General features: G+C 36.6%; 5 protein-coding genes and 1 long non-coding RNA gene across 7 annotated transcripts; 4 read left to right on the forward strand and 2 right to left on the reverse strand.

Moving 5' to 3' along the window:
• Window positions 1-11,864: 11,864 nt before the first annotated feature.
• On the reverse strand, window positions 11,865-12,739 carry LOC146731639 (uncharacterized). The gene is made up of 2 exons (XR_014927018.1): window positions 12,529-12,739; window positions 11,865-12,038 (listed from the first exon to the last, which is right to left on the reverse strand). It is a non-coding gene; the product is annotated as an uncharacterized LOC146731639 (long non-coding RNA).
• A 7,118-nt stretch (window positions 12,740-19,857) lies between these two features.
• On the forward strand, window positions 19,858-32,386 carry LOC102805746 (15-hydroxyprostaglandin dehydrogenase [NAD(+)]-like). The gene is made up of 4 exons (XM_006823190.2): window positions 19,858-19,999; window positions 20,138-20,214; window positions 20,462-20,614; window positions 32,291-32,386. Exons 1-4 carry the CDS (start codon window positions 19,858-19,860, stop codon window positions 32,384-32,386), a joined length of 468 nt encoding a protein of 155 aa, XP_006823253.2.
• A 3,800-nt stretch (window positions 32,387-36,186) lies between these two features.
• On the forward strand, window positions 36,187-45,504 carry LOC102805138 (waprin-Thr1-like). The gene is made up of 5 exons (XM_078013758.2): window positions 36,187-36,292; window positions 40,006-40,101; window positions 40,358-40,403; window positions 41,116-41,279; window positions 45,259-45,504. The coding sequence occupies exons 2-4, from the start codon at window positions 40,030-40,032 to the stop codon at window positions 41,256-41,258; spliced, it is 261 nt and encodes an 86-aa protein (XP_077869884.1). The 5' UTR covers window positions 36,187-36,292; window positions 40,006-40,029; the 3' UTR covers window positions 41,259-41,279; window positions 45,259-45,504.
• An 880-nt stretch (window positions 45,505-46,384) lies between these two features.
• Window positions 46,385-61,180, reverse strand: LOC100370876 (uncharacterized). Its single transcript, XM_078013761.2, has 13 exons — window positions 61,074-61,180; window positions 53,872-54,864; window positions 53,066-53,248; window positions 51,799-52,752; window positions 51,467-51,661; window positions 50,498-51,361; window positions 50,302-50,345; window positions 49,861-50,148; window positions 49,546-49,734; window positions 48,754-49,031; window positions 47,755-48,271; window positions 47,538-47,574; window positions 46,385-47,380 (listed from the first exon to the last, which is right to left on the reverse strand). The coding sequence occupies exons 2-13, from the start codon at window positions 54,857-54,859 to the stop codon at window positions 47,109-47,111; spliced, it is 4,809 nt and encodes a 1,602-aa protein (XP_077869887.2). The 5' UTR covers window positions 54,860-54,864; window positions 61,074-61,180; the 3' UTR covers window positions 46,385-47,108.
• A 9,896-nt stretch (window positions 61,181-71,076) lies between these two features.
• LOC102805992 (monocarboxylate transporter 13-like) lies at window positions 71,077-102,364 on the forward strand. 2 transcript variants are annotated; one of them, XM_078013763.2, is made up of 4 exons: window positions 71,077-71,451; window positions 100,040-100,183; window positions 100,522-101,346; window positions 101,577-102,364. In XM_078013763.2, exons 1-4 carry the CDS (start codon window positions 71,247-71,249, stop codon window positions 101,702-101,704), a joined length of 1,302 nt encoding a protein of 433 aa, XP_077869889.2. In that variant the 5' UTR covers window positions 71,077-71,246; the 3' UTR covers window positions 101,705-102,364. The 2 variants fall into 2 exon arrangements, with proteins under 2 accessions (XP_077869889.2, XP_085348834.1); XM_085492708.1 differs by having other exon boundaries at window positions 100,756-101,346.
• Window positions 102,365-139,246: 36,882 nt separating this feature from the next.
• LOC146731640 (monocarboxylate transporter 14-like) lies at window positions 139,247-140,133 on the forward strand. Its single transcript, XM_085493216.1, has 2 exons — window positions 139,247-139,638; window positions 139,842-140,133. The coding sequence occupies exons 1-2, from the start codon at window positions 139,461-139,463 to the stop codon at window positions 140,048-140,050; spliced, it is 387 nt and encodes a 128-aa protein (XP_085349342.1). The 5' UTR covers window positions 139,247-139,460; the 3' UTR covers window positions 140,051-140,133.
• Window positions 140,134-144,179: the final 4,046 nt, after the last annotated feature.

A 144,179-nucleotide genomic window follows, 5' to 3' on the forward strand; every position in this document is an offset into this window, starting at 1 on the left:
TCGTGCGTGAATTCTCCTCCAAGTCAGTCTACTTCTTCAGGCAAATAAGGAAAATACAAAGTAACCGAAAAATGCAAGTTTACCATAATAGATGAACGATAATAACTTCCACGCCTTGGTCTTCAGTACACCCTCTACTGGAAGGGACTTAATCCCAAATGCAAAGCTCTTACAATTTTGACATAAACAAATTCAGAAAACGAGTAAGTAATCATAAAAACAACTAAATTTCCCAATGTGATCCCAGTCGTCCAAAAAATTTAAAAGTGCATTCAACTTTGGAAAAGTCCGTGATATACACATCCCTAAGAATTCTTCCATTTCACTATTTTTAACAGAGTACTAAAAGTCATCCCACCCCTTTTCTTATTTCATTTCTAGCCTTCGAGAAACTCAATTCTGCTCACAACTGTATTTCTTCTCATTCGTCACTGAAATCTGTAGCCGAGTCCTTCGCAAAGAGCAATGGTTCAAGAATCAGTTGTCTAAGTCTCCGAGTCTATGGCGGCAAATAACACTACTGTCTTAGAGTCTGACTCTGGTGATTCCTCTTCTATTTTCTCATACTCTGACTGATCCAATGTATCAATATTCCTGATTTTGTACGATGTATTGCCATCAAACTACAATTTCAACTAACTGTTATTTTGTGTTAAAACCCATCACTCAAATAATACTGGGTGTAATCAGTTGTCACTCAGCTGTTATTTTGTGTTAAAACACGTTTCATCCAACTGTTATTTTGTGTTAAAACCCATCATTCAAATGTTACTGGATGTAATTAGTTGTTACTCAACTGTTAATTTAGTGTTAAATCGCGTTACCACCAACTGTTATTTTGTGTGACTACAAGTTGTCCAGCTGTTACTTTGTGTTATTTCCATATATCCAACTTAGTTGGGTCCAACTGAGATTCATAGTACAATGAAGCATGATGTTGGGCGAGACTGAAAATTGTCAAAACACCAATAAATAAAGAAAATAAGTTGAACAGGATTTCTGGGCGTGAAAGAAACATGTTGGAGCTGATGCAAAAAAAAAAAATACCCAGATGCAAACATCGTTACAATCTGTGTACCCCCATAATAAGTGGTTACACCTGTGAAGCTGCGTGGCTGCTAGGATATCTGTTTCTACTGAAGTCGCACCATCTAAGCCACACCTTCTTAGATTGACACCACCGCGCTGTACATAGACGTTGAAGTTATAATGTTGGTGAAAACACAAGCCGTCATGTAGCTGCAGCTAATATTATAATTATATCCGAATATCTCTGTGCTATTTTGTTGTAGTTGTGAAATTATAAATTATTTTGATTGAGAACAATTATATTCCAATTTACTGGCTCAATGGTGCTCATTGGCATTCAACATGTCTCTAAAGTATGTCATGTAAATTACATTCAGCACACTCTTAATAAGACCCCTGTGTTGATTACAATATCCCAATCCAGACCTCGTGTCCATCATTTTGACAAAGAAGAAACCAGATAACACTAATAAGAAGGGTCACATTGACTTCTGTCACAGATCGCATATATCCCAGAATATAGTAACTATATGGGTTCGTATTTATCCATAACTACTATATCTGTATATAATCATCTACTTTTGGTTTGTGCATTAATAACGAGACACTATGGGTTGTTCTATTTAAAATTATCAACACGTTGAATTTTTCTAACTATTATCACGGAAAAAGGTAAATTATCTAGCTAAACGGTTCATATAGCTCTGAAACTCTACTGAAACTCTACTTGAAAGAACATGGAAGAGATTATCCTTCTAGTATTTAGAGCCTGTTACCGGCTAGGTAAAAAAATTACGTTCATGCAGTACAGTTAAAAATATATAGCATGCAGATCTTCAGAAACGTATCTCTACCTGCGTTAAAATGAGGATTGCAACCCCGAGGGCGGTATAATTACAATCACACCAAGATATCGCTCATTATGGAAACCCAATTCTACATGAATGAATCGTAGAAACCATATAGGTTTTTGTATTGCTTCTATGCGATTTAATTAAGTTTTGAAAATGAAATTAGAAATAACGGTGTTGTACTGAGTTGATTGATCGAACAAGTACAGCAACTTTACTGATTCGATGAAAAGTAAGCTTGATAGGAAGAATGAAACGATTGGCCATACTAACATTATGGTAAATATGATTGGAAAAAGACGCCAAGATAATTAAACCTAGATATTTATGATGAGTGTCACGATCCAAAATTGTATCACCAATATTATTATTAATTGGTATATTAATTCAAATGTATGGCAAGTACAACACATTAAAGGTTTACCCGAAATACTATGTAGCATATCGCTATATCAGAAAAAAACATTATATGTGAAATTGTGTTAATAAATGTTGGTTTTTGGACAGAAGCAAATGGCTATTGATAAATTGACAGATGTTGTCGCATACGACTTATTTACCACTTTCGTGTCACTGAGAATGTTCTAGAACCGTACTGTGTCTGGGTGGAATATTATAGATTTTTTTAGAAACTGGTTGAATAGGTAATAGAACACTGTAGGAGGCAACAGAAGGTAATGGAACATTCTAGAAATTTGTAGTAAGTTCCAGACTCATTATGTATGCTGATGTAATGGTCTATTTATAGACAGTGGGGATATATATAGGGGAGTTGTTCAGCACTGAGATCAGATCGGAGATTTTGTTGAATTGTATTGGAGTTTAAGTATCTAGTTATTGGAGTAGTGGAGTTTTACCACGTTATTGTACTTGATGTTTGCAGAGTATAATAATACCAGTACCAGTTGAAACCTCATCTGTTGACTCCGTGTTCGTATTTTATCATCGCCGCCAGGGAAGTCTTTCTGTTACTGTTGCCATTTTGGTATTTGAACCATCACAACTGTACTATACCGGTAATATTACGTTGCGTGTGACAGACATTGTGCTGCTCGATGACCAACACCCTGACATACATAACACCGGATTCTACTACCTTGTCCCACATCAGTATTTCTAATGACAGTCTTATTGTCGTTACACCTCATCTGGAAGTGGTACATAAGTCGTATGCGACATGCCTCCCCTCTCAAGAATATTATAACATATAATATTACATGACTAGCAACGACGTCAATAATACGAATACGATAACAATTTCAAATAAAACATCAATACAACATATCAAATCGAACTGAATAAAGCTCATACAGTAGAATATAATAAAATATGAAATACAGTCATAAACGAATAACATTCTACTATACTGTTCAAAGTTCCTCAGTCCATCAATCTACTCAGGTAGTTCGCTACCACATTGTCCCGTCCAGGAATATCTTCAACACGATAATTATATCCTTGCAGAGTCATCGTCCATCTCATCACTCGGTCATTTGCAAACTTGGCTTTATCCAGGTAAGACAATGGTTTATGATCCGTCTGCAAAATGAACTCCACACCGGCTAAATATAGGCGAAATTTATTCACGCCCCATACAATGGCTAAACATTCCCTTTCTACAGTTGAATATTTCTTTTCTGCATCGGATAACTTCTTACTTGCATACGCACCTAGATGAAGCTTCTCACCATGATTCTGCATAAGTACTGCTCCAATTCCTACCTGAGACGCGTCCGTCCGCAACACAAATGGTTTCTGTGGGTCTGGCAACTTCAAAATTGGTTTGCCCAATAATTATTCCCGCAAAGTGTTATATGCTTTCTCCTGGGCCTCTCCCCATACAACTTTGTTGAAATGTCCTTTCCTTAGTAGATCACTCAGGGGTGCTGCAATAGTTGCGAATAAGGGGATGTGGTCTCTGTAGTAATTGACCAGCCCAAAGAATGATCGGACACCTTTCTTGGTCGCTGTTCTTTGCGCTTCTCGAATTTTTTCCATGTTGTCGTGACTCGGACTCACCCAATTGTGTCCAATTTTATGACCCAGGAATTCTACTGATATTGCACCCAGAACACACTTGGATGGTCTAGCTGTTATGTCCGCTGCCCTTAGTCTTCGTAACAACTCAGATAATACTTGAACATGCTCATCCCAGCAGCTTGAATAAACTATCAGGTCATCTATATAGCTTCCAACCCCCTCCATACCTGACAATAATTTCCTGATTCCCCGCACCAGAGTAGCTCCCGAATTCTTCATTCCAAATGGCATCCTTAAAAATTCATAAGTTCCATCGGGAGTAACAAATGCTGTCTTCGGTATATCTTCTTCAGCTACTGGTATCTGCCAATAACCCTTACTTAAATCAATTTTTGACAGGAACGTACTATTATGTAGCCTCTGAAATATGTCCCCTGTTGTTACCATTGGCTCAGGGTCGGTTACAGTGACCTTATTTAATTTCCTATAGTCTACACATATGCGATTTGATCCATCTTTCTTCTTTACAATCACCACCGGTGACGCATAGGGTGATGTAGACTTCCTGATTACTCCCATTTTTAACATATCTTCAATATCTTGCCTAAGGTTCTCCCTTATTGCATACGGTAGTGAGTATGGCTTAGATCGTATTGGTGTATCATTTGTCAGGTCAATCTTATGACTGATTATCTTGGTCTTTCCTGGCAAGTCAGTAAACACCTTATCATAAGTATTGACTAAACCCACCAGTTCTTTTCTCTGGTGTTCTGTCAGGTCTGTACCAATTTAAACATCTTTACCTGACTCCTTTGGTTTACAAGTTCCTAACTCTAGAAGATCATCTTCGTCTACAGCATTCTCTTCATCTGACTCGTTGCACCCCGCTGTAGCTGTGCGCACAGCATTCATCAAGTCTATGGCCGTATTTGGTGAGTAACTTGTCTCACTTCCATCTGGTTGAGGTGACGTCTCCCGCTCAACATACAACTTTAACATATTTACATGATACGTCTTCACTTTGTCACCTACCCTCACTCGATAATCGTTTTCGCCTATTACCTGCTCCACCACATAAGGACCCTTCCACTGCATCAATAGCTTGTTGTTGTCAGTTGGCAGCAAAATTAACACCTTATCTCCTTCCTTAAGCACTCGTTTCTTCGTTTTACGATCATAGTAACACTTGTATCGGTTCTGTGCCTTCTGTAATTCCTCTCAAGCAATCTCTAAAGTCTGTCCTAGCCGATCTCTCAACTCAAATACATACTGGTAACTATTAACTATCCCAGGAGTGTCGCTTTCTTTGGTCCATAGCTCCTTAAGGATCTTCATTGGGCCTCTAACCGTTCGACCATATAATAGCTCAAATGGGGAAAAACCAGTTGACTCCTGTGGTACCTCTCTATATGCGAAGAGTAAAGCACTAATATACCGATGCCATTGCCTTGGTTATTCATGGCACAACCGCTTTAACATCTTCTTCAAAGTACCATTAAACTATTCCACCAGTCCATTACAAATGGGGTGATAGGGCGTAGGCGTCAGTCTCTTAATGCTGAGCAATCCTGATACTTCTTGCATACATTCTGACACAAACTGAGTCCCCATGTCACTTAGTACTTCTTCTGGAACCCCCAATCGCCTATAAAAGTCAATCAACGCCTCGGCTACAGTCTCCATATCTATATTTTTAAGTGGAACTGCCTCTGGATACCGTGTAGCATAGTCCACCATAGTAAGGATGTATCGATGACCCCCGTCACTGGATGGCGTAATTAGTCCAACCAAATCTATAGCCACACGCTTGAATGGCATATCAATTAAAGGCATCTTACCTAAATGGGCATTCACAACTGATCCCTTTGATACAGTCCTCTGGCATACATCACACGACCTACAAAAACTGGTAACATCTTGATGTAGCCCAGGCCAAGAAAAGCTAGTCACAATCCAGTCTTCTGTCTTCTTTATCCCCATGTGTCCACCAAATATTGAATCATGAGCAATCTCCATAACATGAGTCCTCAACAGTTTCGGCACAACCACTTGACGTACCGTCTTGCCTCCTGGAACTGAACGATCCCGAAACACATGATATAGCAAGCCTCCATATACCTGGAACTCGGTTGTATGGTGCCCTCTCACTTCTGGTTCTCTCTTATTATAATATTTCTTCAACGATGTGTCTGCTTGCTGCATCTCGATTAATTTGTCTTTTGTTACATGTGCTCCAGTCTTTACATTACACAGTTTGAGTGGCTTCACCTTACCAGATTTCTTCACTTGCACTCTGGTTGTTGCTGCTCCACTCACATTCCACACTGGATCCGGGTCATCTGGTGGTCTTGCTCCGGGCACATTCCCAACAATTAACTCATAGATTGGGTCCTGCACACATAATGCTTCAACCATGCCTCTCAAATATGGTGTATCAATTTCCACCATGGCGACTGGAACCCTTCTTACAGTACGATCAACCAATAATATATGTCCCATCTTTTTTGTATACTGGTCATCTGGTACCAAGCTCTTCTTGACTATAATGCCATTACATCCAGTATCTCTCAATATGGTCACAACTGTGTCACCTTCCTTCCCTTGACCCACAGGCAAAGTCCTGTCCTCCACAACGCCACTCCGTTCCATACACCATTCACAACCTTTAACTGCTCCCCCGATGCTAACAACAAATGGTCCTTCTCAATCGTTTTAGGCACAACACAGCTAGATGATGTTGCACTCAGAACACACTTGGATGGTCTAGCTGTTATGTCCGCTGCTCAGATAATACTTGAACATGCTCATCCCAGCAGCTTGAATAAACTATCAGGTCATCTATATAGCTTCCAACCCCCTCCATACCTGACAATAATTTCCTGATTCCCCGCACCAGAGTAGCTCCCGAATTTTTCATTCCAAATGGCATCTTTAAAAATTCATAAGTTCCATCGGGGGTGACAAATGCTGTCTTTGGTATATCTTCTCTAAGGTTCTCCCTTATCGCATATGGTGGTGAGTATGGCTTAGATCGTATTGGTGTATCAACAGTTTCGGCACAACCACTTGACGTACCGTCTTGCCTCCTGGAACTGAACGATCCCAGTGCACACGATATAGCAAGCCTCCATATACCTCGAACTCGGTTGTATGGTGCCCTCTCACTTCTGGTTCTCTCTTAATATAATACTTCTTCAACGATGTGTCTGCTTGCTGCATCTCGATCAATTTGTCTTTTGTTACATGTGCTCCAGTCTTTACATCACACACTTTGAGCGGCTTCACCTTACCAGATTTCTTCGCTTACGCTCTGGTTGTTACTGCTCCACTCACATTCCACACTGGATCCGGGTCATCTGGTGGTCTTGCTCCGGGCACATTCCCAACAATTAAATCATAGATTGGGTCCTGCACACATAATGCTTCAACCGTGCCTCTTAAATATGGCGTATCAATTTCCACCATGGCGACTGGAACCCTTCTTACAGTACGATCAACCATCAATATATGACCCATCTGTTTTGTATACTAGTCATCTGGTACCAAGCTCTTCTTGACTATAATGCCATTACACCCAGTGTCACAGCTGTGTCACCAACCTTCCCTTGACCCACAGGCAAAGTCCTGTCCTCCACAACACCACTTCGATCCATACATGCACCATTCACAACCTTTAACTGCTCCCCCAATGCCAACAACAAATGATCCTTCTCAGTCATTTTAGGCACACCACTGTCAATTTGAACAGCACAGCTAGCACTGATATTAGACTCCTCTTTAACCACTGCAGCTGCACCAGTAGTAGTGCTGGGTTTGACACTCTTTCTTTCTTGACCCCTGTGTTGTCCACTACGGCAGAACTTAGCCACATGTCCTATGGCACCACACTGAAGGCACTGTTCACCTTTTGTCATGGTTGACATCAGTAACACGGGATGGACATTGTCGCATATGACTTATGTACCACTTCCGTGTCACTGAGAATGTTCTAGAACCGTACTGTGTCTGGGTGGAATATTCTAGATTTTGTTTAGAAACTGGTTGAATAGGTAATAGAACACCGTAGGAGGCAATAGAAGGTAATGGAACATTCTAGAAATTTGTAGTAAGTTCCAGACTCATTATGTATGCTGATGTAATGGTCTATATATATAGGTATATATAGGGGAGTTGTTCAGCACTGAGATCAGATCGGAGATCTCGTTGAATTGTATTGGAGTTTAAGTATCTAGTTATTGGAGTAGTGGAGTTTTACCGCATTATTGTACTTGATGTTTGCAGAGTATAATAATACCAGTACCAGTTGAAACCTCATCTGTTGGCTCCGTGTTCGTATTTTATCATCGCCGCCAGGGAAGTCTTTCTGTTACTGTTGCCATTTTGGTATTTGAACCATCACACCTGTACTATACCAATTACGGTAATATTACGTTGCGTGTGACAGATGTTTAGGGTTGTTGATAAATATTTGTGTTTGACATATATGAAGGATTGTTTGATTGACCAATTAGTTGATTAAATAACCAGAATATTTCAAGTACATTTTCTCCAAAATAAGTTATATGATTTCCAATGGAAACTTTATACATGAAAAAAAATGAAAATTTTAAATAAGACATTCCATAATTATTCTAATTCAAATTAGATTTGAAATCATTGGTTTGAATATTAAAATGTTCATCGTGATTAAGACACTGATATGTACGGAAAATCATTAATTTTGTTTTATCTACAATTAAAATTAATCTATTTATATCCATCCATTCACCTAAGTAAGGTCATTTGAATTTGATAAGCAGTGTCACCAGCGTATAAAACTACTTTATCGAGCTTGGCAACACTAGTAAGCCATTCACAAACATTATTTGGTAATCGAATTTGGACAGGGGCGAGGGTTTGCTGATGATTACTTGTGTTAGAAAAGATGAAGGGTTATTTATAAATATTTGTGTTAGAGATGGACGCTAGTAACACGTATGTGTGTTGTGATCAATAACCAAAACTTCATACATATATTATGAATAATTACCATTTGGTGACATTTCATGCATACCATTAATTCAGGAAATTTAGAAAGTTAAAACTTAACATAAATGCAATCACTTCTCCAGCAAGCGGTGTTTAATATCGCATTCATACGAATTATATACATTGTCGTTCAATTGTATAGGGTTTAATTGTATAGGTCCTGTCCAATTGTATTTTGAGGTGAGTGAATTGTAATGTTTCATTAATTTAAGGCATCACTTAATGTTCAATGCTTGTAATATTAATGAATTAATTTTAATATTTTATTTTAATTTCAACACTAGATATGATTTACTAGCTTGAAAATGGTATATCACAGAAATGAAGCTATGGCTAGACTGGTAAAAGTTATAGGTCCTGTCCCATTGTGTTTTGAGGTGAGTGAATTTTAATGCCACATTCTAAGGTATCACGTGCTGTTCTCGACATGTAATATTAGATCTGTTTAATTATTTTAAAAGATCCTTTTCATTAGTAAATGGCACCCTCATACAACAAAACTTAGTATAAGTGGTTGATCAAAAATGTGATGAGTCTGGTTCATCTATTGGCTAAGCTTGTTGTACATATATGCAAATGAGTATAGGAACCATAAATGCTGCAGGGTGTATTGGGAGGGGTGGAGGATTTCATGTTTGCAATGACTGGTTGTAATGTGCTATCTCGGTGACCATTTTTCAACCAGTAATTCACTGTTTGATACAAACATTTTAGTTACAACTTCATGTTCGTTTCATTAAAACATCTTGTTATTCTATCAAAAAACGCTCTTGTGTGTATTCGTGTATATTTTGATATTATTATCAGATTATATTTAACGAGAGTGAAATTCTCCAGCAGTACTGTTAACAAGTTTTTGAAAACCTTTTTAATTTCAAATAACTATCATATCTAAATATCGTTTATCACCTACATTTATTATGTGTTGTCACCACACTAAATCCCGTCATGCATTGCTGTTGTAGTTATACCATTGGTGCTAATGTTCCATGTCCATCTTAAAAAATCGAAAAAAAAAACATGTTGGTGTTCATCCAAGACTGACAGAAAATCCTTTACAGGATTTTGTAATATAGTTCATCTTCGCCCACCAATCAGAGAATCTTGCATGTGATTCGGTGATAACCTGGTGATGTTAAAGGCTCACACGAAACAAAACCTATTCATGTTATCAAGTTATTCTACACAGATTATCATATTATTATTAGCAAAACCTTATCTTTTTAGGTTAAGTGATGTCACATCGACAGTCGTACGCCTTATTGAAGACGGAAGTGTGAATGGAACAACGAAACTGGTGAAGATCCTGAAGACTTATGCTCTCAAAATATCGATTGAATAATGTTTCAGATCACGACGTGTTTATATTATGTTTTAATTTACAAATAATATATTAACTTCTTGTAGTACTTAGTGACAATAGCAACATATCCATCCGGATAAATGCTCCAAAGTATTTTATATATTATAAATATTTCATTTTGAATGACCATGTGATTATATTCTCCAGCCAAATATACATTCATGTTTTCAAAAACACAGTTTTCATCAAATGAGAATAACAACATTTCTTGTGAAAAATAAAAATAAAGTTTGATGAAATTACAAAAGGCTGCATTTCTATATATCTTATACTAGTTTGAATGATACATTACACAGGTGGATGTATGAATACAAATTAAAGGCACAAACCTATATACATGCAACATAGGGTTTAAACTCCTGACCAAAATAAATATATGTTTGTCAGTATGTTACGTAGCTACGTATGAAGTACTAACCGAGACTTGATAATCTTCTGAACAAAGTTTTGTTTTTCTTGACATACAACACTATAGATTATTACCCTTTAAAAGTCATCAAAAAAGCTTAAATCTTGTTGTGAACTTAGACAAAACTGCAATTATGTTGTGACTCTTCGAATAAATAACGAGTTAAATATTTTTATATTATTCTTTTGAAATAAAGCTTATCAATGAAATGCACAATGCTACAAAATATGTTCGTGTCAAGGTTCATGGAGTTATTGTAAAATATAATAAATTTCATGTTTGCTGAAGTTTCATAAACGTACTAATGTGTGTTCTGCTTGAAAATTCCATTTTGTGGAAATCGACGTTTCAAATGTTCACAAAACATTTCCGCTCACACTGTTTTCTGTCTTTGAAAATTTTTAAATAAACACTGGCAATAATTTTTCCGACATTTAACTATGCTTGACATGGAAATCTGTGCTAAGAACCATCCCTTTTAGTTATTAATTTACAGCTAGTCATGGCAATTAAAATTTATTCAGCTTGAAGTGTGTGGGTTGCAAACATTGAAGTGGGTGGCATCAGGTGATGTGGTAGCCATTGTCCGATTAAGTTAAGGTAGAGATGCAGGTTCGTGGGCTTTTTTAGCTTTTTCTTACCCAGACAGTCTTGGCTAGATAGAGTTTAAATTTCGGAGCATTGTCATTGTGGGAACATACTCAAAAATCAGTTTTAAAATATAGGGAACCGAGGCACTCGTATGTGATTAAAAGTCCCGAAAGTTTGTTTGCGTTGCTCTTTGATTGACAAGTCACTTTTGATGTTATATGCAAATGATTGCTGGCCTCAGTTACGGAGCAGCCGGTGTGCGACTTCCTGTACTGGCTCTCTGTTTACTTACCTCCAATCTGACTAAAATCTGATGTAGTGTAGGGGCTTTAATTATTTTGACTATAAACTTATTTTAATTTTATTTTTTATTATATTTGTTATTAATGCCCTTTTATTTTATTATTTTACTTTGATTTTGAGATTTTTTTTTAATTCCGCCCTACCTACATCTGATCCGACGCCTATGTAAGTCCCGTTCAAGTCTCGCGTAAGTAACAGCCAATCACAGCCCCCCTTTTATACAGGCTGTCGGTTGCTTACTTTTCAGTGTATACGGGCTTTCTTTCTGTACATTATATTTTGCCCACTTGAATAAACCATTAATAGAAAATTGCTAGTATATTTTTATTTGCAAAAGAAATTCCACAGCATTTTACAATTTTTCTCATTACATTGAATATTTTTTTCACTTCCAACAAATGTGTACACTTCCAGATACATCTTCGCCAGCCAAGGTTCGTTCATTCAGTCATCGCTTCAATTTTACATCACTGAGCATAAGTATCTAGAATGGAAGCAACAAAAATAAGTAAATCGTAATGATTAGAACACTGTAAACAGCTAAAGTAAACAATGCAAACTGATTTTAAATTGTATAACGGTCACCGGCCCACGGCATCGACGCAGAAAATTGGAGCAAACAAATATTTCCTGATCAATTGCGATGTGTTCCAAATAAAAAATATTTTATTCCAGTCCAAATCAGCTCAATTACTTTAATAAAGAGTTATTGTATAATGTACAAAATGTTGATACAATTTGATGAATATTTACAGCTTCAATACCGTAGACGATTTTGGCCCGATCGTCAACAAAACATCACCCGTCTCCAGGGCAGGCGACTGGAAAAAGACACTGGTGTTCTGTCGAACCGGTGTAAACAAAATCAACACTCCCAGAATAACTATGCGGAATAACGATCTAAAGTCGAACCATTCGAGCCACAATATTAACATAAAAATGACTTTCGTTGCATTTGACAATGATAAACTTACCGAAAAGTCGTGTTATTCACGGTCGCTAACGTCGGTATAATTCGCTATTTTATTTGAGTGTGTTTGCCACCCGGTGACGTCATCATGTGCGCTATAAAAGGAGGTATGTGATTCGTTGACTAAAATCGTCGATAGTGGGTCTCGTTGAAATCTCGTTACATAGGCGTCGGATCAGATGTAGGTAGGGCGGAATTAAAAAAAAATCACAAAATCAAAATCAAAGTAAAATAATGAGATAAAAGGGCATTAATAACATAAGTAATAAAAAATAAAATTAAAATAAGTTTATAGCCAAAATAATTAAAGCCCGTACACTACATCAGATTTTAATCAGATTGACTTACCTCAAGCGCGATCAACTAGCAAACTACAAAAACAGACAAGACGTAGATGCTTCCAGCATACAAGCGGAATATACATACATAAACATACACTTGTAACTGATAAGTAAACTTTTTCACCCTTAAATAAATTGATTTTTCATTTATTTTTAGGTAGAAGGTAGCGTCGATAGGGCGATTTAATTTTCGCGCAAAACAAGGCCACAATTTCTTTTGTTTTCTTGGTGCATGTATTTCAAGCTTTTTTGCATTGTGGGCGAAACTAAAAAATGTTTCCACAAATTTTTACTCCAACGGCATTTTAACACTGAAGTAAACATTTTCATTTCGCTGTAATGATTATCGTGCTGATAGAATTGTGATGCAATTGACAAACAGCACAGTTGTTGCTGTCATCGCTAACTAACTTTTCAGTGTTAAAATATACAAACATAAAAGGCTTGGTTAATTAAAAATAAAAAAAAAACACCCTGGAAATTACCGAAAAATCGGTAATGAGATGCTGTTTTTAAACACCGCGGAAAATCATGCACTGTGCGATGCCATCTTGGTTACCTTAATCGGGAACCCCCTTGTCAGCTAGCATGCACCGGTAGCGATGTCGCAAACTACGTTGTATAGTCGTGATCGGCGACCTCTGGTACTAAGGAACTTTATGAATTAGGTATTTCCCGGTCACGGTTCGTTTAATTTGCATCGACCTGTCTCGTCTGTAGTTGAATGAAACCTGCATCGATTTACAATAGTTCTCTTTCTAATGTGACTTTATTTCGAATTTGTTTCACCGGCGTTTGGGTGATTGAGTAGTAAAAACTGCGAATAGCCGTTGTGTAGTAAAATATTAGGGCCCATTTCAACCTGGTCATCTAACTTCGCACGGTCCACGAAAACTGCGTCTTTTTAAAGATTTGAGAAAAGGTAAATTTAGACTCAACCCACCCAATGGCAATCGCTATGTTTATATAACTGTATGAATATGTCATCGGCTTTACGTAATCTATTGTGTCCCTCCCTCAGTGGAATTGATAACACAACGCCATGACAGTTTTCACGCAAGGTTGAGACTTCACGGACGATTTTTCGTCCGTTTCCCTCGAATTGTAAATATTTTTATTTAATTTTTTTTACCTGACGATTTGACATCAGCAAATTTCGGTGTATGGTGTATTTCTATGAGTTTCTGTTACACATATGAAGCGAATGATTCGTTTTAAAACTTTTTTTTACAAAATGGCAATTATCTCAGTTTCATTTTTTACTCAAAATTTCAACTTTAAAACTATTTAACTTCTAGACGGTTCATTTGTTTTCAATGTAATTTTCAGGGGTCATTATTCAGGTCTATCCTAAGTAAATGGCTTTGTATGGTTTCACTGTCTTCACTGGAACAGAAACAATAGAGCTGCCAATTAGCGGCTCTGTTAACTGTGAACGATTTATAAAATGTGAATGTTTCAAAGAGCACTGTGTAAAAACTTTCCAATGGAAACACTAATAAATAAGCCATTATGTTCCTAGTAAACAGGAGTTTTAAATAAGTGTTCTTAAATTAAAATCAGGGTATGCATTCAAATGTTAAATAGTTTTAAGTGCACTTTCACCTAAAATGCATGATTATAACCCAAAATCAACACCATTTAATATGGTATCATAGTACATTATTGTAAACCATAAAACTCAAAAGTTTAAATAAAACTCTGTCAAATGATATATAACTTGATTGGTAAAAAGTATATTTTACTCATGTAATTACAGTAATTAGAGGCAATTAGAAATATAGTCTCCCAACCTGCATCTCTACCTTAATGGGCTGACAGGATAAATTTTAAAGTAGAAAAACTTGTTGGTTGCATAGTGGTTCTAGCCATAGAAAAAAAATTAAGTCAAATACAGTGAATAAAATAAGGATATGTGTTACAAGCAATTGTCAAGTTAAAATGTCAATTGTTGTTAATTAAAAGAAGATTGAAGATCTTGTAGTGTGACTATTCTTTAACCAATATAAAGAACGTGTTAAATTATTAGACGCAAGAACAAAATGCAGATGAAAGGTGACATTTTATAACACCATTTTTAAAAATCATTTACATTTTGAAAATGCATTTTTGTTTTTATTTTTTTAATCTATTCAGTTCCTGTAACTAGTTTCGTCTCTAGAATACATGTCTCCTTTTCAAATTCAAGTTTTAAAGTTAATTTTTGTTTTAAACACCCATTTTCATTTTATTTTTAAGTAAGTAAATCCTTGCGATTTAAGTTCTTCATAACTGGATTAATAATGGTCAACTAACTTGCTTTACCTTAGGTCGTGCTGGGTCATATTGTGTTTTATTTCTAATGTTGGTATATACTGATCGGTTGTGTACTGAACAATTCAGATGATTTTTGTATATAACATTATAATATCGATAACTTTTTTTGTACATGAGGTTTTACGTATTAAACGCGTCAGTTGTTAATATAATAATTGTTTGGGGCATAATTTTGATCGTTTCGTAGAAATTTCAGATGCATTAGCACAGCAAGTGTACACAAATATATGTAATTTACAGGTTGGGTTTCTATTGTTTTTATCGAAACCTGTCCGTATTTGACAATTTTTTTCGTTTCACACTAACCTTTCTTTATTTTCTCATTTAATACAATTATTGAGGTATGTAAATGTGTCGAAATGGACATAGTGCGAGTGGTTAGTGCTAGTAGCACTAATCCGAAAAAGTACTAGATCTAGTGCTAAAATGGCACTAGATCTAGTACTAAAATGGCACTAGATCTAGTGCTAAAATGGCACTAGATCTAGTACTAAAATGTACATAGTGCGAGTGGCATTGATATCGCGTTGTCAACGACGTCGAGACATCCCGTAATTGTCTGAAAATAAATTAATATTTACGTAAAGTTGTTGTATCTTTCATTTATTGGAAATGTGCTACAGTGGGAAAACTGAGTATGTACATGAATGTCATTGTCCACGTGTATCGTAACTAATAGACCTTTGAAACAACGCGATCGGCCGGGAAACTAGCTCCATGGTCAGTGAAACTGCAGGTCGAACTTCGCAATTTTTACAAATTGTGAATAGATACACTGTATGAAATGGTATTGTGTGGAAGTTTGTGTTTTCAACTTCGGCGTATGTAAACTTGTAACTTGTATGTAAATGGTGGAATTCAGCGTTGATTTTTTTTTAAATCGCTGACGTGCCGTTTTATTTCTGGTCGGCGCCACACTCAATGAAAATAGATCTTCGTAAATGAAATTATGATGGCATATATGAACTAAATAAAAAATGTGTATACTGGTAGTCTAAGTCCCGGGTCCCTGTAAAGCTTGGCGGGTTTTGTGTGTACGGCGACCTGTGAATGGACATGTGTTGCTCAGTACCGCTAGGAACTAGACAGAAAATGAACCGTTGTCTGGTTGTCATGACATTGACCTTTGCGGACATAATCAACCAATGGTAAAAGTGGATTCACGCAATTCTGTTGTTACATTGTAACCATTGCGGTACTAACTGGAAAAAGCCACGACGCTATTGTTTTAGCTTTACCCTGTGATCGTTTGTCAATATTCGTTCACAAACATTGGTCTCGTTAGCTCTTAGCCCCTTTTTACAATGGATTACGCTAATCTCAAGCATTCGGAGCATGGAGGTACTAACGGAAGGGTCCACAACGCATCTCAAGTGACCATTTAAGCCTGGCTTATTTCTTTTTGTTTCAACCCAAGTTAATCCTGATATGGACATTGTCTAGCTCATCTTTGATGTCGATGATAGTTTGCGATTGCTTACACAAGTAACCAGTTAGCGGAATATGATATAACCTCGCCGATTTTTTAACGTGACCATATAATATATGTCTAGACACTTTCTCTGCAATGATATTTGTTAGGAGTCCTTAGGATTTTTTGCTGTAGACTCTCGAAATCTTGTTCTTGTTACAGTTGCTAATAATTAAAACATGTAAAATCTGTGAAGTAACAAGTTCGTCTGTTGAATTTCCGGTTGTGAAATGCGTAACCTTCACAGCTTTATTCAAGAGCGTGTTTATTGTGACTAGTGTGAATGGGTAAGCTTCGTTTGGACAAAGAGCTGTTATCACTGTAAACAATGTTAAATTATTCTTCTAATGCTCAGTTCATCTTTTGAAAACAACTATTTTTAGATTTGAAAAAAAAAAAATCATGCCATTTCCCTATCAAAATCCAAGCCAAAAAGATCGCACTACAACATCGGTAAATCTCTTCCGCGTTGCGTTCAATAACATTAACATATTTAAATGAGCTATGGTGATTTGAACACGTTGGCATCATTCAGCATTTTGATTGGTTAATTAGCGATTTGACCTCAACTCATGCAAGAGAAACATGGCGGATACCATACAGCATCGAGCGTTTATATGCGATCGGAATCATTTGCTTACGATGAAACTAAGTTGAATTTTATTTGAATTTCATAACAATTCAACGAATTTATTTTTTGTGCGTTATTATAATCACTACTGAGTAATAATCAACAATTGTCAAACGCAGCATGATCGGATTACGCAACTGTGATCGTTTGCTACGCAATGCAGTTGTGTTTGTTTTTATATGAAACTTCGTTTACAATATTCTTTCGTTACCAATAAAATAAAAACAAATGTATTTGAAAAATGACACTGGGCGACACTGTAATGACATTTCAGGCAGTCTACTTTTTAATTCAGCAAGAATTATTAATTATTGTTAATTCTGCAATAGTTTCTTTCGTCTTGGGTGGCCCAACTAACGGCGTTGAAAGTCTGCGTAGTTGGATACTTCAATGAAAATAAGTCCCCCAAAAATATTTGATGATTATTTTTTGAAATTTTGAACCCCAAATAAGCGCCCACCAGCCGTGAAATCCCCAGGACGATTTTTCTGATGAGCGAATTTACAGCAGAATCCGGTATTATATAAAGAAAGTAATATTATGGACATCTCACAGATATTGCCGATGTTTTATACTGTTCGTAGTTTGCATATGAAGTGGTTGTTGATGCCCCTCCTATTATTCGACGTCATTGACAATGCGATAACAATGCCACTCGCACTGTGCACATTTTAGCACTAGATCTAGTGCCATTTTTGCACTAGATCTAGTGCCATTTTTACCACTAGATCTAGTACTTTTTCGGATTAGTGCTACTAGCACTAACCACTCGCACTACGCCCATTTCAACACATTTACATACATGAATTATTGATTTATATGTGAAGATTGTTCTTCATGAATGTTTTTTTTACTATTCGACATACCTAACTTGAAAGGGAATGGGAAGTGGCAATGCACGATATATCAATAACACCTGGTCATATTATATATTATAATATACATTCAATTAAACACAAAATATGTGTTAAATATATTGAGAAATTCAGAAAATACTTACAAATGCCATTTTCGTCTATCAGATGGGAATGAAATGTTCAGGGAAGTTATTTTGGATTAAATCTATGCATAAACGCTGCAGGCATAAGTACCACATATTCGCTACAAGGTAAATTAGTATCAGTATTTTCATATCTAGCATTGTAATCTTTTGCTAAAATAGCAATATAATTGTATTTATTTTTGACAGAGATCAAGTAGTAGGAGTATCCCTTCGCTATTCATGACTGCACTGACAGGTTTTTCATGTAAATTTCTATGGCTCAGGATATACGAAATCAATAATTTATACAAGTATTACGCGATTGGAGAATAAGGGTGAATATAAATAATTGATAACTCATAACAAACTATGTATAGTAAAGTTTAATAAACTGTGTGTACATAAATTGCTTGGAAAGTCGGTGGTCTGATTTGAATACTCCGTATTCGAATATTTGATGGCATAGCGGATTACACAGTTGACAAATTTCTCTGTATTGTCGCGGGCTCGACATTATATAGAAATCCTCATAGCCAGACTATATTATAGAAATGTTCGTAACAAGGCCGTAGTGAGCTATCATCATTACCATACACCATTCTATACTGGAGCTAGTTTTGTGATAAATTAAAGTGACTCTAAGATGAAATGAGATAGCTGTTGAATTTTACCTGCTGATCATGACTACTTAAGGCAATGTAATTTGTGTACATCTCTGGTCTCCATAATATACGACATGATGTGTGTATATTAGGAAAACCTATTTTATTTTAGCGTTAAATCTATTGTATAGCGCATCGGACAGAGGCGCCTCTTAAAAACAAGTCGAGATGCTACTGGTCAACAGTACAATTTGCTTACCTAAATTATAGTAGGTTGGCCATTTAAACAAGATGTGATAAATAACAAACTTTATGATCTAAGACAAAAGCCAATGACCGACAACAGATTGCCCATTGAACAATGGTCTGTCAGATCAGCCAATACAGCCTTTTCTTCTTAACACAGTAAACCAGTCATATTTATGAGAACAAATGCTCTTAGCAAATGCAAATTGATAACATAAAAGTCCTTTTTTAAAAGTCATACTCTAAAAAAGCACATTTAGTGTATATAAATCCAAAAATGAAGTCAAATTTGTTTAAGGCACGTACTAGTACAAAGAAAAACGAGAGGATTATGTGATTTCCATAATCTCTAAGTTCAGATGGATATATATCATTAGAATACAATTTTAGATAATGAGCTATATATGAATATTCACCCATGTAGACATAGTATGTGTAACATGTATACATACCTTCTTCTTATTGATTGAACAATGTACTGTGGTGTACGTGCTTATTTTTTATATTTGCGTGTTCTTGGACTTAGTATAGTTAGTATCGTTTGGCTTTGCTGTTATTTATATGTTGCTGCAAATTCATTACAGATTTCAAAGAGCCGAAGTCGTTGTGCAGTGCTTTTAAATATTATGTCAATAATCTTTTTTTCACACATATTGCGCATGTCACATGGGGCCTATATCAAACATGGCACAGCACATTGTACATGTCACACTGTCAAGTTTTGTGATGAAATATGCTATATAGATGAAGTATAGAACCATTCAGTTAAAAAGCAATGTATTATTTCAGACTGCTATCATAGAAGGTACATACCTTGCCGTGAAATACATGGGAACACAAAATGGCGGAAAAGGAGGCGTTGTAGTCAATGCCGGGTCAATATCTGGTGAGTTGTAACAAAGTGTTTCCAAATCGTACACATGCATAAACAGTAATACAATAATATACATCTTATATTCACTAATTTGAATTAATATACAGTTGAATTACACTAGTGTGTAAATTATATTTTTGTTCTCTTTAGGTTTGCGTCCGCACAATTTAGCCGCTGTATATGTCGCAAGCAAGCATGGAGTTATTGGATTCACACGAAGTGTAGCGGTGAGTTTGACATAATCTATGGAAATTACACACTCGGAAGAATTAGAACAAGGCCACTTTGCCCATTCTTATTATGTATATGTGATCGCATACAAGTGTATGGTTATTGTGGTATGATGTGCATGTTAAATGTAGTCATGTAGTCACATTTCGGTGGAAAAAGAACAAATGTTTACAATATTATCTCTGGAAACTGTCTTCCGCCATTTCCTACATTGACAGAATAGCACATATTTACACTTTGCAGTTAGAGCCAGACATGGTAAGAAATGGAGTTCGTGTTGTTGCTAAATGTCCGAATACTGTGGACACAACACTGATTTCAATTGCCTTGGAGAAAGGGGTGAAATACACAAAAGAATTGAAACAAGATATAGCAGGCAGGGCAGTTAATGCTAAAGTAAGTAATGTACATTGTTTATAATAAAGTGAGCATTCTTTTTAGACACCATGACTGCGGAAAAAAGAAGTAACTACAAAATTCAAAAAGCTTATCCAAGCGTTTAAACCTATTAAAGTTAAATAAAGTAATACTATTCAGTAAGTTAGACAAAATATTAATACATTAAGACGTTATTTGCAGCCGATATTTTTGGATCTGTGATTGTGGTATAGCGAAGTGCGAGTCTTACATTAGGAAGGTGATTTGCTGTGATCGTGAGTTCGAATCTTGTGTTTGTATGTTCGGAGATAGGAAATCAAATTTTTGCAAATTTGTATTCCAACTTGGCGCTATACGACAGGAAAAGGCCAGCCTATATATCAATATTTCGGCAACAACAGATCTTTAGAAAGATTTCGAAATAGCAACTTCACGAATTAATTTCAATCCTATTTGCCTGCCAAGCTAGTTGAACAATCAACATTTTTAATGTTAGCGGCATTAAATCAAATCAGGGTCAATAAGCACAGAAAGTGCAATATTGTGTTCAAAAACAGCTTCAGGAAAAAACGGCAATAAGAAACATGTTCTATACAAAATCTGAGATGACAGCCACACCAGCTGACTGATCAATATTATTTTATTTTTCTTGTGAAAGGCTTTAGTTACCGCATAATTTCAATCCGATTAGTTAAAGCATTGATGAAAAACAAAAATTACAAATGCTTGCCAAAAATCAAATTTACTTTTTAAGGTTTAGCCATGGACACTACATACCCATGGTTAAAGCACCAATGCAAATTTTCTAAGACTGATCAAAATTATTTTATCTGTTTTGACTCTGCATTCACAATTTCAAGTCGATTGGTTAAATCACTTATGGAAAGGACATGCTCATAGTCAATTTTGATGTTAATCAAAGATGGCTGTTCGAAGTAGTCCAGTATAGAGAAACAACATGGTTAATCTCAAATCGATTAGATAACTGTGGCATCGATATGAAATCAGAATGTCTTGACTACAAGCTTTGATAATTATTATCTATCAGACCTATAACTTAGCACACTAACCTGAAACTTTGTTTTCATTATATAGCACAAAACAATTTGCTCTTCAAAAATATTTTTGTCGCTAAAATCTTGTTATATATCGTATATTGTAGATTCATGTTATATCATTCTAAAAAGATTATACAATTAATCACAATTGTACTGTTAAAGGTACAACATATACTTTTTAGTATTACATAACCAATATTTATTTATTTAGATAAACACCGTAATAAACATATAACAAGTTTTATTGGTGATGTACTACCGTCAAATTCTAAGACAAAAAGATAATTTATTCTTGTAAATAAGTACCGACGATCCAACAACGGGGACTTGTAGTTTTTATTACTTGACTAGATAGATCACATATATGTATATATCTTTACCATTTCACGATTCAAATCAAGATGGTGGAATAGCGGCCATTTTAGTGCTAACAATTCAACGAAATGAAGCATTTCTGCCATACCAGAATCTGAATATAACTGGATTTTATTCAAACTTTGAACAAAACAATGTGCTTGTATCAGTGTGCAAATGTGTACCATACACCATAACTGGAGGTGTACACAATCAGTAGAAATCTGTTGCATCTTTATTGGACACATTCTAAAAATTCACAGATAACATTTGTTATCGGTATTGACCAGTTTTTTCAGGGCTTCGGTCATCTTTCCAAAAAAAAGAAAAAAATCGCTGAATATATGTCATTACATATGTTTAATCTTAAACATTCTGAACTTTCTCTACGTGTTGTAAATTTACAACTGTTAAATAATAACGAGTCGGTGATGCCAACATTTCATATGATTTCATTAGACGATAATGATTTATATGTCGCAATGTCGCATATGCGAACAAATAGTGGAACAGAGCTTAATAAGGTGTACGTTGACAAACTTAGAAACTTTTCAACCGAAAATCTTAAAACCGACTTAGAAACATGCGATTCACTTCCCATCGATGTGATATATCATCAGTGTAAATTAAATGTTTAATAATATCTCGTCCTCATTACCATACGAGGGATGGTATAGAACCGTGTCGTCTGCAAATGTTGTATATGAAAAGTTAAATTGCAACGTAACACCGCGTACCGTGGAAGTGGAAAGGGATCAACACATATATTGCTATCAATCAATACACACAATGCCCCCATTTTTTCTGTACTCGAAAAACCGATCGTTTTGAGTCACGAGAACGACACAAAAATACTTTTATCTGAAATGATGATCAACAACCTAACATCGATATAGTAATACTACTTTGTTCAAATTAAACAATGTTAAATGTTCTTAATCTATTTATTCATGCATATATGGAATATAATATATATGTGAGTACCAGTTTTCACGTTTTCGTTATCTAATAAACTTTGTTGGTGATTAGCTATGTATCTGAGTGTTTTGGATAATCAATGACCTTGAACAATAACGATCATATTGACGCATCAAACAACCAATGATGAGCTCAATATGACATAGAGCAGAACCAGAGTTCCTTTTTATTGTGAAAGTTATTGTTTTTATGATGAAAGTGACAGCCATCAGGGAAAAACATGTGCATTTCATGATGACAATAAAAAAGGGAATTTAGGAGAATGTTTTTTTTTAAATGTTGATACAATTAGAAAGCTTTGGATCCTTGTTTCAGGCTAATTTAAATCAGTTCCCGCTTCGCGGCATAAGATGACAAAAGAATCTGATATGTTGGGCCCGCCCGTCTCTAAACAGTAAATTATACTAGATGTGATTTACTAGCTGGAAATGGGATATTGCAGAAATGAAGCTATGGCTAGACTGTAAGCCCCATGGGTTCAAGTTATAGGTCCTGTCACATTGTGTTTTGAGCTTGGTGAATTGTAATGTTTCATTAATCTAAGGCATCACTGGATGTTCACTATTAGATCTGTTTAATTTTTTTAAAAGAGCCTTTTTAGTCGCGCTTGCCGCGCGTTTTGCCAGCGCGCTCAGCTACGCGCTTTGAGTCATTCGATCTGCGATTGCGCAGTTCGTCTACATACAAAAATCTGAGAGTCATGGGCTTTGCCTTGTGACGGCAGTTTGTTTGATTTTGTTACGTATTTTGCGGGTTTTGGCTCTATATTACATATTATGTACAGTGTATTTGTTGAAAGAGAATAGTGTTGACAGAAACCTATACTCAAGCAGTGTACAGCTCAGTGTGCAGCTTGTTTCAGTGTTCTAATGCAAACTGGAACGCAGTGTAGCGTATAGCTGCACACATCAATTCTTCGTCAGGCTGAAGCTGCTGGAATTATGTTTATGAATACAACCGTGAAAGTAAAAAGGCGGTAGAATTCAATCACTGCTCTTGAACTCTTTCAACTTTATTTGTGTTCATACATGCTTTCAGCTGTACAAGCGTGAACTAGAAGTTTGCCATGATTTATGTTTTTAGATTTATTCGGTATAATAATACAAATGTTCAAATTTGTATGTCACCCTCTCTAACAGCAAGAACGACAGCTCCACGCTATAAAATACACCATTGCACACATTTGCCTTAGTTTGTGTTCTGTCTGTATTTAATAGTTCTCCAGTAAGCGTGTTAGTAGTTGATTGGCAAGCCATAAACAGTATTTTTAATAAGTCATATTTCTATCGTTGCCAGTCACAAAGTCGCTGAAGTTCACCTAGATACATCTTCGCAGTCATAGACAACGGTTCACTGTGGTGTCGATGATAATTTAAAGGGTTCAGCAAACATGTTTCTGTTATTCAACATAAAAGCGCGGCAGTATTCATGTAGCGCGTTCAGAGTGCATACAGTGAACGATGCATTTTACGTGCGTTTTATACGCTACATGAGATACGCATGTAAACTGGGATTAAAATGTCTCATATAGACAAAGATGGCAACTTTGACTGTTGCAACGAGTACACACTGAGACATTACCACGCTTTAATGGAGTATTTTTAGGTGATTGAAAGGTATCGAAAGAGACACCGGCGGTAATTAGTTCAAGTCGCGCCCAGGTCAAACCTTTTACTTGTGATTTCATTAGAAGAGCGCATTGGATTGTGGGAAAATCACTGTTTATGAACATAAATGTTGCACACGCGCAGCGCGATGACCGTCGGCCATTAAACTTCGAATGCATGTCTCTTGTTGAAGAGATATGCAGGGTTTTTGATACATATTTTTTTATGTTTAACCATAGCAGTTGTACCGCACTTGAATTACAATTGAACTAATGGAAGAGGTGCGTCATGTGTATGAAATAAAATTGGATATTCCTGTTTTTCTTTACGTTTGTTCAAATTAGGGAAAATAACGACTTCGATTCGAATACTAGTGGAGTAGGTAAAAGGAGTAATTAGAAACATCCCATATTCACTGACACGAAAATTCAAGTAGTGTGAACACATTATTAAGTTTAATATTGCAATGGTTCCTGGCCATTTTTTCTTTAATACTATGATAATGATTTCCCGATTTCGACAATGTAAATGATATTGTTTTTCCGGAAAAAATACCTGAAAACAACAAATTTTCAATTTAGAAATATATTAAGAATATTTCATAACGGAATGTATTTTATAGGCACACCAATAATAATTTTCGTTACTACCGATGACACGCGAATGCCAAAGACAGAACATGATTTGTTATATTATGAATTATAACTGAACACAGCTGAATGAAATATATACATATATCTATAAAGCGTATATATCCACTCATATCTGAGCAATACTTTTACTAAATATGATTTTACTTGGTAAAAATATTGTAATTTCCTCCATAAAAACGAAAGAAACGTCGGAACATGAAAACTCGACACACTTCCCCCAAAGAAAACTGACCGTTTGAAGACCTTGTTTACATAATACACTTGACAACCATTATTCCACAACCTTAAATCTGCAAGGAATAGCTGTCAATCGAGTACGTAAATATTCATAATGACGGACTTCTTGTTAAGCATACATATATTTTAGAGTTGCATTCTGGGAAACGTGAAAATAACACGTGCTAGAAAATATATAATTAAAATTTACGTAACGTACACTGATTGATAGATATAGTATGCTCACGTGCGAACATAATTCGTAATGGAATCGCAAAAACAACATTCACACGTGATGTTAAATCATATTATTTTATGGTTATTTACAAAGTATGAAAAATTACCTTCATTTCCGCGTGCTTAATACTACCACGTATATGTCCCTTTCGTGTTTCATAACGATTACATTAATTGTATTTTCCAGTGACGTCTCAACCATTGTTCAGATGCCTAGAGTTGAATGTTCACAGTGGAATACACATGCATTGTACAGTTGTTGTATATCCGTAGCTGTAGGAAGGGACGTCGTTGTTATTCAAGATATTAACAGAAACGCTAAAACAAGTTATACATTAGTTTTTTTTCACTTTGTGTTTCAGATAACCATTTTGTTTTATATTTGTAAGTGAGAGCTTTGTCCTGAACAATTGAATTGAATTAGAATATTAGATGTTAGTGATATGTTTCTCCCAAATTGTGGAATTTTTGGCAAAGTGCTTTGATGATACATCTACGCTGATTATCTCCAAACTATGACGTATGGGAGAATGTGTAGTCTATTTTTTATTTATATTGCGTAAAACGACGTTATATGATGTCACAATAATGGACATGAAAAGAAAAACACAAAAGAAAATCTATGAAAAAAGCGTTCCATTTTACACCAAAAATATGAGACAAAAAACACAGTAAAGTTTGATAACATTTGTGTTATCCATCACATTGATTAGATTTATGCTCTTCATAATCGTTTTATTCAAAACGTTTCGTAACATTTCCTTTGCTTCAGTCAGCTTGTAATATCCTACCTGTGTTAACTATAACTTATTAATCATTATCGAGATCGCTGCTGTTGCATAGCAACCGTTCAGTGATGCATTTGTTAATTAACGAAGAGAGTAAATCGATATAAAAAATACAACCATTTACTGGTTTTTGTAAAGTGTGTAAATTATATTTTTTTTAAATATACATTTGTATTTATAACTGTATAAATACCATTGGCGAAGTTGACACGCACCTCAAAATGTTGACTTAAAATGTTGACCTCAAAATGTTTCAACCGAGTAATAAATTGTTACAACGTGCTGTAATTTTGCGGTATTGCACAATCTATTTTCATCCTACGCGAATTCCAAATATGGAATATACGCGCGTTATAATAAAAAAACAGACATGGCTGCCCGAGGGTTTGACCGAACTCCAAACAAAGAAGTTCGTTAAATCTGTTCTAAATGTTTTGGATTTCGGCATTCCCATGATGTATCCCTGGGAGGAAAAGATGTATAATAATAAGGTTATTACGAGGATACTGCAAACTATGCATTCAGACTGCGCGTCGGTCGATGCTCCGGCTGTATTCCGTTGTAGTGTCAACTGTTCTTTAGTCATAGTAAAATTAAACAAAGCAACAGAAAACGGGAGTATGTTAAGTGTTACGAAGATGTCTCTCTGAAATGACGTTGATCAGCGAAACAAATCAAATAGATTTCATGTCCAAACTGTGTTGCCATGTAAATGACAGAGCTTACACATCAGTACATATTCACCGTCATATTAGATTTATTAACGACGTGTTGTATACGACGAACACGAATACCGTCGCTTTCTCGCTATGTATCATAGGAACTAATCTGTCTGAGACACGTCGTCGTTTTACATTGGCAGTTAGTACTCTTCGAACGTGATATCAAACATTCTTGTGCAATCTGTGTCACCTCATGATTTTTTGTATCCCCGGAGAATACTGTCGTATCGACAGATATCTATGGTTGTGGCATTCTCATGTACCTTTGAAATTAAATAACCTCATTGTACTTCACCATAAAATGACAACAATTGAACAATTGAGCAACATATAGGTCATTATGTGATAAGTAAGAAATCTCGGTGTCATACATATATTTACAAAGTACGTATTTTAAATGGGCTCTATAATTGTGTCAACCCATTATAAATTTAAAATTTGTAGATATAAGTTTTAATATTTCTTTTAAATGCATTTCGAGTGGAAATGCGTTTCAGCGTTAATGGTAATGTGTTTAATGAAATGGTTCCGTCGTAAATCATACAGATTATTCACCTCTCTTTTGTAGTGGTGTAAACATGTCAATTTATATTTAGTAAGATTCACATGTGCAACAGTGATAAAACAGATTTACAGGTAGTCCCACATCCACGCATGCAATGGGTTTTATTGAAAAAAAAACGATTTAAAAAAAACGACGGTCTTTAGTAGCTGGACTCATATGCTATACACTGCATCAGAGAGTCGACTCAATTGACAACGGGTCAAACTGGTATACAAAGGAAGACGAGCCACATTTTGTATAATTTATTTATTTCGCAAATAACTTCCATGTAAATGCGAAAACAACCTGTTATTTAACATAGAAAGCAAATAACACCGAATAAACGGCAAGGTAAAGACTATGTCTAATTATAGTAAACACGTACTGCGTGCGTGACTCGAACCAGCGCTCGCGTACGGCACCTAATCGCCAAGCTTCACGCCACCACACGTCTTCCCCTCGGCCACCGGGCATCCCCAAAAAAGGATGCTTAATGACCGAGCTTATTACGTGCAGAGAACATGAAACCCGTCCACGCGATCCGCGCCACAACAGCTAGGCGATTAGGTGCCGTACGCGAGCGCTGGTTCGAGTCACGCACGCAGTACGTGTTTACTATAATTAGACATAGTCTTTACCTTGCTGTTTATTCGGTGTTATTTGCTTACTTTACTTCCTATGTCGACAGCAACTATGAGTTTAAAATTATTTCTCAGTACTTATTCACTGTTACAATGCTGTACCATTACTTTCACGATCCTACTACAGCCAGATCTGAAGGCCTTTGCCGCATTCTGGCCACGCTGTGTGGCGCGGATCGCGTGGACGGGTTTCATGTTCTCTGCACGTAATAAGCTCGGTTATTAAGCATCCTTTTTTGGGGATGCCCGGTGGCCGAGGGGAAGACGTGTGGTGGCGTGAAGCTAGGCGATTAGGTGCCGTACGCGAGCGCTGGTTCGAGTCACGCACGCAGTACGTGTTTACTATAATTAGACATAGTCTTTACCTTGCCGTTTATTCGGTGTTATTTTCTGTTATTTAACAAATTATAATATATTTGCATACTGATGCCATACCATTATGACGAATACTCGTATGTGCTATCGATGTGATAAAATGCTCATATAATAGAATGCTATATCAGCACAAAAGATGGGATACAGTACTAGGCCGGATAATTGACTTAACTATAATATAATTTCATCGCGGCGTTCTAGAATTGCATGCGGCCATGGCACTACAGTTTACGTATGATGTTCTAGCTGAATAAATGAATCACTAAAAACAATAAACTCGACAATATATGTACTTGATTTTGTAACCATATAATATGATTTAATAAGTTTACTCTCAAGGGTTCTAAATAACTACTAAATCATTGTTGTATTAAACTGTCGCGAATCATCGTATCCTTTAAACTACAAATGTATGCCACGTACTATTCCATTTCACCCACGTAGTTTGCTTGTACGCACGGGGGACTGTCTGCCATACGGCGGAGTGATTACATATGTAAATTAAACAATGATATATAACATATCTTGTCTCCAGGTAGTTGTCTGACAATTTGTAGAAGACTGAATAAGTAAAACTGTAATGTTACGTTGTGTGACAGTGACCATATTTCGTTGGATTCATTTCAGTTCCGTTGTCATAGTAACCTTTTGATGACAGCAATATATTATTTACATGATACACTATATCGTGTCTGGTCCACAGACAGCCACATGAAAATATATTACACTTCGTCTATTTCCTGTGTATGACTAGCCATTCCCTGATTTCGTTGTATCTATAACGACAAAACCCAAATTCATTCCAAAATGGCGTCACTCACTACTGTGTCTATGAATGCGGTAATCAACTGGTTACCTATATTTCGCCCATTTGACTTTATATAATTATATCATTTCATTGTAAAATTGTGTTAGGAATGGATGACCACATATGTGCACACATTTCGAGGGTGCATCAACATTTGGTGTATTTTAAAAACACCTTTGCCTTTTTTTTACATCACGCCAGGAGCCCCTCCCTTGCAATTTAGGTGACACTTCGTGAAAAGAAATGTGTTTGGTGACTGACAGCTTCTCTTTTGTTCATGCAAATATATATATATATACATACGTGGACAGATAAATTAAGACACGACTACATGAGTAAAGTTCACTCTACAGTACTGTTTCGTAAGGTACATGGAGTACCTCACTCATCAGGAGTTAAGACTTTATTAAAACATAGTTGAACTCTGGTGACCTTGCCCTTTATTATATAATATAATTCCCTTTATCATAGTTTGTTTCAATATAAATATGCATTGTCATAATTAATTTTGAATACAAACAAGTTTTTGGGTTGAACCAACAGTGGGGAATCAGTCTACCGAATGTCCGTAAAAGATGTAAATATCTTACAAAAACATTGGTGCCTTATTTGTTTAATTATTTTAAGGAACATAATTTCCAGCTTTATTGAAAGTAATTGAGTTATTTTAGAATAAAAACAAATGTCTCATCGCATAAAAAAAATGCTGCATTTAGATGTGAATAGATTCATAAAACATGCAAGATAACAGAACAATTTAGCTGGTTTTAGTTCAAGTATTTTGTACAGGTGTCTGTCAAAAATGAATGATTCACTGAGACAAATATGAACTGCCTCATTGTGTGACTACTGTATTATATGAAAAGTAAAAAACACCCTTTATGAATAGCTATCATATTGCAAGCTCTGCTTTGTATGCAAATCAACTTAAATAGTTGGTGTCCAGTGGAGGGAGAAGTCAACAGTACTGTTGCCTCCTGAGAAACGACATCTTCAAATACTGCAATCTCTGAAGTGCGTTTTTAAACCAGTATTATAAAAACTCTAACATTCTGTTCTAATAGCTGAAACATATTCCTGTGAGTTTTCATTTGTCGAATGAACTGTTTGTCAAATACAGAATACATATATTTTAGAATAATTTTCTTTTTAAAATGTGGATGAAATGTTATGCTTTTAATGTATTTTTTATGTATTGTTTTTGATTTGATAACTTTTGACTAAACAGATTTTCTATTAGCTTCAGATCTTGATCAAAGTTTGGCACCCAGTTCATAGGAGTGCTTATATTGATTTTCTGACATCTTGTTTTCTGTAAAGATTTTATTGGTAGGTTTGCAAATGTGTATCAGACTGTGCAATCTCTCCATGAGTTGGGTTTGAAACCCAGTATGGGATTCTGAGATACATTACCAAGGATATTATTACAAGATAAATCATTTGCTTCATTGAACACATACAACAATGCATATTTCCACTGAGATCAGTGACCTTTGATGTGTATTTTATCAGATTTTCTCAATTTTTGCATGATATTTTCATACAGAACATCTGTTGTTCAAACTCAGGGAAGACTTTATACTGATGAATAAGGTGCCCAAGTTTGATAAAGTTTGGAATAGAATTAGTAAAGTTATTATGCACACAATAACAATTATTAACGGCGACGACAACAACGACGACGACGACAACGCCGGACAAAATTTTTCTCTTAATATACCTTTCCCTTCCATCTTTGATGGTACGGGCAAGGTAATAAACCACCGAAACAGACTACGTTATAAGCGCTACAGATTTGCATAACAATGGAGTGTGTTTACGATATTAAAACTATTTGTTACATAGCAACGATTTGGCTCTGTGTCTACAGGAAAAAAAAGCTCATTTCTTTTATTTAAACTACAGTAATGTGGTTGGAAAATTATAATATATTTTTCTCTAATACATAAGTTGCAACGTTTGCTTGAAGTATTGTATGGTGCAGCACGCGATAACACTCTCCATTTGATGTCGTAATCGATGTTTTTGTCTTTTAATGACCAAGCGTATTTACTGAGCTCTGTTGCGTTTCTCAATGATTGGTTGCGTAGCGATACAGTGTGGTTTCTGTACCGGGTTTTAAATTCATTTCCTGTTAGTTCCACATATGTTTCACACTTGTTGTTGTCTTGCCGTCTGATATTAGCTTGGTAAACCATGGCCGATTGTAAACAATTTCCGTCTAAGGGGCATTCAGATTTCTTACGGCAGTTACATAACCTGTTGATCTCGGTACTGGGTGTATTGGTGTTGGCCGCTGTAAGTTGTTGTTTGTTTTGATTGCAGATTATTTGCTTCACGTTATTCGTACAACTGTAGCTCAATTTGATGGTGTTACGGCAGGGCAGAAAATTTTCCTGACTATCTTCCTATATATATATATATATATATATATATATATATATATATATATATATATATATATATATATATATATATATATATATATATATATATATATATATATATATATATATATATATGGGATATAACTAGTTCGTATGTATAAATGAATGATAACAACAACTTACAAAATGGCCACCATTACCGTAACTATAACCAACATGTTTTAAAAAATAGTATAGTCATGACACTATCAATATTATATACTATAAATAAGTATGCCTTTAAAATTAAAACACTCTTGGCCGTTATTGCTGTTTTTTGTCACCAGAGTGTCTTAGATCATGAATGTTGGTCCTCTGAGCGTCTCTACGATACTACCGATAATAACTACGCGAAGAAAAACCACTACGTATACTTGGTGTAGTCATCATTGACAATAAAGTGTAAAACAATAATATTATAATGGTTTTCCGATATGTCTAGTGTTTTCAATAATGCAAAAATGTTTGCATTTTCATTTTTAAAAATGACGCCATACAATAGGCATATTCTAAATTTCTTTCAAATATACTATTACTATACTATATACAGTTAGATTGTGTTTTTGTAAATTTCTTTCAAATATATTGTTACTATACTATGCAATAGATTGTGTTTTTGCGAATTTCATTCAAATTTACTATTACTATACTATGTAATAGGTTCTGTGTTTTGTACATTCATTTCAAGGGATGGGTTAGTTTCAGGGGTAAATTTTGTCTCCGGACTGTGACTTTCACTAGAAGTTGGTGCTTCGCACACACTTATAATTAATAAATAATAATTAATGTTAACCAGGAGGAAATCAGAGTCTGCATTGACAATGTTTGCCAGAACGATTCACAGTAGTCTCCCACTGGCAGGCTGATTCACCTGTATTTCTATGAGTAGGATTTGGTTTGTACTGAAGTTTTGTATGAAATTACTATGTCAGTTGCAGGTAATGTGGGCGCCAATAACAGTTGAGTTCAAACACTAGCTTGTAAAGCAAACAGAAACATTGCTGTACTGTTGTGAACATCGTACAGTGCTTATCATCGACACTTCACAAACTAAACAAAATTGTATTATTTAAGGGAACAGAATAGAAGCCAATACAAACAGTGATTACACTACTCGTGGCGATAGAATAGAAGCCAATACAAACAGTGATTACAGAGTGATTAAACCACTCGTGGCGATCGATGATCCTGTAGCTGTCCAGGATAGCTGGATTCACAATTTATTATGTTCTCAATTTCTGCATGAAAAATCATTTTTTTAAATAAAGTGGTGGGCTAAAAAATATATATTTGAACATTTGCAGTTGACTGAAGAATGAAAAATAAACAACATTAAACATTGCCGTATAGCGAGCGAAGTCAATGTTTTTATTATTATGCTATTATTTTGTAAAAGACTGCGTTGCAAGATCCCTTCCGTCCAAATCCCCAATGACAGCATTCAAAATGTTCTCCATTCACAAGTAGCTGTTTCATCACACCGGCCCACTCAGACATAAACAAAACAATATAACAAGACATTTCCGGTTAAATGAACAATTTAATGAAGCGCACATGTATGTACGATACACAATGAGTATTATCTTGATGAAATAAATAAAAAAAACTAGACTTCGGTTTAGGACGCCAACAAATCCTAGATCGCCGTGCAAAATTCATGTAATCATGGTGTACTCTTATTATTATTATGTATGTTCCCAAAAATGTCCAGACTAGTCTTCACCGCTTTGTCCAAGATGTTGGAATGAATATGACCTATTTTAAATTCTGTACAACCATTGGTAAGTACGGCGTTCCATTCTATTCATATTTACATTTTTCTAGACACGCTCTTGTTGCTGAGTGTGCAGAGTCAATAACAGAAATGCAGCAGAACACTTCGCCATTTCTTGAGACACACGTCGACTTCATATGCATTGTAACATCGATACTCATATCAATGACAGATGAATCATGAATTTTAACGACGCTTACATCTAGACCAAGACTTTCGGAGAGTGCAATGCTATTCAATTTCTATCCTTGTTTTCCTTGCTTAAAAATTTACCCAACTTGTTTGTGATTTGCTAATTTAAAGAATAATACAGTTTGACTTGAAGCGGCTCAGCCTATGTACATAATTTGCCGTGAAATACCAACAGTATCACATGTACACGCAACTGACTGCATAGTTCATTAATGGCTCTTTATATTATTGTTTTTGCATGAAAATAACACCGGAGATTGGCTTGTTCAAAGTAGCAGAATGCACTGTGACTATTAGTCATGCTTCAAATTCTTAGAAATCTCAATTTTGCATATTTCTTTCAGTCAATACCATTATTATTGAGCAAGCTTGTAACTATGAGTAAAGCAGTACATATGTAGTAGTATATAATCATATCGTCGTCATTTAGACGGTATTCACTTCAGTGATCTGAAATGATTCAGGGATTGAGTAGCACCCTAATTCAGTTGGTCTAGAATGTGATTCAAAATGAAGGCATACACATTGTATTACCTTTATTATCATAATGTATTGCTTTCAGGGCCCAGGATCTCACGTGATTGCAGACAACCTTGCATTATTATTGTGTATTTTATGAGATGTTACAATGAAACGAAATAAGCGCTACAATAACGTTTATTAACATTCCGTGCCTAGATGACGTCGGTAGACAGGGAACTGTGACGTAACTAAATAATGTCATGTCACAACAAGTATAAACACAGAGAAAACACTAACACGCGCTAACATTGTCCTAAAAACAGCTCCAAATGGCATGTAACAAGCAGGACCCCCAGTGATGAACAGTAATGAACGAGCCTACTCCCGGAAATATGCAAACACCATATAGCATATAACTAAATAACTAAGAATATGATTAAATAGTACCTACACAGTTACCTACAATGTCGACAAGTCAAGTGTCGCCATGGTAGCAGATAAAGTGACTATTGCCAGATAATCACAATTAAGCATATATAGCAAACTAAAACATACACACTCATACTGATATTAGCTCCTATTCTTGTTCTGCATTGAGAACCCATACGAACCATTGGAAATTATAATTATTTGGTATGCACTTCTGGAGAATAAAATGAGACATGTACGTCGCGACAATAGTTTAATTAACTCCCGCTAAAGTGCTTCCAATCATAAACATTGTGGTTCGAAAAAGACTAATATGTACTTTCACAGATAATTGACATATGGTTAGTACCTGAGCCGAAACGTGTGACCAGTGAAGTAGAAAATTCAATGAGAAATATTCTAATTATTCTCAAAGGCAGTGTTTAATATGCTATAATAACTTTTATGGTAATAAGAGCCTAGTAATTACCGGGAAAAGGAATTGTTGAGGAAATGATACCAGACGAAGTTGAGTGCATTTCAAAGAACGAATGTACACGAGAATTATTTAAGTAGAAATTAATCATATATTTATAAAAGAAACATATTTAAATTAGGAAATATTTGTTAAGCGTAGTTTATTGGATAAGAACTATATTAATCTTTGCAACAGAGCAGGGAATATGATGTCATGATATTTTTATGATTATTATTATTATTATTATTATTATTATTTTTATTGTAAGGACGATTCCGAATGTGGCATACCCAAGCTAGAGGACCTTTACATGTATTATGTGGACGTAATATTTGTTAATAACAAAATAATCACGTTCACCCATTGCGATTTTCTAAACAGTATTCGGCTTTACCGACAGTGTAAAGAATTTTATGAAGCAGAGTTTATTCATCTAAGCGTAGATATATCTTTTACAGATTGTTCACTGAATTGAATATTGTACTTTCTATCGTGTCTGCGTTTAGGCATTCTCCCATATGGCAATATTGACAACATAATTGTTTATCATCGTTACGAAAAAACTCCGATTCCGTCATTTATTTCTGGCACTATTTTCTAATCATTGAATTGTATATGTTAATGTAGTGACTATGTTGCAGGAATAAAAACTGTACTTTTTATACCAAATCAATCCAACTGATTAATATTGTTATTGTTCCGATTGATGACACCTCTATGTATGCGAAATTTGTCATTGTAGCGAAATGATTTGATACCTTGGAAACCAGCTAGCAATATCGTGAGAATCTATTCTCTATTGGCTGAATGATTTAGTAGGTGTAATCGGCTCATAAACATTGGTAGTAACCATAGAGACCGGGTGAATATATTACCTGGTCGGTTTATTAATCGTGGGCGCATTCGGTTATAATCATTCTGTCTTCTTCCACAAAAGTAGAAACACAGAACGGACTAGATTGCCTCAACTCTAAGGTAAGGATGACCCAAATTCAAGCGTTTTTATGTCTCGTTTAATTGTTGTATAGATGCGGCAATGTGTGTTAAAGATTCAAAACGTTTTTCTGGCACACAACGATCGATTTATTGCATAAATGCGAATTAGTAAATAATGCATAATTTCACGCCTCTGTTTGTATAATTTATCCCGTCCAATTTATTTGAATTGTTCTCATTAGTGTTACAAATACACAACATTTGTAATTAATATTGATTCTGTCCATCACACCCAAACCATAGTCACACAATTTAAAAATGGTTTTCCTAGGTATATTATTATTATTATATAATATTGGCCTCCTGAAAATAAGGTAAAGTATTACTTTGTTGATACGTTGATCATCTGTAGCAAACAGCGGCCAATATGTTCACTAGAAGGAATCAATAATGAAGTTTGGAGAAAAGGATATTTGTAAACATTTCATCTTGGTCTGTGACACTTTAAATTATCCACACGCTCATATTTTGTATTTTGTGTACGTTTACTACATTTATAAAAATAGGTTTATGTTGCGACTACCAAAATTCACTTTTATTTCTTCATTGTAATGTTCAAGGCAGCTTTATTTATATATATCACATACAATTATTTCAAATTACCTAATATTGTACATGAAAATAAACAAAACTTTATATTCTGTCTTGTTATGCATATAATATATATTCTGTGGTTTGTCATCAATTTGTGTATTTAAAATAGCTTTCAAAACCTTTAATCTAGAATGCTATATTTTTGATGTGATTGTCCCAACTGAATTCTTTCTGGTAATATGCAAATCGTTATACTATCTCATGACTGGCATGGGAATTTGGCCACAGGATTCACCGCGCCACTAATAAGTTAATAACTGTCAGATCCCATGCATTTCAGTGTCAGGCTGTGCCGCTCTGCCATAGTTTGTGTGATCATCTTCACATTACGCCCATCTGATATCTGATAAACAACAACACAAAACACAAAAAACAACACCTAACATAATTAACACAAACTATCGTCTGTGTAATAGTAACATATATAGATATATCAATGGTTTCCTAATCAATAGGAACATTTTGAGACAAAAAATGCGCGATTAAAAAGATCTTAATGAACTCCTAGTGAACCACAATATCCTAAATCTTAGCATGGACACCGTAAATCGGATTTGTATCACGTTCTACTAGAATGTTACTGGTATGAACAATATGGATTTGGAAATGTGTAGTATTAATAGTACTGTACAATGTACGAGGCGCTGGGTCACAAAGATACGATCCTGTTTTGTATCAGAGTTCTGAAACACGTCTAATCATGATATATATATATATATATATATATATATATATATATATATATATATATATATATATATATATATATATATATATATATATATATATATATATATCAGGTGCGATATCTCATAGGCTGAGTCATCATTCATATCAAGGCGCAGGATTGCATAAACACATTCATGATTTGAGTTAAAGCGCAAGATTATATAGGTACTTCTCCATATTACCAATACTAGTGTAGTTAAATCGGTTTTATTTTTGGAACTTTCGGCATTTGTAAAGATAGTTGAGCTAGCAATAAATAGAGCACTACATAACGCTAGTATAATGGTATGTATACGAAATGAGGGAAAGGTAACTAATCATTTAACAATTAGAGGCATTTTAATCAAGTCGTTTATTCTACTATACATATGTAATTGAATATATGATATCCATACCAATCATATACATTTCCCTCTGTAATTGATGACTTACTATGTGTAAACATGCCACGGGTGAATACTCTCTGCATAACTAAAATGTACGTACATTTCAACATTGAAATACCATTGAAATACCGATTCTTGAATACCATTAATAAGAATAGTCAAACTCAATGAAAAATAGAAAAGATATTTTGAGAGCTTTAGTCTTGAACATAAAATATGTTATATTTAATTTTTTATGACGTTGGATATAACTATCAAGGTTTCTTTTGAAATATCTATATGCGTTTTTTCCATGATGGCAGGCATAAGAGTTTAGTGATTTCGCACACTGACAATTCGATGCAAATCGGGTTGCAATGAAATAAATATACTATTACTACAAATATAGTATGACTATATGAAACAAATATTACGATTAGACTTTGACGCAGTGTGTCCATTCCGCTGTGGTATTAATATTGTAAACGTTACCGTCTACAAAACGTTACCGTCTACAAAACGTTACCGTCTACAAAACTTTACCGTCAACAAAACGTTACCGTCTACAAAACGTGATGTCCCGGCTAAACTAATCGCTGTTTCCTTAAATTCAGTCGGAAGACCTACAGAGCACGAAGGTTAAAACGATTAATTCTATGAACACAAGTATATAGTTTTCAGTATGATTCTTCTAAAATATTGCATTGGTAGTAATGCCACCTTCGGAATCGACGAATCGGCTAACAAGTATCTCATTCCCACAAATTTCTCACGAACATGTCTGTCACAGTGTAAGGCCTGCTTATCGCAATTGAGAGGGCCACCCACAGAACTCACACTGGACAAGAGGCTCTTTCCATGCTAAAATGGGATAGACAAGACAATAGTACTGGAAATGAAATACACATACACCAAACTATCGAGTTAAAGCGTATGACATAAATACCTGAATTGAACAAATGAAGGGAGAAAACCCAGCAAAAACAAGCCGGTTCCATTTCTGGTCAAAATGTTCATTTAACCGGATGTGTTGGCATTCGATCAGTTCAATGTCCCCAAAAAGATAATTGTTACATTGCTCAGCGAATTCATTTCGCGATAAATGTAACATTAGGCAGCATGCGCGCTTTTGTCCCTTGTACTATTCATACTTCATTCTATCGAACAGCTGTATTCTCAGCTTAATTAGTGTTCGCATAACATCCAACGTTCTTACAGTGTAGCAGTATGATTCTAGAACATTTGATGATGACGTGTAAATAATAATTATATTCACAATTTTGTGAATTATCTATGGAAATGAAATTGTTAATAACGGGTTTTCAAATTGTTAACATTTTAAATATATAATAATACTATTCGTTTAATTCAACAATTGCTAAACAAATATTCTTATTAAGTGCTTTCAACCAAAGTTCCCCGAGTCTGCTAACACATTGTGCACACCGTAGCATGGTGATATCCGAGTAAACAGTTTAAATGTATTTGAGGAAATAAAATTGAGGAAAAAAGGGGTAAAAAGATTCAAGATACCTTCGTCAAATGATTAATTATACTCTCCACTGCACCGAGGGTAGCATTGTATGTGTGCAACATACGCCATAATGGATTAATATGAATAGCACGACAGGATTGTCTCGTTTTTACTCACTCCTGTCAGCTTTGGTAATAGAGTTTTTTTTTCTTTTGTGCGTGTTAAATAAGTGTTATGCATGGGGTAGTTTACCAACATTGCACCGAGACACCAGCATAGACATAGTGGTATGTCGCTTAGAATTTGAGCACGCGAAAAGGGAAGCGTGGGTGTAATTGTTATTGTTACTTCTCTGTATTGTTTATTGTTCCCCTTTATTAAGGTTGTTAACGTATGAACTATATTAAATTGCGTGGCACCATATAGTTTGGTTTTTCAATGGACAGAAAACAATTCATTATGAATTCAGTTCATAGCTGCATGGAAAGCGTACAGTAGATGAATTTTAAACGAGTTTTTTTATTTAACAGACACTCTCCAGGAATTGACGAAACATGTCTGGTACGTACAAATGTGTAGTTTTCTTGCTTGTTGCAGCAGTACTGGTAAACGTCGTATACTCCAAGGTACGTTGTACGTAAATACTATTGCCAGCTTATAGAGTACTTGGTGTAAATAGAATGTTTTTCAAACAAAATATCATTTTATTTTTTGTGTGAAAGTGAATTGGAAACTTTTCATATTTGATATTATAAATGTACTATTATAAAAAAAACTTAATATGTCGTTATGGTGTGGGACGTGCTACCTCTTTCATAACCCAATAACAATGGAGCTGTGTATTTGGCTGTTCATTTCATTTCATTTCATTTTCTACTGTAGAATGATGACGATAATAACGACGGATATATGGAAAGACGCGGAAAAGGTTGGTGACGATATTTTCTTCCTTTTTGTTACAAACACCGATTCCCAGAAACAATTAAACATTTCGCTCATGACATATGAATTATACTATTTGTAAACAAAACACAAAGTAATGTTTGCTCCAACGAATGTAATCCTGTTTTATTTTTAAAACACATTTTAGCAAGGGTTGGCGAGCTTTTTATATTAAACTGTTTTACTGGGTATAGTATTGACCATGCCTCTGATTCGTGAATCTTTCTACTATACAATCACCGTGATAGAATCGGCTTCATTTTTGTGACTTTCTTTGTAACTCGAGTAATCGCCTTATTAAAATAACGTTCGTTTAACTGTGCTACAATTTCTGTACATTGCCATGTTTGGGAAATATAACAATATTATGCCACCTATACATTGTCATCAAAAAGGAGTAAACCATATAATAACATTTTCGAAATTTGTATTCACGAGGTAGAACATCTCGCACATGCCTGGTCAAGGTTTACACCGTGTAACAGGTTGAGTACATATGTCCTCAACGTATGTCTGGTATGATTTTAATTTTACTTTGTTTTGTCTACAGGTAAGCCCAAATCAACTCTCAAATTCGTAGACCTACGCCTACCACTGTGATATGCGTGTTGTATAAAGTTTTCAAGAATGCTTTTGACATACACAAGGCCCATTTTTAGTCTGATATACTTTATTGTGTTTCTCATATATATTCACAGTAACAAGTTGTCCCCCTATTGAACCAGATGACGTCGGCACGTGTTCCAACAATTATAGTTGTGACACTGATGATGACTGTAAAAGAAAAGAGAAGTGCTGCATTAACGCGTGCGGCTCTTACACGTGCGTTACGGCTGTTTGAAATAGTAACTGTTTAAACGAGGTATATTGCATTTTAAACTCATATCTTATATCGTGCTTTTAATCAGTCTCAATAAAAACAGAATACAATAAACTCACATGCGTAAATCCAAAGAAATATAGAATGAAACTCGGAGCCAAGTTGACAAGCATTGCTCGCAACATTACTTGATCTATCATCGTACACCAATAAATAAACACACGTAGACTTGCTGCCTGTCAAATGCCGAACACCTATACAACCAGAAAAAGTGGTATATTTGAATAACATAGTTTTACGGTAGTGACCTGGAAAACGGGGTACAATTTAGTGATTCAGATATTCTCTGAACATTATTAAGCATGATACTAAAACAACATATACATCATCTGAAAGCTCAGATATAGAAAAATACCGTAGTGCATATGCGAAACAAATGTTTGTCAAAGGGGTTACCAGACGGCCATTTTCGTTATTTAGATTTCTTGAGTTTTTCCGACCACATCTATTAAAAACAACGGGTTTTTAACACTTTCCATCACGCAAATTTCTCAGAGATTTTGTAACTCTGCAGAATAGACAATCTTGTCCCGGTTTCTCTTTATCTGTTTTTCGTATTCTGTAGCTACGGCAACACTATAGACATACCACCGTTGTCAGTATCTGTCTGTAATTATTTGGTCGTAGCATTTAAAAATAATCATATGCGGAAAACAGAAAAGCCTAGACGCGATCGTCTAACGTACAGCATTACGGACGTTCTGTTCAAATGACACGTAACTACCAGTATTAAAAACGGGTGCCAACAATAGTCGGAATGAAAAAAAGAATCTAATTAAAAATAGATTTTTTAGGCAAATATTGTACGTTTTCGCCTATAGGCTTTCAGTTTGTTGTAGTAACATATTTAGTAAATTTTAAAGAATTTCTGAATTGCTGTTTAAATATTAACTCGTTTTTCCCCTTGTTGCTACTTAATCAGTTATGTCATTTTTTACATTACAGAAGCGTTTCGTCACTAGAGGGCGCGACTTTTCTAAAAAATTGATGTAATAGTGGTAGAGAGGTGCGCCCTCAATTGTCCATAAATGTTTCTCTCTCTTGTGAATAGTGTATTATTGTCGAAGGTTTAACAATACCCGGATTACAAGCGTCGTACACTGATTTAAATATCAATATCAACACATACGCGATTTCGCGAATGTTTTTTCTCGTTGTCTATTTCAATTAGTTTTTGTATTGTCTGGAATTATCCGCAAAGGTGTTCAACCGGGAATGTTTCATTTTATATGTTTTCTACCCGGGCCCAAAACACTATTAAAGACACGTACATAACACGGTCGTTATATGATGCTGATTGTGATGATGGTAATGGTAACTGTGATGATTAGACCATACAGTTATTAAGCAAGCGCCCTCATGTTTGTCCTACTTTTCGCTGGTTCCCGTCGTCCTTTGCGAATCGCAAGTAGGACGCAGGTCATTGACGCTGCAGGTCGGCGTCTTCTACACCGATCTGACGCATATCGCGCAAGGTGTGCCGGGAGTTTGTTCGAAATTTCGAAAGTTTCGAAGTCAATCGTCGATTGCCACATATTTTACGGATATATTAAATCGTTTCAGAGACCTGTTTACTAAATAATGATAAATGAAAGTATTTTTTGAGACACGTTTTCGATCGGACTCCAGCTAAATGTTGAAAGTAAGCCCAGGTTTTCTCTTTACCATGATCATAGCAAGTTGCGATATTCATGGAGAATGCAGAGGCACGTTTAAATTTCACTCTAGTACTATTGCTCAAAATTGCTCAAAATGTTTTCGGTGACTTTTATCAGTGACAAGTTACCTAATTAGTATGCATTTCGAGAAACCACAGTGAATATTAATTTATGCAAATGAGACGAGTATTTCAACCAATTGTGTCATGCAACTCCCCCCTGCACTGCACAAAGCAGCTTTGCATAGAACTCATTTGCATATTCGAATATAACTACAAGACGCTGTTGGTTAATAAAGTTCATGCGTAAGTCAATTGGTTACTTTAATCACTTTAATAAGACGTTTCACGCCCCGACTCCAAATAAAATGTTCAGTTAATTAGATTAAAATATACATGACTTGCGTTAGAAAAGTGCAATCTTTTCATACATGCCAAAGCATTAGTTTCTATTATAAATGACTAACTTTATAAACTTACTAGAGCCTGTGTGTTCTAGGGCTGTTAGACGCGCAAAATCGAACACGTTCAAGCCAGAAATAGTAATGAAATATTCACCAGAATACAAGATGAACGGAAATGCTAGGAAACTCCTTTCAGTGAAATTAGTCTTTAATGTTTCGTTCCCAACTATATACGATAACAGAACATTTTTTCTCCCAAGTTTTAGTGCATCACGTGCGCCATTTCACTACAGTAACATTACCTTGCAAAACATAGTCCGTGATAAAATGGTTCGTATTTACGTTTCTACTGAAGTCTGACATTAATAAATAGTTCGGATGTCACATACGTTTTTTTCCACTTTTTGTAATACGTTTTCAGATGTAACAACTATAGGAAAATGGCCGTGCGTATTGAGGTGATTGACCACAAAATTGAAGGCTGCTTGTGGCAGAGGCACTATTGCGTAAAGCGCAAAGGCCTCTGGGAAGGAGATTGCACAGACGTGTGTCATCATATGTTTGCTGGTTCCCGGCGTCCTTTGCGAATGGCAGGTAGGACGCCAATCTCCTTACCAGAGGATATGGCTATTACTAGTTACCTGCGTCCTACCTACCATTCGCAAAGGACGCCGGGAACCAGCAAATATGCAAAGCTGCTTTGTGCAGTGATGATAAGTAACGCGCATCGAACTGTGCGGAGTTCGGTAGAACGCAGGTAACTAGTAATCGTCATATTGTTCTATTTGGGCCGGTTTTCCGGCCGGAAGGAACGTGACTGAGTGACGTAATTTGAAAACATTCCAAGTTACGTTCTGCGTAAACGTGTCTGTAACACTGCAATAAAGCCATGCTCATACATTCTGCCTGCTTAGACTTACATATTTGAGATGTTTCTGACATTCCTTGCTGTTTCTGTGCAAATTTATAACAAAAGGAACAGTTTTTTATTCGTCCAACTTTCGAAAGTAAAAGGAAACCCCTGAACGGCCACGAGCGTAAGCGCTGATGTCAGATAACCAAGGGAAATAGAACAGGCAATGAGAAAGTGATGGACCAATCAGAACACCGGATTCGTTACTAGTTACCTGCCTCTTGTGGCTTGGTACGCCATGACACTTGAGGCGGGAACCAGCCAATGTTATATGACGCCTTACTAACCGATTTTGGCTAAAATAGCGCCCCGCCGCATCTTTACACTTAGTATTTATACACACAACTTGATATTTTTTTCATTTTGCTTTTTAATCACGTATGTTAGTGAAATATTGTTTAGTATGTGAAATATTGATGTCATAAATAATTCACTCTCGTAAACAACAGAAACTAACACATAATAACGACAATCAAATTTGTGTTTGAAGTTAGAAAGTACTTGAGTAATTTCCGGTTTCAACTAGTTCGAAAATAGAACGTCGTTGAACGCGATAAAATCACGCGTAGAACGCTTTCCGAACCAGAGACTAGCAGCGTAAACTTATTGCAAATTTGCGCAATTCGGGCCAAGTTTGTTCTTACAAGTTTTCTAAGTTTCATTTATCATTATTTAGTAAACAGGTCCCTGAAACGATTTAATATTTCCGTAAAATACGTGGCAATCGACGATTGACTTCGAAACGTTCGAAATTTCGAACAAACTCCCGGCACACCTTGCGCGATATGCGTCAGATCGGTGTAGAAGTCGCCGACCTGCAGCGTCAATGTAGTTACCTGCCTCTTGTGGCTTGGTACGTCATAATTCTTGAGGCGAGAATCAGCCATCTTGTGTTCCTCACGGGATAAAAGCCATGCTGTCGATGAGGGCGTACTCATCACACTCGTACGTTAGTTCATCCATCCTCACTGGTTTTGTTCGTTTCAGATTTGAAAATAGACATTGCTTTGACACCATCTACCAAGTCTACTTCAATTGAAGCTCCGCCAATCACCGATAGTATTTGACTGTTTGAACCCATTTTTAGCTGTGAATCGATGTATGATATATCGTATGGTATCTACTAGAATTATTGACATGGTATTGCTGTATTGTGCTTCACTTTCTTAAATGCTATAGTATGTTCTTTTCAAATTCTCCAATACATAGCATGTAATAAAGAAAATGACTAAACCGATAGTGTTATAGTCTGATCTGTTATAAATAATAATATACACGATTTCCTGTTCGATGTCCGTGTATGTTTATGCATATTTTACCTCTATGGTATAGGCGAGAGAACCACCACGGTTATGAGGCTGTGTAAACATTTTTCTTGAAGGTTTTTCATGGATATGCGAACATACTGTAGTGATTTCCGTGGTATTCATTATGTCACAACCAGCGGCTGTCAATTATCAATTTGTGTGGTGACTTTTCTTATCCATATCGATGTTACAGTTAGCGATGCTGAATAATGTACATAACTCGATGTGGCGTCAATAATGAATAGAAATCTGATCCGAACTCAACCAGTGGTTTTGATCGCCCCGTGTCATAACCGCAACAGTCACAACGTGCACGAATCCACTGGTTACAACAAAGGTTGCATAGAGATTCAATCATAAGTTTAATTCAGGATTTACTGATCATCGGACCGCCACAGACACCATAAGCAACAAGCAAAATGCGATTGCCGAAGCGCTAGTGATCGCGTGACACAGCTAAATGAGAATATTAACTAATTTGCGATGAGTTTGGAGTTTTTCCCGAACACCGACTGGAGGCAATTTAGGTTAGGACACCTTTACTATACTTAGATATTACACTGTAGATAAACGGTGTTTAAGGATGTACAACACGCTGCATGTGGTAATCCAGCCTGAAATACATCTGTTCACTTAGAAAACTTCACACAGTCTAGCGTTTAAAATCTGTCAAACAGTTTGCCTGTTCCATTAACTAACCTGCATCTATTTCCGTGTGTGCAGAGCAGACACGGGATGTCGTACTGATGATGGTTTTCCCATATGTGTGTGTCTGTGCACATTCGCACATAAAAACAAGTTACATATCCTTATCACTATTATAACTTTATTGCTAGCTCAACATGAATCATAGAACAACACTCAAATATACACTTCAAAGTTGTTTTATCTATACAAATTATTGCTATAATTACAAAAAAATAAGCATTTAACACTCACTAAATAATTGTCAGTCTTAAAAATACGTCGAATGAAGCTATACACCATCTCTTGTGAAAAGGAAATATTATAAAATATTTCTATGTAGACGGCTACTACTTGCTCGTTTGTGCTTAAAAGTCAACCTGATAACATTAATATAAGTTCGAATCCGGCATTTGTCTGGTATTGTAATCACAGCACACATGTAATCTATAGCCATTTAAAAAAAATATTTGAAAAAAAAATGTTTACGTTCTCTAATCAATACTAGAAGTTAAATGTTTGTTAAATGTTTACATTATTCACCATTGCATAAATACACCTATCTCTGTATATTAGCACCATTGTTTTATATTGAGGACATAATATAATCTAAATAGGATGTCACATTAAGTACTGACATATAGATAGTCATAGTTTCTGTTTCCAAGTAGTTGAAAATAAACATATATTCTATCTTTTCGGTGTGTATGGGAACTACACTAGATCATTTTCCTATTGGTTTGGGTATGGACACTAAACTAAAGAGTTTTTCTGTCGTTTTTTTTTCTGTTGGTTTGGGTAGTGGCACTACACTGGAGCGTTATTCTGTTGGTTTCGGTAGGAGCTCTATACTTCTATTTTGGAACGTATTTCGTCGGAAATATTTTTTAGTTTTTGCTCCTCAAGTGCAATTATCAAGGCGCCCACAGTTGCACTCGCTCCACTTCTATTTCTCCACATACGAAGCATTTGGTGGATTTGTTCTCTCTTCTGGTTCGGATTCCGATTTTCAATACGTTCAATGTCTGGGTCCGTTATTTGTAGTTCTCGCCGTGCAAGATGTTTCCATTCGTCGCTCATCAGATTGTCAACAGTGATATTAATAGCCCTGTCTAAATCTGTTAAGGCAATTCAGTATTTCATATAGTATTGATTTCATTTTATATTATTTACAATATAGGTGCTCACAAATACATAATTAAAACAGGATAAATAATAATTGAGAACATCGCTATTTATTTATTTAGAAACTCACAAAATGATATAAAAACATACCTGTTGGTTGCACTTCGACTGTTTCATTTTCCGCTTCCTAGATAAATAAAACAGAAAGTACGTATTTTATGTGCATGCCAACTGAAAAAAATTCCTATAAGAGATAATGCTACATATTTTTTATCAATGAATGACATATTCTCAATACTATGTATTTTATTCCGTGTTGTGTTGTGTTGTCTTGTGCCGCTGTTGTTGTTGAAACGGAATCAAATACCTGATCTAATTCGGCGATTCCAAATCGCAGCTCAGTGATAGGTTCTGTGCTTGAACAATACCGCAGATAGAAAAAGAGCTGTTCAAGTTTCTGCTGCTTCCTGATAATTTTGATATGACCAACAGCCTCATTTTTGACACGCTTTTCAGGTTTGACTTTCAGACTAATAAAGTTATCATCATCTAAATGAAACCTTAACGTTCTCTTCTCGTTAGTAAAGGAAAACCCGTCACTAATTTCAACACGAATACTTTCATCAATTGCCATATCCACGTCTTCACTAGACGACACACTGTCAAAATAAGAATAATATCCATTGGCTATCTCGTGATTAATCTTCTCCGTTATTTCCTCTTTCTTTACAACGCTAAGGCGCATGCAATACGGCCTTCCTTTGAGCTGCATCAAGAGGAATTTAACCTTGGTCACTGGATGTATGAATTCTTGGTCCACATGTATCACGTGTTTAGAGATTTCACTACGCGCCAGATGTATTGGAGCTTTAGATATCAAACATCTGTTGAGAATAAAAACGTAATGTTTCTGAAAAACTGCATCCAACTTTTGCCAATGGCTGTAAGTGATATTTTTGGTTGAAGAAGCATTGCATTAAATATTATTCTAAGCTTGTGTAGTGATCTTCGTATTGTAGGGAAAGGAGTATGCGTTCTAGTAAGGACTCGTGTTCAACTGATTATAGGTTGTCTGTGGCGAATTGTGTATTGGTTATACACTTACACAACAAGTATTAGAATAGCATAAGATGAATTTTTGTGACGTTTTTCATAATTATTAGGCCACGAATCAAACCCCTGTATTTGCAAGAAAAACCTCATAATATAATAATAATAATAATTATTAACCAGACATCAGTTATCTATTGTTCAATGACGCAAATTGAAAGACAAATTACCCATAAATAAAATGTCATAGCTCGTATGTTTTATTTATCACAGAACGTATTACGTCAGCCATGTACAATTACATGACTACACTCACCTCTGTGGCATAAAGTCGGAATGAATACTGACATGGCCTTTTGATAATGATACTTTTCTTTCTGTATAATCTTCCCACTTTTGACTGCATCTTTTCACATAAACATGAATTTTGGTTGTAACATTTGATGAACTACTTGGTATCGGTAGGATTGTGGTCAGACTACGAAATCTAGTCTCATCTTCGCCCTCATGATTTAAGTGCAACAGTGGGCTGAACGTGATATTTGATTCAAATGCAATATTTACAGCACGAAGACTTGGATCGGTATTATGTATCTAGGGAGGAATTGTCCGTTTTAGTTCACAAAACGTATTTAATATTAATGGTCATATACATATGCGTTTGTCTCTACTGGTGATATGTTCATAGTCATGTTATGTCATGTTCTGTAATATTATTTAGCAATAGGTAATAAACCTGAAATGAAACAGTTCCTTTGTATCGAACAAACACACACCACAATTTGCTTAATGATACATAATATAGTTTACAAACAAAATATTTGTCAGTCTGTCATTTCGAACAAAATCAAAACGGTCGATATTATTTTCAAGAATAGATGAAAGATTGAAACGTTTTTTATTGTATAAACAATGAAGAGTTGTGGATACATCTGAATAAGGAAATAGTAAAATTCTGTTATATTAATCCAATGGTTGTTACAAAGTGTGATTTTCGGCGATTCGAACTTAACGAAATCTGGCATTATATTGGTTAGCTGTTCAGCAGAGCCTATAGAGTAACGGCAATGGCATATGTTGTAATCAATTACTGGATATGTTTGCTCACCTGCATTGTAATCGATTCATTCCTGTTATCCCTTGTGGAATTTCGTGCGAAGGTAACCGATATATCCTCTGACGCACTTGACACAATTGTTCCACCAGCTGCTGGAACATTGAAATTTTCCCGGCGAGGCGCAGAGATAACAACAAACATACCAAACACGCGTGTATCACTTTTGATGACATTATTATTCTGTCCCCCAAAAAAGAAAAACAGGCAAGGCGAATATAATACATTACAATATTCGATCTGTATCTGAATACGATTTACATACACCAACAGGATATAGTCATGATTCTAACAAGATTATATAATAACCTGATCAGTTGAAAGTTTTTCCCAATGCTGGCCTTTGTCATCACTGTGATATATATATCCTTGTTTTGTATTATCTTTGGGGAAGGTGTGTAATAAAACAACAGGTTTTTTTAGCGGCGGATGTGTAGGCGATATTTCGATAGTGTCCGAAGCAATTTGATGGTACGGCTCAAGTACACTTGGTTTAACGTTAATGCTGGACGTGACTGTAACTCGCGTCTTTTCCACAACCGATTTGTTGAGGACCTTCAACCTGAATCCATCAAGCAAATCAATATATGTATCATCCTTAAAAAAATCAAATATATTAGGAAACTCGTAGTAACTCGTTAATATCATACCATACAATCGAATTATGAACAATGTTCTTCACAATATGCATTGGTATTAGCTGCAAATCTGTATTTATCACATAAGTCTGATCATGAATGTGCGACCTACCTGACAAGGTTGTAAGGTAAATACAAGCTGTTGTTTTTCTTTTTCTACAGAGATGGAAACAAGAAAAAATAGTTATATGCCATAAACCTTCTACTCTCAGCTTACAGTGTATATTCACTGATAAAAAGATATAATGTAATTTAACATTTCGTTATGACATGCTTCTATATACTATGTAAATTTGAACTTCTTATACCTTTGTTGTTCCAGTACTCTATTATTTTATTAATTCCAAGATCACAGACATCTGCTGGTGGTTCTCTCATGCTGCTGTTGCCGCTAGCGTCGATATATTTTAAGTTGTCAATGTGTACAATAGTCCGGGGTAATTCCATCAATCTGTTTCTCTGTATATACAAGCTTTGTAAATTCGTCATGTTATCGATCTCTGGGGGCAAGTGCTCAAGTTCATTATTGGATATGTCCAATTCATGTAGCTCTGTGAGGTGCGTAATTTCACAAGGAACTGTTTTGATCTCATTATTTGATAAATATAGCTCTTTAAGGTTTTTTAGAATTCTTATTTGCTTTGGAATCTTCTGTAATTTATTGTCGCTAATGTCTAGTACAGTTAATTCGAGTAAGCTATCAACAGATGGAATACTAGTTAATTTGTTATGTGTTAAGCGTAGAACTTTCAAAGACTTCAGATCGAGTGTTATGGATGGGTCATCATTTATCTTATTGGTCAATTGGCTAGCCTGAGACACAGTGTTTGGAATGGCCACAAGATTGTTGTGAGACGCATCTAATTCTTTTATATTTACAAGTGAAATATGCATTGCTGTCAACTTATTATGGTTCAGATTTAAAGTGACTAAATTTTCTAGGTGAGACAAAACAGATGGGTAATTCTCAAATGAATTGTCCGCCAAATTTAACGATTCCAAGCTTGTCAAGTTAGACACCTCTTCGGGCAGTGTGTCTAGGTGATTAGATTTCAAATTAAGTTTCTTCAACTCTGCAAATCTACCTATAACACCCGGCAGTTTCTGTAAATCTCTATTTGCAAAGTCAATGTCAGAGGTGTCTTCCTCTAATCTTCTCAATGTTTCTATATCTGCAATAAAACACATTAGTTACCACGCTCGAATCTAAATAAACTAAAACTAAACATAAACTAGGAATGGCCATTATAATGCCAATATTTATGACGCAAACATACCTAGTTCATCCCACATCTTCTTGATAGCATTTTGACCTTTCATACATACATTTTTACATACATCAGTTGAAGAGACGCCAGTTTTGATACCAGTGACACATATAGAGTTCAATTTGGAATTTCTGTTAATTATTCGTGGTGAGATAGCAACTGTTGAACCGTTTTGTTTTAGACGACTCAATTCAGCAACAAAATCTGAAAATTAAACACGTGAGATTTAGTAATAATTTTCACAATCAACTGACCACGAAGTTAATCTGATCATTGTTTAGACTAAAATATATCCTGCATATAACGCAAATTTACTACAACATAAATATAAGTGAACTTACCCTTCAATGGAGTGTCCTGTTGGTTTTCAATCAATTGCAGTTTAATGATCTGCAGTTCCAATAATTCTGCAGGCAGTTCAGTAATTATGTTGCCATCTATGCTCATCTCTTCTAGTGATTTAAGGCGTCCAATGGTGGATGGGATAGACGTCATATTATTTCCAGATAAATAAAGCTTAACCAATTTCGTCAACTTGGAGATGGCAGGAGGGAATTCATTGAACACATTGCCAGATAATTGCAAGATTTGCAGCTCATGAAGTTCTCCAAACTGAGGTGGAAGCTCCTTTAGATTATTGTTTCGAATGTCCAACAATGTAAGCTCTCTTAATTTGCAAAGCGGTTCTGGGATGTTACCGATTTTGTTATTTGAAATATGAAGTTCTTTTAATCTGTTCATGTTTCCTATCTCTTTTGGTATGCTGCGAATTTTATTCTCACATACATCTATTATTGCTAGACGCTGAAGATTACAGATTCCTGGAGGGATTTCTTCAATGTTGTTGCATGATAAATTCAAGTGATAAAGTTCCGAAGCACTGCATAGTTGCAATGGGAAATTCTTCAGTTTTGTATCTCTCATGTTAACATGCGTCAATTTACTAAGATTCATTCCAATATGGATGTTTTGAAGGCAATTCTGAGAAATATCAATTTGTTGAATATTCTCAAGATTATCTGGGAATTCGGTGAGATTATTGCGACTGAGATTGAGTATTTTGAGATCACTGAAAGAGCCAGGAAGGTCAATGAGATTGTTGTTGGATATGTCGAGGTTTTCTAATTGTGTCAATTGACACATTTCCAAAGGCAAATATGACAGATTATTCCTGGAGAGATCCAGTTGTTGTATATGTGTGTATTGACTTATAGATTTTGGTATGTACGTCAAATCGTTTTGCTTGAGAGAAACTTTTTCTGAGTTCGGTTTGACGTTCTTTAATAGTTCTTGATCTGTATATATTGAAAGAAAAAATACAAATTCTTACTTACAGGTGGTCATTGAACACAAATCGAGCTTACTTACAAGTTATAAAATTATTTAGATTTCACAATAAATTATAGTGGTTGTAATGGATTTCATGTATATACAAGCATTTTCTTTAGAACATTTGTCGACATATTTGAAGTGGACTCTTAACAAACTGTCTAAATTGCCTTAATTATAAATGTAATATGACATTTGAGAAGGTTGCATGAAGAATAGTAAGTTGCGGAATCAGTAGTAATATAAAAGCTAATATGATAATACACAAAGTCACCTTACCCTTTTTCTGCCAATATTTTTGAAGGCCTAAAATTCCTTCATTACAGATCACCATAGGCGGTTCTCGTATTGGGTTGTCATCGATGACTAATGTGGATAAACTTGATAAGTATCCTATCTCTCGTGGAAGAACTTTAATTTGATTTCTCATCATCTTCAAACTTGTTAGCTCACGCAACATCTCTGTAAAACACGGCAATTACTTTTACAATACATTAGTGTTAATTAGATATTAACAGGGGCAGCGGAATTACAAACTGATGTGATTTCGACATTCTCTAAAAGTTATTTAGAATGCTTGTGTAACAACCCGATGATGAACATCAGGAAGGTTAGCTTGTGGCGTGACGTAATGAAAAGCACGTGACCATGCCTGCGTTGTTGGCATGTCTGTAAGACACAAGCTTGGCTCCAACCCCAGGATGACTAGATGGTCCTAGTCACAGCGACGAACGAACAAGATACATACAGGTATTCACGTTACTAGGAAACAAACTTTACCGATATTGTGTTGAATTTACAGATCATTTGCATTACTGAAAGTGTTACAAAACAGTGTTTTCAATAAACGGAATAGTCTAAAATACACAATAGCAAAATTGGCCTTCGGGTAATTCCTTGGCTAACATTGGTACAGCATATACACTACCGTATTTGCCTATATATAAACTTTCAGATGATGTGCAGGTTGTTATATCAGTAAGCGGGATCAGTTATTAAGTATTTTATTTAAGTATCCAACGTAAAGCAAGCTAAATATCTACTCCAACATGTGATTACGTGTTTTGAAACTAATATGCACTCACCGATACTTGGAGGAAGAGATTCTAGATGATTATGGCTGATGTCCAGATACTTCAAGTCTTTCAGTTTACCAATAGAACGCGGAAGTGATTCTATGTAATTATTCGACACGTTTACTTCTCGCAACTTACTTAGGTTAACGAATGAAACTGGCAAACATTTCAACTGATTATTTTTAGCATTAAGAAATTGAAGGTTTACCAAACCACCGATAGATTCGGGGAAGTCTAATATTTTGTTCATAGACATATTAATTTCTTGTAAGTTTTTGAGTTTGCCTATGTCGATCGGTAAGTTGGTCAGTTTGTTTCTGTCTATATGCAGCATTTTCAGAGATTTTAATTTACCTATGCTTGAAGGTATTTCCACAATTTCGTTTTTTGATAAATCTAATGTTCGAAGCTCAACTAGCATCCCTATCTCCATTGATACACTGAGTAATTTGTTGTCACTTACACGTAGTGACTGCAAACGCTTCAAGTTTCCTAATGTAATCGGAAGTTCTGTTAATTGGTTCTGTGATAGGTTCAGGTCTGTCAGGTGAACAAGTTGTCCCACCTCACATGGTATGGTGGATAACATGTTATAATGGAGATCAAGTTCTTGTAATGCGCATAAATTTAAAATAGTTCGTGGGATTCCCTCGATGTTGTTTACCGACAAGTCTAATTTCTGCAAATTGACAAGCTTGCTAATATCAGGCTGCAATTTCCCAATAATTTCATTCCCGTTCATGTTGAGAACGGTTAGTGCCGTGAGTTTATAAAGCGACATCGGAATGTTTTCAATGCAGTTCTCAGACAAATTCAATTCATTAAGTTTCTTTAAATGTGATATTTCAGGCGGCAAAGTTGAAAAGCTATTACATCTGAGATTCAAACGTTCGCAATCTTTGTATTCGGCAATGGATGGAGGAAGAGATGCAAGTTTCATAAATTGCAGTGAAATATCTGTAGTCTGCTTGTCGGGGAAGCTTGTTAGCAGGTCCATGGTGACTGTAAATGAAAATTACATAAATTACATAAATTTACATAAATTACATAAATTTAGACCATAACTTTATGCACGTGTATCAATGTATACAAGACATATCAGATGCATACCACATATCCTATCCCATTCTATGGCATATACGTTATTGCATACCCCACTAACGGTAGCACTTGTTCATGGTTGTAGTAATAGTAATCATTCTCTGTTTAGTACCGGGAATGTCGCGTGGGGACGTTTACAAACGTTAACTGCCCTTCGCTGAAATGCCTGATATAGAATACTAACAAATTATGCCTGTGGACTGTCGATAGTCTAGCAGTTAGGTCATAATGCTTATTTGTTTTTTTCAACAAAATAATACTTTCTTGAATTTGCTTATATCATTGTTTATGTTTAGATCGGTTACATTTTCACTCTGAAAACTGGTCACATAGAAAAATGTGAAAGACAAAATCGATCATAAAAATAAGGTGAAAATCGAAACGCGGCTAAAAATGTAACGCTTGGATTATTAAAGATCAATACATATGGGCTTTTATAAATTCCGAATGCTTGGCAACAAAGAAAGCGTTCATACTTAATCCACATAGTAAAATATAACAAAGCGACTGCATACAGTTGTACGGCCAACCAGTAGCTTGGCTGGGAGGAATAAATGCTTGACTGACGTTACACAATGGTTCAGTACTAGAAATGCTTTGATCGGTATTCTTCTGCTCAGACAGTATTTTAAGTATACACTTTTTTGTCCGCGTACTGACGCTTTAAATCATCTACACATGTCGCAGAAATCACGATATTGTCAATTATTCTACCACACATATCTCAATTCGTGTGCGTCAAGCGTGTTTACTTGAATTTGTAAACAGCGTGTGCAAAGTAACGTTGGCAATAATATGACAGACCCCCCCCCCCCCCGTGGCTTTCGTTGCGTATGGAAGTTATTTTCACGAGTGATGCGGTGTATCCTGCGGCCGTACTTTCACGAGCGAAGCGAATACACCGCATCTCGAGTGAAAATAACTTCCATACGCAACGAAAGCCACGGGGAGGGTGTGGGGTTCTATTATTATTACATATGTTCCATACTTGATTATTTCGTATTAAAGAAACAACGTGCAAACCGGGAAGGAATTTAGGTCGGGAAACCCCATTGCCCATTAATATGTTCAAATATAAGTGTTACGCTCTAGCAGCGCGTGTCAGTGTAGAACGCGCCCGGAGAACGCGAGTCACTGCTTGTTTGAAATTAAAATAATCAGACGTCTAAAAAAAATAAAATCTGAGTCACTGTCCGAATAAATAACTCGTTGACGTTTAGTTGGGACCACGGCAGAACCAGAACTTGAACTGGACGACTATGATACACAGTTTATGTTGAAGTTAAAAATTCCGCCACAGAACTGTGCATTGGCAAACATGCCGTGCAACTGCGGTACTCCACAGACGAGACGACTTTCGTCGACAGCGGTTGTCGCTTAGCTGCACGCTACAACTTCGTGTGTGATGTTGCTTGCTGGTCGTGGATTGACTGAGTCTTGATTACCGGTTAAAATGTTGCTCTTTTGGCGTTGGTAATTTTTATTTGGAACTGAGTAACGCCGCAACGTCACCAGCAGAAACCTGGTATCTCGATGCTGATGGTTGCGGCTGCATAGTAATCGCTGATTTTACTGCTGGTGGATCTTCTGAGAGCCCTTCAAGGTTTATAAATTCAGTTTCCAGGTTGTCAACATACATTAAGTTCTCCCAATCGTAGTATTCCATGTGATGTACACCTGACATGCCAAAAATGTTGTTGAACGATTTGAACTGGATAAAAATAGCAAACGAAAATGTGTTTACAAAATAAAAATAGTTCGGTAGCCAATGAAAATACCATGTTCATTTGCATATCGACCGTAAAAATACCGAAAACATTATTGCATGGGTGATATGCAAATTAGTTTGGGCCAAAATAAGTGACTGCCTAAAAGTACCATTACTGTTGTTCAAATTTCATTTCACTCGGCAAGTATATTCACGTACCCTAAGGGGAAAATATCGTACTTCTAAATATTGTTTATTCCGAAAAACTGTACTCCCGAAGGGACTACTTTTTTGGTCTCAGACCTCATATGGGTTATGGAAATATCATTTTTGATTTCAGGGACGAATCAAAATAAACTGCAGTACATATGTAATAATTTGTCTTACACTTGCGCTGAGAGACAATGGTATTTTCATTGACGTAAATGGCCATCGAGATGTTGTTTAATGTGACAGAGCCGTGCGTGCAACTTGTTTTGCCCCAAATAGTTTCCTATCCTCAAATGTCATCGAGTCCATTGCTCCGCTGACCCATGTAAACGTAATATTTTGAATAGATACGAAGTTACAAACGCGATCGTAATTGGTCATATAGCTGCACGCCCATTTCTTTTGTGGTTGTTTCCCAAGCATACAATACCCATAGAACGGTTATTATGGTTTTGTAATTTATTGCATCAGATACGCTCATTGCGTAGATAAGCGCCAGTAAACCTTTTTGAATTTCTGAAATACATAAGAACAATGACAACTTCCATGTCTTTGTGCACGTAGTACATGTATTAACGCTAACATATATGCACCAATCAGTGGCTTGGCTGTGAGCCATACACGTTTTACTAACTTTCCACAATAGTTCAATATTGGAAGAAATTTGAATGGTATCTTTGGGGCAACCACGTATACACGTTCTAATTATGTGTCGATCACCTAAACGATCTGTGCAAGATATTATAACACACGCTTGATACCGTTTCAACAACAAAAAAATCATAACTTGAGTGTACAACGGTAAGACCCGTACGGATATCCGAATTTGAATCAAACGAGTAAGATCACCAATTCATTAATACTGGACACCTAGTGGCTACTATTTTAACATTACTCAAATCAAAAAAATTACCTGGGAGATATATATTTCGTACAGTTGACTTAATGACAAAATCAACGGAAATATCACGTGTAACTGAAACCCACACATACAGCAACCTTCAAAGCTGTTTCCAAAGAGGAGCATGACACGCGAAAACAACAAAATATCCAGTCGATGATAGAAAAAGTATGAATAAGAAGTTACAGAACGGTGGTTGTCATGACGCGTTTTTTCAATATGAGTCCCACGCAACGCAGACAACGTGGGTTAATCACAAAATTAGAATACGCAACTGCACGACGAATACCATTCTTTTAAACCTCGCCTTGGCGGGAGTGATGGTGAGAAAGATATAACTTTCCAAAAAAAAAACGGCAGCAACGTCGACAAACTGTTTTGGACGTGCAAGGTCTTCGGGTTTTAGCAGTCAATAGCAACGTGGTAAACACTGTATCCAACAAGCAGGGAGAACTTAGGGACTGTCCCGATGACCTACTAGCAATTGTACCAACTCAAGTGGAACAGAACCTTGCAGACAATATAAAGAAAGAATACAGTGTTTACAGAATTCAATAAATCGTGGTAGCTAAGCAACGCGTTCTATTTTGGTGACCTCTGTCGTGTATGAAAAGCATTCCTACGGTCAGCATCTACAGAAAACGATCCCGCTGTGCTGTATACGCATGTAGTTGTATATTTGAAAGAGATGGTCTGCAGCAAACAGGACATGAAACAATCAAACCTACATATATTTAGGAAGACCCTGGTTTAACATTTCGAATAAAACTATTTCTTTTAATATTGTGCTTTTTTGTGACGGTGACGTGCATTCATGCAAGTTATTTAATGAACCAATTTCCAACCCTTCTGTGACAAATGAATGTTATATTGCTTCGTCCAAATAAATATAAATCGCAATTTTTGTGACTAATTCAAAATAATGCATGTATAAATCTATTCGGTAAAACAATCTAACAAACTTGTTTGTCATTTTGTGGACGCGATATGCAGCTAAAATCAGCTGATTGTATATGGTGACGTTTACTTAATAATATCACTTCATAGTTCTTCTCTGACTTTTAAAAAATGTGCTGGCTAGACAGCCTCGAATGATGTGTCAGTATTTGTGTGGGTACTATCGTGGATCTTTCTCTTGTCAAGAAAACTTACAGTGTGCATATCTTCATTATCTGTGTTTACAAATGACAAACATTAAAAGTAATTCTATTTGCCATTATCTAGACTTTGTTCAGATACGTTTGTCAGTAATGAATATTTAATGAAGAGGTTATGCTTTTGTTTAAGGAAGAGAAAAACATGCATTTTTGTTACCAGACAAAAACATTCTTTTCAGCAAAAATAAATATGACACGACATAAAGTTAATGCCAAAATGTTCTTTTTTCCCAATTTTGAAAAGAAAATTGAAAAGTCTCCCATCTCGCTACCTTAAGCTGGTTACTATTTCACTTTGAAAACTGGTCACATAGAAAAGTGTGAAAGACAAATTGATCATAAAAATACTGTGAAAATCGAAATGTGGCTACACAATTTAGCGTAAATATTCATTGCCACACGATATTACTTCTACACGTTGTGTCATGTAAGCTCAATGCTTGGATTAACGTCAATATATATGGGATTTTATAAATTCCGAATGCTTGGGAACAAAGCAAGCGTTTATACTTCATGCACATAGTAAAATATAGCAATAGCGACTGCATACATTTGTACGGCCAACCAGTAGCTTGGCTGGGAGGAATAAATGCTTGACTGACGTTACACAATGGTTCAGTACTAGCAGTGCTTTGCAATAAATGCTTGACTGACGTTACACAATGGTTCAGTACTAGCAGTGCTTTACAATAAATGCTTGACTGACGTTACACAATGGCTCAGTACTAGCAGTGCTTTGATCGGTGTTCTTCTAAACAATAGCTCAAACTGTATTTACGTATACTCTTTTTTGTCCGCGTACTGACACTTTAAATCATCACATGTTGCAGAAATCACGATATTGTCAATTATTCTACCACACATATCTCACTTCGTGTGTTTATGCGCCAAGCGTGTTTGCTTGAATTTGTAAACAGCGTGTGCAAAGTAATGTTTGTAATAATTTGGCTTACACCTGCAATAAGAGATGTTGTTGAATGCGAGAGAGCCATGCAACTTGTTTTGCACCAAATAGTCTCCTATATACAAATGCCATTGAGTCCATTGCTCCGATGACCCATGCAAACATAGTATTTCGAAGTTACAGACAATGGTGAGCACGACTCGTGATTGAAATTGGTCCTATGCAAAGTAGAAGACGCGGTTTAAACCTCAAATTCGGGCACGTACTGCGCAACTAACACTGAACTTTTTAATCTCACCTTGGAGGGCATAAGGCTAAAATGCAATGATTAACCTGTATGAGTCGTGTGATAAGTCTACTCAACACAACAAGATAAACAATTGAACCTAGTAGCAGGGGAATCCGAGGGAGCTCTCTCGATGATATGCCAACTTTCGTAATTTATTGCATCAGATACGCTCATTGCTTGGATAAGAGACAGTAAACCTTTTTTATGTTCTGAAATAGATAAGAACAATGACAACTTCCATGTCTTTGTGGACGTAGTACATGCATTAACACTAACATATATGCACTAATCAGTGGCTTGGCTGTGAGCCATACAATTTTTACTAACTTTCCACAATAGTTCAATATTGGAAGAGATTTGAAAGGTATCTTTCGTGCATTTAATAGATCATACTACGTTGACGTTTGCAAGTTCTAATTATGTGTCTATCACCTAAACGACCTGTGCAAGACATTATAACACACGCTTGATACCGCTCCAACAAAAGCAAACATAGCCTGGGTGTACAACGGTTAAACCCGTACGGATATCCGAATTTGAATCAAACGAGTAAGATCACCTATTCATTAATACTGGACTACTAGTGGCTACTATTTTAACATTATTCAAATCAAAAAAATTACCTGGGAGATATATATTTCATACTATTGACTTAATGAAAAAATCAACGGATATATCACGTGTAATTGAAACCCACACACACAACAACCTTCACAGCTGTTTCCATAGACGAGCATAGCACACGGAAACTATAATATCCAGTAGAATGATAGAAAAAGTGAAGATAAAACGCTTTACGTGCCTCTACATATAATTTACAGAACAGTGATCGTCATGACGCGTTGTTTTCGATATGGGTATCACGCAACGCAGACAGCGTGGGTTAATCACAAAATTAGAATACGCAACTGCACGACGATCACTGTTCATTTAAACCTTACCGCGGCGAGAGTGATGGTAAGAAAGATTTAACTTTCCAATAAACAGCAGCAACTTCGACAAAATGCGTGAGGCGTGCAAGATCTCCGGGTTTGGCACCCAACAGCAACATGGTAAACACTGTACCAAAATAGTAGGGAGAACTTAGGGACTGTCCCGATGACATATTAGCAATTGTGCCAACTCAATGCACATGGTAAAATATAACAATAGCGACTGCATACATTTGTACGGCCAACCAGTAGCTTGGCTGAGAGGAATAAATGCTTGTCTGACGTTACACAATGGTTCAGTACTAGCAGTGCTTTGCAATAAATGCTTGACTGACGTTACACAATGGCTCAGTACTAGCAGTGCTTTGATCGGTGTTCTTCTAAACAATAGCTCAAACTGTATTTACGTATACTCTTTTTTGGCCGCGTACTGACACTTTAAATCATCACATGTTGCAGAAATCACGATATTGTCAATTATTCTACCACACATATCTCACTTCGTGTGTTTATGCGCCAATCGTGTTTGCTTGAATTTGTAAACAGCGTGTGCAAAGTAATGTTTGTAATAATTTGGCTTACACCTGCAATAAGAGATGTTGTTGAATGCGAGAGAGCCATGCAACTTGTTTTGCACCAAATAGTCTCCTATATACAAATACCATTGAGTCCATTGCTCCGATGACCCATGCAAACATAGTATTTCGAAGTTACAGACAATGGTGAGCACGACTCGTGATTGAAATTGGTCCTATGCAAAGTAGAAGACGCGGTTTAAACCCCAAATTCGGTCACGTACTGCGCAACTAACACTGAACTTTTTAATCTCACCTTGGAGGGCATAAGGCTAAAATGCAATGAATTAACCTGCGTGAGTCGTGTGATAAGTCTACTCAACACAACAAGATAAACAATTGAACCTAGTAGCAGGAGAATCTGAGGGAGCTCTCCCGATGATATGCCAACTTTCGTAATTTATTGCATCAGATACGCTCATTGCTTGGATAAGAGACAGTAAACCTTTTTTATGTTCTGAAATAGATAAGAACAATGACAACTTCCATGTCTTTGTGGACGTAGTACATGCATTAACACTAACATATATGCACTAATCAGTGGCTTGGCTGTGAGCCATACAATTTTTACTAACTTTCCACAATAGTTCAATATTGGAAGAGATTTGAATGGTATCTTTCGTGCATTTAATAGATCATACTACGTTGACGTTTGCAGGTTCTAATTATGTGTCTATCACCTAAACGACCTGTGCAAGATATTATAACACACGCTTGATACCGTTCCAACAAAAGCAAACATAGCCTGGGTGTACAACGGTTAAACCCGTACGGATATCCGAATTTGAATCAAACGAGTAAGATCACCTATTCATTAATACTGAACTACTAGTGGCTACTATTTTAACATTATTCAAATCAAAAAATTTACCTGGGAGATATATATTTCATACTGTTGACTTAATGAAAAAATCAACGGATATATCACGTGTAATTGAAACCCACACACACAACAACCTTCACAGCTGTTTCCATAGACGAGCATAGCACACGGAAACTATAATATCCAGTAGAATGATAGAAAAAGTGAAGATAAAACGCTTTACGTGCCTCTACATATAATTTACAGAACGGTGATCGTCATGACGCGTTGTTTTCGATATGGGTATCACGCAACGCAGACAACGTGGGTTAAGCACAAAATTAGAATACGCAACTGCATGACGATCACTGTTCATTTAAACCTTACCTCGGCGAGAGTGATGGTAAGAAAGATTTAACTTTCCAATAAACAGCAGCAACTTCGACAAAATGCGTGAGGCGTGCAAGATCTCCGGGTTTGGCACCCAACAGCAACGTGGTAAACACTGTACCAAAATAGCAGGGAGAACTTAGGGACTGTCCCGATGACATATTAGCAATTGTGCCAACTCAATGCACATGGTAAAATATAACAACAGCGACTGCATACATTTGTACGGCCAACCAGTAGCTTGGCTGAGAGGAATAAATGCTTGACTGACGTTACACAATGGTTCAGTACTAGAAATGCTTTGATTGGTATTCTTCTGTCAAATAGATCACAGTATTTTAAGTATACACCTTTTTGTCCGCGTACTGACGCTTCAAATCATCTACACATGTCGCAGAAATCACGATATTGTCAATTATTCTACCACACATATCTCAATTCGTGTGCATCAAGCGTGTTTACTTGAATTTGTAAACAACGTGTGCAAAGTAACGTTGGCAATAATTTGTCTTACACTTGCGCTGAGAGACAATAGACGTATTACTAAATGGCCATCGAGATGTTGTTTAATGTGACAGAGCCGTGAGTGCAACTGGTTTTGCCCCAAATAGTCTCCTATCCGATCCTCAAATGTCATCGAGTCCATTGCTCCGCTGACCCATGTAAACATATAATAGATACGAAGTTACAGACGTAATCGTAATTGGTCATATAGTTGCACGCCCATGTCTTTTTTTCGCAATCATACAATACCCATAGAACGGTTATTATGGTTTTGTAATTTATTGCATCAGATACGCTTATTGCTTAGATAAGCGCCAGTAAACATTTTTACATTTCTGAAATACATAAGAACAATGACAACATTCATGTCTTTGTGCACGTAGTACATGTATTAACGCTAACATATATGCACCAATCAGTGGCTTGGCTGTGAGCCATACACGTTTTACTAACTTTCTACAATATTGGAAGAAATTTGAATGGTATCTATGGGGCAACCAATATATCCTACTGAGTTGACGTTTACACGTATACACGTTCTAATTATGTGTCGATCACCTAAACGACCTGTGCAAGATATTATAACACACGCTTGATACCGTTTCAACAAAAAAGTAAACATAACCTGGGTGTACAACGGTAAGATCCGTACGGATATCCGAATTTGAATCAAACGAGTAAGATCATCAATTCATTAATACTGGACACCTAGTGGCTACTATTTTAACATTATTCAAATCAAAAAAATTACCTGGGAGATATATATTTCGTACAGTTGACTTAATGCCAAAATCAACGGAAATATCACGTGTAACTGAAACCCACGCAAACAACCTTCACAGCTGTTTCCAAAGCGGAGCATAACACGCGAAAACAACAAAATATCCAGTCGATGATAGAAAAAGTTAAGGTATAACGCTTTACGAGCCTCTACATATGAATAAGAAGTTACAGAACGGTGGTTGTCATGACGCGTTTTTTCAATATGGGTCCCACGCGACGCAGACAACGTGGGTTAATCACAAAATTAGAATAGAATACGCAATTGCACAACGAACACCGTTCTTTTAAACCTCACCTTGGCAGGAGTGATGGTGAGAAAGATATAACTTTCCAAAAACAAAAAACGGCAGCAACGTCGACAAACAGCTTGGGACGTGCAAGATCTTCGGGTTTTGGCAGTCAATAACAACGTGGTAAACACTGTATCCAACTCAAGTGGGACAGAACCTTGCTCACAATAGGACACAAAGATACCAATACTGAATGTATTTAGCATAATATGTCGACGTGTTCGAATGCAACATTGTATACACAGCGGGGATTCGAATTTCGTATATCTGTTGTATCCGGGATTTCAGTGAATTATAAGTAACACTCGAAACCTTGCAACTCCCAAGCAACAAATTTTATTCGCATCAAGTATTATAGGGATATCGATAACATTAGAATTTAGAAAATCAAATGAAATTTTAAATAGTTCGAATCAAATTCACTCAAGCCCCCTGCAAAACTGATATAAACTCGCGTTTCTTTTTGGGAACTGTCGCTGGAGAGCGGGGTTGAAGATCACCGAGTAGAAAAGTTTTGCGCATGGTACATACAGGGAGCAGTCACGCGAATGCTGTCCTCGGTCGGTTGTAGTTGTAGTATATTTGACGAAGATGGTTTGCAGCGAACAGGACATAGAGTGCAACATATCTCAGTGAACACTTCCAGGGTAACAATCTCGATTAACTCTTGAGTTCCCTAAGAATATATGTAACAGTTACTGCCCTAGCGTGACTCGCTCAGCGAGCTGCCTATTGTCCTGCAGTATAATAAAACATATCGTTTACACTATCAACAAACATGATCATCAACTACTGTAAACGCGGAGACTGGAAATCGAGTCTCTAAGACACATACACGATGGCATGGCCGCGATCAAAGTACACAATCATTATTGTGACAGTTAAACGGACCTTCTGTTGTCGTCTATGTCACCTGGGATGGGATCGTCCGATTTGTCAATATTGGGAATCTTTCACTCGTTCATTCCAATAACATGATTAATTCGGTTCCATGGTGCCGAAGCTCCCAACACGCTTGTCGCCGACTCCCTCTTAACTTCAACATAATGTTCCACATTCTGCTGCCCTCTAAGTTTGCACTAGCCTATAACACTATAACCTTAAGCCAATCATAAACAATTATGTTAACAATATTAGTAGCACATAACGTCACTTACAGGGTTGGCTTGTATCTATCAACGACGACCTCGGGGGTGACTTTTCTATATGTCAAGATTAAGGCGGATATTAAATTTTCACCAACAGTTACACTTGGTTAGGTTCGCACGGGGTCAATTACCTCACACATAGAGCAACTCTGTATCCAGAGATAGTACATTTCGAATTACGGCCAACAATGTTTTACTTGTTTTCGTCAAAAGAAAAAAAAAACAACGCTAAAAATAAAGTCGACCAAATACCTCTCGTTCACTTTAAATAATTTCGTGGAAATTATGGCAGTTCCATTCACAAATGCGCATATTCTAATCCCTTGCACATTGATATAGCGGCCAAAGCGCAGCGGAGGTCGAAGCGACGGCGTACTGTCTGAGTGCATACTTTGCGGTATCCTCGTAATAACTTATTATTATACATATTTTCCTCCCAAGAATACATCATGGGAATGCCGAAATCCAAAAAGCTTAGGACAGATTTAGCGAACTTCTTTGTGTGGAGTCCGGTCAAACCCTAATGGCAGCCATGTTTGTTTTTAATGTTAGACGACGCCCACTCATGCAATAGCTCCATTTTTGTAATTCGCATTTCCTAATATGGTAGGATGAACACACCCAGTGCAAAATTGCGACACGCGGTAACTTATGGCCTTACGGTGACAGATGTATAATAACAACTATTATAATATAAATTACATATTCAAATTAAAACAGTACATTGCAGCAATACATCAAAATTATTAAATCGTTATAGTTTTACCTATTTTTGTGTCAAGTTTCTTTATATTTGTGCTGATTATCTAAGGTATCGTGTGACACTACTCGAAAAAAACATAAATAATCATCTGCATACAAAACATTTTAATATCCTAAGGTTCCAATGTTTTCTTGTTAAAATATTTAAATTGCTCACCGTGAAATTGTCGATCGCGCGACATTAGTTTTTATATTTTAAATGTGTCGATACGTTCGCTGAAACACTGAAGGGGACTAAAGGCCAAACATTTTGGTAATGTACGCGTTTTATACAAAATATTAGTTCTTGTTCTGTAAAACACTCGGGCCCTGTATGTATTGTCCTAATTCCAGTTATATTGAATCACTACAAATCATTAAAATAACAAATGTCTCGTACATTTAGACTCAAAACAGCAGCTATGGAATTATATTATATACAACCATTCACGTTTTGTGGCATTCATAACACAACACAACACCTCACCATGTTTCGCCATGTTTCAACTTTTAAGTAGTCAGTTAACACGGTATTTCATAGTAGCATTTCTATGGGATTGACGTACTAGCACGAATGGGTTCAATTATCAGTGTTCACTGATGACATCATTTGACTGGCCCTCTAGAGGCGAAATGACGCCAGGAAAAGCAGACGTTTGTCGTCTGCTTCACAGCCCGTTTTATACCCCATATTTAGGACACTTCGTAGCACATACAAGTTGTTTTTATAGACTGAATTCATTCATAGATCTCAAATTTCATGTACAGAGTGTCAAAAGCCACACCTCTGCTCCCCTTTAACAGATGTGTATGAAACATTTACATGTATGGGAAATTTTAATGCGTTATCTCAAAACCTGGTTGATTACAATTGTATTCTGACTGATTTACAATATAATGTTACACATTGTTACGTGCAGGGTAATATCTCGCATCATTTTTTTGGGTCGTTATCTCATTTTTTGCCCTTTTAATAAAACACGGGCGATGAGTGCGATTGCTCAGATGATGATAAAAGCATGAAAATTCGCACACATGTATGTCACATCATTCTAAACATTTTGAAAGGTGGGCCAATGCAAACTGTAAATAACCTAGCAATGGTTGCTAAGCAACAAATTTGTCATAGCAACCAACATAAAAGATACCTGCAGACCATTTTAATGTATTTTTATATCTGCTTTGCTCTTCAAACTAGCACCACCCTGACCACCCTGGAGCAATTGTGTATACACATCATAGAAGCAGTTGCTAGGCAACACATTTTTCTTAGCAACCAAGCATATTTGATGTTTGCAGATCTAAACAATTTCATGTATTTCAATAGATATAGCTTTAGTATTCATTATATCTTCACTCTGTAGCTAAAGTAAACTGCATATGGTTTTATAATGGTTGCCAGGCAACACATTTACCTGATTATATCGCCATGTTGGATTTTCTAACCCATCAATTATTGTTGGTCTATTTCTAACGAATAATAATATAAATAGACAATGCATGCTCCTGGTGGTTTTTATTGAATCATAATCCACTAATTTTAGTGATCTTTTCAGGGCTAGAAGTGTAGCTATACGTATTGGTGGTTGGATATAGATGTCTTCAAATAACCTATGGGTGCATGCTCAGAAATGGCGAGCCCCTCACAAACAAGTGACTGGTCGAAATGCGTTCTTTGTCAACTAGACAGCAAATAATTATTGACATGTCACACTGATGTAGTCTATAAAACAATTGCTCTAAACATCAGTCAATTTAATGAACTCCAGTGCACGCCAGTACAAATAGATGTTACACGTTTGGACAATAGGAATGGTGTGAATCCACATTTAAGGAACATAATGCAAAGTGGCACAAATCCTGTTATTTGAAGTTTGACAAAAGTAAATTGGAACGTGCCAAAGACTGAAAGCGAAAGCCTAATGAAGAACCAACAACCTCGTCAAAACGGATTTTCACACGCACCATTAGTAGAGAATGTCGCCAACATACTAGAAGGCCCTGCAGAAAGTTTCAGCATGTTGTGCACACATCCGAAGACTGACATTCCACGATTCCTATACTTGTACACAAACCTTGAGTTGGAACTGCTTTCCTTGGCATTTGTGTGTTCATTGCATCCTGTTGACTTTGATTTGTACAAAGCTACACTGACTAAATTTACACCTTGGTTCTTCAATCCCAACCACATCCATTACGCCTGCTGGATGTAGTTAACGTGAGAGATATATGTAGCCTGGACGGCACTTATCCTCATGTTGCCCGAGAATTTCGGCATTGCAAGTTCGTCATGGCCAAGTCCTTGAGAAAATTCTCCCTCATCGCCATTGATGACGGCCATGAGCCAAATAATGGTGTGATGAAGGGTGACGGGGAAGTCATTGGACTGACACAGAATGCCGATGCTCTTTTACGATGGGTACTAGCAGGGCCTCAACTTGTCGGTGTCATATCTGAATTGAAATCATCCATTGTGGCGAAATGAGAGGATTCCAGCCAGAGAAACCACCAGGAGCAAACTGATACTACCCGGAAACAATTTGCTACACAGGTCGATACACTGGTCAAGAAAGACAAGGCATTTTTATTGCAAAACGCATCTGCATTAATGCGCGTATTTTAATTTCTTGTGAATAAACAATGTATTTTACAAGCGTTGTATACGTCGCTATGAGTCCCATATCGAACGAAACGCGGCGCACGGCCACCGCCCTTTAATTTATAAGCATGTATGTATTTACACATATGTACCTTTTATTACACAACATAAATTTAGCAGATATTGCAATATCATTGATTTCAAGACCATTGCATGAATTTCATTGTGAAGTATGCCATATCGTTACTCCTGATTAAATAGCTCATTTGGTCTTAATGCGCCGAGGTACAATTACGTCATGTGACAGGTTTTGGGTAGATGCCATTGATTATTTTCCCGTAGATCACTATAAATAATATGGACGACGATTCTCTTCTTCATCTGCTATTGGTCTATAAAAACGCATATTTGCCTTAAGGGCACTTTTCAGTTGCTTGCCGAACCGAGTGTATCACATCTCACTGTTGTTACACATGCTATGATTGGCTGAAGCCCAATCACATGACATTGAATAAAAATGGTTATCACATGGTATATTGCTCGCCAAGTTGATATTAAATTGTATATAACATGGATGACGTCACTGAAACTACTACCTATAACAAATTGTCGTTCGCTAAACTAGTGCTCTACTGGTCGCTTTGGCTTTGAAGGAATTGTAGCCATCCAAAATTAAATAGACAGCGAACGTGCCACGGTGGACAGAAATTAAGGGCTTTCTTTATATGAAGCATATAAGCACGACGAAGCCGCCACTGAATCGTCACATCTGGGTCGCTGTGGCGCATTCTACGCTGTGAGCATTTATACGTGTACCACGCTGATGCTCACGAGAACGTTCTGGTCTGAGTGTCTTGTGATTTCGTAATTCACTTCAACAATTTTATACTCGATAAATCGACACTGCTGAAACATGGTTACTAAAAAAGAATAACCATGCCTGAAAGTGACATTCACTGTATATCTCGTTGTTTTTTTTCTGCAAAAACGTATGTATGTATGCTATAGAGTAATGTGTCACTTGTTATATTACATGAAATAAAATACTGCATAAATACTTCAAACAGAGATGTTATTTTGCAGGAGAGCGGGTGTGAAAGTAGGTGTGAGTTCATAGCCCTTCTTGTGTCGGTCTTTAGTTTTTTTGGTTGTATTTCTGATACGTTTGGTGTCATTAAATTTGCTATTTTCATACATTATGATTTGTATCAACACAGGAAAGCAACACAAACGCGTGACGCCAAATGGCGTCCAAGTAACATTGTAATTTGATGATTAAGATGTCAGTGGAAAAGCCGAAAATCTACATTATGCAAATTAGGTAATTAATATGAACAAATGTTTATCAAAAACTAATCAAGTCTGAGCACCATCCCAGTACATTCATTTACCAAGTTTCATAACAATCCAATGAATGGTTCTTTAGATATCAGTGGAACAGTCATTGAACAGCAAAAAATAGCTAATTATCATGCAAATTATGTACTTAATATGCATGGATTGAAACTAAAACATAACCAACTCTGCGCAGTAGCCCAGAACATCTATGCATCATGTTTTATCAAAAACCAACTTATGGTTCTTGAAATATCAGTCGATCAGACGGATACACAAACATACAGACACAGTAACTGCAACGACTCCCATTGTGTTTACATGTGAGACAGTAAAACTGGGCCAATGAAGCTCATTGAAAATAAACTCGCCCACGACGTTTGAATTGTACGTGTAGTACATGTGAGGCAGTAAAACGAGGCAAATGAAGATCATTGAAAATAAACTCGCCCACGACGTTTGAATCGCGTTCACTATGAAAAAACAAAATATATATGTGACTATGACGGGAGAGTCGGGAGGGGGGAACATCCTGTTTTTTTTTATTTCGAAGCCAAAGCGGTTAGTGTATAGCAAACCTCATGGCGACAGTTTTCAAATGAAAATGCAAACATTTACACTATTTTCACTTTTCTCCAAATCAATTATTACTGTGCATCAGCTTTTCTAATCAAAAACATTGAGGTGATTAGACTTTCATCCTACAACTACTGTGTTGTTTGGTCTAATGTTTACATACGTAATAGCCATGTATTATTAATTGATAACGGGGTTTGTTTCATCGGGGAGCCCTGGTTTCATGCAGTATGAATTTGCAAAACTGTGAGTCAATTTAGAATAAGTTAGGGAGTCAACAAGCCTACATGATGCTGCTGATTCGACCGTAACACGTATTTGTATGGGTGTACAATAACGGACAGATCTTGGGACGGTAATATGTTATCTGGTTATGTGTTGCAATATACTGTGTTATTACAAAGTCTCCTATTGACTTCGATCAAGCGTGTTAGTTCTGATGGCAAGGAATAACACCAAAACACAAGATGGCGGCTGTGCCGGTTGGCTGGTTGTTCTCGGTTCTCATGTTTGTTGCATGTTCATCTTCGGCGTATACCCGTCATTCGGACCACTATTCGTGGCAATACAAGGTTACTTCAATGCAACATCTGCAAGTACATCGTGGATTTTATCTCTATCGCTGTTTTTGGAACTAGGGTTAGGTGAGTATTCATACATGATACACGCAGGCAAGAATGATTGTTTTGTTCGAAACACAATCACAGTGATGAGGGTGTTCTAGTCCTAGGTACAATCTTGTAGATTGGCCTCATTCGGACCCCACAGTCTTGAGAAGTCGTATAGACTGCTGGCGATTCGACACTATGTGAAGGGCTGAATCGGACGATTTAAATGCCCAGGTATTCTCTAAATACCCTTGTATTGTAAACAATATGGTTTATTTTTTGCAAGTCACGCTGTAGTAAACAGCTTCAGCCAAGCTCCGCTAAAGACTCGTTTTTTTTGAACTTTAATTACGTCCTGCCAAAGTGGATGTATAACAATGAATATCACAGTAGTCACTAAATGTAGTATTTCTGACAATAAATATTGAATTGAAATTTTGTCGGATAAACGTCAAAAACTCGAACTGGGAAAAAAGGACGCGCTACTAAGCTTGAATAATTAACTGCTGTCAACCAATGTCATGTGACGGGCCGCTGAAACAGGTTGCGTCATCTAATCTCCAAAAACACAGTTTCTAATGCTTTTTCCCAACAGATTCAACAATGTCAATGAACATCGTGTTCGCAAATTTAAAACTATTTTCGTTTTCTCTAAAATAACATTTTTTAACATGACTACTTTTACAGTGGGTGCACAAATGACTAATAATAATTAGTTTAGATAATACAAGTTCCGACTTTTCTCGTCTAATCGGCCTCGTGCAAATTAGGAAATGTACACTAATCGGCATATAACAGTTTTATTTTTTTTTAGTGGCTGTGGTCCTTCATCAGATTTTCGCATGCAATGATGCATCGTCTCAAATTTAGTATCTTTACTATTGCCACGTATCAGTAGCAGCATTCAGGAGAGTAAAAGCTGTGTAGTGATTTTTTGTTATTGTTAACTGTAGCGAGCTTGACTGTATCCCAAGCATATGTTCATCGTGGTCGTCGCCGTGGCAAGGTAGTTCAACGATACGAGGGTGGCAAATTGATATGATACCTCAATTTTGCATTTCAGACGAACACTATTGTCGAAATAAACTTGTAATTCGAAGAAGTGTTCAATGCTACATCACTTTGTAACACGTTCCATGTTAGCTCCATTATTAATGTTGTCATTGCGGAATGCCCATGCAGCTCTGGTCTGTGCTCTACGGAAGCATGGAGGTAAAAGACAGAGACCTTCTATCTTTTACAATAATAATAAACTTTATTGCCATACTAGGCCACCGGCCCATCACAATCTCAAGTTTACATTTCTTGAAAACAATAATAATACATAAATACATAAATTAACTGTAATATAAAATACTGCCCATCAAGAGGTTAATGTTAGTGCCTCTGACCTTAACTTAAAAGCTTGATACAGGAATTTTGACAAATTACAAAGTGTAATGGGTAACTCACTTGTTATTAATTTTATGAAAGTGTGGTGTCCCTGGTCATTAATGACTAACGTGGTAATAGCTTGTCTCTGTAGGCCTGGTATATGAGACATTCGGTGTAATTCATCTTCAATTATTCCGCTATTGCATAATACACATTTCCTTTCAAAACGAACTATATTATGCATACGGCCAGATTCTATTGCTAATTGGTGACTCGAGCAACGAAGCCTTGATAAAGATTTCCTATGTTTGTTCACACTTACACTGATAATATATTTTTCTACAGTATAGTGTCGTTTTACCTGGCAGAACAAATTTAGGCGGCTCATAGTTGGGCATTCTTCCCACCATTCCTGTTGCCACATGTCGCTAATTCTATGTGCGAAATTTGCGAGGAATGCAATTTCATTTCCCACCCCTTGATTAATCCACACTATATTAAATCCATACCTATTCAAAATATCTCGAATATGCGTTACCCAGTTAAATTTACCACGTTCGTCTTCCCGTACTAAAAGAAGATACGATTGCTTAGCAATCTCACTTTCTTCCATACATAATAATTTTAACCAACGTTTGATACATTTAATATATGTAGTAGTAACAACTGGGTAACGTTCTAGTTCACCTAATACAGCTAAATTTGGGGTACCCCCTTAAACTCCCAGAAATCTTTTACAGTATTTATAATGGCCCCGCTCTATACATTCATACTTTTTAAAACCCCAAACTTCAGACCCATAAGTCAGAATTGGATATATCATGAGATCAACAATTTTAAAATATAAATTATATGGCAATTCCCCAAATGTTTTCATATATCTGTTAACAATATAGAGAGCTTTACTTGCTTGGTCTGATAATGTTTCTGTAGCTTTGTGCCAAACATTCTTACTGGAGAAAACGATAGCTAAATACTTATAATAAGGGACCACTTCTAAGTTTAGGCCATTATATGACCATTTCTCAATTTTCTTAACAATACCCCAATTTCTGAAGACAATGATTTTGGTTTTTGATAGATTAACCTTCATTTCCCATTTTTCATTAAATAGACTGAGGACGTTTAGCAGTCTCTGTAGGCCTATTACAGTATCAGCAAATAAAACAATATCATCTGCATAAAGCAGAATAAACAGGTCTGTCAATTCCTGTGTAATTCAAATACCCATGTGACCAGCGTTTGCAAGCATTACTTGCAATTCATTTATAAATATAGCAAAATAAAAGGGGCTTAATACACAGCCTTGCCTGACCCCTACTGGACACCTGAACTATTCTGTGTCATATATTCCCACTCTAACACATGCTTTAACATCTGCGTATATACTCTTAATTATTGTAAGCATTTTACCTTGTATACCATTTTCTAGCAACGACATAAACAGCAAAGGGCGGTTGACTGTGTCAAACGCTTTTGCGAAGTCCACAAAAACACAATAAAATCTGCCACCTTTTACCCCAAATATTTTTGAATGATCGCGTACAGCGAGAAAACATTATTCATGGTGGAAAATCTATTCCTGAGCCCAGCTTGACATTCCGACAATTTATTATCCACTTCCGCCCAATATACAAGTCGTTCATTCATTACAATAGTGAACACTTTACTAAAGTTATCCAATACTGTGATACCTCGATAATTATTCACATTGCGGATGTCTCCACTTTTGTGTATAGGTACGATAACCCCAATTGACCAACCGGTCGGGAATTTTCCAGAATCAAAAATCAAGTTAAAAAGCTCAACAAGATATGACATCAAAATATTGTCTGTTGTTTTAAAAAATTCACTAGGTATCCCATCCATCCCCGGTGTTTTGGGGTTTTTTAGTTTTTGAATGGCAGCTCGGATTTCCGCTTCAGTATTGGGTATGTTTAGAGAGGAGTCTTTTAAGTCATCATCCAGATTATGCCCTGTGGTCACTGCTCATGGTAGATTAGACTGAAATAAATCACGAAAGTAATTAACCCACTCCTCTGCCGAGATATCATCTTTCCCTTCTTTCCCCCGTAATGATCTGATATTGTCTCGTAGGGTTTTATTGTCTTTCCCGTCCACTAAAAGTTTATTTTTTAAATGATCTTGATAATGATTTTTTTTTAATTTACACTCTGACATAAAATAACGTTTGCATTTTTTTACTCATCAAGATCTAACTGGCTATTGGAATCACGTAATTTACGTAGTTTTTTGTATTTGATCGATTTTAATTCTTTACATTCATCGTCAAACCATGGCGCATCAATATTTTTGACAATACGAGGCTTAAATTGCACTTTCATGTCAGAACCGGCATATTTTAAAATATTGCCAATGCATTCAATAGTATTATCAACATCGCCTCAATCTAGTGCATCCCTCACCGAACGCCATCTATCTGAGTCTGAAACTCTGTCTTTAAATGTAGTCCCAAGTTCCTGTTTCCACTTAAACTTAGTAATTCCATGCAGTTTTACCCCTAAATTTAATGCAATAGGGCAATTCGTGCTTTAGATCCACCCATGCAACAATAGGTAAACGGTCAGAGTGATCACTTAAAAGAACTGAAAAGTGAGAAACCGAACTAAACATAGCCGATGAAAAAATCATATAATCAACAAGGCTGCTGCCATTATTAGCAAAGCAAGTAAATTCCCCGTTGGCGTCTGATTCTTTACGGCCGTTCGCAATGTGTATATCAAAGTTTTTACATAGTGAAATTAGGGATCTCCCGTAATTATTTACTACTGTATCTTTTGACTCGCGTGAAATATAGTATAATTATGTCCTGTAATTCACACTTTAACAGAGTCACACCATTTACTATGGAATTCTTGGCATACACAGTACAGCTACCCCGCCAGAGTTCCTTCCACGTTTATGCAATTTCTTCCTCGGTTTATTAAAACTTACATAACCAGGGATATCAGATGAATGTTCAGTTTCAGCCTAAGTTTCCAGAAGACCAATTATGTCATATTTCGAAATTAGACCTTTAAATTCATTAGATACTAGTTTACTTTTAAGACCCCTCACATTTAAGGAGAACAGTTTTAAAACATTGCTCTTATCGTGGGCTACATTGTTACTTATTTCATGGTTCACAAATCTAGTCTTACCGTGTTTAGGGCCTCGACCAACTTCCTATCTCCGGCCGTCAGCTTGTTTAATATCATCGTTTTCATCGTCATCTATGTATGGCTTGCCTTCAAAAATCAATTTATCATATGACATTGTACATTTTTCCTTCATGATGGAAGCAAGTCTGACTAGCTCGTTATGCACTTTGATCATGCTTTGATGCCTATGGGTATTTATGCTATCGCTTTGAAATAAACTATCGAGTTTCTGTAAATCATGGAGGCGTAGTGGATTTCCCTTTGAGGACCAGTACCTTTCTCGTATCTGCCCTAAATCTGATCTGGGGGTGAAATACAAAGGAAAATGTATATTTAAAAATAAACAAAATATATCATAAAAGATATACATTTTTGTACCTACCCATTCTATACAGTGCACGTGGACTGTTGTCCTTGCCAATTGTTCTCGCCGCTCAACTACAAAATGAAATTTTCCGTTATCAATATTTGATGTTTACATGATAAACGTTGTAAATATACTTTGTCAGTTTATACACAGATATAGAGCCAAGGATGGAATCTCTTGGTCAGCAAATTCATAATTTAAAGTTATCTAAAACTCTCAACTTGTTTTTTCGGCGTTCCCTGTATCCATGACAAAATATATACATGTATATTGTTAACTTTTTTGAGGAATTTTTTAATGAAGCATTAGAATAAAAAATAGCCAAACTCGACCTTGTCACAATGAAGAGAACCGTCGTCAACCCGGTGGTCTTGTGACCTGAAATAAACAATTTCCCCGTGAGTCATTACTGTTCTTGGTGTTAATAAGTTTAATAAAACAAATATAACATTTATCGGTACAGACGTTTGTCGTATAGCTGTTGCTATCCGTGTGTCACACGTAGTATTAGCGTTGACTAGGTAACCAAGTGTACTATTATGCAGTATTTAAGTGATTTACGAAGTGCCGTTTTATTACCGGTTTATTAACCGAGTGTGGATCACTTTTTGGGTTAGTATTTATGTGGAAACTGGTTGCCATGGTGTTTGCCCGATGCCATGGTATGTGGCTTATTTTAGACTGTTAGAATTTACCGTGTACAGGAGCGAGACACGGGTTGGGGATGTCTTTCCTAAATTTGGAGTTTTTTATGCTAATTGAGAGTGACCGACCTTTGACCTAGAGTGGCGAGTTGTCGGATTGGTGGAAGGAACGCGCTAAAAGAAGGAGGATAGAAAAATGGCCGGACGATCTGAACTTGGTTACAGTGAGCGGAGTGAAGATTCAACTAAATCAGGCGAATAACTGTATTGATTCCCGACTGAACACCTGTAGCAGAGGAGGGGAATCATCCTGGTCGTCGCTGGAGTCAACTGTGAGACTGAGGGAGTCTTGGATCCTGTGAAACGAACTTTCCATGAATGAAAGACGTTGCGCTCCCAGAAACCACGAGGCTGACGCTGTAACCCCGATTGCCTGCTGTTGTGTGGTGAACTTGGGACATCGACAAGTGATCAAGACGGCGTGGGATTTGCTGGTAAGCGAGAAAGTCGAGAGAAGACTCTGAGGTAAACCGTCTGGTTCATGTGTGATAGGCCGACTTCGCCATAACCGAGTATTACATTTGTCACGATAATAAACTGTAGTGATACTCAGGTCGACGACGAGTTGGATGTAATGCAGTGACCGTTTATTAGCGAGCTCGAAATCACTCTCTCCCTGGGTTATTTCCCCCACCGCTCCTGTTTCGGTTTCCCTGGGTTATTTATTGTTTCAATGTTGTTGTGCTGAGATATTGTCCGTGTCGGATCTTGAGTGCAAGCATTACATTTTGGATTTGTGGTTTGTTTGCCGCCAAAATTGTGTTCGCCAGCGCGCGAATTTTGGACACTTGCTCAAGTTGAACGGGAAATATGTCAACAACATGGTTGCTGGTTTCCACTGATTTAGTTTGATGTGTATAAGCTTTCACATTTATTGACTTTTTGTTAAACTTGTGACTTCTTATTTTTCTGTGTTTTCTGAGTTTTGTGGCATGCGTTATTACGATTTGTGAATATTGTGACGTCATTAAGACTATTGCCATATAAGGAGTTGCACGCACTTGGTAGCTGATCGAGACTGTACTGGTGCAGAGCGTGGTATAGTGCTGGCTGATAGTTTGTGCAGTGACATTTGTAAAGAGACATTTGATTACTTGTTTTCACTGAACTGTAAGAGATACCTTGTTGTGCATTGAGTGCTGTTTCAGCCACAACTGTGTAGTAGTAGCTGTGATTTATGATTAATGTTGCTGCTGATGTATTGCAGTTTACTGATCTTGTATTGCATGGACTGCCAGTTGTTTGATAATATACCGTTTGTTGTTTGGAACTATTAAGGTCTTATTATTTGTGCTAGCGTGTTTGTGGGTAAAGTTAGAGCTGGTTCGACACAATACTTATCCATTGCCCTTGATTTGGATTGAGAGGACCGTTCTCTGGGGACTGTGTGTGCTGGCCCCTTTTTATACTGTGAGGAAAGATTTATGCTCCCCCGTAGTCCACTTCGGATCAGAAATATTGGTCCGATAGCCTATTTGTGTTTGGTTGCCTGGCGACAAGTGGATGAGGGCGGGACATTGGCGCCCTACAACGTGCGGCTTTTGTGTTTATAGAACACTTTTTGGTGTACCAGCTGTACCCTTTGATGAGACCAGTAGATTGGCCTTGTGACTTTTTTGCCCTTTTTTGGACATTTCAGACGTTTTGGCCTTTTTTTGCCCGCTTAGAGATTCTTTCTCTTGTTGTCTGATGTTGTATTTGTCCAGTGTTGCATGCTTTGCGTGTGAGTTGAATTTTGTATTATTGTTTGGCAATTGTGGTCAGAGTATTGAAGTTTGCCAGCATTTGAGTCATTGTCGAGACGCATCTGTGGTACATGTGCAGGAGTATTAACGTAATTAAGGGTAAGTACATTCTTATACACAGTGAGATATGGAAATGCGTGCAGGGGCTGCTGTTTCCGGTGAGACTGGTGATTCACCCAGTGTGGCAAATACTGGGACACCTACCCATGGTGCCCTGGATCTCAGTCAAGGTAGGGGAGTAGCAGTGAGGGGTCACATTTTTCCTGTGTCAGCGCCAGTAGGGCGACGCCAGATGTTGGGTAGGGGTCGTGGCGTTTTGCCATTGGATTTTGGTCGGGACTCCCTCCCCAGTGGCTGTGGTGAGCACAGACATGCTGGAGGTCCTATGGAGAATCGTACTGTGAGACATAACAATGAAAGCATATACCGACAGCAAGGTGGTGTACCTGTAGGATTAAGTGATCAAGGTGAGTGTGGACAGAACGTTGATTTGGAATTTAGTTCCCCTGAAGGACGTTCCCGCTCAGGTATGTTACACACACTGCGTGTGCCTACATATCTGTCAGCGCGACCGAAACTGTCCACATTTTCGGGAGACAGTTCGTGGGCTAAATCGGATGCCGACTTTGAAACATGGTCGCAGGAAGTGCTTGCATACAGTGATTCTGGAATCGAACCGCCGTCGGTCGTTATCCAGACTGTTAGATCTATGTTGAGGGGCACTGCAAATAAACTCGTGATAAGAATGAGGCCGGACGCTTCAGTTGATGATATATTAGAGATGTTAAGAATCCGCTTCGGAGAAGTGGAATCTGGTCGCGTTTTGCTCAACAGATTTTTCGCTGACAGTGGGCAGCGAGAAAACGAGACTGTTGGCGATTTTGCCACGCGTATTGAGCTAGCGTTAGAAGCTGTAAGACGTCGTGGTGGTATACGCCCAGAGGAGATGGACGAGCTTCTAGCCAATCGTTTCTGGGATGGATTGAACGATGATAGAGTACGTGAAATAGCGCGCCACCAGCGTTGGGATAGCATGCCGTTTGATCAGCAGCTGTCAGTCCTACGCAATGCGGAGCAGGAAGTTCATGATCGGGCTGCCCGCAAAAATAAACTCGGGGTTAACTCAGAGACAAAGAAGACACCAGCTGCACGTGCTCATGTGACTGTAGTGTCTGATCAGGAGAGTAATTGTAATGAAGTGTTGGCTGCACCGGTACATGTGGAGAAGCAGTGGACACCAGAAGATATTTTGCCTACCTTGCAGAAGGCAATAACGCAGACAGTGAAGCTCCAGCTAGATTCTGTTGCTGATCGCATGGACAGACTAGAGTCTAGACTGGACAAGTCTGAGAAGGCTCCCGTGCAGCCGAGTGCAACACCAGCGCCCCCAGCATCCTTGGCTACTGGTAAGCCTCGTGGATGTTTCAATTGTGGTGATGAAGGGCATAGGTTTCGTAGGTGTCCACTGCGTCGTGAACGAGACACTAGTAGAATGATCTGTTATCGGTGTGACAAACCAGGACACCCTGCCAGAGAGTGTCCAGACAGAAAGAAGGTCAGACAAGACACGACTGGAAAGAGTAATCAGGATACACAGTCGCAGCGGCATGTTGGGGACACTCGTAAATCTGGGAGAAAGAAGCAGTCATCTCTGAGAAAAGGTGATGGTAACCATGGTAACCATGTTCTCATGATGCAGTCACCTGTGCTGGACAGAGTGGTAGGATCAGCATGCGAGGCTACTGTGATGGTGAATGGAGTTAAAGCAAGATGTCTATTTGATACAGGATCTCAGATAACTACAGTCAGTGAATGGTACTATAGAGAGCACCTAAGTGAGATTCCTATTGAACCCCTTGAGGAGGACCTCTCAGTTCGTGGAGCAGGTGGCCAAGTTGTTCCGTTTTTGGGGTACATAGTAGTCAGCATCACATTGCCTGCTGATCTATTTGGTGAGAAGGAAGAGTATGATGTGCATGTATAGGTTGTCCCTGATACACGCTATAGTTCTGTGGTGCCAGTCACAATTGGCACAAACCTACTGGACATGTCTGCAAATGTGAAGCAGAGCTCGTTGACCAGAAAATGTGTGCAGAGCAACCGCATGTCTGCAACTGGTAGACGTGTGATTAAGCATTTGAGTGACTGCCATAAGTTTATTGGTAGTACTGGTCACTTGGGCATGGTCAAGGCAGCAATTGACAGACCTCTTGCCATCCGACCAGAGCAGGATGCCATCATTATGGGTGACTTGCCAAAGGGCCCTGATGGTGACAAGTATGTGGTTATGGTGGAGCCGATAATCAATATGAGAATGCAAGTGACTGCTGTGCCATCAGTCACGGTGTTGGAGTGTAATGCGTCTAGTTCAAGACTGCCAGTTCATGTGTTTAACACTACCAACAGGAATGTGTATATCAGACCCGGTAGCGATGTTGGAGAAGTGATGGCTGTGACCCGTGTTCAGAGTGCTTCAATGGCCAGGGAAGAGACTGAGAGAGTTGAGCACAATGACAGAGATCCAAGTGTTGTCATCAAGGGTGTGAAGTTCAATCTTTTGGAATCTCCCATTGGTGGATCACAGATCAAAATGGTGCATAGTTTCTTTCAGCGTAACATTGATGCCTTCTCCTTGCATGATAATGACCTTGGGCGTTGTGACCTTGTGCAGCATCGCATAAGACTTAATGATGAAACACCAAGCCGTGAGCGTCACCGCAGAGTACCTCCTGCCAAATATGCAGAGTTGCGAGAGATCATCAAGGGCATGTTGGATAGTGGTGTGATACGTGAGTGGGGCTGCACCAGTGGTCATGGTCACAAAGCACGATGGAACCACAAGGCTGTGTATTGATTACAGACGACTGAATGCCAAGACCGTCCGTGATGTTTATGCCATTCCTCGCATCGAGGAGAGTCTGGAGGCCTTGAAGGATGCAGAGTGGTTTAGCACAATTGACCTTAAGAGTGGCTATTGGCAAGTGGCCATGAGTGAACAGGATGTTTCGAAGACAGCATTTGTAACGCCTGTCGAACATTTTGAGTGTCTCCGTCTCCCAATGGGGCTTTGCAACAGTGCAAGCTCATTTCAAAGAGCCATGGAGAAGTGCCTGGGTGAATTAGTCAACCAGTCGTGTATTGTTTACCAGGATGATGTGATCGTGTACTCCAAGACATTCAGCGACCATATCAGACACCTGGGTGAGGTGTTGAGGCGACTAAAGAGTGCAGACTTGAAGGTTAAAGCCAAGAAGTGTGAATTTTTCCGCCAGAAAGTTCACTTTTTGGGTCATATCGTGTCAAAGGAAGGAATTCGCACAGACCCAGTGAAGACCGAGGTGCTGCGTAACTGGCCCATACCTCGCAATGGGAGGGAGGTGAAGACATTCCTGTGGATGGCAAGCTATTATCGTCGTTATGTGGAAGGGTTCTCGAAAATTGCGAAGCCGCTGAATGATCTTACCGTGGGATTGTATCAACATGCTCATGGCAAGAAGAGAAAACGACAGAACCCTCCTGAGTTTGCATGGACACAGAAGTGCCAACATGCTTTCGACTTACTGATTGAGAAGCTGACAAACCCACCAGTGTTGGCCTACCCGGATTATGACCTTGAGTTTGAATTGCATACTGATGCAAGCCTTATTGGACTTGGGGCTGCCCTTTATCAAGACCAAGGCAATGGTAACCGAGTGGTGGCATATGCAAGTAGAGGCTTGTCTAAGAGCGAGAGGAATTATCCTGCCTTCAAGCTTGAGTTCCTCGCATTAAAGTGGGCAATTGTTGACAAGTTCGGAGATATGCTACTGGGCAGAAAATTCAAGGTGGTTACTGACTGCAACCCATTACGGTATGTGATCAGCACACCGAAATTGGACGCAATGGGAAATAGATGGCTATCAAAGCTAGCTGACTATGATTTCAGTATAGAGTATAGGCCAGGAAAGCAAAACAGGGATGCAGATGCACTTTCTCGTAAGCCTGTCCAGGGATATAGCACAGATAGTGTTGGTTCGCCTCAATGGTTGAAATGGTTGCCTCCGGAGGAACAGGTGCGAGTCAAGATGGACAAGCCAGTGGTGCAGGCACTGTGCCAGTACCACTTGGCACCTTTGGTTCCTGGACTGGAGATGGTGGGTGCGATGGCGAGCACATCCCTTATTCCTGATGTGCGTTCAGTGGCACCAACGTCATTGACATCTGTATCACGAGAGGATTGGAGGCGCTTGCAACAGGAGGATTCGACTGTTGGGAAAGTGTTGGACTACTTTGAGAGAGGCAGTTTACCTGACAAGGCAGAACGTAAAACACTGCCAGCAGAGGTGAAGGTTGCCTTAAGGGAATGGAAACAGTTTCAGTTATGCTGTGGAGTCCTGTACTGTCAGCGCGTGGATAACAATGGTGAGAGAGTGTTGCAGCTGTTCCTCCCCAAGAAATTCAGATTAACAGCCATGGAGGCCTTGCACGATGATGTCGGCCATCTTGGACAGGATAGAAGCTTGGACTTGATGAGATCACGCTTCTATTGGCCTGGCATGACTGAGATGGTGGTTGAGTGGATTAAATCATGTGAACGCTGTACACGCAGAAAGATGACAGCTGATGGTAGAGCCCCAGTTCCATTGGTGAGTATCAAGACGACAAGGCCTCTGGAATTGGTCTGCATGGACTACTTGTCTATTGAACCATCAAAGGGAGGATGTAGGGATGTACTTGTGATAACAGACCATTTCACAAAGTACGCCATAGCTGTTCCTACTCGTAACCAGACTGCTAAGGTAACTGCGGATGCATTGATGGAGCAGTTTGTGCGGCACATTGGTTTCCCTAAACGCCTACATTCTGATCAGGGCCGAAACTTCGAGAGTGCTGTGATCAGGCACCTGTGTGATGCCATGGGAATTGTGAAATCTCGGAGCACCCCATACCATGCCCATGGCTGTGGGATCACGGAGCGATTTAATCAGACGTTACTTGGTATGTTGGGAACGCTGTCCAACTCTGACAAGCAGAACTGGAAACAGCATGTTAGTGCAGTGACTCATGCGTATAATTGCACGAAGCATGATGTGACTGGTTACACCCCGTATTTCTTCATGCATGGGCACCATCCTCGTTTGCCTGTGGACATATACTTGGGCTTGGTCACTGAGGATGAACAGGCAGAAGACATGGATGAGTATGTGAGAAACTGGCAGCGCAGTCTTGATGAGGCTTACCGAATTGTATCGCTTCGCATGGACAAAAAGAGCCTCATCAGCAAGTCTTACTATGATAGGAAGGCCAGGCAGTCTGAACTCTCGCCTGGAGACCGTGTATTAGTGCGCAATGTCAAGGTGCGTGGCAAGCACAAGCTCGCTGACCAATGGGAGAAGGATCCATATGTCATTGTCAGGCAGGATGATCGTGGTATACCAGTTTATGTAGTTAAGCCTGAGAGGGGTGGTAAGGTACGAAACCTGCATCGTAACTTGTTGTTACCGTTTCATGCGCTGCCAAGGCCCAGAGAAGCACGCCCAATGAGAAGAGAACTGGTCAAACCAGTCAAAAGAGTGAGGAAGCCAAGGACCAGAGCGTTGCAACGAACTACACAGGCATCATCGGAAGCTGACTGTGACACTGAAGGCACAGATACAGACTCTGACCGTGGGTACATTGTTACTTACCCGCATGAGCAATGTGCTGAGAAGCGTCTACCTCGTGATGTTGCTGCTCATGCAACCCCTGAACCAATGTCGGTGGGGAGTGATGGTATTGAGTTAAGAACCAGTGAGGAGGGCCCAGAACTGTTATTGCATATAGACCCTGATGTCACTGTATCCCCAGAGGTGGAAATGGATCACGAGTTGGAGGTGAGTGCAGAAGTGGTGCCAGATGACACAGAAGCTGTCATAGAGACGGCAGCAGAGCCTGGTGAAGGAGCGATTGTCGCGTCTGAGGCTGATTGTGTTGTCAAAACAACCAGGTCAGACTCTGATGGTCGCCGCTACCCTTTGAGAGATAGAAAGCCTTGTTTGCGATATGGATTTGACTGTTCGCACACTCTAGTTAGGTCCAGCATCAATCCTGGTGCACCAGCTTTTGTGCCTGTTAGATGGAACAAGGCGATCATTGGAGCAGGAGGTGATTGTTCACAATCCTGCTATTAGACGTTTGTGTAACCTTTCTTCGTCGGTTGCCTGCACACCCATTGTAGTCTGTGTTGTGGTGTGAGGAATTGTACTCCTCTTCTGAGGGTGGGAGTTGAGCACCTTTGTGAACGTACTGTTTAAAGTGAGCTTCGTCACTGCCCTGGTTGGGTTGCTACCACCCAGGGTCCCTTTTCCTTGTACTCTGTTCTATGTCTGCTGTGCATAGAGGATTGAGCCGTTCCTTCCTGTGGTGTAGCACAGGACACGAGTATTGTAGACTTTTGGGGTGTTGGGGTTGACTGACAGGTAGGTTGTTAGAGTTTAGTGTCATGTGGACAATGAGCATCTGTTGTGCCAGGAGTCGAGATGGTGGACTGTCATTGAGAGGTGAGATATCTGTGGGATGGAGTATTGTTTGCCTGACTTTGTGTGAGTGTGCGTGCTGTATACACTTTTATTTGTGTAGTGTCCTCTTCTTCTGTAGTTCTCTACTACATGATAGGGAGAGGGCGCTTTTTTGTCTATTTACCCTTGTAAATTGTCCTGGGTCCTGCCTCTGTATTGCATGTTTTGTTATCTCTGCTTTAGGAATCTACAACTACAGTCGGGGATGGAAGACTTTGTTTGATCAGCATGTGCCACACTAGCAAGAAGTGTCTGTAGAGGAGCAACTGGAGTTGAGCACAGTCCTTGAATCAGGAGTGCATGAACAATCATATGAGAAGACTTATTGGAAGGTTATTGGCAGATGTGATAGTTGATTGATTACTGGTCACTTGGAAGGCAGGACAGTGGTCTTGGCTGTTGTCTTGCATTCCGGGGACGTGAATGCGTTTGGGGCCGGGGTGTGTCACACGTTGTATTAGCGTTGACTAGGTAACCGAGTGTACTATTATGCAGTATTTAAGTGATTTACGAAGTGCTGTTTTATTACCGGTTTATTAACCGAGTGTGGATCACTTTTTGGGTTAGTATTTATGTGGAAACTGATTGCCATGGCGTTTGCCCGATGCCATGGTATGTGGCTTATTTTAGACTGTTAGAATTTACCGTGTACAGGAGCGAGACACGGGTTGGGGATGTCTTTCCTAAATCAGGCGAATAACTGTATTGATTCCCGACTGAACACCTGTAGCAGAGGAGGGGAATCATCCTGGTTGTCGCTGGAGTCAACTGTGAGACTGAGGGAGTCTTGGATCCTGTGAAACGAACTTTCCATGAATGAAAGACGTTGCGCTCCCAGAAACCACGAGGCTGACGCTGTAACCCCGATTGCCTGCTGTTGTGTGGTGAACTTGGGACATCGACGAGTGATCAAGACGGCGTGGGATTTGCTGGTAAGCGAGCAAGTCGAGAGAAGACTCTGAGGTAAATCGTCTGGTTCATGTGTGATAGGCCGACTTCGCCATAACCGAGTATTACATTTGTCACGATAATAAACTGTAGTGATACTCAGGTCGACGACGAGTTGGATGTAATGTAGTGACCGTTTATTAGCGAGCTCAAAATCACTCTCTCCCTGGGTTATTTCCCCCACCGCTCCTGTTTCGGTTTCCCTGGGTTATTTATTGTTTCAATGTTGTTGTGCTGAGATATTGTCCGTGTCGGATCTTGAGTGCAAGCATTACATTTTCGATTTGTGGTTTGTTTGCCGCCAAAATTGTGTTTGCCAGCGCGCGAATTTTTGACACTTGCTCAAGTTGAACGGGAAATATGTCAACAACATGGTTGCTGGTTTCCACTGATTTAGTTTGATGTGTATAAGCTTTCACATTTATTGACTTTTTGTTAAACTTGTGACTTGTTATTTTTCTGTGTTTTCTGAGTTTTGTGGCATGCGTTATTACGATTTGTGAATATTGTGACGTCATTAAGACTATTGCCATATAAGGAGTTGCACGCACTTGGTAGCTGATCGAGACTGTACTGGTGCAGAGCGTGGTATAGTGCTGGCTGATAGTTTGTGCAGTGACATTTGTAAAGAGACATTTGATTACTTGTTTTCACTGAACTGTAAGAGATACCTTGTTGTGCATTGAGTGCTGTTTCAGCCACAACTGTGTAGTAGTAGCTGTGATTTATGATTAATGTTGCTGCTGATGTATTGCAGTTTACTGATCTTGTATTGCATGGACTGCCAGTTGTTTGATAATATACCGTTTGTTGTTTGGAACTATTAAGGTCTTATTATTTGTGCTAGCGTGTTTGTGGGTAAAGTTAGAGCTGGTTCGACACAATACTTATCCATTGCCCTTGATTTGGATTGAGAGGACCGTTCTCTGGGGACTGTGTGTGCTGGCCCCTTTTTATACTGTGAGGAAAAATTTATGCTCCCCCTTCGTCCACTTCGGATCCGAAATATTGGTCCGATAGCCTGTTTGTGTTTGGTTGCCTGGCGACAAGTGGATGAGGGAGGGACACGTGGGTTCCTTTTCACACAATCAAAACAAAAAATATCAAAGAGGCTCAACTACAAGGATACATTGTCTTTAATGCGTATTCCCAATACGTGGTTATGCATTACGTTCGTACGATAAAATGAATAGGTACATACAGGAAATTACTTATTTTACAGTAATCGAAAATAATCCCAAAAATACATATTCTAATATGGGCATATAAAATTTACAAAAAGGAAGCATAAATTTAGTAGATTACTCAACCTATACACAACAGCTACAGACTGCAGTTGCGTGGTAATGTGCAAGGTCTCACCGAGTCAATTTCCCAACACCTTCAAAAAGAAGACTAACATCTATATATACCACCGACATATATGACCATGATCTTCAGTTGTACTGGGAAAGAAAATAATAAATCGTTTTCTATCATCCTCATTAATTGTCGATGAGATCCGTTGGCTAAGCACATAACATGGCTGTTCATTAATTATACATAAAATTAGTAAATCTACTGCACAAACATGACAACAGTAACATGAAATGCCTTGCCGCATAAACGTGTGAAAATGGGATGGTGTTTTGATTGATATAAACTCCACTATGCATTATGAAGTGTGTGAAAATTTAAGTTCTAATATAGAATCAATTTGGATTAATAATATTTCCTTCCACATCTCCCATTTATGTATGTGGCGTTTACAGGCCATCACATGTGAACCAGATTTTTTGGGACAAATTTGAAGAGCAGGTACAATATATTTCTTCAATGAAGAATGAAATATTTATTCTTGGTATTTTAAATTGCAACTCACTCAAAAACGAGTCGAATGCTAAGTTACTCCGTGATTTCTTGTGTAGTTTTCAATTTGAGCAAATTATCTTTAAACCAACTAGAATTTCTGAAAACAGTGAAACTTTGATAGATATAATTGCATCAAATCGTCCAGAACATATTTACTGTAGTGATGTTATTATTGATGGTACTAGTGACAACATATTGTACAAGAAAATTACGCATACTCCTCGTACATTACACGTACTTGTCCACCAAGTAGGAATGTTAAGTTTAGGTCATTTAAACACTTTCAAGCTTCTAGTTTTAAAAACGACCTACAAAATGTTTCTTGGTCCAGTATGATGATATTGAGGATGCGTGGGCGTATTGGTGTTCCGTATTTTTTGGTGTTTGTGATAAGCATGCACCAATAAAAGAACGTCGTTATAGAGGGGAATCTAATTTGGATTGGTGTCGTAATGATATAATTTTATCTGCATGCCACCAAAGGGATTATTATAAAAAGAAACATGGGCATCCTTTATTAATTGGAAAAATAAGACAAATAATTTGGCGTCGAAAATAAAAAAAAATATCATTATAGAAATAAAATGACCAAAATAGAATTGTTACCCTCAAATGTATCAGCTAGTCTATCAAACATTAAATGTGGTAATGAGGTTATTAGTGAATATGGCTAATTGCTTTAATGATTTCCTTGCCACTATTGGCGTAAAATTAACACAGGTTTTTTGGCCCATTACCAGACTTCAAATTTGTCAATATTCATCCAGAGTTTGTTTTAAAACAACTCATTGACTTGTCTGTTACTAAGGCTACTGGCCTTGACCTTGTTCCAGCAAAATTACTGAAATATGGAGCTCCTGCCATATTTCCGTATTTAACATATTTATTTAACATGTCTCTGTGCACTGGAAAGTGGCTAAGGTAACACCTCTTCATAAAAAGGGGAGTAAGGCTGATATGAATTATTATCGTCCCATATCAGTGTTACCTATTGTTACTAAGAACTTAGAACGTGCTGTTTATACACAGCTGTATAATTTTCTTTAATTAATTAATAGCTGATAATTAGTCTGGGTTAAAGTCATCCCACTCTACCGAAACCACACTCCTCGATGTCTCCCATTATATTCTTTCCAATATGGATAGTGGGAAAATGACAGGTGCAATTTATATTGACCTGTCAAAAGACTTTGATACTGTCAATCATGTTTTATTATTCGGCAAATTGTTGAAGTTTGGTAATAAAGGCCTTGAACATGATTGGATGACAAATTATTTGGCATCATGGGAAAACTTTAAATTTGTCTACCGGAAATCAATGGCCGTTCTGTTGCTGTTGAACCGTCCCGCGAATCTTCCACATAGATTGCTATTTTACATCACTGCGGCTAAAAGGTGGGTAGTTATTGCATTCAATTTGTTAACAAATATGTACAAATACTAAATAATGGGAGGTAGGTGTTTCATGATTGTAATCGCTTCGTGGACAGTTGTCGCTGACGATGGTTCCAGTGCCAAAGACAGAGTGCTCGTTTACTAGTGCAGTGATGTGATGGTGTGAGCTGCAGTCCGGGTGCTATGAATTGGGAGATACAATGTAATCAGCAATCATAGCTAGCATATATATTGTTCATGTTGCTTCTAAAATATGCCCGACAAACAGCTCGTCGCAGTTATTCGGTCGCCACTTATCCTGATCATGGAGGTAAAAAACATCCGTGTCCTGATAGACAATCTGCATGGTGCTGTCTCCAGTGTTTTTGTAATTTTGGTAATGTGTTTTGAGAAATCTGATTTTTTTAAAAATATGCCTGTGCGTCGTACAGCTCTGAACACGAACATTAGAAGCAGACTGGCAACGCAAGCCCCATCAAGTCATTCCATGTGTGCCTCCAATTGATCGAATGTACAATGATACGCATTATTAACTTGTCGAGATAAATTGATACACTGTAATACCTCTACCCAAAGGAGGGCAAGTATGTTTGAGTTACAAATTTTGAGTTACAAACAAGTCTTATCATAATTTAAAGGTCACTGTGACCTTATTCAAAATTATTTAATTTGTACCCCATAAAAGTATATACTGAACATTACCATATGTTTTGTGTTGTTGATGTAACATTTTCTGTCTGCAATTTGGTCAAGATCTAAAGAAAAATATGTTTACTATGAATTTATTATTTTATTCTGTTTTAAAAAGAATGAGAACCTGTTGGTAACATTTTATATAATAAATTTAATTTAAGAAAAAAACACAAACTGTACACACTTTATTCTTTTATCCAAGATTTTGTATGATCATATTTTTATAATTTATACTATTTTGAAGTACTGTTTTTGAGTAAACTTAAAAAACATTTTTTAGAGAAATTTAGAAACAATACAGCAAAGGCAACACAGGCGTACACTACTGTACACTATTATGTAACACATATTTACAACAGCATAGTATACAAAACAGAAAATGTTGTATTTAAGTTAAACAATTCTCACACGTTGCGCATCTCCATGCCTGTCATAAAAGTGGTACCTCCCAACTGCCTGCGAAACATGTATCTAAACTCCAAATGCGCGGCCTTTGATCTGATTGAGTTTTGTCTAAACAATCATGTACATTTCATGATCGACCTGATCGCTTTTATCGAAGGTTCTAACTGGCAAATCTGCACGTCTGTGTTTCCGTTACTGATTTATCTGCATGATAGGTTGGAACTCCATTGACAATCCCTTTTCACAATGTTTGGTCCAGCATATTGGTTACAAGTGTACGAACAGTCATATCTCTGCCATTTCTATGCCAATCTTCTCCAAACTTGGTATGGTTAGTGTACTTATGGTTCTGGTTCTGACAACATATTGTGTGTGTGCTAATTTGCATACGTTTGCATATATTAATGCTTATAGACCAAATTGTGTCTGGCATTTCTATGCTGACTTTTTCCAAACTGTATTGACTGTCATGCTTATTTTTAAAACTGTTGCTCTCAATTTACAAATTCTCTCTATTCACACTAAAGCTTTTCAGTGTTTAACTTAAATTGCAAGAACAAAAATTTTTAGCAACTACATACAGATTTGTTCAGTGTAATCAACCAGATTTAAAAATAGCATACACTGCCTTATAGTCACTGTAATAGCAATGTAAGGTACCCAAAGCTGTAACTGCTTGTGAATGATTCCAATTTTCCATGAACAGCTTGGGAATCAACCATCTCTGATGGTTTTCTTGTTTTATTTACATATTAAGACATTTGAACAAAGTGATTTATTGAACTTAACACACAAAACCACCATTACCTGTAAATAGCATTTTATCTATTTGGAAACTGTACATGTATAACTAACCGGATGCAACACATACATGTGCGGTCAGAAGGGATTTAAATTTTGAGCAGTCTGTATGAAAAGGGGGATGATTTTTAGCAACGCTGTCGACTTTGTCGAGCGGAACTTATTATATGAGTGATTGTCCGTCTTCGTTCGTCCGTCGTCCTTGTCAATGTTTTACTTTTTCGACTTCTTCTTGAAAACTACAAGCCTGAATGCTTTGATACTTGGTGGAAATGTACCTTGGGTAGATCTCTCTCAGATTTGTTCATTTTGTATTGATATCTTCAATTTTCTAATTTTGGTGAATATTTTTGTTATTTTTGGTAAAAAGTGATATTTTCGGCTTCTTGTTAAAAGCCACAAGTCTAATTGCTTTGATATTACATATATAGGTACTACATGTGGACCACTCTCAAATTTGTTCATTTCATGATGACACTTCAATTCTCTAATTTTGATGAATATTTTTATCATTTTTAGTAAAAGTGATATTTTAGACTTAAAAAACCACAATCATATATGGTGAAAATGATATTTTTGAATTCTTGTTGAAAACAAGTCCCATTGCATTGATACTATGCATATTGTTCATTTTCTAATCATATCTTCTGTTCTTTAATTGAAATGTGCATTGCTAACAGCGGAGCTATCTCAACCGAGAGGCTGCTTGTTAAAAACTTCTATCTGAAAAGGGGTTTAGTTTTCTCACTTACATATGTATTACTACACCTGCTAACAATATTGTATAATTTTATCTTACCCCTTTGTTGTAATTATAAATTCATATTTTAACCCATTTATGCATTTTATCATTTTTTCGGACTGATATGTTTTTAGTCCCCGTTCGGACGAAGTCCGAAAACGGGGACTTATTTTTCGGTCTCCGTCCGTGCGTCTGTGCGTCCGTCCAGAGTCATATCTCAGAATCCCATGGACCGATTCCGTTCATTCTTTGTATGTGCCCAGTGGTTTAGCGAATCGATTCAAAATGGCCGACTGGCAGCCATCTTGTTTTTTGAAAATGTTGTATTTTGGACATGCTTTGTCAGTTTTCATTCAAACTTGGTACATAGATTATACATGTTAGGATACATGTCCATGACGATTTGTTTCACAATTGGATCAAAGATGACCGACTGGCAGTCTTCTTGTTTTTTGAAAATGTTGTATTTTAAACATGCTTTGTCAGTTTTCATTCAAATTTAGTACATATATCATACATGTTAGGATACATGTCCCTGGCCGTCCGTGAGTTCCTGAGTCTGTCCGTCCGTGTGTCCGTCCGTGTGTCCGTCCGTGTGTCTCTCTGTCTAGAGTCATATTTCAGAATCCTGTGGACTGATCTCGTTCATTCTTTGCATGTGCCTAGTACCTTATGTGGGGCATATGCACATGCCGTGGTTTCGTGATTCGATTCAAAATGGCCGACTGGCAGCCATCTTGTTTTCTGAAAATGTTGTATTTTGGACATGCTTTGTCAGTTGTCATTCAAACTTGGTACATAGATTATACATATTAGGATACATGTCCATGACGATTTATTTCGCAATTGGATCAAAGATTGTTGACTGGCAGGCATCTTGTTTTTTTTTATGCGGTATCTTGGACGTGCTCTGTCAGTTTTCATTCAAATTTCGCCCATACATGTACTTTATACATGTTAGGATGTATGTCCATGACAATTTGTTTCAAAATCTGGTAAAGGATGGCCGATTGACAGACATCTGACTTTTTGGCCTTACTACTATATTTCCACAATTTATGTACCATTTTCATTTGTATTTGGCATACATCATACATATCAGTGTGTTTCATAATCAGATCATAGATGGCCGAATAACGACAGTTTTTATTTTTGGCCATATTACTACTACACAGAACACGTGTTTTGATGTAAATAAACAATCTGTTGTATACGCCACTTGGAACTCAAGTTTCAAGGACACGCTCGCGACAACTCCTCCGCTTTAATATGACTAGCACAAAGAGAACTTTGAAAAATTTTACGGGGACTGCAATTTTCAATGACTTGTTTTTAATTGTAATTTTATCTTATTATTTCGTAGTCATTTTATTTTATACCCTATTTATGCATTTCTTTATTGTGTTCTCGTCATTTTTGCAGTGGATTGTTCAATTTTATGTAAAATTTTATATCTATATGCTGTGCATGAAAAACCATTTATGGATGTACTGTTTTAAATGAATAAATTACAAATTACAATTACAAATTTTGACCTCAAAACAAATCGATTTGTCCATGGTGTCAGCGATTATTTCCCCCAGCACATTTATCATCCCTATCCAACCACATCTGGTCTACTGGTAACTTCACTGTCCCTTACATGTGTTTAACCATTACACAACATAATTTTCAATACGCCACTATTAAACATCTGAACTCTGCCCCCCCAACCATAAAAAGCATGGGCAGTAGAAGCATTTTCAAACAAGAGCTGAAGAAAATGCTTCTCAGTGAGTGATATTTATCTATGTACATAGAGCATATTCATTTTAAAAGTATGCAAATTTGAATACTCTTATTAAATAATTTTAATATCATTCATTCATTGTGATGATTGATTATACTATTTACTGGTTGATCTCATTTATTTAATTCATTACTTTTGTTTGTTTACTGTGACTTTTATGACGACTTAATTTTTGACTCCCATGTGCGAAGCACAACATGGGATTCTTTGCAGTTAGTGTGTCTGTGTGTGTGTGTGTGTATGTGTGTCCGACTGTTCCACTGCTATCTCAAGAACCATACATCAGTTTTTGATGAAACTTGGTGCATAGATGCTCTGGGCCAATGCGCAGATTTGATTAGGTTTTGGTAAAAATCCATGCTCGTTAATTACCTAATTTGCATGATAATTAGCTAATTTTTAGCTTTCTATGACTGTTCCACTGATATCTAAAGAACCACTCATTGGATTTTGATGAAACTTGGTACATAGATGCTCTGAACTAATGCTAGGTTTTGATTAGGTTTTGGTTAAAATCCATGCCCGTTAATTACCTAATTTGCATGATAATTAGCTATTTTTTAGCTGTTCTATGACTGTTCCACTGATATCTAAAGAACCACTCATTGGATTTTGATGAAACTTGGTACATAGATGCTCTGAACATATGCGCAGATGTGATTAGTTTTTGGTAAAAATCCGTGCATATTAATTACCTAATTTGCATGATAATTAGCTATTTTTTAGTGGTTCCATGACTGTTCCACTGATATCTAAACAACCAGTCATTGGAATTTTGATGAAACTTGGTACATAGATTTTCTGAACTAATGCTAGGTTTTGATTAGTTTTTGGTAATAATCCGTGGATACTAATTACCTAATTTGCATAATGATTAGTCAATTTTCGGTTTTTCCACTGATATCTCAAGTACTAATCATCACATTTCAATGAAACTTGGTACATAGATGTCATATGACACTGCGCAGACCTGATAGTTTTTATGGTAAAATCAGTACATGTAAGTACCTAATTTGCATAATTAATTAATTTTCAGCTTTTGATATAAGTAGTGAGTATTACATTTCAATGAAACTTGGTACTTACATACTCAAGGACTATGCAGAGGTTGATTGTTTCGAATAAATATTTGTGCATATTAATCACCTAATTTGCATAATTAGTTAATTTTCAGCTTTTCCACGGGTATCTCAAGTACTAATCATCGCATTTCAATGAAACTTGGTACATAGATCCTTTAGGACTATGCAGAGACCTGATTAGTTTCAGGGTAAATAATTGTGCATATTAATTACCTAATTTGCATAATTAATTTTCAGCTTTTCTACTGATATCTAAAGTACTAATCATCACATTTCAATGAATCTAAAATTATGCAGAGACCCAATTAGTTTTTGGTAAATATTTGTGCATATTAATCATCTAATTTGCATAATTAACCAATTTCCAACTTTCACACTGATATCTCAGGTACTACCGGTAATCATCACATATCAATGAATGTTTATACACGGATGCTGTAGGACAATAGACAGACCTGGATAATTGTGGGTTAAAATCTGTACATATTAATTACCCAATTTGCATAATTAACCAATTTTAAGCTTTCACACAGATATCTAAAGTACTAATTTCTAGGACAATGTACAAACCTAATTAGTTTGGGGTAAAACTCTGTTCATATTATTTCCCCAATTAGCATAATAATTCATAATTTTTTGGTTCTAATCACATTTCAATTAAACTTGGTACATAGAGTTTTTGTTACATTGCACAGAGCTCATTAGTTTTACAATCAAATCTGTTCATGTTAATTTTCTGATTTGCATAATTAGTTTTCAGCTAAGTAATTTCAAATTATATTTAATGTGTCTCCAATACTCTCAGCACATGGGAGTTCTTTCTAAGCTTTCTTTGATTTTATTTAATATTAAGCGCCATGGACTAGACTAGTCCAAATGGGCTATTTCCTTGGTCCCCACTAGTATTATACAATTTTGTCCCGTACATGAACATGTAAATATTTTGTTTGTATACTGGTGAAATAAATAAATATAAATATAAATCTAGGACCAGTGATCATATTCAGACAAAACTCGGCAATCGGATAGTATGGGACAAACGAAAGGTTTTGTTACAAATCTGTGCATATTTAATCAGGAAAATTTGCATTATAATGAATTCTTCTGGTGCTAATATCTCAAAACAAAATCGCCACATACAACCCAGAACACTGACAATTATATTTCTAATAACAGATAATTTAAGGCACTTATATAAGATCTAACTAGTTGTTGTTGTCAATCTGTGCATCATTAATTCACTTTAACTTATAACTTTTTTGTATGAAGAAATTCTTGTTCCAATTGTACCTTGATAACTAATCTTATCATTTAAGTAGTAGATATGCAGTAACCGTATGTCAACAAGCTATTCTGATATCTGCATTAGGAGCATATATATTGCATGTTTTATATTATATATTTACTTCTCAAGAAAGCTGGCACAAAATAAAATGTTGTAGTATATTTCTGTACGGTTTAAATTAAGGTTCATTATACATTTCTTTTTATTCACAGGATAAATGCAGTACACCAATTAACTAAGGAGTTGTAATGAAGACCGGATTGGTGGAAATTTGTCAGATCCTGACCCTCCTAAACCTTGCATACATGCAACCTGATATTATTGTTTTGTTTTGCAAATGTGTGTTTAATATTAATTTGAATAAATGATTTTCTCAAATGATATATTTTAGGTGTTTTGTTTCCCCGTCTACTTCACGAATAGTTCAATAATTTATAAAACATGATGTTCAAAAGTGCCCTCAATAAATGTCTACTAATATTAATTATAAATAATGGAAGTTCAAAAGTATCCTATTTACATTCAAAAGTATACTGGTAATATCTTACAGTTAGGTAATAGACGATTTCAATAAATGTCTACTAATATTAATTAGAAATGAATGGAAGTTCAAAAGTATCCTATTTTACATTCAAAAGTATACTGGTAATATCTTACAGTTATGTAATAGAAGTGTTCAATGAATGTCTACTAATACTAATTATAAATAAATGGAAGTTCAAAAAAATCCTATTTACATTCAAAAGTATACTCGTAGTATCTTAATGTTATGTAATAGAAGATTTCAATAAATGTCTACTAATATGAATTATAAATAAATGGAAGTTCAAAAGTATCCTATTTACGTTCAAAAGTATACTCGTAATATCGTAATGTTATGTATTAGAAGATTTCAATAAATGTCTACTAATATTAATTATAAATAAATGGAAGTTCAAAAGTATCCTATTTACATTCAAAAGTATACTCGTAATATCTTACAGTTGTGTAATAGAAGATTTCAATAAATGTCTACTAATATTAATTAGAAATAAATGAAAGTTCAAAAGTATCCTATTGACGTTCAAAAGTATACTCGTAATATCGTAATGTTATATATTAGAAGATTTCAATAAATGTCTACTAATATTAATTATAAATAAATGGAAGTTCAAAAGTATCCTATTTACGTTCAAAAGTATACTCGTAATATCGTAATGTTATGTATTAGAAGATTTCAATAAATGTCTACCAATATTAATTATAAATAAATGGAAGTTCAAAAGTATCCTATTTACATTCAAAAGTATACTCGTAATATCTTACAGTTGTTTAATAGAAGATTTCAATAAATGTCTACTAATATTAATTAGAAATAAATGGAAGTTCAAAAGTATCTTATTTACACTCAAAAGTATACTCGTAATATCTTACAGTTGTTTAATAGAAGATTTCAATAAATGTCTACTAATATTAATTAGAAATAAATGGAAGTTCAAAAGTATCTTATTTACGTTCAAAAGTATACTCGTAATATCGTAATGTTATGTATTAAAAGATTTCAATAAATGTCTACCAATATTAATTATAAATAAATGGAAGTTCAAAAGTATCCTATTGACGTTCAAAAGTATACTCGTAATATCGTAATGTTATGTATTAGAAGATTTCAATAAAGGTCTACCAATATTAATTATAAATAAATGGAAGTTCAAAAGTATCCTATTTACATTCAAAAGTATACTCGTAATATCTTACAGTTGTGTAATAGAAGATTTCAATAAATGTCTACTAATAATAATTATAAATAAATAGAAGTTCAAAAGTATCCTATTTACGTTCAAAAGTATACTCGTAATATCGTAATGTTATGTATTAACATGAATTAAATATGCTCTCAGACAGTACCTATGCAGTACCACCTAAGCTTCTGTTCATTGGGACATGGGACCCTTTTGAACGCAAGGACCCTTTGAACTCCTAACACACGTGCCTTTTCTTTTTACACACCATCTGAGGGCGTTCTAGTAACTTTTGCGTTTTGGTAATGTTGCAAAGCGGGATTCGATCTTGCGTTCGAACGTGTGCCGTTTAACGGGGATATAATCCTTAGTATTATACCCTGCTTGCGTTGTAGTAGCCATTGTATCTGTGTTCTGGAAATCGCGTAAACTGTGTTACGTCCTTATATATGTGTGCTTTTTGGGATTGTCTCTTGAAACCAAGACTCGGCATTACCTTTCATTTGAAGTAAACGGCGGCTATTCGTCGTGGACTATTGAGGTCGTTGACTTCCACGTAATTTTTGAAACGACTTAACCATTTTTGTTGTAATATACCTGTAGTGATCACGGTTCTTGTTGTCAGAAAGTACTTTTCTGCGTCTCTCTCGTCTCTCCCGGTGTCTTTATGTTTTTTATTATATCTTGGAATTTACAGAATTCACTCGTGTTTTGCTTTTGTTGTTCGTCGACTTGGTTTGCGTAGGTCTCTAAACGGGTTTATATGTCATGTCGCCAGCCAGACAACTGTTGTAGCTGGTTCTCGTAATGTTGTAGATAATTTTGGAGTTCTGTAACAGACCTTCAATTTGTGGTGTCTCGGCTATTTGTTCGTGCTATTGTATTTGAGCGCGTCTCCCTCCTAAATGACATTGGTATTGACGTAGAAGTAATTTAGTTCTCCACCATGTGTTATGAACATGGACCTTCCTGTTCCTGGATCGGAAACTTCGTCTCGCTTGGCTGATCACTTACACGTAGAGATACCAGATTCGACCAAAATAAATACACCTTAGTTTATTACAGATAGTCCAGCTTTATTCACCCAAACAGTCAGCTGAGGTAACCCCTCGCTGTACAGTTTTCTCCTGCTTCCCCCTCCTACATAGGTTACACACTCTCTCTCATTAAAAGTCAAGTCTCCTAGGCGTGGTAGAATAAACATGCGATCAGCCAATCGCTGCAGTCGTTGGCACGATCACGTGATTACCATGCATGTGTCTCACGGTTAAAGCCTTGCAAAGTTGCCACTACTAAATACCATAAGTAAACAATCTATTTATCAAATTCCTGTAATATATGTCTATAATCTCCATCTTAAACATGCCAAGTGTTCTAAACAATAGTGTAACGGCGTGGAAACGGAATGTCCGTACGTGAAGTCTCTGTCATTACACATGAACACAGTTTTGGTGACTTCCGGTTGAACGGTGGCCGTCTAGTCATGCACTGCTTATGCAATGTATATTGATGTTTATCAGCTTACAATAGTTGTTGATAAAGGTAATTGATAAGCGAAGCATAACATTCTGTAAATAGACTGCGATGGTCATGATTGAAAAAGCCATTGGTTCATTCCAAAATAACGTAATTTGCGATACAATAGAACCATTTGTTTGACTTTACAGTTCATTTTTTGCCTGTGCATGTTTCGTGTAAACTGAAGTGTAAAATGCAGGGATGTATAACGTTTCACTATATTCAGCCGACTAGGAATATTGAACAACGTATCGCAGAAGTGGATGTCTAGTTTGATGAGTACTTAATGTGGGACATATGCACATGCTGTGGTTTAGTAATTCGGTCGAAAATGGGCGACTGGCAGCCATTTTGCTATTTTGAAATGTGGTATTTTAAAATGCTTCTTCAGTTTTTTTTTCAAATTTGGTAAATACATTTTTGATGTTAGGATATATGACTTGATGGTCTACTGCTGGTTCAGTTCCAATAGTCACATTTGTTGTAATTTTTTTTATTACTCACCAGGTCCACTATCTAACGTCTGTGTGAAGAGATTTGGGTATAGAACAACAATAATGACAGGAACATTGATATCATCCATCGGATACTTTTGCAGTTCCTTTGCACCAAGTGTTAATGCCCTATACATAACATATGGAGTATTAATAGGTGACTTATTTTCCACTTAAATTTTGCTTTTTAAATGTTTTTTTGCAAGTAGTGGTTAATTTTTGATGACCAATATGATCACTGGTGCACACTATTTTTAATAATACTGGGATGGTTTTACAGCTTACTGACCCAAGATGTGATATTTGATAAATTAAAGATCAGTGATTAAATGACTTTGTTGTGCTATAAGGTAAGTACAAGGAATGTACTGCCGGATGGTGATCAAACCCACTAACATGTTTTCATCTATATGTCATTGGGAAAACAGTGACTCACAAATTTAAAAAAGAGTATTAACGAGTAAATGTATAACGTTGACATTTTTCCCCCCACAGGACTGGGATACAGCTTAATACTGAGCCCTTGTCTTGGAATTATACCTCTGCACATTAAGAAGAGATACACACTAGCAAATTCACTAGCGGTATTGGGATCTGGAATTGGTCCATTTTTACTTACACCCATAATTCAACTACTGATTGACACGTACGGTTGGAGAGGCACGTTTATTGTGATGTCAGCAATCAACGCCCATATGTTTATCTCAGCATCTTTGTTTGCACCTCCAGACACAACCAGTCAGATGAAACTCGATCACGTCCCATGTCCCACTGATGATCAAGATTCTACAAGGCGACATCGTAATGACTGGTGTGCTACATTCGGCAGAATAGTTCATGCATTGGATGTAAAATTAATTTGCAGGCATCCCCCATTTGCTCTTGAAATTGTCTGCGCCTTTGTTGGTATCGGATTAGGCTCTGTTGCCGTGCCTTCATTTATCGTGCTTTATGCAAATGATCTCCAACTCTCGACTCCTAGTATAGTTTCACTTCTTATTTCTATATTTGCAATAGGTGGCATAATCGGAAGGCTCGCCCCAGCTTTATTGTTACTTATCAAATGCATTAATAGTGGACGTCTGTTTGGTGTTAGTTTACTCTTGGCTGGCATTTCTACAATACTCAGTCCCCACCTGACAATGTACTATGTTACATATGCCGTATATTCTGCATTGTACGGTTTTTTCGTTGGCATTGTGTTCAGCCTTTTTTCCCATGTTACGAAAGATTATGTTGGCGGACCAAACCTTACTGCTGCCGTTGCTCTGGCATCAGCGTTTTCCGGATTGGGCGCAATGATTGGACCAACCGTCGCTGGTAATATATATTTATTACTTTTAAACTTTACAAGTTTCTTAAAATGTTCAAAAAAGAAACCCTTAACTCGTACTATAAAACATGTAATTGTGTTTCAATATCATAGTCATACAACTCATTTCAAAGTCTGGTTATATCAACAACTCTAAATTAGAGTTTTAAACCATCGCATATTATCATAAATAATATTACCCTTATCTCAATTGCAGTAATATTTTATTTCATTTTAGGATGGTTATACGATGTAACCGAAAACTACACTGCGTCATTTTATTTTTGTGGTGGCTGTTCTACATTTGCTGGGATACTTATGTTAACAGTAGAACCAATCACTTTGCGAATCCAGCAGACAAAATAATCGTATAGTCCGTAAACAACGAATTCGTACGTAGAAGGTTTTCCACATCATGGGAGACCTGGTACGTGTGATTACACAAGACAGGCAGCTGCACTTCAGTTTCTGGGAAAATTAGCTGATGTGCATCACGTATGTTACTGCGTTTTAACTCAGTCACCTGCACGATGTGAAGGTGAATAATTTTCATTAAGATACTTTATTTTAACAGTGCGGCAATAAACAAAATCCAAACGCAACGAGAGGCATAACGACATAATGATGATCAAGTTGGCGGCGATGATGGTGTGAACGCTACGTATGTTGCCATCTTGGAAATAATGTAAATTGTCATTTAGTTGAAATTTATGTTTTATTTAGCCTCAAATACGTTCTACTATTCTTGTGTACAGTGATAACTTACTGCTAACGTTCTTTTCTGTTACTGTTAAGTGACCGAACCGGATGAACGCAAATGCGTCTATCAGATATGTGATTAGCATATGAGATTAGCTTAAAGCGTAATCCATATTTTGTATATCCTGTACACTGTTAATTATGCCAATTTAATCTGTTTAAAAGTAGTATTAATATAACCTTACTGGGTCATTCATCGATTGTAGACTGAGTTTCAACATGTTTCATGAATGAATCGATTCATTAAAGTTAAACATTTAATATATAGTCCATGTAGTTTTGTTATTCCGAATGCCACGAATACAACAAATATACATTAAATAATCAGCACATTTTTTGACTAGCAATGATGATGTTGCTGCCCCTTTGCAAACCAACAAGGCAAGTTCCCACATGGAATCATGGCCTTAAATTGAAAGTTCGTGCAAATGCTCGCCATTGCGGAACATTACAAACCCAAACTAGAAAGTCCCCGGATGCAAGGATTCATAAAACTACCTCTAAAACAAAATTCTCATGAAATTAATTTATTTCGTTTTGGCAAGGTCATATGATAAATGGGTTAACATTGGGCGATAACTTTATATCATTGCCATTATGTGAGCGATCACATACTTAGCGAAGCAGCGTTTAATTTGCGAAAATTAACGTAACACAACTATAGTGAAGTAATCGATTGAAAAGGATTATTAAAGTTTAATTAATAAGACTTATTAGACAATCTCGTTGAAAATGCCAAACACTAAAAGTAATCTATATAATTATTTCTGATGTGCACACCAGCGGACAAAACGCTAACTAAATTGAGAAATATCATCTTCGTGATAATATGACGTGTTTATTGTGTACAATATGCCATTATATGACACTAGCAGCTATTGATCAATCACCTTACCAAATACATTAAATTGCTTTAATACTCCTCGATTCTTTGAGTACGTGACCGTGAAATCGCGATTCATTATGTGTATTTCAATGACGGAGAAAGAATAAAAGGTACACACAATCAATAAATATTCGGTGTCATGACACTACCTATCAACTCCGCCAAGAGGTTGTGAACGAAAGACCAATTACTTTCCCCATAACATGAACCCATTGCGTTCAATAATGTCAATTGCCTGCAGTACCTATGTACTGTGTTTCTAGATTCCAGCCCAAACAAATTTCTGTAGTACACCCAACGTTTGAGAGAATACATATCACGGTCAAGTTGTTCACACACACTAGGTTTAAGATTCAATTTGCTGTTCTCGCCTTTAGCTCATTTATCATGACCTTTTAGCGACAACAAAGCTCAAGTGAATTATACAAAATTGATTAATAAATGATTTGAAATTGACATTTGTGTATTTTAAACAATTTCTCATATTTCTCATATGAATATTTTGAACTTTGCATTCGAATTATTTTTAGTATTCTATACCAATTTGCGTAACAAATTGTATTTACTTTTTGAATTAGAATGCGAGAGACTGCCCGTCTGCAGGTTTGTAGTTGATATGAATTTTTCATAGTTGATGCTGACGTCACAAAATAAATTATATTAACATAATGTATGCAAATTTGTTCTAAATGGCTGACCTCCTGAATGTGTTGGTTGTTCACGTTATGAACACAATGAATACAGTTACTCCAACCAAAAAGAAAACTATTAAATCGCCTATACCAAGGAAACAATGTGCATTGTTTGTGGCAGTCAAATAAAAAATATAGAAAACCGGAGGAGACTGTTTCATGAGATCAACAGAACTAAGACATGCGAAGAAATCAAATTTGTTGCGACAGAGACAATCTTTCCAACTCGTACGCTTGCAGAATATGTCGACTGAGAGCGTCGACTCTGCATAAAAACATGGGTACAGGAAGAAATTTAAACAAAGTAAGCGAGAATTATTGGTATAGCGTTGTTAAATATTTCTTTTTTTATCGCCATGAAAAATACGTAAGTACGTAAACAATTCGATTAAAAACCAGACAAAAGTTAGTAATAATAAACAGTGATAAATAACAAATAATTGATTCTACATATAAATATTTTGTCATTTTTTTGTATATTTCCTACTTCCTTTCTTCCAATGTGTAAAGCAGTCTGTACACTCTTTTTATGCCGTCACTCTTTTCTAATCAGAATCACTCCTTTGTCGTAGAAGAAAAAAGAGAAAATAATATAAAACCGATAGTTATATAAAGTGGGTTTAGGTAATACGTTCTTGTTTGAAATTTCACCTACCACGAAGAATAATTTGACTCGTACAGTAGTCAACACGCAAAATTTAAGAGATTTCTCATATGTAGATCAATAATCATTGCATACTTCAAGCTTCTGCAGATGTCGAGAAGATAACTCTTTCACGAAAAGTCCAAATTGTTCTACTGCCGATGAATCTTCTGCAAGGAGGTAAGGATGTATCTTCTACGCCGGGAAAACGAAAATCGCTACGTTACCCCGTAATCTCATTATTTACGTCATGCGAGAATACTTTCAAAGTTACTCTGCGAAACGATCTGTTAAATATATAGCATGTAATATTTTAATTCGTATGTAGTCCACCATTACGTGGAATTTAAGAGATTTCTCGAAAAAAACAACAACATCCGTACGAAGATCTACCATCATCGCATACTTCAAACATCATTCTATACAACGTGTGTGTGGTCAATACGTCTTGTATTACTTGTTGTGTAGATGTCGAGGGACATTTGGTAGACAATTAAAGGATGCTTATGTGAACAGATATATCGAGAATTTTACCGGACTCAATCTACTCTTATGACAGATATCCCCCCCCCGCAGTTTTACTAGGTTAATGTATGTGCGTGTGTGTGTGAGCGCCATCTACCGTTCATTCAGAAAATTCATTCGGGGTGTGATGTCATTGCTCGTACCGTTTAAAAAAATTAAAATTCATGCTAATTTATTCACGACGTCTGCGTTACTTGTTCTATTTGATATTTAATCTATGCAAATTTATTCACACAATAATATAGTGACGTCATAATTATTCAAATTCCGGTACACGGTAATTTATGATAATTTATGCACACATTTGTATTGTGATGTCTTATTTAGACATCGTTTTATGGTCGTTATGATATTTCATGCTAATTTATGCACTGATTCTATTATGACGTCATGATTATTCAAGATGAACTATAGTTTAACCTAAACTACTTGATGTTAAAACATTATTATTATGTTTTTTATTCATTTTATTGGGAAAAACCCGTACGAGTATTTTTAAATCTTGTCTCGACACGTATAATCGGTTTACGTGAGTTTCCCTATAGCAACATTTTTCGTTAATGTTAGAACACACAACTCATGTACTGGACTTGAATACGTCGCTTGTCGTTTCCTTGGAGCTTGGCCTATTCATGCCGACATCGAGAGTGAATGTATATATTCAATGTCTTGTACCAGATGTCTATCGTGAGTATCGATCTCAATTCTGAAAGTAGAGTTGGCATGGTGCTCTTGTTTTTTTCAAACATGCAATGTGATGAGAGGTAGAATATGGACTCCTTGAATGTTTCATTTTTGAGACCGGGGATATATGTTTTGCACCGTTTATTTTGTCAAAATGTCGGCGTCATATTGTATATTACGTTTAATAAATGAAACCATCGAGATACAGGGTTAGGTCTTCCTGTCGTAACTATCTCCAATTTCAAACTGTTCTGTGCTTATTATTTATAAGGTCAACATCCTGGTCCTGGTGCCACAACAAATAAATAAATATACGAATAACTCGAGTTCCTCTCTTATAAAAAACAATCAAGACCGACACACTGTGACAACAGTCATTACAGGACCATCTTATTCAGCCTGTTCAATCGAAGATTTCAGGGCAGTCACACGCCATCCAGTTCTAATCTCGCTATTGCTAAAAATCAGTCAAATGCATAGGTTCTTTCTCACCAGTAGTGTCCATGTAACACAGCCTGTACAATCATTGTTTGGCGAATTTCTAGATACGACTTACAAGATGGTTTATAATGCTACAACCCTTTCGAAGCGTGACAGTTACTATGAGAATATGCAAATATATGTATATGGCTCATGCAAACTGATTGTCTCAAGGTGTATTAATAGGGGATTAAGTATACTATACAAAAATAGAGATTTCTTGCTGTACTTTAGTCTTCCATGTTTAAGATATGTATTCTGGCAGGCAGCAGCTGGTCAAGACTCGCCCCAAGACTCTCCAGGACTGGACTGCGTCTATCGTGGTGTACTCGCCAAGACCAACTAAAACAACTCTTTATTCGCTTTCAAAACATTAACCAATTACAAAGCAGTAAAAAGACTCTAGGGCGTAACCTTCAATCATAAAGCCAATCACACTAAGTACTGAACACGTCATATCTTTTGATTAATCGTTCACTACATTAATAATTGGGAATACAAACTGTCAGAAATAGTAGTCCGAATAGCGACGGTTATATCGTAATTAGTTCCAAATCACTGAGTCGAGTTCCGTCCAGAACTTCGCATGGCCTAAACGATGCCATACATAACACAACCATTCATTCGTAATCAGCTAATTAAGTCGATCAACAGATACACAAAAACAAATTCATCATAGGTCACGAGGTGATTAATTCACCACGTGTCTCAATTTTTAGTTGTACTTAGGTTGGTAAGACTATATTATTGGCAAGACCATATAAGGGTACATTCAATTAATTCGTCCACAACCTGCTGGTGCTTGACATACAATTATTGTCTGAATGTAATGCCATGGTCCATCTCATTATGCGTTGAATTGCGTCACTTAGTTAACATATATACCATAATGTTTGTTAATGAGTTTCCAGACTTTTCACTCAATTTCGTTATTAGTGCTTGCATAAAGTTGGATGCAATAGTCCGTAAATATCCTATCAATAAACATTTAAATGACACATTTATGTCCCCGTAAAACACTGTGTTATTTTGAAAAGTGTATTTTTGTGTGTTTACAATGTCCTTAATTTTCAGCAAAAAGTGTTTCAATGACTCCCAAAAACACTTTTGTAAAAATACTAAAACACTACAATTTTGATAGAGAATACAGATGTTTTATTATATAATACAACATCTGCTTTCAATTGTAACGGCGTGTTTTAGTGAAAAACATGAAAGTTTTTCCAGGATTTACTGTGTAGAACGGGTATTGATTTCTTTGAAGACAAAATCCCCATTAAAATGATCACTGCTAAATTACTAGCAATAAAAAATATATAACTCAAGAGTTGATATCCTAATGAAATAATCTCGTGAAGTAGATGCGCAAATAATTTAGTATTGATGGTTAAAAGACAAACTGATTTTTATGATTCAAAATAAGAATACTTAATCTATTGAACACATAATAACCATGGGTACTAGGATAAAATGTATGAGATGTTTAACAGCGAATATTTGAATCGTTGAATTTGAACAAAATTATGTGTGATTATCAAATTTACAACAATACTGACGAACTGGACCCCGCCAGAATACAAAAGATGAAACGATTTTTCAATTTGATTGGGCATGTATTAGCAAAAAAAATAGCGGCATTGGTAACAGCAAAATAACTCAAGACATAATTAATCGCAAACCTGTAACATATTTGCTGTGGATCATTTGGAGAGGGAAAATTGAAAGACAAATTGAAGAAATGTTACGAAAAAATAATTTTCCTAGTGTTCGAAAATCGAGCAAACATGTTGTGAACAATAAGTCCTGTCAATGTGATAGTTGTACTTAAATGCTGTATGAATATATTTTGTTGTTCTCACAATCAGCTCGACTTATAAGATTTAACAAGCAGGCCTTCCATTAAAATAACGTGAACAGCTCAGAAAGTATTATTAATGTATTATGTGCAATTTTGATTAAAGTGACATTACAATGTTTAGTATGAGTGAAAGCAAGTCAATACCACCTGCATGAATAAATGAATTTACTTAATAATTTTTGTTTTACCAACGCCTGTGCTATATTCTTGACAACTGATTTGAAGTCTATCATTTAAAATATTAGTTTCAATTATCTTAAATTTGTTGTCGGATAATATATTATTAGCATTTTTAGTATTATCATTTTCAATTATGAAATTCATGACCGGTGTGACGTTATAATCAAGTCGCGACGTCGTCATTACTCACATGATTAAAAATATTTAATTTTTGATAATTTATTCACGACGCCATCGTTACTTGAACGATCAAAACATATTTAATTTATAATAATGTATGCTAATTTATTCACATTGACCTATTGTGACGTCATTATTATTCAAACTTTGTTTATTGGTAGTTTATAATAATTTTTTTCCACTGCCCTATTGTGACGTCATAACTATTCAAACTTTTCTTTATTGTCATTCATAATAGTTTATTCACAAGAGCCTATTATGAGTCATAATAATTCAACGAACCTATCGTATACAACTAACTACTATACTATGAGGTGAAAATCGCTGCGAATAAATCGCAAAGCGGTAAATTGTAATGCTGATAAAGTGTTGTGAAAGGCACAACCACAGGTAAACATACTTCATCCTGTTGAGCAGCAAACGTTAAAGCGGGGGAGTCGTCATCTACGCATGCGTCATGTGGTCATACGTGTCATTGTATACAAAAACAAAAACTCTACCCATGAGCCTTTGCGTTTTAGCGTGTGTTGTTATCATCGTTTGGGACTCGATTCCCACGCGTGTGCAGGTGACGACCCCCCGTTTAAGATGCAATAGTTCATGTTAAATTTGACCTCAATTTTGACTTCAAATATTGTGTAGACTTTAAATTGGCGAAAACAAGTTCAAAGAGTCACAAGATATTCGATCATCAGCTGGGACTGTGGTACAATAATAAATTACGTCTGTTAAAGTCAGACAGTTTTAAAACAAATATTTGGTATCGCAAATAACTGTACTCGTATACAATCTATTTGGCATGTTTTTGTGGTATTTGTAATTAATTAGGAATGATTACAACTATGCTGTAGATGTAGACAGGGTTATTTCTTCCCATCAACTTCCAAGTAGATGGTATGGTGGTGAGTAAATCCCACCATAGAATTCAACGATTAGTGGTATCAACTTTTATGATTTTTCTTACTGATTTTTCTTACTTGCTGTTTAGCTACTCGTTGGTAATTATGAGTTTGACAGTCATAGGCCATACACTAATACGTTAACAAATGTGTTAGAGACACAATTTACACATTCTTATTTGTAGAATTTGTAATTTTTATAATTATATTTATGATTCGGTCTCAATCCGTCTGTCCAACCGGCCGCCCGAGTCATATTTCAGAACCCAATCAAGTTTGTATCAAAAAACAACTCGCGGTTTTCGCGGTATCACTGGAACAGACGATCACACAGTAACAGACTATATACACAAACTGCAAATACTCCCAATGTCTGCTTCGCAAACGGAATCGGAGTCAATAATATTGTTTTCCCCGAAAAGCAGTGCGCGCGATGTTTGTAATAGTACACCACTGTTTCTGTTTAAATAAACTAGCGTTTGAATGGTTATTCGCGCCCGTATTACCTGCAGCTGACTTAGCGGTTCCATACAGAATCAGTGCAACCCCAAACGCGATCGTAGAAATACGGTGAATCAGATGGGAACCCACCTATGTAACAAATTTACAACAAATCCCCATCCCTGATTCCTCTGGACAAGTGGCACAGCATACCGCCGATGAATTAATTTAAGTTTTCTAGGTTCAGCGTGAACACATTTAGCAAAAATAGTACATGCAAAAAAATAAAACGAGAAATAGGGCTAATGAAGTCAATTGAAAATGAACTTGTCCGCGATGTCTAGATCGCGTTCACTGTGAAGAAATATATGCGTGACTATGGCGGGGAGAGGGGGGCACATGCTGTTTTTTTCGAGGTCAAAGTTCTTAGTGTATATATAACATTGTCATTATAGTAAACATTGCACAGTGCTTGGGAGGAAAAATCTTCAAATTGTTGCTTCACACTCAGGGTCATAAACATCATTGGTGACTACGTCAAGTAGTCGTTTCGCTCAGCGCAAGTGTTACCGGTACGTAGTATATACTCTACTTATCACTCTGCATCCCCGAGTTCTTAGCGCAGGCAGGCTAACACCTCTTCCACACATGATTTTTCACGCTGAAATTTGCCACATATCAATACGCAGGTGTTGTTCGGTTATTCAAGACGGCGGCTCATACCCAGTTGGCAAGGAAACTATTGAATCTTTCACTTCCCGTATACTTTCCATTAAATCCACCAGCTTTGGTTAATTCCACGTCAGAATTGTATTCGTTCAGAATACGTTTTAAAGTTTCCGCGAACTCCGCCATATTTAAATATAGTTCGGGTTTGACCCTACCAATGACCTTTGATTAGCATAAATGCACAATCATACTGTGGCAGAGGGGATTTGAAGAAGCGCCACCTTGCGCGGAGAGTGTATACTTATATCAGGTATAAAGAAACAACAACAACATCATCATTTGTCACTCTGTCAGCATCCTTTATTTCATGTTTTTGTCATATTACCTCAAACTCTGCAAATGAAAGTGAGCATGGAATCATGGGAAGAAACGGTGTGCATTGTGATAACTGTCATAAAGGTGAGTGACAGGTCATACTTGTTTTCAACTCTGGAAGGACAGTGGGTTCTAACAGGTGTGCTTGTAATTTACATAACAAAGGGTGTTTACAACTTTGGAAGGAGAATTGGAATCTACCAGGTGTGCTGTTATTTGAATAACAAAGAATGTTTATGATCTACTGAGTTGCCTACGTGACACAGCTGCTAGCAAAATTACATTCTGATTGGCTCATGTGGAAACCCAGGTGGTGTCACTGCCTATAAATTGGCCAGACTGAGGACAGTTTGGGGTCGATCATCTCAACTTGGTGTCCGTCACTTCAACTTGCTTTCCTGTGTGTTCTGCTACGATACGATATTACAGGCTACAGCCATCATTCTGTGAGACTTGTATGAACTGCTCTGCGATCTCCTGCTTCCAGCATTATTATTAAAGTAAATTATTTTGAGAGGTATTAAAGCCAGGAGCTTCAACTTGATATTTTGGTGTATGTGTATTTTATTTCCAGTACTATTGTCTTGTCTACCCCATACTAGCAGTGAAAGAACCCCTGTCAAGTGTGAGCTCTGTGGGTGACCCTCTCAATTGCGATAAGCAGGCCTTACACTGTGACACACTCCTTGTAAAGAGTTTCGGATATCTTTTAATTATATTTGCATTTTTGTCATTTAATTGAACCTATCACTCAGCAACACATGACGGATGTAATGCCTTAATGATTTCAACATTTTTGTTATCAGTTGATCATTTTGAAAATAAAAATTATCAAATCTTTAAATAAACATTTCTACTTTGTATTCTTTATATAAGCCCTGATTATTGTAGTCAGCGTTAGGATAAATTAGAGCATATTAGAGCATCTAAATCCTAATTCTGTACATGCTATCTTGAACTCCAACTCAGTCCCAAATTCATATGTCTACAGCATGATACATCGAAATGTGCAATATAATTAACAAACAAATAATTAAAAGTAAACAAATGCATCCAGTGATTAAAGCGGGGGGGAGGTCGTCACCTGCGCACGCACAGGAATTGAGTCCAAATCGACGATAACAACACACACTAAAAACGCAAAGGCTCATGGGTAGGCGCTTGTTTGTAAACAATGACATGCTATGGCCATCTGGCGCATGCGCAGGTGACCACTCCCGGTTTTAAACCTATTTTTTATTGCTTTGAAGTCTACGAAATAAATTATTTTTATAAACAGACGAGGGTCTCGTTAACGACATACACTGCAATATATCAGCCTTGCCGATCAACAGCTTTGAGAACACTAGTAAGTCATTCTACTTCTCCTGCTACTTCGTTCAATGTTGATATACCCGTAATAGCGATATATTATTAATTGACAACGGGGTTTGTTTCATACAGTCTGAGCTTGCAAAACTTTGAGTGTCATACAGTTAATTTAGAATAAGTTAAGGAGTTGGCAAGCCTAAGTGAATGTTGCCGGCTCGACCGTAACTCGTAACAACTGAAATATTCTCAGATAGTGATATTCTGGCTATGTGTTGCGATATACTGTGTTATTACAAGATCTCCTATTGACTTCGACCAAGCGTGTTAGTTCTTATGGCAAGGAATAACACCTAAACACAAGATGGCGGCTGTGCCGGTTGGCTGGTTGTTCTCGGTTCTCATGTTTGTTGCATGTTCATCTTCGGCGTATACCCGTCATTCGGACCACTATTCGTGGCAATACAAGGTTACTTCAATGCAACATCTGCAAGTACATCGTGGATTTTATCTCTATCGCTATTTTTGGAACTAGGGTTAGGTGAGTATACATACAAGCAATAGATATACTGAATTATATATCTCATTTAAATAACAATGCATTTTGGTGTCATTGGAAGGTGAGCAGACAAGAATGTGTTATTTTTTTCGATTCCAGTGACAAGCGTGTTCCTTCACTGCCCCTCAACACAACACACGTAAACAGAATGTAATTACACATCTTGCTTTCAGACGTATAATGGAAGTTTTCGGGGGGTACTCACTAAAACGAAGGACCGCGAAGGACCGAAGGACTTAAACGGGTGTAATGACTATAAAACGCTGATACGAATTACGTTGTTATACGTTTCATTTGTTCACAAATTATGCAGTAGCGATTAAATTTACAAAAATACCTTGATAAATACATTACATGATAAATATAAAAGCGAAGGACCACGTTTATATTATAAATATGAGCGAAGGACCACGTTTATATTATAAATATGAGCGAAGGACCATGAGTACGTTATAAATATGAGCGAAAGACCACCTTTATATTATAAATATGAGCGAAGGACCACGTTTATATTATACATATGAGCGACGGACCATGATTACGTGATAAATATAATGTTTATTTGCCATAGATTACATAACAAATAACAATACAGCAATAAATAATAACTAATAAATATTGATAAATAATAATAATATTAATCTATGGCTGGGAAACAGAAATTAGCTCATGCAGAGCTAGTCTAGTCTATTTCCCATCAAAATATATTTGTAAATAGCTATTTATTAAAAAGGGCAATCAAGTAGACAGAAAAAACTTATTTACAATGGTTTGCTTACACACCGATACATGTTTGTATGCCTCTATATATACATATTGGAATATAACTATGGATGATTACAGTGGATTAAATAGTCTTTCACTTCTTTTTTAAAATTTGCTCGAATACGAATCAATTGGATATCCAGGGGTAAGCTGTTCCAAATTTTAGTTCCCTGGTAATCGACTGAAAACTGACCCAAATTTGTCTTTTTCATTGGTAGAAGAAAGTTTGAATTATCCCTTGACCTAGTGTGATAATGGTGAGTATGGAAATTGAAATAGTAATTAAGGTCACGTGGTAATCTGTGAAATTGTAGGTCATGTATAAATGTACATAGCTGATACTTAAATTGGTCATATATATTGAGAATACGTAGTGACTGAAAAAGAGGTTTACTATGTGCACAGTAGTCTTTAAATAGCATGATACGAACAAGTTTTTTTTGTTGTTTATATATAGGGTCCAGAAATGTGCGATACGTACTACCCCATACTTCTAAACCATAGGAGATATGAGGAAGAATTAGAGAATTATACAGAAGGATAAGAACGTATTTGGGAAGTGTATGTCTGAGCTTAGCAATTAAGCCAATTAAAGGAGTTATCTTTGCTAAAACTCTATTAATATGCGGCTTCCATGTGAGATGTTTATCTATCACCACACCAAGATAAGTAGTAGTATCGACTTCCTGGAGAACTGCATTGTTTAAATGTATGTTTTGTTTGTTTACCAGCTGTTTCTTAGAGGTGGAAAACAGCGTGTAATTAGTTTTGTTGGTATTAATTGTAAGTTTATTAGTGTTGCACCATGTGTTCACCATATCTAAATGTAAATCAACTTCAGCGCTGGGTATATTGTTACTGGAAAATGAATGAAAAAGATTTGAGTCATCAGCAAATAATTTAATTTGGAAGTAAGTTGATGATGCAGGAATATCGTTTATATAAATTAGAAAACGTAACGGTCCAAGGATGGAACCTTGTGGCACACCATAATTAATTGGGAGAGTGGAGGAGGTATGGCCATCAGTTTGAACAAACTGTTGTCGATTCAATAGATAGTTTTCAAGCCACTTTAAAGGTTTTCCACGAATACCATAGGAACTTAATTTGGAAAGAAGAATGTTGTGATTTATCGTGTCGAAGGCCTTAGTAAAATCCAGGAATACCCCCATCACGATATGAGCGAAGGACCACGTTGATATTATATATATGAGCGAAGGACCATGATTACGTGATAAAAATGAGCGAAGGACCACGATTATTTTCTAAATAAGAGCGAAGGACCGTGATTACGTGACAAATATGAGCGAAGGACCACGTTTATATTATACATATGAGCGACGGACCATGAGTACGTTATAAATATGAGCGAAGGACCACGTTTATATTATAAATATGAGCGAAGGACCACGTTTATATTATAAATATGAGCGAAGGACCACGTTTATATTATAAATATGAGCGAAGGACCACGTTTATATTATAAATATGAGCGAAGGACCACGTTTATATTATAAATATGAGCGAAGGACCACGTTTATATTATAAATATGAGGGAAGGACCACGTTTATATTATAAATATGAGCGAAGGACCACGTTTATATCATAAATATGAGCGACGGACCATGGGTACGTTATAAATATGAGCGAAGGACCACGTTAATATTATAAATTAGAGCGAAGGACCACGTTAATATTATAAATTAGAGCGAAGGACCACGTTTATATTATAAATATGAGCGAAGGACCACGTTTATATTATAAATAAGAGCGAAGGACCGTGATTACGTGACAAATATGAACGAAGGACCACGTTTATATTATACATATGAGCGACGGACCATGAGTACGTTATAAATATGAGCGAAGGACCACGTTTATATTATAAATATGAGCGAAGGACCACGTTTATATTATAAATATGAGCGAAGGACCACGTTTATATTATAAATATGAGCGAAGGACCACGTTTATATTATAAATATGAGCGAAGGACCACGTTAATATTATAAATTAGAGCGAAGGACCACGTTTATATTATAAATATGAGCGAAGGACCACGTTTATATTATAAATAAGAGCGAAGGACCGTGATTACGTGACAAATATGAACGAAGGACCACGTTTATATTATACATATGAGCGACGGACCATGAGTATGTTATAAATATGAGCGAAGGACCACGTTTATATTATACATATGAGCGAAGGACCACGTTTATATTATAAATATGAGCGAAGGACCATGAGTACGTTATAAATATGAGCGAAAGACCACGTTTATTTTATAAATAAGAGCGAAGGGCCGTGATTACGTGACAGATATGAACGAAGGACCACGTTTATATTATACATATGAGCGACGGACCATGAGTATGTTATAAATATGAGCGAAGGACCACGTTTATATTATAAATATGAGCGAAGGACCACGTTTATATTATAAATATGAGCGAAGGACCATGAGTACGTTATAAATATGAGCGAAGGACCACGTTTATATTATAAATATGAGCGAAGGACCACGTTTATATTATAAATATGAGCGAAGGACCACGTTTATATTATAAATATGAGCGAAGGACCACGTTTATATTATAAATATGACCACGTTTAAAAGAACGTAGATTCACTCAATAAACATAAATAACGGCAATCACTTTAATGCATGCTATTCAATATCACGTATTGTCGGTCCGCTCCGCTGTTAACAATGCACATTTCAATTAAAGAACTGAATATTTCATTAGAAAATGAACAATATGTATAAGTAATCGGACTTTAGTTTTCAACAAGAATTGAAAAATATAACTTTTTACCAAAAATATTCATCAAAATTTGAGAATTAAAGATATCGTCACGAAATGAATTAATCTGAGAGAGGTATACATGTAGTACATATATATATAATATCAAAGCAATCAGACCTGCGGTTTTCAACAAGTCAATAATATCACTTTTACCAAAAATGACAAAAATATTGGAGAATTAAAGATGTCAACAGGAAATGAAAAAAATCTAAGAGAGGTCTGCTCAATGTACACGACACCAAGAATCAAAGCAATAAGAATTGTAGTTGACACGAACGATGACGGACAATCACTTATATGATCCGCTCCGATCGACAAAGTCGAAAGCGGAGCTAAAAAAGAGAAATTATTATACAACAATTATCAAATTAATCATTTATTTTTTTCTATGCTAAACTGTCACGTGACTATTCGAATGACTGACTGTGCATAACACTTACCGCGTAACAAGATTAATAAATGTACTGGTATTTCCTTTAAACCACAAATACAAAATACACTGATGCTGACTGTTTGTGTTTACAATAATACAGCCGTAGTTTTGACTAGCACACTCTGTCCATTTACGAGATTTTCACTAAAACCTACACTTGCTCGTGGCGTTTCTATTACATATTATTATAAACACGCATAGTTAGAGTACACTCAGCTTCTTGTATTGTAATATTTTGAAGAGTTGAAACCAGTACAGATACTGCTACATCCATCGGAAAACGTCCAGCAAAAGTGAAAATACAACAGTATCACGTTATTTGAAGCGATGACAAGGAAGAATAATTTGTGATTTGATTTTTATATACATACATATATTTCGAACACAGATTAGTTTAATTATTTTGAGCGTTTGAGTAAAGCACCAGTTTCCGAGACAGTGGGCTCTGAAATTCCCACTCATGATAATACACGACAAGATTATATTGATACTGTACAACTTGATATGGAGAGATTAGTACGGAGGAAGTGATAGCTGCAATAAAGAAATTAAATATGAAAAAAAAATAACCCGGATTTGATGGCTTTAGAAATGAGTTATTCAAAATAATAATCAAGATTTGATTACTGTTTTGTCCAATTTTTAAGAAAGGTAGCATACACGACCCCGCTAATTACCGTGACATTTCTCTATTGAGTTGTTTTGGTAAGTTTTTACAATTAGTTAATCTTTTAAAGAGTGTGTACAGTGTGGTTAAATATTGTGTAAAATTACCACATGGTTATACAAAAACGTATATATCTGAGATTGGGGTACAACAAAGGGCATATTAAGCCCAATTTGCATTTTTCTAAACGATTTAGAAAAGGCTTTGAATAAAGCACCATTTAATGGGATTGAATTGGATGATTATCCACTAACATGTCCTGTGTATGCCGACGACACCGTTATTGTTTCTGATAGTGCTTCGGGATTACAGTTGTTACTTGCCAGATTTCAATTTTTTTGTTATACGTGGAAAATGTTTGTAAATACCACTAAAACTGAAATTATTATCTTCAATAGTATATTCTTGACTGTGATGACGATAACTTGGATTTGAAACTATTTGGAAATCAAATTGATATTGTTGTAAATTATACATATCTAGGTGTTGTCTTTGCCGAAAATGGTTCATTTAAGTTGGGATGTGCAATTTTGGCCGGAAAAGCTTCAAAGGCAGCGTACGTGGTCAGGAATGGAATTGGTAACGAGATTTCTCCAAAATTAATATTTAACTCTAAAATTGAACGAATTTTAAACTATGGAGCGGCAGTTATAGGGAATCGGTATTGTAAACCAATTGAAGATGTTCAGTTAAAGTGGTGTAAATATATATTAGATGTGGGGCAAAATACAACCAGCAATGCAGTTATGGGGGAACTCGTACGATCTCCACAGAAATATAATCCGTATTAAATTTTGGAAACGTAATCTAGAAATGTCATCTAATCCACTCGTTTACAAAGCCTATAGAGAGTCCGAAAAAATAGCACAGATAGGAAAGCCATCTTTTGCTTTAGCTATTAAGAAATTATTAATTAAACAAAATATGCATACTATTTGGGAGAATAGGTTTATTGATTAGATGAAATAACGTTGTTAATTGAAAATAAAGGGAGAGAATGTTATTTCAAAAGTTGGAAAGTGCTTTATTTGACGATGTTCGTAAATCCCCAAACAGTAGAAATAAGTTACACACGTTTCGTCAATTTAAAACAAATATTTTTTATGAGAATTATTTGGATATCGTTCGTGTTCCTTTGTACAGACAAGCTTAACTAACTTTGAGTGCTCTAATCATAAGTTACACATTGAGATCGGGAGATATTATGGAACTCTAGTGGAAAATAGAACCTGCCAAATATGTACAGATGCTGTTGAAGATGAGACTCATTTTCTGATAGTTTGTCCAGCATATAACCATATTCTAAAACCAATTTTTGATTGAATTAACTGCATTGAACCACAATTTGAGCTTCTTTCGCCTATCAGTAAACTTATATATATATATTCTCAGGATAACCATGAAATCATCCAAATTCTTGCAAGATTTGTATACACAGCTTTTCAGATTAGATATAATTTGTTAGTGTGAGTTCTCCAATAGATGAGTTATAATATTTTATTTTATTGAGACGATTAAAGTCACGCTTGTAACATTCTTTTTTATATGCATTGTAACCTGTTCCCCCAGGTTAATGGGGTATATTTCTTTAGAGAAATGGAAATAAAATAATGATAATAAATAGTGTTTCCTTGACCCTTGACAGATAAAATGTATTGTAGACAAAATAAATATGTATGTCAAGTGTTAACGACACTGGCGATCTTTCCCTGGTATATGTGCACTAAATAAAAGCAGTATCAATTCGTATGCAATCAATACAATTTTGCGATATTATTTAATTTTGCTATTATCTATTATTTTTGCACACTTACACTTACCCTTTATGCAAAAATGCTGGTAATATTAAATTAGAAACAAATAATTACTTTATTTGAGACATACTTCACTCCATACATTACTGTGACTTTGTTTCTTTTACGGTTATAGTTCTGATTGTATTCTTCTAGATACTTGATCTGCCTAGTTAAATGTGTATCACAATTCGCCGGACATTCCAATACTTTGTCTATGTTGGGTATTAAGTCATCAAACTGGAATATAACGTGAAATAATAGGTATATGTGAATATATTATTATAACAAATAATGATGGATTTTAAAATGTTGTGAATAATGATATATATAAACAAATGACTTCCATTTAACAATTTCCTACCAACATTCACAGCGCCATTTTGACAATATAAACGCAAAATTGTATATGTTTACCTGTTCGTTAGACACATTAGCTATAATTTCACCAGTCTACCCGTCTGAATTAGAAATACGTTAATCAGTTCTAGTTACAAAATACAGGTTGCAGAATATTCGAGTTAAGACACTACGCCACTACATTTAAAATCAACTCGTGAATATAAGTTGACTGGAGTTATCAAATACTACGAATTGTATTCATCAATCAAAGTGAAATTAGAAATTCTAAAGTTCGAAGCTCAGTGAAAGTTTTTAATACCTGAAATGTATTCTATCTCGCATTTTTCGCCAACCAGTAACTTTTTCCTGCAAAGAAGATACTCATATTATTTTTCCAGGAAAAACAACGATGCACATTTCGTTGTACATAAACATACCATAAACATTATACTATGAAGCAAGCAGCCCTCCAGATAAGATAACTTATGCTCTTAGATCAGTAACAATGACATAATGACCGAGAAACTATCGAAAAATGAATCGGTGTAAGAGTACATACCAAGTATAAATTTTGCGAATTTGGGTGTCATTATTTATTCATTTGAATGCAAAGATTTATCCAAGAATATAACGTAATTACGAGAAGATCAAACGGCGCGGTGTCACAGGGCATCTCACGTACATTGTATGTACGCCCTGAGAAGTATTAAAATAACAGCAAAACTGAACGCACACTTACAAATGAGTGAGTGATCGACATCATATTATGAATGTGTTTCAGAAACTACTTTAAGTCACAGGGACAGAACAACATATACAAAAAATGGGTAAGCTGAGAGAAATTGACATCTTGTGGCTTACGATTTGAGTGGGAAATAATAATAAATAATAAAATATATCTATGTTCAAACTACTCAGAGTAACTACGTATCACGTTTATGTAGCATGCTAATTTCACTGAACAGCCGACCGAACCGAATTGGACACCCCCCCCCACACACACATAAAACAAATATGTCCATTGATGTACATCATTCAGTAACATGTACTATTGACCATTTTTGAGTATGTTGAATTAACCGTTTTGTCTTTGATAAACTTTTAACAACAATACAAAATAAATATGGATTTATTAATAATATATTTAACTCAACCTTTTTTTCATATCACTCATTATTTCAGAGTGCAGATATTTAGAGTCACTCTAATAAGCAATGCCAACAGAATTTAATATACGGTACATTCTTAACTGAGTTCATTTTGTATACAATAAATAAAATAATGCACTATGAATGCAATAGGTCCAAAATAGTAATTTATGTGTTAATATCGTCATTTTGACACGTTGATAATATACCAGTAGCTCACATAGCATAATCAAGAATCAAGAATCAGATGCCCTTATATATCACCACTATAAATCACGCACTTGCATTCTACTTGATATGTACATTTATTTGATTTTGTCAAAATCACATCAGTATGCTACCCAACTTTATATCCCTGTGTAAGTATTTGCACAATTATTTAACATGATTGGATTGATTATTTAACTGTTTAACTGTTGATAACCTACACTAAAGCAAAGAGTTTCCTGTAAAATGCAGCTCTTGGGATACTTAAACATAAATAACAATTAATAATTAGTTTATGTATGTAATCATCCCGTGTGCTATAATATGGTAATACATAATCTAACAATTATTAGTAATTTGACACAGTGCACAAGTTTGATCCATTCGAGTCCGTTTAACCGAATATGCCTGACTTAATTAAATTTCACGGGGAATGGCTGTAATTACGCATTGAAGCGATGTATGTTCAACATGAAGGAATGGTTACGGATCGAATGGAACTCATATATCTCACTTATGTGATGCGAGCCCACTATCCCCTAAACAACGGCAATACATCCCGGCCTGCATGGTGAGAAAAATGTGCCAAAATGCCCAATCATTGCAAATTTTGATAATCAAAATAAAAACAAAAACAAGCGACATCTTAACTTGGTGAACATACAAATACAAAATACAAATACAAAACTTTAACACGCCACAGTCTGTGTCATTATTTTGACGAGTTATACCCTGCTTGTAAGAATATCAAATATAAACTATCAATTATTAAACAAATAACATTAATTATTTCCAATACAAATCGTGAGGAAATAGAAAATAGTTTAATTCCGGATCAATATCATATCAAGTGTCAAGGGGAAATGAACTGGAGACATTTCATTTGGTTTTCTTCAGGCATTGACATTATAATTAAACTTGATTATATAATAGACTAGTATATCGTTATGGGCGTGAGCGGACCTTATTTACGACTCAGTCAGCTTATGAGAGTTTCTATGAGAATGAACTGAAGTCATGGAGACATCCAATCAGTGATGATACAGAATTCTGTGCCGTTTACGTATTAACGTTGTAATTCAGCAGATCATTCTCGGATGCACTGAGAAGGGCAATCTAAATGACTTGAGTCAAGGCTACATTATAATGGAATTAAAACGAAACAAAACAGGGACTTCTTCTGCGTGATAACATAGTTTGAAATAATTGCTAAAATAATTGGCTTGACATTAACCACACCCCAATCTTGGTACTTATATCATGTAATAATAGTTGTACTCTGTATTGTGAATATTAAAGTGTATTGGGCTAATGTGAATATTTTGGACTGGAATGATCATTGTCACCACATGTGTTCATCCCATACCCAATATACAACAACATCGAATTGCTTTATGTTGAGATGTAAGCAACTAAATGGTTTGCCAGACACGGGCGGTCAATTGGTTGTAGCCTGGTTTACCAGACTGACAGTTCCACAGATTCTCTACGCGTAACAGTGAGGTTTGAAATAACATCTTAGTCCGTTAGTGCTTATTGACTGATTATTACCTACAAGCAATAGCAATGAACAAATTTCGACCACTAGTTGACTTTTCGGGTTACTTGTTGTGTTCGCACATACGTATTTTGCGCAAACCAAAACATTCAGTGGTAAATTAAATTGCTTGCTAAGATAAAAACGAGTTAGTGGATCGTGATAATTTGCATTTTTTGAGTGGACGTGGGAATAAAGATGAAGAATAATAACACATTTTATACAAAAATAATGCTTACAAATAAAACAGAACTAAATAATAGTTTTAGAGCTTTTTGAATCTCACTTTATGGACTCTTCCCCTGACGGGTATTATGAACAGTTAGACAGTGGGTCGTATATTTTTATCACACATGTATCACCTGAAAAGAGAACTTATTCAACCTCGTATATTTTGTTGCAATATTGCCTATATAGGCGTAGAAACAATCGATATGTGAGTCAACAAACTATCACCCACGCGTGGAAAAACACCTGCTTCCATTAGAAATTGTAGTAATGATCATATTGTCACAAAATATAGATGAAAGTAATATCGAAACCACGCACAAACCACAATACCCAATACACGTAGAAACTCCATTTAAAAATAATCTGAAATATAATTTGCTACAACTATATTATAATTTGTATTCAAAATTACTAAAGTTGTATGAATAGTCTTTTATATTATTAATCATTTTTTCCCATTTTCAAACAAAAACACTTTATTAATATTAAAGTTGCATTACTTGTTAAGATAATATATTATCATATATTTTCAACATACCCGGAGCTAAACATTTGCCAACATCATATAATAATAGTATTTTTCTTATACAAAACATTGTGTATGAATTAAAAAACAATTGATATGTATATTTTAAAATCCTGAGCGAAAAACGTACGGCTAGTATCCAATGCAATGTTAATTAATGAATTGTAAAGCTAAGTATAAACAAATTGATAGATTATTAATTATTATTAATGCCTATCGTCCCTCCTGGGACATCAACAAGATTTCTCTAACCAGGCCGGTCCTGTGCCAGACGCTCCACTTCCCTCCAGGTATAGCCCAACCTCCAGACAGAAGCCTCTCGGTCCCGTCGCCAGGTATTTCTTGGACGGCCCCTTTTCCTTTTGCCCTGTGGGTTCCAACTGAGCCGACCTCGTGATGTTTTATGAACGTGGTCCTTCGCTCATATGTATAATATGAACGCGGTCATTCCCTCATATTTATAATATAAACGTGGTCCTTCGCTCATTTTTTATCACGTAATCATGGTCCTTCGCTCATATTTATAATATAAACGTGGTCCTTCGCTCATATTTATAATATAAACGTGATCCTTCGCTCATATATAATATAAACGTGGTCATTCGCTCATTTTTTATCACGTAATCATGGTCCTTCGCTCATATTTATAATATAAACGTGGTCCTTCGCTCATATTTATCACGGAATCGTGGTCCTTCGCTCATATGTATAATATAAACGTGGTCCTTCGCTCATATTTATCACGTAATCATGGTCCTTCGCTCTTATTTATAATATAATCGTGGTCCTTCGCTCATATTTATAATATAACGTGATCCTTCGCTCATATGTATAATATAAACGTGGTCCTTCGCTCATATTTGTCACGTAATCATGGTCCTTCGCTCATATTTGTCACATAATCACGGTCCTTCGCTCATATTTATAATATAATCGTGGTCCTCGCTCATATTTATAATATAAACGTTGTCCTTCGCTTATTTTTATCACGTAATCATTGTCCTTCGCTCATATTTATAATATAAACGTGGTCCTTCGCTCATATTTATAATATAATCGTGGTCCTTCGCTCATATTTATAATATAAACGTGGTCCTTCGCTCATTTTTATCACGTAATCATGGTCCTTCGCTCTTATTTATAATATAAACGTGGTCCTTCGCTCATATGTATAACGTACTCACGGTCCTTCGCTCATATGTATAATATAAACGTGGTCCTTCGCTCATATTTATAATATAGACGTGGTCCTTCGCTCATATGTATAATATAAACGTGGTCCTTCGTTCATATTTGTCATGTAATCACGGTCCTTCGCTCTTATTTATAAAATAATCGTGGTCCTTCGCTCATATTTATAACGTATTCACGGTCCGTCGTTCATATGTATAATATAAACGTGGTCCTTCGCTCATATGTATAATATAAACGTGGTCCTTCGCTCATATGTATAATATAAACGTGGTCCTTCGCTCATATTTATAATATAGACGTGGTCCTTCGCTCATATGTATAATATAAACGTGGTCCTTCGTTCATATTTGTCATGTAATCACGGTCCTTCGCTCTTATTTATAAAATAATCGTGGTCCTTCGCTCATATTTATAACGTATTCACGGTCCGTCGTTCATATGTATAATATAAACGTGGTCCTTCGTTCATATTTGTCACGTAATCATGGTTCTTCGCTCATATTTATAATATAAACGTGGTCCTTCGCTCATTTTTATCACGTAATCATTGTCCTTTGCTCATATTTATAATATAAACGTGGTCCTTCGCTCATATTTATAATATAATCGTGGTCCTTTGCTCATATTTATAATATAAACGTGGTCCTTCGCTCATTTTTATCACGTAATCTCGGTCCTTCGCTCTTATTTATAATATAATCGTTGTCCTTCGCCCATATTCATAATATAAACGTGGTCCTTCGCTCATATGTATAACGTACTCATGGTCCTTCGCTCATATTTATAATATAAACGTGGTCCTTCGCTCATATGTATAACGTACTCATGGTCCTTCGCTCATATGTATAATATAAACGTGGTCCTTCGCTCATATTTATAATATAATCGTTGTCCTTCGCCCATATTCATAATATAAACGTGGTCCTTCGCTCATATGTATAACGTACTCATGGTCCTTCGCTCATATGTATAATATAAACGTGGTCCTTCGCTCATATTTATAATATAGACGTGGTCCTTCGCTCATATTTATAATATAAACGTGGTCCTTCGCTCATATTTATCACCTAATCATGGTCCTTCGCTCTTATTTATAATATAATCGTGGTCCTTCGCTCATTTATAATATAAACGTGGTCCTTCGCTCATATGTATAATATAAACGTGGTCCTTCGCTCATATTTATAATATAGACGTGGTCCTTCGCTCATATTTATAATATAAACGTGGTCCTTCGCTCATATTTATAACGTACTCATGGTCCGTCCCTCATATGTATAATATAAACGTGGTCCTTCGTTCATATTTGTCACGTAATCACGGTCCTTCGCTCTTATTTATAAAATAATCGTGGTCCTTCGCTCATATTTATAACGTATTAATGGTCCGTCGTTCATATGTATAATATAAACGTGGTCCTTCGTTCATATTTGTCACGTAATCATGGTCCTTCGCTCATATTTATAATATAAACGTGGTCCTTCGCTCATTTTTATCACGTAATCATTGTCCTTCGCTCATATTTATAATATAAACGTGGTCCTTCGCTCATATTTATAATATAATCGTGGTCCTTTGCTCATATTTATAATATAAACGTGGTCCTTCGCTCATTTTTATCACGTAATCTCGGTCCTTCGCTCTTATTTATAATATAATCGTTGTCCTTCGCCCATATTCATAATATAAACGTGGTCCTTCGCTCATATTTATAATATAAACGTGGTCATTCGCTCATATTTATAATAAAAACGTGGTCCTTCGCTCATATTTATAATATAAACGTGGTCCTTCGCTCATATTTTATCACGTAATCATGGTCCTTCGCTCATATTAATAATATAAACGTGGTCCTTCGCTCATATTTATCACGTAATCGTGGTCTTTCGCTCATATGTATAATATAAACGTGGTCCTTCGCTCATATTTATCACGTAATCATGGTCCTTCGCTCTTATTTATAATGTAATCGTGGTCCTTCGCTCATATTTATAATATAAACGTGATCCTTCGCTCATATGTATAATATAAACGTGGTCCTTCGCTCATATTTGTCACGTAATCATGGTCCTTCGCTCATATTTGTCACATAATCACGGTCCTTCGCTCATATTTATAATATAATCGTGGTCCTCGCTCATATTTATAATATAAACGTGGTCCTTCGCTTATTTTTATCACGTAATCATTGTCCTTCGCTCATATTTATAATATAAACGTGGTCCTTCGCTCATATTTATAATATAATCGTGGTCCTTCGCTCATATTTATAATATAAACGTGGTCCTTCGCTCATATTTATCACCTAATCATGGTCCTTCGCTCTTATTTATAATATAATCGTGGTCCTTCGCTCATATTTATAATATAAACGTGGTCCTTCGCTCACGTTTATAATATAATCGTGGTCCTTCGCTCATATTTATAATATAAACGTGGTCCTTCGCTCATATTTGTCACGTAATCACGGTCCTTCGCTCTTATTTATAAAATAATCGTGGTCCTTCGCTCATATGTATAACGTACTCATGGTCCTTCGCTCATATTTATAATATAAACGTGGTCCTTCGCTCATATTTATAATATAAACGTGGTCCTTCGCTCATATTTATAACGTATTCATGGTCCGTCGCTCATATGTATAATATAAACGTGGTCCTTCGTTCATATTTGTCACGTAATCATGGTTCTTCGCTCATATTTATAATATAAACGTGGTCCTTCGCTCATTTTTATCACGTAATCTTTGTCCTTCGCTCATAATTATAATATAAACGTGGTCCTTCGCTCATATTTATAATATAATCGTGGTCCTTCGCTCATATTTATAATATAAACGTGGTCCTTCGCTCATTTTTATCACGTAATCTCGGTCCTTCGCTCATATTTATAATATAATCGTTGTCCTTCGCCCATATTTATAATATAAACGTGGTCCTTCGCTCATATTTATAATATAATCATGGTCCTTCGCTCATATTTATAATATAAACGTGGTCCTTCGCTCATATTTATAACGTACTCATGGTCCTTCGCTCATATTTATAATACAAACGTGGTCCTTCGCTCATATTTATAACGTACGCATGGTCCTTCACTCATATTTATAATATAAACGTGGTCCTTCGCTCATATTTATAATATAAACGTAGTCCTTCGCTCATATGTATAACGTACTCATGGTCCTTCGCTCATATTAATAATATAAACGTGGTCCTTCGTTCATATTTATAATATAAACTCGGTCCTTCGCTCATATTTATAATATAAACGTGGTCCTTCGCTCATATTTATAACGTACTCATGGTCCTTCGCTCATATTTATAATACAAACGTGGTCCTTCGCTCATATTTATAACGTACGCATGGTCCTTCACTCATATTTATAATATAAACGTGGTCCTTCGCTCATATTTATAATATAAACGTGGTCCTTCGCTCATATTTATAATATAAACGTGGTCCTTCGCTCATATTTATAACCTACTCATGGTCCGTCGCTCATATGTATAATATAAACGTGGTCCTTCGTTCATATTTGTCACGTAATCACGATCCTTCGCTCTTATTTATAAAATAATCGTGGTCCTTCGCTCATAATTATAACGTATTCATGGTCCGTCGTTCATATGTATAATATAAACGTGGTCCTTCGTTCACATTTGTCACGTAATCATGGTCCTTCGCTCATATGTATAATATAAACGTGGTCCTTCGCTCATTTTTATCACGTAATCATTGTCCTTCGCTCATATTTTTAATATAAACGTGGTCCTTCGCTCATATTTATAATATAAACGTGGTCCTTCGCTCATTTTTATCACGTAATCTCGGTCCTTCGCTCTTATTTATAATATAATCGTTGTCCTTCGCCCATATTCACAATATAAACGTGGTCCTTCGCTCATATGTATAACGTACTCATGGTCCTTCGCTCATATTTATAATATAAACGTGGTCCTTCGTTCATATTTATAATATAATCGTGGTCATTCGCTCATATTTATAATAAAAACGTGGTCCTTCGCTCATATTTATAATATAAACGTGGTCCTTCGCTCATATTTTATCACGTAATCATGGTCCTTCGCTCATATTTATAATATAAACGTGGTCCTTCGCTCATATTTATCACGTAATCGTGGTCCTTCGCTCATATGTATAATATAAACGTGGTCCTTCGCTCATATTTATCACGTAATCATGGTCCTTCGCTCTTATTTATAATGTAATCGTGGTCCTTCGCTCATATTTATAATATAAACGTGATCCTTCGCTCATATGTATAATATAAACGTGGTCCTTCGCTCATATTTGTCACGTAATCATGGTCCTTCGCTCATATTTGTCACATAATCACGGTCCTTCGCTCATATTTATAATATAATCGTGGTCCTCGCTCATATTTATAATATAAACGTGGTCCTTCGCTTATTTTTATCACGTTATCATTGTCCTTCGCTCATATTTATAATATAAACGTGGTCCTTCGCTCATTTTTATAATATAAACGTGGTCCTTCGTTCATATTTATAATATAAACGTGGTCCTTCGCTCATATTTATAACGTACTCATGGTCCTTCGCTCGTATTTACAATATAAACGTGGTCCTTCGCTCATATTTATAATATAAACGTGGTCCTTCGCTCATATTTATAATATAAACGTGGTCCTTCGCTCATATTTATAACGTACTCATGGTCCGTCGCTCATATGTATAATATAAACGTCCATCGTTCATATTTGTCACGTAATCATGGTCCTTCGCTCATATTTGTCACGTAATCACGGTCCTTCGCTCATATTTATAATATAAACGTGGTCCTTCGCTCATTTTTATCACGTAATCATGGTCCTTCGCTCATATTTATAATATAAACGTGGCCTTTCGCTCATATTTATAATATAAACGTGGTCCTTCGCTCATATTTATAATATGAACGTGATCCTTCGCTCATATTTATAACGTACTCATGGTCCTTCGCTCATATTTATAATATAAACGTGGTCCTTCGCTCATATTTATAATATAAACGTGGTCCTTCGCTCATATTTATAACGTACTCATGGTCCGTCGCTCATATGTATAATATAAACGTCCATCGTTAATATTTGTCACGTAATCATGGTCCTTCGCTCATATTTGTCACGTAATCACGGTCCTTCGCTTTTATTTATAAAATAATCGTGGTCCTTCGCTCATATTTATAATATAAACGTGGTCCTTCGCTCATTTTTATCACGTAATCATGGTCCTTCGCTCTTATTTATAATATAAACGTGGTCTTTCGCTCATATTTATAATATAAACGTGGTCCTTCGCTCATATTTATAATATAAACGTGGTCCTTCGCTCATTATTATAACGTACTCATGGTCCTTCGCTCATATTTATAATATAAACTTGGTCCTTCGCTCATATTTATAATATAAACGTGGTCTTTCGCTCATATTTATAATATAAACGTGGTCCTTCGCTCATATTTATAATATAAACGTGGTCCTTCGCTCATTATTATAACGTACTCATGGTCCTTCGCTCATATTTATAATATAAACTTGGTCCTTCGCTCATATTTATAATATAAACGTGGTCTTTCGCTCATATTTATAATATAAACGTGGTCCTTCGCTCATATTTATAATATAAACGTGGTCCTTCGTTCATATTTATAATATAAACGTGGTCCTTCGCTCATATTTATAACGTACTCATAAATACGAGCGAAGGACCATAATATAAACGTGGTCCTTCGCTCATATTTATAATATAAACGTGGTCCTTCGCTCATATTTATAATATAAACGTGGTCCTTCGCTCATATTTATAACGTACTCATGGTCCGTCGCTCATATTTATAATATACACGTCCATCGTTCATATTTGTCACGTAATCATGGTCCTTCGCTCATATTTGTCACGTAATCACGGTCCTTCGCTCATATTTATAATATAAACATGGTCCTTCGCTCATTTTTATCACGTAATCATGGTCCGTCGCTCATATTTATAATATAAACGTGGTCTTTCGCTCATATTTATAATATAAACGTGGTCCTTCGCTCATATTTATAACGTACTCATGGTCCGTCGCTCATATGAATAATATAAACGTCCATCGTTCATATTTGTCACGTAATCATGGTCCTTCGCTCATATTTGTCACGTAATCACGGTCCTTCGCTCATATTTATAATATGAACGTGGTCCTTCGCTCATATTTATAACGTACTCATGGTCCGTCGCTCATATGTATAATATAAACGTCAATCGTTCATATTTGTCACGTAATCATGGTCCTTCGCTCATATTTGTCACGTAATCACGGTCCTTCGCTCATATTTATAATATAAACGTGGTCCTTCGCTCATTTTTATCACGTAATCATGGTCCTTCGCTCATATTTATAATATAAACGTGGTCGTTCGCTCATATTTATAATATAAACGTGGTCCTTCGCTCATATTTATAATATAAACGTGGTCCTTCGCTCATATTTATAACGTACTCATGGTCCTTCGCTCATATTTATAATATAAACGAGGTCCTTCGCTCATATTTATAATATAAACGTGGTCCTTCGCTCATATTTATAACGTACTCATGGTCCGTCGCTCATATGTATAATATAAACGTCCATCATTCATATTTGTCACGTAATCATGGTCCTTCGCTCATATTTGTCACGTAATCACGGTCCTTCGCTCTTATTTACAAAATAATCGTGGTCCTTCGCTCATATTTATAATATAAACGTGGTCCTTCGTTCATTTTTATCACGTAATCATGGTCCTTCGCTCTTATTTATAATATAAACGTGGTCTTTCGCTCATATTTATAATATAAACGTGGTCCTTCGCTCATATTTATAATATATACGTGGTCCTTCGCTCATATTTATAACGTACTCATCGTCCTTCGCTCATATTTATAATATAAACGTGGTCCTTCGCTCATATTTATAATATAAACGTGGTCCTCGCTCATATTTATAACGTACTCGTGGTCCGTCTCTCATATGTATAATATAAACGTGGTCCTTCATTCATATTTGTCACGTAATCATGGTCCTTCGCTCATATTTGTCACGTAATCATGGTCCTTCGCTCATATTTATAATATAGACGTGGTCCTTCGCTCATATTTATAATATAATCGTGGTCCTTCGCTCATATTTATAATATAAACGTAGTCCTTCGCTCATTTTTATCACGTAGTCATGGTCCTTCGCTCTTATTCATAATATAAACGTGGTCCTTCGCTCATATGTATAATATAAACGTGGTCCTTCGCTCATAATTGTCACGTAATCACGGTCCTTCGCTCTTATTTATAAAATAATCGTGGTCCGTCGCTCATATTTATAATAAAAACGTGGTCCTTCGCTAATTTTTATCACGTAATCATGGTCCTTCGCTCATATTTATAATATAATCGTGGTCCTTCGCTCATATTTATAATATAAACGTGGTCCTTCGCTCATTTTTATCACGTAATCATGGTCCTTCGCTCTTATTTATAAAATAATCGTGGTCCGTCGCTCATATTTATAATAAAAACGTGGTCCTTCGCTAATTTTTATCACGTAATCTCGGTCCTTCGCTCATATTTATAATATAATCGTGGTCCTTCGCTCATATTTATAATATAAACGTGGTCCTTCGCTCATTTTTATCACGTAATCATGGTCCTTCGCTCTTATTTATAATATAAACGTGGTCTTTCGCTCATATTTATAATATAAACGTGGTCCTTCGCTCATATTTATAATATAAACGTGGTCCTTCGCTCATATTTATAACGTACTCATGGTCCTTCGCTCATATTTATAATATAATCGTGGTCCTTCGCTCATATTTATAATATAAACGTGGTCCTTCGCTCATTTTTATCACGTAATCATGGTCCTTCGCTCTTATTTATAATATAATCGTGGTCCTTCGCCCATATTCATAATATAAACGTGACCCTTCGCTCATATGTATAATATAAACGTGGTCTTTCGCTCATATTTATAACGTACTCATGGTCCGTCGCTCATATGTATAATATAAACGTGGTCCTTCATTCATATTTGTCACGTAATCATGGTCCTTCGCTCATATTTGTCACGAAATCACGGTCCTTCGCTCTTATTTATAAAATAATCGTGGTCCTTCGCTCATATTTATAATATAAACGTGGTCCTTCGCTAATTTTTATCACGTAATCATGGTCCTTCGCTCTTATTTATAATATAATCGTGGTCCTTCGCTCATATTTATAATATAGACGTGGTCCTTCGCTCATATTTATAATATAGACGTGGTCCTTCGCTCATATTTATAATATAATCGTGGTCCTTCGCTCATATTTATAATATAGACGTGGTCCTTCGCTCATATTTATAATATAGACGTGGTCCTTCGCTCATATTTATAATATAGACGTGGTCCTTCGCTCATATTTATAATATAATCGTGGTCCTTCGCTCATATTTATAATATAATCGTGGTCCTTCGCCCATATTCATAATATAAACGTGGTCCTTCGCTCATATGTATAATATAAACGTGGTCTTTCGCTCATATTTGTCACGTAATCACGGTCCTTTGCTCATATTTATAATATAATCGTGGTCCGTCGCTCATATTAGCCACGTAATCTCGGTCATTCGCTCATATTTACAATAAAAACGAGGTCCTTCGCTCATATTTATAATATAATTGTGGTCCTTCACTTTTATATTCATCATGTAATGTATTTATCAAGGTATTTTTGTAAATTTAATTGCTACTGCATAATTTGTGAACAAATGCAACGTATAACAACGTAATTCGTATCAGCGTTTTATCGTCATTACACCCGTTTAAGTCCTTCGGTCTTTCGGTTAGGTCCTTCGGTCCTTTGCGGTCCTTCGTTTTAGCGAGTACCGTTTTCGGTATTAGAAGTTTCTTTTACAGTTGTTGACCGAGACGATAATAAATAGGATATATAGGTCAGGACGAAGCGTCCACAAAGAAACAACACCGCTATTTGACCTTTATGGAATAGAATAAGTCCGACAAATTCTGGGAAAAGTCAAATAATGAGAAATACATGTATTACTATAAATTTGCTCATTATGTATTCATAAATATCGTAGACTAAGGTAGGAAAAATAAAAATGCTGTAACTCATCCACAAAGTGACAGATTTGAACAGAAACGACGACGATCTAAAGGTCAAAACTCACAGCTCCCATATTCACTACGTTCAATTACCCACCATAGACTCCGGTCAGTCAAAATGACTATTTTAAACTGTATACATGAATCTGTGATTCAGCCAACTACGAGAGAAAAATCTAGGTCAGGAAAGCCCCATGACCTCATAGATTTCCTTTCACGTCACGCAACATGTGACCGAGGCAAAGAGGCCTGTGCCATCTTGCCCCACGATCACTTATGTTTTTCTCTGCACCAAGTGTGCATCGTAGCAAAAACAGATTCAATCTCAAGTCTTTTGACCGAGTGTTCTGAAGAAACTGTGAATTGTTGATAGCAGTAGATGTAGTGGCTGGTAGGATAAGTTTTACTTATTTTGGGGCCCATGTCTTTTTTTGTGTACACTACTAAAAACACTCATTCGGCCATTGTCAGGTCTCTTTGTGTCAGCTTTTAACTCTAATTCATTTCACTCATGCATACTGTGTTCACAAAACTAGTGTGGGTTTTAAAATAGACAAGAAGGAAGGGAGTTTCTCACCTTCAAGGTTGTTCCCCCAGATTCGGTCGTGCGGCAATTGCCTCCACGAGCTCCTGGGTTGGTAACCCCCATAGCAAACGACATCTTCGCTTGGGATATGTTCAGAGTTCGGGGTTTTGCCACAAGATCATGTATGTCAACTGGAATTCGGAGGTCTGGGATGTTTTTTTTCAGGTCTGTGTGCGTGTTGACGAGACTAATCACATTGATCGGTCAGGCATCCAATTTCATTGGTTTTGTACTCCCCTGCACTCTGCCAGCCAGGGACCGTATGTCGGATTCAGTGACAAGAATCCTGTCTCCATTACGGGTCACTGCCCTTTGAGAACCTGCAGACACTCTCAGAGGGACCGACCCGGCCATCAGAGGTTTCTCGGATATGCCCTTGCTCACTTTAAAGGGGGGGGATTAGGCGATATTTGATTTGGCGGGTGCAACCTCGGGCGGTCATTTTGAGTCTGTTCACGCCATAGGGGTGATGTGGGGAACATCAATCCTAGTGATTCAATGTACTACCCCCACCCTCGATCCTGAAGCAGTCACTCTTGGTATTGCTGTCGCTTCCAGGATCCAGATGGTGGGATGCATGGCTCTCCTGGTATGGCTGAGTGCTGGACGTAGTGGGAACGCACAGACGGTGTTGATGGGCAGACCTTGATCGACTGCGGATTATAGGCCCAAGTCTCCAGGGTGGCGCAATCTCAGGCTTAGCCCTTTCTACTGGACCAAGCTCTTACTAATCGATGTTGGGGGCGCTGCCAGTGGACCCTGCAAAGCAGAAGCAAGCCGGCAGGAGGTAGACAGTTTGCATACAAAGGGCGCTATACACAGGATAGTGGACACTGTGATAAGTTCGGGCTACTACTCGCAAGTGTTAGTGGCTGGCGTCCAGTTCTGGACTTAAGCAGATTAAATCAGTATGCGCTTCCTGGAAACACTGAGCACAGTTTTACTCACCATGATCATGATGTTTTGACTGGTTAGCCTTGCTATACTTGAGCGATGCTTACCTGCACATACCGATGCACCCAGCGAGTCAGCGACTCCTTCAATTCGCCCCTTTGGGCCAAGTATTCAAGTTCAGGGTGCTCCCCTTCCGGTTATGTACAGCTCGATATATGTTCACCAGAGTGTGGAAACAGGTGGCGCTGATGCTGCACCAGGCGTCGGTACACATCAACCCATACCTAGACAACTAGTTGCCTCACAACTAAAACAAGGTGTTCTTGGCCAAGCAAGTAAGGCTAACACAGGATTTACTAGTAAATCGAGAAAAGTCCCATCCACACTCAACACAGCGTTTGGGTTTCTGGGCATGCAGTTTGACACGGAGGCAGGCTTGATATGACCATCACAGGCTCGTTGTCTAGCACTAAGTGGCCTAGCCGAACATCTAGTCAACGTTCCCTCTGTGTCTCTCTGAGAGCTGATGCATATCATCGGAATGATGACTTCAGTTCGCAGAGTACTTCCCCAAGTTGTGTTACACAGTCGCCCGGTACAGCACACTTTGTTGCAGCACCAGGCTCACCTATGGGAACTGGAGAGGTGAGTGACTCTCTCAGACCAAGCAAAGGATTATTTGCCCTGATGGACGGCAATTGCCAACCTCAGGCAGGGGGTCCCCCTTACCAAGGCTATGACTCTCACCTTTTGGACGAACAAGCCCAAGGAATATGGCCCCTGGGTTGGGTTCAGAGCCGCCATATCAATTAGCTCGAACTGAAAGCAGTACACTTAGCACTGATACACTTTCTACCAATAGTTCACAGGGTCAACACAGTGATGGTCTCCTATATCAACAAGGAGGGGGGACCAGAACCCCATCGCTGTCAGTTCTGGTGGAGCAAATTCTTCTTTGGTACCTGGAATACATTGTGGAACTAGCTGCAGACCACGTTCCAGGGGTACGAAACATTCAAGCGGACGCCCTCTCGCGGAGACTCTCTTTCCAAAACACTGAGTGGCAGATAACCCAAGGGGTAGCCTCCAAACTGTTTCGGCAGTGGGACGGTCCAACATTGTCGGCCCAAAGGATCAAGAGGAGTTGCTTCTTTGCCTGGTTCGAGCGTTGAGTTACTAAAAATCATACTAGAGCGTCGAGGCATGGCATCAATCACATGTTTATGTATTATGGCCAGGGTAAACAGGACAAACCAGCCTCCCCGACTTCCATTTCCAGGTAGATCACTGTGACCATGTTTGAGGTTTACAACCATCTGGTATTCTCGACACAGGGTCTACAGAGACACCAAGTGTGAGTGCATGAGGTTAGTATGATCGCCAAATCATTAGCTCTTGTATCATGTGCCCCCTCGAGCATATACTGAGAGCAGGCTTCTGGAAAACATCTTTACCAGTTATTACCTAAGAGACACCCAAACCGTTGAGAAGGCTCATTTTAGGGTTGGGCCTGTCGTAGTTGGTCAGACTTTGGTTACTGACCAGGCCCAGATTACTGCAGGGATCCCTGAACATAGGCGATAAAGTAGCCTCTGCGGCATATTTGTGTGGAGAAGTTTCTCCCATCAGCGCTCCTTGGACGTGTCTAGGTCTTGCCTTCAGGTCTGCAGCTTTGACATAAAACATTGTGGGAAACTGGGTGGAAAAATGCAGCACCGTTTTTTTGGGACGATTAGCAAACAACCTAAACACACTCTGCATGCACGGTTACTAGAATAATTTCGAAGTGATCATGCTACATTTTGTTCTTTAGCTTACCGTGCAATGTTTCCCAGCGTCTGATTGGGCACCTTTACATCATGTGCTTCCAATCAAACTTAGCCATTTGTTTAACATAAAATACGCGTTTACCCAGGTTAATCAGTCGGCAACAAACCATGTGATTCAGATGATGTGTTAAGTTAGGTGACTGCGAGTGTTAAAAACGAGATAATCTTAGTGAAAATACAGATTGGTTGCTTCATCGTTGATTCTGAACAACCTCGATTTGCTAAAATCAAAATAGCTATTTGGTAAGGTGCACTAAGATATCAATGTTGTTTGATTTTTCTGGTTGTCCAGAATCCAAGTGTCCATGTCGTATTAGTTTTCTATGAAAATCGTAAAAAAAAAACGTGAACTCACAGTCGACTAGCAATTGTGAAGAAAAATGCTAACATAAACAATAAAAAGATATCATTTAAATTTTGCATATTCTGTTATTGTATATCTTTTGACAGCAAAAATAACAGTGTGTATGCTATTAGGGTTTTAATTCAATTTATTCATTAATTGCGTCTTTATATTCATGTGACCTCCATAATCACGGAGATATACCGTATTTACACGTGTGTCACAGAGCCAGATTGACTAACTTTGTAACAATTGTTATCAGTGGTTTTAATTGGTTCTGTGTTCATACGTGTATAAGACTAAACTGAGCCGGCTTTGTTATCGGGCTCCATGTTTCTTTAAAATACTTGCAATGAATGAACTCCAGAGCGAGGCTGACATTGATAGCGTTTTTTAAAGGCGGCGATATTGTTCACATGTTCTACAGCCGTTTCTATAAGAACAGGATGTCAGTCGAGACTTGCAATTTTAGAACAGCTTAAACTAAATCATAGTGGCGCCGGCTGATCTTGTTCACACGTGTTTCAATGCCGGTTTTACTATGCTTGCCTCCTACCCGTCTTTTTGGCACACGAGTAATAGTCTACACAGAAACAATTTTGTTTATGTCTTAAACATTATTGTTCTGCTTACAGGCGTCAGAATTTCTCGAACAGAAAGACTATCATACTAACCTAGAGCAAGCTGGAGATAACAATAGGAGTTTTATCCGGAAGCCTTAAATCCGTGGATTGAAATTATTATTGTATTAATTGGGAAGAAAAATGAATTGTTTACGAAAGGTTTGTGTTTCATCACAGATTTGATCTAACATGTCAGTTGTAGATGTATTCAATTGATAACTCACATGTATAACTTCTCGAAAACTCAAGGAGGTTGGAACCGCCAGATATTCCGACTAGGAACATTGATCAATGCATCAAAAAAAAAAAAAAATGGCAGCCATCTGTATTTTTTAAGAGTATAGTATCTTGGACATGTTTTGTTATTTTCATTAAAATATGGTACATACATTATTATACATACATATGTATATTATATATATGTTGACAATTTGTCATCCAATCGGATGGGTGACCAGCGACCTCCAAGACTAATGGATCATTTTTATTCATATTTTGCACATACATGTCCATGTCAGTATGTTTCATCAACAGATCAATAATGGCCGACTTGCAGCCATCTTGTTGTTCTTGAAACGCGGTATCTTAGACTTGCTTTGTCGGTTTTCATTTAAATTTGGTACGTGGGTTATACATGTTGCGATACATGTTCATGGTGATTCGTTTCGCGAGTCATTGAAATTTCACTTTTTCATTCATTATTTTTTCTTCGTGAAATTATACATGTCCGATTACATGTCACAAAATGGTCTACTGCTGGTACAGTTCCAGTAGTCACATTTGTTTCTCAAATTTTCTTGTATTACTCACCAGGCCCACTATCTACCGTCTGTGTGAAGAGATTTGGGTATAGAACAACAGTTATGACAGGGACATTGATATCATCCATCGGATTCTTCTGCAGTTCGTTTGCACCAAGTGTTAATGCCCTATACATAACATATGGAGTATTCATAGGTGAGTACTTTTCCACTTAAAATGTTGCTTTTAAAATGTTTTTGATGGCCGATATGGTCACTGATGCACACTATTTTTTAATAATACTGGGATGGTTTTAGAGATTAATGATCAAAGATCAGTGATTAAATGACCTTGTTCTGCAATAATGTAAGTACAATGAATATACTGACTGATGGTGGTGATGATCAAATCTACTAACATGCTTCCATCTACATGTTGTTGGGAAAACAGTGATTCACAAATTTAAAAAGAGTAAAACGAGTAGAAATTATAACGTTGACATTTCTTCCCCCATAGGACTGGGATATAGCTTGATTCTGAGCCCTTGTCTTGGAATTATACCTCTACATATTAAGAAGAGATACACACTAGCAAATTCACTAGCGGTATTGGGATCTGGAATTGGCCCATTTTTACTTACACCCATAATTCAACTACTGATTGACACGTACGGTTGGAGAGACACGTTTATTGTGATGTCAGCAATAAACGCCCATATGTTTATATCAGCGTCTTTGTTTACACCTCCAGACACGACCAGGCAGATGAACCCTGATCACGTCCCACATTCCACTGATGATCAAGATTCTACAAAGCCCCATCTTAATGACCGGTGTGCTACATTCGGAAGAATAATTCATGCATTTGATGTGAAATTAATTTACAGGCATCCCCTATTTGCTCTTCAAATTGCCTGCGTCTTTGTTGGTATTGGATTAGGCTCTTTTGCCGTGCCTTCATTTATCGTGCTTTATGCGAACGATCTCCAACTCTCGACTCCTAGAATAATTTCACTACTTATTTCTATATTTGCAATAGGTGGCATAATCGGAAGGCTCTCCCCACCTTTATTGTTACTTATCAAATGCATTAATAGTGGCCGCCTGTTTGGTGTTAGTTTACTCTTCGCTGGCATTTCTACAATACTCAGTCCCCACTTGACAATGTACTATGTTACATATGCCGTGTATTCTGCATTGTACGGTTTCTTCGTTGGGATTGTGCTTGGCCTTTATCCCCATGTTACGAAAGATTATGTTGGCGGACCAAACCTTACTGCCGCCGTTGCTCTGGCATCAACGTTTAACGTATTGGGCGCAATGATTGGACCAACCATTGCTGGTAATATATATTTATTACTTTTAAACCTGACAAGTTTCTTAAAGTGTTTACAAAAGAGATCTGTAACCTATAACATGTAATTTTGTTTCAATTTCTTAGTCTGGTTATATCAAAGATTATAAATTAGATCTCTAAACCATCGCATATTAGCATAAATAATATTACCCTTATCCTGATTGCAGTAATATTTTATTTTATTTCAGGATGGTTATACGATGTAGCCAAAGACTACACTGCGTCATTTTATTTTTGTGGTGTCTGTTCTACATTTGCTGGGATCCTTATGTTAACAGTAGAACCAATCATCTTGCGAATCCAACGCAAAAAAGAAAGGGATAATTCCGTAAACAACGAATTCCTATATAACGGTAGACCAGATATGTGTGATTCAACAACACAGACAGGCAGCTGAACTTTAGTTTTTGGGAAAATTAACTGATGTAAATTACGGATTGGTGCAATTGCTGCATTATTATTTCAATTGCACCAATCCGATGTGAAGTTGGATATTTTCGGTTGAGGTAATTTATTTTAACAATCCGGTAGGAAACTATATCTAACGAGAGGAATGATGACACAGATGATGATTAAGCTGATATGCGATGATTGTGTGAGCGCTATCCAGGGTTTGCATCTTGGAAAATATGTTCAACTAACATGTAACCAAACAATATTTTTATGCAATGATACGAGAAAAAACAAACTTTATCTTGAATTTTGAGGACAACGTTTTGAAAATAAAAGTTGTGGTTGAGCGATATGTACTTGTAATCTTTAATTATCTAATTATCTATCCATTATCTAACTTTGCATTCTGTTTTTTTATAACCATGTTCATTCAGGAATTGAATGATTTATAAATGTGTTTGTCGATTGCATATGTAGCGTACATTACAATAATTATGTAACGTACATTTCAAAAAGTAGGGTAAATTATACATTTTGATCTTAGGAAAAATGAATGATATACGACTAAATATACATGTCGACCTTGCAAATTAACGTGATTATTATTCTTGGTACATGCATTGAAACGCAATTAAGCTTAATGTAATCTTTGAAAATGGCCAATACCTTTTTCATGCTTGTTTTTGGACGTAGACCTATTCTGAACTGTCAGTGTGTAACAAATTGTGTGCAATATGATAGGCGCTCTAGGCTCCCCGGAGCCTCCCCAGTCACCGGAATGTCTTTGGTGTGCCTCGATATCATAGCAAGTACGTCTATTGCTTTGTTTTTTTTTCTTCAAACGTGCGTGTTACATTTGTTCAATCATTGCGGCTGGGTGGACATGACGGAAGAATGCGTGTATAGTATAGTATAGTATAGTATAGCATAGCATATTTGTCGTATTCATATTTATGGAGCATAACGTATTTTATCAGCTTGTCGTTTACTCTGGTTTACTAATAGGTAAAATATTCTACAAAATCATAGCAATTTGGTTAATAAATTAGAAGTTAATATACTCACGATTATATTAAATTTACGTATTTGAGTACATAGTATAATTCTAGCAATGGACAGTAACGTTCATCGTATTTTAAGGGTTTTACATAATATATAGCTAACTGAATGAAAAATGAGGTCAATGAAACTTTGTTTTTCTATAGCCTACTTTGTAATCTTAATATAGGTTGCAACGAATTTGGGAAATGTCGTTTTGAATTTGGAAAAACTTTCCGAGACACCATTTGTATCTCCTTATTTCGTTTGGGCATCAGTAACATTGCACAACTTCGTTTCGGTCGTCTCCGTTGTCACATAACGGTGAATGAGTGGGCAACCGACAACCTTCTGAAGTTATCGCCCACTATGAGAACACCGTGAAACCAGAAGTAGTGTCATGAGTAAAAATAAAATTAAGAGCACTATAGGCGACAAATGTGAATGAGATACACTTTATAGCACTTTACATGAAACACGATTGAGTAACACTTCAGACCATGTTGCTACTAGATGTGAGCTTGAAATTTTCAACTAGATCAATTGCGATGAGACCCGTTTGAAAAATAATGTAAAACATGTTGAGGCTAGAACAATTTAGAATAGATTGCGATGAGACACAAATCATAGCACTTTGCCACGATATACAAATGAGAATCAACTTGGATCTCTGTGCGGATGTTTGATTGAGAACCAAATTAGAGCATTTTGCCACTGAGCGCGAAGGAGATCCAGTCAATACCATTGTGTGACGAGTAACAAGTGAGAAGCAATTTGCACTAGAAGCAAATTTCAATCCTCTGAACAATCTGTGTATAATATATAGGTCATCAATATCCACATATAGATAAATAAAAAAATCAATTAACAATATAATAAAAGTAGTAAGTAATTACCAAAAACCATCGCGAGGCACAACTTCTTACTTTGAACCATTATGAAAGATGGACCGTCTTCCTGCAATTAGAAATGTACAAGAGTGGTAAATTTGACGTCAGTATCGTTCTAATTTGTACATAATACAATTTCTTTTCACTTAAGATAGCGAGACTATTATTTTTGTTGACAATTATGATTTTCACATTTATTTATTAATTGACTAAATGCACTTTAAACTGTCATATGATAAAGTCGACATAATATAGCATGCCATGTAAGTTGATTAAAATGTTGATTTTCTAAAGGGAAGCAAGGCAACCTCAGTGGTGTTTGCAAAAATCAACAACACGGGTTTAATTTGTGTGCCTACAAGTTTCAAAGATTACCTTAAGACAATGCGATGTTTATTCACCACCACCGGATGAACTATTTCATGGATTATTTACCAACGTGTTTTGGTTTGAGTTGGGGCAATGGGACTAAAACTGAAATTAAAATTCAGCACACTACATTTTTAAAACGCGTTGCTTAAATAAAAACGAACAAGACACATTCAATTTAGCAGACTATTTAAAGTGGCATTCAGCCTTCGTAATGTTGTTAGAACCCACTATATATAGTCTATTGAGAGGTATTTGGGCTTGTGGAAATGCGCGGATAGCGAGTAAACAGTCAGTAACAAGCGGAATCACCAGCGGTACACAGGTAACCGACGCCTCCCGATTCAACCCTCGTTCTTCCGGTGCTTTGTTATGAGAGTCAGTTCCCAAAAGCCTAGGGAATTCACAACAGCAACTCAATAGCTGACAGACTCGGTCGCGTTGAGCGTTGTTACAAAATGATAACCACTGTAAATCCACTGACAATCAGTGATATTAATAGCTTTGTAATCACTAGATTATCCAGTTTTGGATTTACTACGATTAATCTTTGGCATTTTCTTTGGATCATACTTATACTGACAGAAGCATGGCTCCTATCAGTCCACTAGACGAAACGAGACGATTATCGAGCTGCCAAAAATACCTCCAACTCAGGTTAGTTTCATGATTTAAAATAATTTTGATCATAGTTTACCGGATTGTAATTCTGAATAGGTCGGAATGTAAATACAAGGTATCCTTCTTCGCGATCAACGTAACGATGTTTTCATTCCACGTTGATAAAGAGTATCATTACGTGTGCAGTATGCATCACCTACTAGAATGCCTATTCGTAATATTGTTGGGGAAATAGCAAATACAAAACGATAAAATGTTAAAATGGCGTAAGTTCAAACGCCAGTGAATTGTACATTTAGGATCTCAGTTCTAACACTCGAGTCACTACAGTCATACACGTAGAACTTGAATGTCACCGCGATTTATTGAAAAAAAAAATGTCGTTTGAAAATCGATGTTTATTTTTTGTTTTTCAAAAGCGAAAATATATATAACTGATTGACTGTTGGAAAAACGGTCTATAATTATTTACAACTAAACCCCACAGTTGCTGCTTTTCACAGCTTTATAACTAACTTTTCATTGTTTTCATTTTTCTATACATTGTATACTAATAAAAGTATAGCCAACTAGTTTGGAATCATTGTGTTTCGATGGACAAAATTAATATTGGGTTATTTGACACAACACACTGGTAATATACAGAAATTGTGTCTGTTTATTACGTGGAAAAAAGTGTACACACTGGTCAGCAGTATTTAATGTTAGGCACAATTTCTTGTCATAGTTTCTTCTGTTATGCAGATGCATGGACATGTATATGGGAAGATTGTCTGACCACAAGTTCATATTTTTTTTATTTTCAGGAAATGAAATTTCTCAGTACCGATAAAGGAGTGCTGTCATTGGGAAAGCGTTGCCATGATATCAGAAGAGCGGGTTACAGAAATGTTATTGTGGTACCATGGCAAACTTTGTGTAGGCAATTGGTTTGTCAGTCTGAGCTGTTGTGTTTGGAAAATTAGGGACAAATATTCAAATCCACACAATCATAATACATGCACTTATTCAAGTAGATTGTTATGATGATGATGCCAGTGCATTTGGGACAGTCTGACTGAATGTTTGCAAAAGTCAATGTATAATTACATTTTTATTTTTTCAAAAAACACATTCTCAGTAAACAATATATTTACAACTAGTGGTATGCAACTAGTGGTATTTTCTCTGCAAATGAATAAGGGGACAATTTTGCAATATAGACAAAAATGTTGG

Source organism: Saccoglossus kowalevskii, chromosome 18, assembly GCF_978046115.1.
Source record: "Saccoglossus kowalevskii chromosome 18, keSacKowa6.1, whole genome shotgun sequence".
Taxonomy (NCBI): domain Eukaryota; kingdom Metazoa; phylum Hemichordata; class Enteropneusta; family Harrimaniidae; genus Saccoglossus; species Saccoglossus kowalevskii.

Bases quoted from the DNA above. Each gene is read 5' to 3' on its own strand.
- LOC102805138 (XM_078013758.2), top strand. From the start codon at position 40,030: ATGTCTGGTACGTACAAATGTGTAGTTTTCTTGCTTGTTGCAGCAGTA. The intron at 40,102-40,357 runs GTACGTTGTACG...TTTCTACTGTAG, and splicing joins TAAACGTCGTATACTCCAAG to AATGATGACGATAATAACGA. The intron at 40,404-41,115 runs GTTGGTGACGAT...ATATATTCACAG, and splicing joins TATGGAAAGACGCGGAAAAG to TAACAAGTTGTCCCCCTATT.
- LOC100370876 (XM_078013761.2), bottom strand. From the start codon at position 54,859: ATGGACCTGCTAACAAGCTTCCCCGACAAGCAGACTACAGATATTTCA. The intron at 53,249-53,871 runs GTGAGTGCATAT...CGTGTTTTACAG, and splicing joins ATCTCTTCCTCCAAGTATCG to AGATGTTGCGTGAGCTAACA. The intron at 51,662-51,798 runs GTAAGTTCACTT...TTTAATTTTCAG, and splicing joins ACAGGACACTCCATTGAAGG to ATTTTGTTGCTGAATTGAGT.
- LOC102805992 (XM_078013763.2), top strand. From the start codon at position 71,247: ATGGCAAGGAATAACACCAAAACACAAGATGGCGGCTGTGCCGGTTGG. The intron at 100,184-100,521 runs GTGACTTATTTT...TTCCCCCCACAG, and splicing joins AACATATGGAGTATTAATAG to GACTGGGATACAGCTTAATA. The intron at 101,347-101,576 runs GTAATATATATT...ATTTCATTTTAG, and splicing joins GATTGGACCAACCGTCGCTG to GATGGTTATACGATGTAACC.
- LOC146731640 (XM_085493216.1), top strand. From the start codon at position 139,461: ATGTACTATGTTACATATGCCGTGTATTCTGCATTGTACGGTTTCTTC. The intron at 139,639-139,841 runs GTAATATATATT...ATTTTATTTCAG, and splicing joins GATTGGACCAACCATTGCTG to GATGGTTATACGATGTAGCC.
- LOC102805746 (XM_006823190.2), top strand. From the start codon at position 19,858: ATGAAGTATAGAACCATTCAGTTAAAAAGCAATGTATTATTTCAGACT. The intron at 20,215-20,461 runs GTGAGTTTGACA...TACACTTTGCAG, and splicing joins GATTCACACGAAGTGTAGCG to TTAGAGCCAGACATGGTAAG. The intron at 20,615-32,290 runs GTAAGTAATGTA...TTTTGTCACCAG, and splicing joins GCAGGGCAGTTAATGCTAAA to AGTGTCTTAGATCATGAATG.